Source organism: Salmo salar, chromosome ssa14 (genome assembly GCF_905237065.1).
Source record: "Salmo salar chromosome ssa14, Ssal_v3.1, whole genome shotgun sequence".
In the NCBI taxonomy this organism is placed as follows: domain Eukaryota; kingdom Metazoa; phylum Chordata; class Actinopteri; order Salmoniformes; family Salmonidae; genus Salmo; species Salmo salar.
The window spans coordinates 72,072,648-72,216,826 of NC_059455.1; the positions used below are offsets into that span (position 1 = coordinate 72,072,648).

Sequence of the window (144,179 nt, forward strand, 5' to 3'; positions counted from 1 at the left end):
TGGCGAGGGCACTAGAACAGTCTGCAGCACCCAACCTCACCCTACTAGAATCTGAAGTCAAATATCTACTGTTTGCTGATGATCTGGTGCTTCTGTCCCCAACCAAGGAGGGCCTACAGCAGCACCTAGATCTTCTGCACAGATTCTGTCAGACCAGGGCCCTGACAGTAAATCTCTGTAAGACAAAAATAATTGCCAGTTGCCAGGACCACAAATACAAATTCCATCTAGACACCGTTGCCCTAGAGCACACAAAAAACTATACATACCTTGGCCTAAACATCAGCGTCAAAAGTTACTTCCACAAAGCTGTGAACAAGCTGAGAGACAAGGCAAGAAGAGCATTCCATGCCATCAAATGGAACATAAAATTCGACATACCAATTAGGATCTGGCTAAAAATACTTGAATCAGTTATAGAACCCACTGCCATTTATGATTGTGAGGTCTGGGGTCCGCTCACCAACCAAGAATTCACAAAATGGGACAAACACCAAATTGAGACTCTGCATGCAGAATTCTGCAAAAAATATCCTCAGTGTACAACGTAAAACACCAAATAATGCAGGCAGAGCAGAATTAGGCCAATACCTGCTAATGATCAAAATCCAGAAAAGAGCTATTAAATTCTACAACCACCTAAAAGGAGGTGATTCCCAAACCTTCCATAACAAAGTCATCACCTATAGAGAGATGAACCTGGAGAAGAGTACGCCAAGCAAGCTGGTCCTATGGCTCTGTTCTCAAACAGAAACATACCCCACAGAGCCCCAGGACAGCAACACAATTAGACCCAACCAAATCATGATAAAACAAAAAGATAATTACTTGACACATTGGAGATAATAAACAAAAAAACAGAGCAAACTAAAATGCTATTTGGCCCTAAACAGAGAGTACACATTGGAAGAATACCTGACCACTGTGACTGACCCAAACTTAAGGAAAGCTCTCTACTATGTACAGACTCAGTGAGCATAGCCTTGCTATTGAGAATGGCCGCTGTAGGCAGACCTGGCTCTCAAGAGAAGACAGGCTATGTGCACACTGCCCACAAAATGAGGTGGAAACTGAGCTGCACTAACCTCCTGACAAATGTATGACCATATTAGAGACACATGTTTCCCTCAGATTACACAGATGCACAAAGAATTCGAAAACAAACCCACTTTTGATAAACTCCCATATACTGGGTGAAATACCACAGTGTGCCATCACAGCAGCAAGATTTGTGACTTGTTGCTACAGGAAAAGGGCAACCAGTAAAGAACAAACACCATTGTAAATACAACCCATATTTATGTTTATTTATTTTCCATTTTGTACTTTAACTATTTGCACATAATATGACATTTGAAGTGTCTTTGTTATTTTGAAATGTAATGTAAATTTGTATTGTTTATTTCACTTTTGTTTATTATCTACTTCACTTGCTTTGGCATTCCATGCCAATAAAGCCCTTTAATTTAAATTTAAATTTAATTCAGAGAGAGAGAGAGAGATGCCCTAGAGTACATGAAGTTGTCAAAACAGAAGGTGCCCCATTGACACACACACGCACGCACACAGTCTCTCTCACACACTGATTTATTTTTATTTTTTATAATTCAATAAAGTAATATGAGATCTGTATGTAAAACATTTACATTTGACATTTGAGTAATTTAGCTTATGCTCTTATCCAGAGTGACTTACAGAAAGTGCATTCATCTTAAAATAGCTTGGTGAGACAACTACATATTACAGTGAAATATACAAGGTACGAACATTCCATTCCAGCTAAACAATGGATATATATAGTGTTTTGCAACAACAACAAAAATCTATGAATAAAAAAATCTGTGAACAGTAATATTTTACACACACATGATGGTACCCATAAGCATTCATTTCTGATGAAAAAACACAAATCTGAAAAATGTGTGGATATAAACTTTTGGAAAGAAACTCTTCAAGATATGCAGGCAGCTAATTCTGGAACAGAGAGCCTCTGGTCAATAGAAAGTGGGCCTCCTACTGTCATACTGTGAAATCTGGTCATCTACCACGCTAGTGAACAGTTTAGCTACCTCACTCGTGAAACAGCACCGACTCAGGCACAACAAAAACCTGCACCCTTTGGAGGAATATAACAGAACACTGAAAATGTCTGTAGCCACTTGGTTGGAATCACAGATGTTGGGTTATTCTGTGGAGAACCATTTTTTGGGGGGGGGACGGGACGACAAATCATCACACAAATCAGCCTCAGAAATTCTACTCTCACTTTCTGATATAATCAGAATAAAAGGATCATTTTCAAGGTGAATCGGATGTTGTCTGAAAGCTTTTATAATACATATGTGACAGTTTCACACATCAAGAAGAGTTGCTAGCTAGCATAAGCTAATGTATGTCTCCACAAGTCACCACTAAGATGGTGACACACTCTCACCATCCTGACAGGGCCTGTCAACTTAGCTGTGGATAGTTTCACCAAGTAGGACAGACTTGTAAACAAACTGGTCTGTCCCTGTTGAAATAACATCTAGCAGAGATGCAACATGTCCGATGCTATGGCCTATGTGAGAAAGACCCTTTCTCCACCCATTGATAATAGCATGTGGATGAATTACATGTTGGTAAAAACATGTAATATCATGTTGATAATTATAATCTATGATGATACTACTAGGTGGTGAGGAGAGTACAACGAACATGTGAGACATAGAAACCAATGTCTGCCACTCTCCTTTCCACTTTCTAAGTTCTAACAGGGGTATCAATACCAGTACTTCTCTATGATGCCCTGAAAATTGTTCTGTGTATACTGAAGTCTTGCAAGCACTTCAACATAGGACAAATACAATGTTTTAGTTTTATTCAACTATAAGGTTTACTGTGGACTGGCTGGCATTTGATCATTTGTTTTATAGGAAACACCCACAGCTGCCCACTCTGTTTCAAGGTTTGGTGACATTTTCATTGAATTCTCCCTGTCCAAACCCAAACGGCCCCCTCCGCCTCTCTTTGTTTACTACTGACTCACTGCCCAGACCTGGAGGAACCCAGGAGGAACACATCTGTACAAACCAGGAAGAGATGAAGGGTTTAAATAGGAAGGGTCCAGCTTAGCGTTGGACTACATCAGAGTAAAGTACTGTGTACAACAGCTGAAGTAAACAAGGGCTTACTGTGGCACAGATGCTTAGATGTGTTTGTTGCATCAGTAACGTAGACTCACTTTGAACATGATAGGCATACGAGAGGCTTGTTCAAAGGACATTATGTTTCTTTTCTGTTGTCATCCTTATAAAGCTGATTTCTAGATAATTCCCATATATATCCCGTTTCTAGGCATCCTTTCAATTACACTATGAATGGAAGTTACAGGATTTTTAGATCAATAATCCCATTGATGATTGCTTGCTCACCAGTGTCCTCATGCGATGCTTGGATGCCCACTTCTGGTAGGATGGAGGTGCCCAGTTGCCCTCCTTCCATTCAGACAAATCTCTTTCCTTTCACCCTGCCTGCCAACTGTGCCAAGTCATGAATATTAACAGTGTGAATTAAATGAAAACAAGGCTTGTGAAAGAATCAAATAATGCAACACTACTACTCAAGGATTACAACAGGATATTTTATTCATGAGTCTGTAAACTCTCAAAGGTTCAGAGGTTCAGAGGCAAAAAGATGAGTACTCTCAAACACAGTCAGATAATCCTATAGATAGATTCCCAGAAATGAGGTTTTCTTATGGTTGAACAACCAATGACTTCAGATGGCTCTCTGTGTTGTTTTGAACTTGATAGTACGCAATCAAAGCACCGATTTGAATTCAAATGTCGACTACATTTCAGAGGCAGACGTTTAGCTTCATGGAGTTTTGTTGGTACCATGTAACCTTGCATCATATCGGACCGGTACAGGGATTGTCATTGTTAAAATGTTGTAAATATTGGAAACATTGAACTGTTGAGCCTTTGATAATAAAATGCTTTATCTTATAAAGTTGTATCCATTAATGCACATGAGAAAGTTTCTTGATTTATTTTACCCCCGGGAGAACAGTGAGGGAGGGAGGGATGTGTTGCACATTATAGCCAATTATCTTCTCTGGTTCTGAAAAGCCAATTCCGAGCTCAGAATGCCATGGGTTTGTTCTCTCTCATTCATGTAAAGGATCCCCATCTCTCTTTTTCACTCTCATTTTTTCCACCCCCCTCTCAGATCCACTCTCCTATTTTGTCTTCAAACTTCAGTCCCTCGTTGGCCCTTGAGTTAGCTGGGTTGGAGGCCCTCTTCTGGGTGCTGATGAAATTACCCCTACTACCACCCGAAAGCTGAACATCAATCATGAAAAAATAGGAGAAAAGCCCAGTGTGAGAGATGCTAGATTGGAGTGGTAGCTGTGTACTGCTCCTGCATGGTAAAGCAGGTGGCTCTGAATCCATTCTATGAGTGTTTGGTCTGTGAAGTGAAGGGGTAGACCTGCTTTGCCAAACTCATGGGTCATTACACACAGCCACTGTAGGAAGAGAAGAGGGCCTTCAGCCCATGCGAACATGTGAAGCCTGTACAGTCTGGTCCTGGATCTGTGTGTTTACCATTTGTTAGACAGTAAGTGATGGATGTTAACATAACAAAACGGTTAGTTTAAGACCTAGCAAAATGAAAGAACGGCAGCCCACTGGGAGGTAAGGGCGATCAACATTACAGCATCTTCCCTCTGTTTCTCCTAATGGTCACACTCAACATGACACACATACAGTGAGGGAAAAAAGTATTTGATCCCCTGCTGATTTTGTACGTTTGCCCACTGACAAAGAAATTATCAGTCTATAATTTTAATGGTAGGTTTATTTGAACAGTGAGAGACAGAATAACAACAAAACTATCCAGAAAAACACATGTCAAAAATTGTATAAATTGATTTGCATTTTAATGAGGGAAATAAGTATTTGACCCCCTCTCAATCAGAAAGATTTCTGGAGGGAGCTGACGGTTCGAGTTGCCAAACGTCAGCCTCGAAACCTTAATGACTTGGAGAAGATCTGCAAAGAGGAGTGGGACAAAATCCCTCCTGAGATGTGTGCAAATCTGGTGGCCAACTACAAGAAACGTCTGACCTCTGTGATTGCCAACAAGGGTTTTGCCACCAAGTACTAAGTCATGTTTTGCAGAGGGGTCAAATACTTATTTCCCTCATTAAAATGCAAATCAATTTATAACATTTTTGACATGCGTTTTTTCTGGATTTTTTTGTTGTTATTCTGTCTCTCTCACTGTTCAAATAAACCTACCATTAAAATTATAGACTGATCATTTCTTTGTCAGTGGGCAAACGTACAAAATCAGAGGGGATCAAATACTTTTTTCCCTCACCGTATCAAGACAGGACCTCGTCAGTAGAGTCTTCTAATGCACGTTATTCTGAATGACAGGGGTAGCAGTGCGAGAGTTCAAACCTCTCTGAGAGACATAAATATTCATATTTTGTCTGTCTGACATACTCACTCAAACAGACACACACACAAACACACCGGCATGCACGAACGCACGAAAGCATTCACGCACAAATAACAGATCAGATTAAGTTTGAAGATAAAAAAGGAAAAGGGTGTCTTTGCCTTCCCTTTGTCAGAAGTTCATTGAAACAGCATGCCCCCTGCTTGCCTGGCTGTAGTGACTGGTTGTTAAATGAGTCTTACTCTCTCTCACTCTCTCTCTCTTGCTTTCTCGCTCTTTCTCTCTCGCTCTCTCGCTTTCTTGCTCTCTCTTTTTCCCTTTCTCTCTCTGTCTCTCTCTCTCTCTATCTCTGTGTCTCTCTCTGTCTGCCTTCTCTCTCTCTCTCTCTCTCCTCTCTCTGTCTCTCTCTCTCACTCTCTCTCTCTTGCTTTCTCGCTCTTTCTCTCTCACTCTCTCGCTTTCTCGCTCTCTCTCTTTCCCTTTCTCTCTCTGTCTCTCTCTCTCTATCTCTGTGTCTCTCTCTCAGTCTGCCTTCTCTGTCTCTCTCTCTCGCTCTCTCTCTCTGTCTACCTTGTCTAGCTCTCTCTATCTCTAGCTGTCTCTCCTCTCTGTCTCTCTCTCTCTGTCTGCCATCTCTCTCTCTCTCTCTCTCCTCTCTTTGTCTCTCTCTCTCTCTCTCTCTCTCTCTCTCTCTGTCTGCCTTCTCTCTCTTTATCTACCTTTCTCACTTTCTCTTTCTATTTCTCTCTCTCTAACTCTCTCTTGTTTATTTTAGTCCTGGTCTGGAATAGGGAATGAGGCTGATTACACTTCCAAGATTGACAATTTTATGCTGCCGAATTAAAAAAGAACCCTCTGAATTAGTGAGATAATTGTGGCAGACTCTTCTAATGGGCTGTCAGTGATTACCACCCTGCTCAGCCAATCAGCTGTCAGACATACAAAGAGGGGGGAGAGGAAGGGAGGGGAGAAGGTGAGTGAGGAGTGATGCGTGCTGAAATGAAATGTCAATCATATTAATCTAAATTAGTAAATTAGCGTGAGTAGCTCATTGTCAGAACTGATAAATATGGATGCGTCACCCACGACCTGGAAGCTACGACACAGTGCTGAAGGATGGATGGAGACACTTAGATCAGGGAGCAATAATGACAGACAGACACATAGATAGAAAGAGAGGGAGGAGGAAAGGAGTTGAGAGATGGAGATAAATTGCATGTGAGTATAGGGGATGGTGACATGAGACAGCCATGAACAATTAAATAATCCATTCCATTCAGTCCAAGAGTTCCATTGGCCATGGCTGTTGCTGTTCCCTTCACTCTGCTATATTGGTCAGTTCGCTGGTGAGAGGCTTTTGAAGTGAATGATTGTGACACCAAGTGAAGTGTAATTTTATGTCATGAATATGCAGCATACAGTATAAGAGAGACATTGGGGTCGTTCTTGAATTGCGGTGAAAAACACTTTAAAATGACAAATAGTTACACATCATACATGCTTTGTTTATATTGAACTGTTTACCAATGATAAAATATAATGTAAGTCCTTTATACTGCAAAACCTTATGTTTATGAATTGCTTTAAGTACTTAAGGTAGGTCAATTGGCTTGTCCCAATAGTGATGTGTAGAGTTGTAGTGACATGTTTTGGAGATTTTGTGATATCTATCAATTATTTTGAATATATGAAAGTGAACAAAATTATATAATATAATATATTGTATAGTCAATAAATAAAGTTTATTAAAATACATTTTTTTACTAGTATAATGTCTGTCCCTCAGTTTTATGTAATCGGTGTTACTGCCTTGAAAATCACTCATTACAAAGATATACATGGACCTTGAGCATTCCCTTATCGGGGGAGCTGTCTACATTAAAGAACATTATTAGCTAATTGCACCTTGTTCGCATGTCATAAATTTTAGGATTCCATTGATAATTTGGTGTGTCTATGGCTGCGTTTATAGAGGCAGCCCAATTCTGAAAATGTAACCCCCACTAATTGGTCTTTGACCATTCAGATCAGCTCTTTTGCCAATAATTGGGAAAAAGATCAGAATTGAGCTGCCTGTGTAAACGCAGTTTAAATTCAAAGTGTCACTTGGTGTTATTCTATTTAAATGAAGGGAAATAACATTGTGAGACAAATATTTAATCATATCACTTTAGTAAATTATTGAAGCAGCTGTGGCCTTTAAGAAATTCCTCAATAACCAAAAATGTCTCATTGGTGTTACCATCATTGATGTTAATACTCCTACTGGTAAAAATAGAGTCGCACACTCCATATATAAACTCCCAGTAATTTATTGGGTGTGCGACTCTCTTTATTTATATAGTTTATAGTTTATTCGCCGTTAGTCAGCACCTCCACACAAAATAATCGTTTTGGGTGTGTGCCAGGTCATGTTTTTTATAATACTGCTACTCTTGGCACAATGTTATCCTAAAGGTAGAAATTATTTAGTCACTAAGCTACCATATTAGTTGATTTAGACTGGGAAGATGTACCCAAATACATTTAAATAAAAAAGGATCCCAAATGCCACCGCAATTCAAGAACGACCCATTGAAAACACTGAACAGGGTCAAATGTTCTCTCTCTCTCTAACGCACGCATGCACACACACACACACACACACACACACACACACACACACACACACACACACACACACACACACACACACACACACACACACACACACACACACACACACACACACACACAAACAGTCCTCCCCCTTTCACAGCATTTCCCCCGGCCATGCGGAAGCAGGTTTTAAATCAAGGCAGAATTCCCATAGCCGGACCATTCATTTGTCAGCCAGCCTGTTAGGAGGAAGCATAAAGAGAGGGATCGTGTGTCGGTAAATCATGTGACGTGGCTGTATTTATGCCCACAGCAATGAGTTTAACAAGAAGAGCAGTCCTTCAGGCAATATTCCTAAGTGGCACTTGGGCCCTGACTCCCCTCCCCTCACCACACACACTCACACACACACACACACACACACACACACACACACACACACACACACACACACACACACACACACACACACACACACACACACACACACACACACACACACACACACACACACACACACACACACACACACACACACAATACATAAAATGAATTGTTTGTTTGCATGATGTTGGTATCTTATACCTTTTAAAAAAACTAAAATACTACTTTTAATTAGTCAAGAACCTCAGATGTATTTATGTGGCCATTTTCTGTGAAGCAATGCAGCTTGTAGAATGGATGTATTTCCAAACTTGTGCTACATACTTTTTGTCACTAGATGGGAGTCCTGAGTTGCTGTTCTGTTTCAAAGGGCCTGTTTCTGTGGCCTATACATTCATTGGTTGATTCTGTGTCCCACACTCTTCCCCTTTACAGCTTTAATTACTGTGAATAAAAGGGAGTAGTTAGTTAGATCTATTATGGACCATCATCATTGCTCTGCTTAGCTGCAGATAGACCGATGCACGCTCCCGTTTTACTGTCAAAGCTTTTCTCAGATTAAGAATTAAGAATAGACTGGTGGTTAATTCATTAAAATGAGCCTGCAATATAGCAACACTAAAAATAGCACCTGCGCCCTTCCTATACACTCCCAACCCCCTCCTCACAGATGTGTCCTTTCTTTCTTTCGTTCTTTTGTTCTTTTCTTGTTCAAATCCATTTCCGTCAAAGAGATAATGCTATTATGAAAATGTTCTAGAACAAAAAGGGGAACAAAATCCAACATATCTGCTACCTCCCCCATTTTAATATCCAAAAGTGTGTAACAAAAAAATATTACCTCACAGTTCATTTTCCACAATAATACTGTATATGGGCTTTATTCAAGGTGTATTCTTGGATTGATTAATCGGGCATAACCGTGATTCTGAAATACATCACATTACCATAACCACCATTACCATAATCTGCATAGTCAAAGTGAATTTGTCTTTTTACACTAATGCGACCTGCATCAACAATTATAAGAAGACAACGAAAGAGGATCTGTGCTGTCTATAGGTTATCAGTCTATGAATTAAAGCACACATCCCCATGATAACACCGCACCACAGTCTAACACCACAGCCACAATGACATCGGGATTAGCTAGCATCAGAGTCTTATTACATGGACTCAGACTGATGGAGTCACAGTGAGTCACAGTGGAGTTACAGTAAATGTGATCATTGGTGCCTATGAGAACTGGGTGAGAGGAACATGTGTGACAGTAGCAGAGACCAAAAGAGCAGCGCAATTATTCAAACCGCATCTCATAGCCACTTTAAGAACTCTACCTACATGTACATATTACCTCAATTACCTTGACTAACCCGTGCCCCTGCACATTGACTCTGTACCGGTACCGTCTTTATATAGCCTCGCTATTGTTATTTTACATTTACATTACATTTAAGTCATTTAGCAGATTTTACTGCTGCTAATTATTTGTTAGGTATTCTTCTTAAAACTGCATTGTAGGTTAAGGGCTTGTAAGTAAGCATTTCACTGTAAGGTCTACAAATACAATTTGATTTGATTTATATCTAATGTGCTAATGTAAAGCAATGATTTAATGTGTGCAGGGAATGGATTGTAAAGCATGGGGTTGTGCATGGGTTGGGAACGTTTGATACTCTAATTCAGTGTGGCTACAGAACACAATGGGATCCAAGTTCGCTGACTATATACTCCATACAATAGTACTCATTACTGTAAGTAATCTGCTGATTAAGTGTATACAAAGCATAGGTTGGGAAGGTGGTTGTCAGTGAGACCACAGAGTGAGAAACAAAGTTTCCTCCATACAAAAGCACTGTGGTGGGGTCGTGGAGCTGACCCCTCATCCATTCCTCTGAAAAGGCATTATGTTCCAACTCAACGCCAGCCACCACGGTGGATCAGGAGCTAAACCAGTCTGTGTCTAATATGCAGAAAGACCGGAGAGGCTAGGTCAGGAAATGTTGTGTGGTGCAGAGTCACAGCCCTCTGCCCTCCTCCTCCCAGGGGTTAAGGGTCAGCTGTCAGCAGGCGTGTGTGTGTTCACCTGGATAGACCAGCACTGCAGTATTGTCAACCCCCTCCCTCCCTCACTCAAACCATGCTCTTTGTACGTAGGACTGCTTTGCCTACGTTGCTGTTACCAGAAGAAAATCCTTAGAATCACACAGAAATGTCTGAGTCCTGTTTTTTTTTTATTAACGTGTTGTAATATTGCAAATGTCAATAAAGAAATTGGTGTTGTTGATTCTATTAATCAGTTTGATTACGCTGTAATATTTCCTAAAGATTAAGGCTTTAAGGTTTTTGTTATTAGTCTATAACCCAGGAAACTCAATCTCCTTCCAAATCATCTTGGCCCAGGCTAGATTTATGAATAGGAAGTATATAGGAGGGAATAGGGAAATGTATTACAGCCTATAGATAAAGGGATTATTCCACTTTGACCTGGTTTACTGTATGGGGATACAGAGGCCTGTGTCCTTTGTTTTTGCAGTGTGACACTGTGTGTCCCATTTCAATTAGGCCATAACAGACTGCTAAACTGCTTTCATCATTTTATATGCTCTCAGTGCAGGCTATATGAAGGAAATATGTACAACCATACAGTATGGACAACATACAACAACAAAAAACATTGTTTAATGCTTATAGCTGAAGAAAAATAACAAAATTGCTGTTGATTGTTTATTTATTTTAGGGGCACCATCCACGATGTAGAGGTTTTACCCTGAGACATCAATCTACAGCTGAATTCCAGGATGATGTGAAATTAATTCAGTTTTACCGGCCCACGGAACAGATGGCTATTTCATTCAGGACTCAGGCTAGTTTTGTTGCCTGGCAATCTCTCCCCAAACCAAATCAGAGACCATAAAGTGTCACTTACGGCCAGTGGAATCTGGTTTTCCACACTAGTCCGGCTGTGAAAATGTCAGGCATCCCTCACAAACCAAGGAGCCTCGGCTCTATTCGCCTCCCAGACACAAACCTCTACGCAAAACAGAAGCTGACTCAAAATGAATTGACGGGTTATATATGATATTAAGCCAAGGGAGTGGGAGGGAAGTCCCCTGTAAAGATATTGGAAATTAAGAATATGAAAGAGGAGAGAGAATTTGCCTTACAATCACTGTTTTGAATGAATAGCTTTGCGTATTGAGCCTACATACAAAATAACAGATAGTTATATATGTGTAGAATAGATATTTCCCCCATTTCAATAAATAATATGGGGAAATATGTTTTGGAAACATTATAAACAGTATTTCCTCAATGTGCAGTAAAAAATACTAAATTGCTGGTAGAATAACATATTTTATTCCCAAACAATGTATATTTTTTCAATTAATGTACCAATTCAATATTTTTGTTGATAAACTATCTTTCCCAAAATTGCATTTTAAATTATATTTTCTACCAGAGCCTTTCCACTTTTCGTTACCCTTATCTTCTATTTTTTTCTCCCTTTCACCCTCTCTCCACTTCTCTTCTCTTCTAAGGCGGGAGTTACAGGAACAGCAGCAGGCAGGCAGGCCCCATCACCGGCGGAGCAACACAGGAATGCATTGTATGTGTTAGAAAGGCAGGACAGTCAGGCGAAATAGTCCATAAGTTACCTAAAATCGTCATGTAGTAGATTTTAACCACGATACACACACCCCTGTAAAATAGTGAGTGAAATCCTATTTTCCAGCACCATTTTCCAAGGTGAACTGGCCGGGTATTTTGTAGTTTTCCGGCAAAAAACACAGTCACACACACACACACACACACACACACACACACACACACACACACACACGCACAAAGTGAGCCGCGGAGGAATCCTTAAGGTTGGCAGTGCGTGCTTCGCCGCTGAAAGCGCACACAGTAAATTGAAGCTAGAATCGCTTCGAAAACCCGGAGTGGAGTTTGATTTTAATCTAACCCAAAAACCCTTTAAAAAGTATGCAAACAAAACTCCAGCGTCACATGTCTTCGGTTTAAATATTGTCTCAATGTGAGAATTTAAATATATATTTTTCTATTCCCACATTTTAACTGTTAATAAATCCCATATTTGTGTTCATTGAGGGCAGGGCTGGTGTTCTGTACTCCAGACTAGAGCTGATATTTTACCTCATGGAAACAACACCGGGGAAAGCCTGCCTGCAACACACAGTCGTGAGGTAAAGATACATGTTTGAGTATCAATCTTTATATTTTGCTATAATAAAGTCAACTGTATTATTTTGTTCATATGCATTCTTATCAAACATTCCAGTCACATGGTAGGCAACATGAATACTGGAATAGAATAGAATACCATATTTTTTTACAGAGGGAATTTATGTATTACAGCAGAAAGGAAAAAAAAGAATTAAAATTGATTAGTTAATTTGGATGATCTCAGCCAGACCTGTCTTCTAGTATAGGCTATCCATGCTTGATGGCCAGAACTCCCTGACCATAGACTCTCTATATAGCCAACGATCTATCAGAACAACAAGACTATATACTCTCTATGATCCATCTGAACCAGCCTGACCCTAAGTCTGTCCAAGCCAACCTTCTCCACTGTCTGCCCTCTGGCCCTGGAATGCGTCCACTGGCCGGGATTCTTCCCTCAAACAACACTCAAGTATTTGGAATGGGTGACAAAACCAACACACCTCCCTATTGGTCTATTGGTTATCCCCTGCTCCTCTGGCTCCTCTGTTCTCCTCTGTCTGATTCTTCTGTCTGTCCCCCTCTGTTTGTCCTCCTCTGTGCTCCGAGCATCAGAGGGGCTGTTGGATAGAGATACAGGCTGCCAGGCTGCAGCACATGTGAGAAAAGAAAAGACAGACCGATTTCAAGGAATGAGGCGGCCTCAGCCAGGAGTTTAATCAAACATTGGGGTGCCACTGTGTTCGATGTCAATGTGACACCATTTCAAAGTGATGACATATTAGGGAACACAATAGGGGAAAATCACCTCCTGTTGGAGTGTTGGGAGTCTTTGCCCATGTCTCTGAAAGAGGCTGACAGCAGGGAGGTACACTTAGTTGACATGCAACCAAAATATTTTTGGGGAAGACTTCAAAGAAAATGATTCTCTATCATCACAGACAGGGTCTCTCTCGCTCTCTTTCTCTCACTATCTCTCTTTCTCATCCAGAAAGCAGATCTTAGTCTTTTTACCTCAGAAAATCATTGTGAAAAAACCGAGCACGAGGAGGATTTAATGCAAAATAAACATAGTGGTTAAATTTCAGTCAGTGCCGGTGTAAACTTCAGTAATGGTTACATTTGGAGAGTGGGAAGAACAGCCTTGGAATTATAATGTAGACGAACTGTATCTCTGAATGTTTTCCTGTATCTCTCGATGACATTCATTGGATGATCTGGAGGAAAGGTCAGCTCAGCATTCTGCACTGGGCCGTGCTGTTATGTTTATTTAGACTGTATTTACATCAATCTGCGACTGGATGGCCCCTCCCGTCGGAAACCCCATGCTACTGTCTAGAAAAAACCCTAACCCATTCCCCGTATCGCATTTACCCATAAACCTTAGGGGCTAGGGGTTAGGGTGCAGGGCTAGTTTTGGGACACAGGCCTTCTCCCCTCAGTCAGCCCCCTGTTTGATTGTCACGTCTGTCTGGTTGACACAGAGAGCGTGCTGCCGTGGCGACAGGGACGGGGCTGGGGATGGGGCTGGGGTTTACCCCTCCCTGTAGCTCCCAGCTGTCGATGGTTACATAATAGCAGGGCCTTGTCGGTCTGCCGGATGGCTTTGTCCCCCTGTCACTGAGGGTGATTGTGGCTGAGATTAAGCTGCGGGCGAGGAGCTGCTGCTGAGAGTTCCCTACCTGATCTCCAGCAGAGAAAACAAGCCAAACAGAGACTGCGTACCAAATGGCACCCTATTCCCTATACAGTGCACTACCTTTGGCCCTATGGGTCCTGGTCAAAAGTAGTGCACTACATATAGGGTATAGGGTGCCATTTGAGACGCATCCAGAGTCACACATTTGGGGACGGACGCAGCGCTTACAGCTTAAAGCACACAGACCCAGCTAGAGGCTGGAGTCGTTCCCCCTTTCCTTTCACACTGTGCTTTGTGTGACTAAACAGTATTTCTTGTCTTGATTATGTGGTTGATGTTAAATGTATTGCCAGAGTAAAGACCACCAGTAGAGATTACACGGGCTGCCCATGAATGACATTTTCTCATAGCCTTGAATATTAAGGTTTCAAATTACATAAATGGCCAAATGGGAATACAATCTGTGGGTATGATGGCACGGCTAGGCTACTACTACGAAATGAAGTTGATATTCATTTCTTCAGCATGCGTTATATACATACACATTTTCACCTGAGACAAGTATCAATGCTCCAGCTGTTGTAAAATATATTGTAGTTGTATTATTAATAGGTCTGCTAGCCACAACAGATTTGAACAGATTTAAATGCACCACCAGAAGTACAGTTCAAATCAGTACCTAGTTTGATCCAGCTATTATTGTTGCATGTCTGCATTGTATTATTGCTATGACAAGGACATGCATGTGATTCAAGTAAACGTGGTTTAATAGCATGGTTATTGGCCTTGAAACCATGAAAATCAGGGACAGTGTGTGTCGGGGGGGGGCCTGATTTCCCTGGTGCCGGTTTTGTTAATTTAATGCATTATGCCATTGTTTATCCAGCTTTAGAGCTAAGAGATAGTAGTTTAGTTTCCATAGGCAAACAACTCCTCTCAGACAAGTAGTCCCTTCCCTACCACAGAGGAGGATCACCATGGGTGCAGGGCCAGCAATTCCTCTGATTGGACAGAATCCTTTTTGAAAGCTCTACTAGTAGTCTGGGTTTGTGGTTGACAGAGTGACTCTGTGGCAGGCGCCGTTCTCTTTCTCTCTGCTCCCTTCTGTCTCTCGCTCTCTCCGTCTCTGCCTCCCTCTCCTCCCTCGGCCCGATCCAGGCCAGCTTTTCCCTCTCTCTGACGGTTATAACAGGGAGCCAAGCCTTACATTAAATCTGGGTTTCTGCATAACTGGCCTTGTGCATTTTTTTCTAGTCTGCTGGGCCTCCTCTCTCTCTCTCTCTATCTCTCTCTCTCTCTCTTCTCTTGCAGTGGAAGAAGTGCCTTATACAGGCAAACCAAACCAAGCCTCCCCTTTGCCTCCTGCTCAGTGTTTCTGTTGCTCTGTGTTCATACAGTTCCCTCTCACACAACAATAGACATAAAATGTTACAAAACTAATTGTATGATGATACTGTGATTGTGAATGCACCATTGTTTTTGACCCCCCCCTCTAGACACCCTTAATATGTTGTTTTTGCATTAGTCCTCCTGACTGACAGATAGAGGTCTACTGGGGGTGGAGCCTCTTCTTTTCATCTATTATCCACCTCCCTTCTTTTCATTTTCTTTCTAAATTGCATTCTCTAAAAAGGAATATAGCTATAACAGGCTATGATAACAGCTGTATTTCTCCCATCCTCCTCCTCCTTACTGATTTGCTGAAATAAACACACGAAGGAAGGCAAACTAATGTCTCTCTCCTTGGTGTGTGAAATTAAACATAGCTATTGTCCCTGACTGTCTGGGCTCTTATAAGTCACTTTATTGTAACAGCCCGGTTGAGGATTGTGTAATGAGGCGCCTGCTGCTATCATAGACACCAGATATCAAAATCTCTCTTTGAGAAGCACTCAGCCAAATCCTCCAGTGGAGACACAGGTTCATGGACAAGGCACTGTCACAGCAGAGAAGTAATATGACTGATATTAGTGGTTTCATAGTCCTCTCAGGACTCACATTCACATACCGATTTATGATATATAACACTTAGAAGACACTCACTTCCAAAGTGACTTGGAGTATTTCACTCTTACAGTGTTGCACTCTTACTGTAATTCAAATGATATTATGAATTAATTTGTGGGTCCTTTTTTCATCCCTCCAGTTCTGTGCACGGCCGCGGACTCAAAGCAACAATAGAGTAACAACAGTCACATCAATCACTTTTTTTCATGAATACTTCCAGCCTCAGACCGAGGATTAATCTCTCTCTGTTTCTCAGAGGTTATTCTCCTGTAGGAGCCACAGCTAGGCAGCAGAACACTATAGTGACACATGCCAAACAAAACCCTTGGTTAGCACTCTGAGTATGTGGGCATCCTGCCTTTGCCAGCCTCCATGCTGTAGGGGTCTGTGCCAACCTTTTATAAATGCCCTATTTGGCAACAGCTATGTTCAGCTCTGCCCTGCCGTGGCAGCAGTGTCTCTCTCAAGGTTCCAGTTCAAATACCCTCTCCTCTAAATGTGAACATGTTCCAAATCCTACATGTTCCAAATTCTAGAAGCTAGTTTGCATTTCAACTGTTATGGTCATATTTAAAGGAAACCATTAATAATGTTCTGCCATCTCATCTGGCAATAGTTAGCAACAGACACAATGTCATATGTAAACTAAGTTTGCTTTGTCATACATTATAGTAATCAAACACTATAGCCATTTTTTGTTGGTTATCGTCATTGGATTCACTCAATGGATAGAGAGAGAGATGGCAGCTTTTGCTTTGTAGTGTCTACTCTCTAATTTCTAGGTTTTCAGATAGCTAATTGACTGGATACGCCTCCTATCAGTCAGCTATAGGCCTACAAAGGAGCACTCTCAACTCAATGTCTCTCATTCTCTTTTTTCAACATTTCAATGCAAATATCTCAAATCCTACACCCCTCTTTACACACACACAGAGACACACACATAGACACACACACACACACACACACACACACACACAGAGGCACACACATAGACACACACACACATAGACACACACACACACACATAGACACACACACACACACACACACACACACACACACACACACACACACACACACACACACACACACACACACACACACACACACACACACACACACACACACACACACAGAGAGACACAGAGACACAGACACACACACAGACAGACACATAGACACACACAGCCTTCACATTGTCCAGGTCTTTGGGCCAATCATCAGGTCTAGATAATAGTTGTCCTTCCAAAGCCTCTGTGCTCCTTTATCTGCTGTCCACCCCCCCACAGGGACGTCACAAAGCCAGGACTAAGTTTTGTTTTCACAGTTGACTGGTGGGTGGTGGCGGACGGTGTGTGTGTTTGTGTGTGTGGTGGTACGGGAACATGGAACCCCCAGCATGGGTGCGAGGGGTCATTCCTGAAGTGTGCCGTCGACCCCACACGGCGGCATGTCCTGTCACACTGTCACAGCTGCACCTCTCCCATGGTGGAGGGGCCACGGCTATGGTCCCCAGGCCTACAGAGGAGGGAGTGGAAGGGTGTGTGTCTCAAAGGAAAATGAGGAACAGAGCCTGTGGAGGAGGACCTGATTAGATCCAGAGAGGATCTTGTGGTTGATGTTGTTACAGGCCTGACCAGCCTGCCTCTGGTCTGACACCTCCACACCTGGTTTGTAACTCCCTCTCCAGCATTCTTACAGCATTGAAAGCATTGCATGCATTCTGTATGTTGACAATGTCACCGCCTCAGTTTATTCCCAATCGCTCCTCTTCGGTCTCTGTATCAGTATGTATGCATGCATGTATTTCCTTATACGTCAATCTCTCTCTCTCTCGCGCTTTCTCTCTCTCTCTCATCCTTCTCTGTCTCTCTGTTTCAACATGTACCCCTGCACATATCTCTGATCAAACTGTAGCTACTGCTGCTAATATATTCACAGCGTTTAGAATTTCCCTTCATCTGTGGCCTCTGAGTTTTGGTGCTCCGGCTCACACTCCAAACAACACAAACACTGTAAAGCACGTTAGAGACTCCATGGGAGACTCCGTTGGAGACTCCGTGGGAGACTCCGTGAGAGACTCCGTTAGAGACTCCGTTAGAGACTCCATTAGAGACTCCGTGGGAGACCCCATTAGAGCCTCCGTGGGAGACTCCATTAGAGACTCCGTTAGAGACTCCATTAGAGACTCCGTGGGAGACCCCATTAGAGACTCCGTGGGAGACTCCATTAGAGACTCCGTTAGAGACTCCGTGGGAGAGAGACTCCGTTAGAGACTCCGTTTGAGACTCCATTAGAGACTCCGTGGGAGACTCCATTAGAGACTCCGTTAGAGACTCCGTGGGAGAGAGACTCCGTTAGAGACTCCGTAAACAATAGTCTATAACATAGAGATGAAGAGGGAATGATGCTATTGGCAGTGTCTGCAATACTACTGCTACTACTCATTTTCATTGAGTTTCTCCTCACTGTCACACAGTAGCTGTCACTCAGGCAGTTCAGGGAAAAATAATAGTAATGCAATGCAGTAGAAATGTATGACTAGTACAGCAGGACGGAGCTGTTCGGATGATGATTTGTACACTAAAGTACTAAAATCTTAAGATGAATTTTAACCAATATCAAAGCCTAAACTAAATAGATTCTTTGTATTTTCTCTGGTGGGCAACGAGCGGTCTGATCCATCTTCTCAGTCTGTCATGGTTCAGATTGATTTGCACAGCTTCAAGGGCTGTTCTAAAACTGGCAGCTCAATTATTCAATCTGCACTGTGTCAATATGTCCAGCTTGGCATCACATCACTCATACTGCCCAGCCCGGCCTGACCAGTCCAACTGGCCGGCCGTCCCCTCAATGGACAGGTCTTTCTTCGACACAACAAACTCCAACTCCTTTGTCCCCTACCATTGATTACTGTCCTGGCTCCTCAATCAGTTTTCCTCTCTGTGTACCATATAGAAACCAAGCAGTCTAATGACTGCCGTGTCTGTTTTACATGAGCCAAACAAAATGGTCCATTTTATGTTGATGTTTTTTCTTTCTTTACCTGACACTCCTCTGTGCTGCCCATCAGTCCTTCTCTCATCTTTATTTTGGTACTGCGGAGTCCCCTTCTCATGACAGCGTGCTCAGTGGGATTGTCAGGGACCGACTGAGTGTTCTGTCACCAGTGGAACAAGCTGCACTGTGTATGTGTGTGTGTGTGTGTGTGTGTGTGTGTGTGTGTGTGTGTGTGTGTGCAACCAGAGGAACGAGTACGGTGAGCTCTATGACCCACTAAGGAGCAGTTCTCAGTGTGAGGACAATGATGAGTCCCTACAACTACAGAGATGATTCTCTCCATTCTCTCTGCTCTCTCTCTTTTAATCCCTGTTGAAAGACTGTCTGGAGCACTTCTCTGTCCTTGTGAGGAGGACACCATGTTTTGTGAGTGCTCTTAACCCTGCTCTGTGCTTTGTTTAGACTGGGGGTACCCTTCCTTCTCTCTCTCTCTCTCTCTCTCTCTCTCTCTCTCAATTTCAATTTAAGGTGCTTTATTGGCATGGGAAACATATGTTTACATTGCCAAAGCACGTGAAATAAACAAAAGTGAAATAAACAATAAAAAATGAACAGTAAACATTACACTCACAATCCCGGGTGGACAGCAATACCTTCTGCCCGAGACGATACAGGGGGGCCGGGGTCCGGTGGTGGTCCGCTTGTTGTCGATACCTGGAGGTGGTCTTGAGAAGGGCTGACCGGGCTCTCTTCCAGGTACGATGACAGAGGCGGATAAATGTCTGGGCCGAAGGTATGCCGACCTCTTCCTCTTTCTCAGGGAAGAGTGGGGGTTGATAGCCCAGGGAACAGTCAAAGGGCGAGAGACCCGTGGCAGAGCAAGGAAGGGTGTTGCGGGCGTATTCGGCCCACACTAGTTGCTGGCTCCAGGTGGTGGGGTTGGCGGAGACCAGGCAGTGAAGTGTCGTTTCCAAGTCTTGGTTAGCTCGCTCAGACTGGTCGTTGGAATGGGAGTGGAACCAAGAGAACAGGCTGGCCGACGACCCAGTGAATGTGCAGAACGCCTTCCAGAACTGGGAAGAGAACTGAGGACCCCGGTCGGAGACCATGTCTACTGGGAGTACATGGATCGGGAAGATGTGCTGCACCATGAGCTGGACAGTCTCTTTTTTGCAGATGGTAGCTTGGGGAGAGGAATGAAGTGAGCAGCTTTGGAAAACCGATCCACTACTGTCAGGATGGCGGTGTTGCCATCAGATGGGGGGAGACCCGTGACAAAGTCCAGGGCTATGTGAGACCAGGGACGGTGAGGGACAGGCAGAGGTTGAAGCAGACCAGCCAGAGCTTGCCGAGGAGTCTTGTTCTGCGCACAGACCATGCATGCAGCGACGAACACGGAGACGTTAGGAATCATGGTAGGCCACCAAAAGCGTTCTCGCACAAAGGCCAGGGTCCGACAGGAGCCCGGGTGGCAGGCAAGCCTGGAGGAGTGTGCCCACTCCAGGACCGAGGAGCAGACCGTGTCAGGAACAAACATCCGGTTATCTGGGCCCTCCCCGGGATTTGGCTGGGAATGCTGCGCCTCATGAACCTGCTTCCCTATCCCCCAGCTGAGTGCCAGGTTCTTGTGGTTGGTCCACACAATGAACGGATGTTCCGCCCCCTCCAGCCAGTGCCTCCACTCCTCCAATGCCATCTTCACCGCGAGAAGCTCACGATTCCCCACATCATAGTTCCTCTCTGTGGCATTGAGGCGATGGAGGAAGAAGGCACTGGGATGTAACTTGAGGTCCAGGGCAGAACGCTGGGACAGGACAGCCCCCAATCCGACATCCAAAGCATCGGCCTCCACCACGAACTGGCGGGACGGGTCAGGATGAACCAAGATGGGAGCTGTGGTGAAACGGTGTTTGAGATCCTGGAACGCCCGGTCAGCAGCTGGGGACCACGTGAACGGAACCTTGGGAGAGGTGAGTGCAGTCAGGGGGGAAGCCAGGGTGCTGTAACCTCGGATAAAGCGCCAATAAAAGTTGAATCCCAGGAAACGTTGCAGCTGCACCCTGGACGTAGGTTGGGGCCAATCCACCACTACTCTCACCTTCCTGGGATCATCTGTACACTACCTGCAGTGATGATGTAACCCAGGAAGGGGAAGGTGGAGCAATGGAATTCACACTTCTCCGCTTTCACAAAAAGCTGGTTCTCCAGGAGGCGTTGGAGAGCCTGTCGGATGTGTAGCACGTGGTTTTGGGCGGAGCGGGAGAACACAAAGATGTCGTCGAGGTAGACGAAGACGAACCAGTACAACATGTTGCGGAGAACATCATTAACCAGAGCCTGGAACACAGCAGGGGTGTTGGTAAGGCCAAATGGCATGATCAGGTACTCGTAGTGACCGCTGGCCATGTTGAAGGCAGTCTTCCACTCGTCCCCTTCCCGTATCCGCACCAGGTGGTAGGCGTTCTGTAGGTCCAGCTTGGAGAACACGGTGGCCCCCTGAAGTGGCTCGAAGGCCGAGGAGTTGAGTGGTAGCGGTTCTTCACCGTGATGTTGTTGAGACCCTGGTAGTCGATGCACGGGAGCAGGATTTTGGCCTTCTTCTCCACAAGGAAGAACCCTGCGCCGGCGGGGGAGGCAGAAGGACGGATGAACCCTGCAGCTAGGGAGTCCTCAATGTAGGTCTCCGGACCCGACAGAGAGTACAGTCGTCCCCGGGGCGGAGTGATGCCTGGGAGAAGGTCAATCCCGCAGTCATAGGGTCAGTGCGGTGGAAGCAAAGTGGCCCGGGCCTTACCGAACACCTCCCGGAGGTCCTGGTACTCCGCGGGAATGACGGAGTACCGGCAATGGCGGCAACTTCCGAGCCCCCAGGAAGACGTCCCGGAGCAGGCTGCGCTGACTTCAGGCACTGAGAGTGGCAGAACAGGCTCCAACCCATGATGGCACCAGCAGACCAGTCACTAAGGGGATTGTGTCGCAATAAGGGGATTGGCTCTTCTGCAGGTTTATTTCTCTGTAGGTAATGGCTTTGTTATGGAAGGTTTGGGAATCATTTTTTTTTAGGTGGTTGTAGAATTTAACGGATCTTTTCTTGATTTGGATAATTAGCGGGTATTGGCCTAATTCTGCTCTGCATGCATTATTTTGTGTTTTACGTTCTACACTGAGGATATTTTAGCAGAATTCTGCATGCACAGTCTCAATTTGGTGTTTGTCCCATTTAGTGAATTCTTGGTTGGTGAGTGGACCCCAGACCTCTCTCTCTCACACACACACACAGTGAGAGAAATTGAATGTTTAGAGAGGTGTGTGTGCATGCATGCTTGTCTGTGTTCCAACCTGTGTGTGTGACTGCAGTTTTCATACACAATACTCAGGGATTTTCAAGAATGAAAATACATCAGAAATGCTCCAAAGCAAATGATAACTTCAGAGAAAAAGTCATTCTCAGATAAAAGTACACTGGTCTAAACTGAATATGTCCTATTAGCTTTGTTGTGAAAGCCTGTCAGGATGCGCGGAGGTGTGTGTGTGTGTCTGTGTCCTAGCCTATTTTCACATTAGGAGCTGAGAGGATTCCATCTCTGACTGAAAACAGAATACTAGCAGCCTCACACTGTTTTCTATGATAGGGATTTGATGTTTGCTTAGTATCTGGTGATAAAAGCTGCTGGTGTGTTGGAGGGTAAAAACACACATGGTTTGATTTCGTTGTATCAAATCAAACTCTTTTTGGTGTGAGTTATTTAGTGCTGAGATTGAGAATACTAACCAAGAGATGATATCATTGATAATAACCTGTTTCTAATATCATCATGATGCATTGTATTCCTTTTTTAAAACAGATTAAGTATTTGAATTGGGTATACACGTATGCAGGTCTGAGCTCTTATGTACATTATCCTACAGGGAGTAAACCAGACAGCCATTGGACAGTTCTCAAAGTGGTACTTCCCTCCTTCCTATGCACACTCCAGACTATGTGTTCTATTGCTGCCTGGCAACCAACTGGACACAGCCCAACTGCACTTTGTGTGCATCTTATTTTATGTCTGTGTGTGTGTTTGGGTCTGTGTGTTTGTGCACGTGTGAGCAAGCCTGTGTGGCAGGCCTTGTGTGGGAGTGTCCCTGACATTTACTGTGAGCATGTGCGTCTATGACAGCATGTTGTTGAGGGAATGTAAGTTTCTCTCTCTCTCTCTCTTTGTGCTTGTGGGAGTATGTATATTTGGCGGGCTGAACATGCGGGGCTGCTTTTTCAGTAATGAATGCAAGTGTGTGTGTGTGTGTGTGTCTCCCAGTCACTCCAAACTCAACTCCAGTCTTGTTAAGAAATTCCACTCCACATAATTGGGTTGTCTTGGCGATCAAATGGCTCCATTCCCAGACTAGATCTCTGGGGATTAAAAAAACTTCTCAATGATCTGTCATCAATTAACTTCCTCAAGACTGACACTTTTACCATCGCACGTCTGGGTCAAAAAAGAGAAAAATAAATGTACTATACAAAAACGTCTCTATAGCTTTATGACACAGACTGAAAAATAATTAACAATGAATGCCTCAACAAGGCCTCTGGGTGAACTTTGTTAAATCACTTACTCTTTGGAAGGAACTGCAGAATGTTATTGGCCAACGATGTTGCACTCAGATTGGTGTGGGTTTTCAGCTCATAAAAAAGACTGAAGAATTTGGATTTGATTTCATGATGATGAATATTGAGTACGTATTATTTACAGTTCAGTCTAGTGTATGTGGTTGGAAGGATGCATTGTTAAGTTTTGGATCACGGTTAGGGGTTGTAACTGTGGATGGTGGACGCCAGAACAGAGCATTCTCCAGCAATGTGCTTCTTCTTTTGTATACTCTCCTAGTAAAGGCCTGTGATGCTGAGGAAATACTGAGTGGAGGCCCTCTTGCTGACAATTGCATAAATACATTTGAATAATCTCTTATCATTCATTCCAACCAATGTCTTCACATTATACATATTTGTTATCATAGCATTATGTTTCTCCCATCGCCCTACCATTTACTCAACATTTTGAAATAATGCTTTTCCTTGATGCATTGTTGGTTTGTTGTTGTTTTTTCGTAGAGGCCTCCAATCAATACTTGATATCAAAAGAAAAAGTAGTTCCTGGCTGTATTCCCCTGGCATGTGTCCAGGTCTGTATCCGTGGTGATGGTGGAGGAACTCAGGCCACCAGGCTTGGGGTGATGCATCATGGTCAGCTACACGGTGGGGTACAGAGTAAATACTCCTACATCCCCATCCTAGGACAGATGTGACTGTGTAAGGAGTCCAATCTAAGTAGTCTTCATAACATTTCATAATGTCATTTTAACAACTGATTCAACCAGTTTTATTTCAGGTGGCTGATGACCTGAGATTATAATGCCTAGAGGATGGTTGTAGAAGTTCCATCCAAAGCAGAGTGTTTGCCTCTGGGTCATGACAGTTGAGTGGGTATCTGGAGTGAATCTTTCTATATTCAAATGGTCCAAATAATACTTTATGAAGACTAATAATGTCTGAAGAATACTTTATGAAGACTAATAATGTCTAAAGAATACTTTATGAAGACTGATAATGTCTAAAGATACTTTATGAAGACTGATAATGTCTAAAGAATACTTTATGAAGACTGATAATGTCTAAAGAATACTTTATGAAGACTGATAATGTCTAAAGAATACTTTATGAAGACTGATAATGTCTAAAGAATACTTTATGAAGACTGATAATGTCTAAAGAATACTTAATGAAGACTGATAATGTCTAAAGAATACTTTATGAAGACTAATAATGTCTAAAGTGCCTTTGTCTTACACAAATCACTATATGAATTTGTTGCATTATCAATGATTTGTCATTTAGAAGTATATTTACATTTAATTTAGTTTTAACGTGAGCTACTAATACTGTAGCAGAATAAATACAGATATATTATACGGTGTGTGTGTGTGTTTGTGTGTGTGTGTGTGTGTGTGTGCAACCAGAGGAACGAGTACGGTGAGCTCTATGACCCACTAAGGAGCAGTTCTCAGTGTGAGGACAATGATGAGTCCCTACAACTACAGAGATGATTCTCTCCATTAGGACTAATTCCAAAAAGAAGTGTGCAGACAAAATATATTTAAAACCAGGTGTAACAGACTATAATATCAGTGAATGGGGGGAGGGTGGAAAATAGGACAGGAGGGGTAAAAAATAGACAGGGCCCCCTTATGATAAGCACCAAGTTTATGCTGAAAAGAAAAAAAAGAAAGATCCCAACCCCCCCTCTCCTCTGTCTGCCTCTCTCTATATTCTAGCAGCACACAGCAACACTCCTCCCTCCCTAGCCAATATAGTCAGTCAGGCTTCTGGCCCCCACCCCCACATCTCCCTCCCTCCTTTTACAGCCTGTCTGTCCTTCCTCCCTTAATGCACATTTCAGAGAAAAAAAAACGAAACAAAACTTAAACTAAGGGGATCCCCCTTTCCAATGCTAGTCAGTAGTATGAGCCTGGCCGCTGTAACTCGTCGCCAGAAAGCCCTGCATTGTAGAGGAGAAAAGGGCTGTGCTGAGCTGTGCCTGCGCTGCCCATCCCCCACGCGCTGATAGCAAAGTTCTGCTGCTTTTGCAAGCAGAGAGAGGCTGCTGCTGCTAGGAGAGAACACGAGGCAGGCAGGCAGGCGGAGAGAATGAGGAGAGGGGGTGGGGAGGGAGAGAGAGAGAGAGAGAGAGAGAGAGAGGGAGAGCAGCAGAGTGGGGAAGAGGAGAGCGTGGCTGTTGTCATTTGATTATTTACTTTATTCTTTCTCAAAATCTCCTCTTGATTTATCCTATAGGCTATTCTACGAAACCACACACAGATTTTCAACGGTTAATTTTGCTTTAGATATAGCATTATATGTAGGATTTCTCAGTGGCTTACACTGTTTGTTTTCTCTCAATTTCTATTTCAATTTTGTTTTCTCTCTCTCACTCTGCTTTTCTCTTTTTTTTTTATCTTCACTTCCTGCTCTGTGACTGGCTCAGTCCATCCCCCATCCTTCTTCCTTTTCTATCCTTCTTTCTCTCTCTCTGTCTCTCAATTCAATTCCATTCAAAAGGCTTTATTGGCATGGGAAACATATGTTTACATTGCGAAAGCAAGTGAAATAGATAATAAACAAAAGTGAAATAAACAATAAAAAATGTACAGTAAACATTACACACTCTCTCTCTCACACACACACACACACAGACACACACACTGTAATTTATTGCTTTCCTCTCCACATATCAAGCCCTCTGCTTATGCTAGTTCTTTCGTTCTCTCTCAGCACATGGCAGGAGTCAATCCCAATCTTAATACTCTGTAACTGTGTGAATATATTGTTGATACGATGCAATTATAAACATAGACTTATATTGTGTGTAGAATTATATAGTCTCCCAGTAACATATTCATATGTGTGTCTACTCTGTATAAAATGAAAACTAAATGCATTATAACTATGCAGATTGAAGCTTTAAGACAAATCTATATAGCCTGTAATGGAAATAATTTATGATGTACAGATTATGTGGTTGTCCACAAAATAGCCGAAATGCTGAATGTTATGAATTATGTTCCATTTATATGTCACATTATTTATCATGTTCTGCTATAGTCTCTCTAGGACTAGCTCTATAACCCCTTCAAAATAAACAAAATACATCCTTTATCCCTGCTTGTTGTAGCCTAGTCGCCTCCTACCTACTGGTTGAATCCGCTCCGTGTTTTGCGTTCATCTGAACGCTTCAGTAAAATGGCTGTGTCTCGCCGAGCCTCGTGCTGGTTTGGTCGGTTTCTTGCTCACACTCTCGTTCTGTAAGAGAAGCCTTCCCACATTCTCTGTTGGTTAATTTAATTCCCTGGATCCTTATTTATATTCTTCCAGTAACTTTCCAGTCGAATCGGAGACGGGAGTGGATGCCGGATTCGGTCCGGAGGTAGGGGGAATGATCCGGGACACGGGTACATTGTTATAAACAATTGTATTTATGTTCAATGCTATTCAGAGAGCTCGATTGTGAGTGACTCGCTGTGAGAGGCAGAGGGATATCATGGCCGCGCAGGTCGCTAGCGTCGCCACTCTCAACACTAGCCCGCCATCCGAACTTAAAAAGCCGGATCGGGACCCACTGGAGGAGTCGGTACCGGGAGAGAAACAACATGTAAATAAGGAACCGGGATCTGACAACGGATCTCCGGGACAGAAGGATCTGCAGGACGGGGCCGATGCTGGAAATGTAGGGGGAGGAGGGGAGCCTGACATGAAGAACGGGAACGGGAATTCGTCCAGGGTGAATAATAATAACAACCAGAATGATACTGGGGGACCGGAGGGGAATAACCACCCCGGGATGGGCCATCACCACCAGGGCTCATTCCCTCCACCTCCTTACGGTTACAACCAGCACTACAGCCGGGGCCCTTTTCATCAACATGGCGGACAACAAAGCCCTGGCATGGCAGCTGCAGCGGGGCCGGCAGTGCAGCCAGGTAACATGATGGACCCATACCCGCCCAACTCACACGAGCACGGCTTCCCCAACCATTTTAACAACTACAGCCCCTTCCCGAACCGGACTTCTTATCAGGGCCAAGGATACGCCATGAATTCCCCGCGTAATAACCAGCCCCCAGCGGCTGGGGGGCAGCCAGGCAAGCAACAGCCAGCAGGCGGAACTACAGCTATGGCTGCCTCGTACAATAATCAGAGGTATAACATAGGAAACCTACAACCCACGTCTACCCCGACTTTAAATCAGCTCCTAACGTCTCCCAGCTCAACTAGGACCTACCAGAATTACCCACAAGGAGACTATAGTAACCAGGAAGGGGCTAGCAAGGGAGCAGCAGATATGGCCAGCAGTCAGTATGGTGGGGGCCATCCGGGTTGGCAACAAAGGACCCACCATCCGCCTCCAATGAGTCCAGGAAACACGGGACCTGGGAACACGGGACCTCTGAACAGAAACCAGGTAAACTTTTCTCTCAGTACTGGTGCACTTTGAGCAAGTTGCAGACAGCTCTGTGTAGCAGTGAAGGGTTGCAATGGAACAGCCATTGCCTATGTAGCTTAGCTAGGTAGCTCTCTAAAATGGCTGCCTCTGTTTTCTCCTTACACCACCTCCTATAAGAGTATTTAAACTGAGAAACAAGCCACGTCTGTGCTAAAATACCAAACTCACCGAGCTGGTAAAGATGTGAAGCTTCTGCCTGGTCAGGGGCAAAGGGGACAAGTTTGAGAGGAGAAATTGGAAGGCTAAATGTGTATTTTTCTTTCTTAGCAAAGCGTGTACTGTATAAAGCGCAATGACAGTTATTTCTCCAGCTAACGTTAGCTATGTAGCTAACGAATCACTGCAAATTGTATTTGTATGTTATATCCACTCCATGTAGCCCTGAAGTTTGTTGCAAGCTTTCACACCTATTTTAAACGGCAAGATGTAAATGACACATGACGTAAGATTATATTGGAATAGTTTGTTTGAAGCAAGCAGAACGGATGGTATATCTAAAAGTACACCTGACTGTGGTCGACGTTTTGTAAATGTAGCAAATAACTATCCTTCAGTTGCAACATTTTCCCCGCCAGCTTGTTATATTGTATCTTCTGATGATTGTTACGTTGTAGTTAACGATAGAGAGACGTTATATTTTGCCCCTGTATTCCGGAGTTGTCTCTGTACCGGTAGTAAACACGGCCAGTGATTTGAGAACGAGCAGATTGCTTTGCTTTGGGATTTGAATTATGGAGGTAAAATCCTTCTGTCAAAGCCAGGAGACAGTTGGTCTTAGGTTGACATGCTAGCTGAGATCTGATTGGCTCCCCATCCCCTGCTCCTGGCCATTTGTAATTGCGTCCAATGTAACGCTGTAGAAATCACCCACATCAGCTCATGTACCCTGGCAGTGTCAAGATGACATTACGCATATTATTCACGCGCTTTAGCCTGTTTAACCGTCTATGCATGACATACAGCCTACTTGATATGCAAGCAAAATATGTATTTGTATTGTGGTCAGCATGCAGCGGCCTACATTTCAGCTGTAATGCGTGTGTCCAAGCATGCTAAATAAAATAACAGTGTGCAAAATATACTTTATGGGTGGTTTCATTGAACACTATGTTGTGTAAGTCCCTCTGCAGTGATTTGCATGATGACTGTATTGCCTGCCACTCAAATAATACAGTACAGCTAAATTTGTTTAGTGTACATTTAGGTAAAATCTCAGCCGTAGCCTTCATGCAAAAATACTGTGTTCATACTTCTACATGCATGTACTGCTCCACAGGCAGATTGGAGATGTGGCAGAACTCTAGTGCTGACTCTGGAACAGCAGAGGGAGTAGGTGTGGCTGTTTCCCCCATGCTAGAATAGTGTTCCTAGCTGATCTAGGATAATCTTGTAGAGGAGAGACAGGAGTTATGTGGTTCTGTTTGAGAATCTGACTGGTGTTCTGTGGTTCTGCAGTGTGTTTCAGAATGTGTTGTATTCTTTGAGAGAATCTGACTGGTGCTCTGTGGTTCTACAGTGGGTTTCAGAATCTGACATGTGTTCTGTGAGGAGAATCTGACTTGTGTTCTGTGAGGAGAATCTGACTTTGTGAGGAGAATCTGACTTGTGTTCTGTGAGGAGAATCTGACTTGTGTTCTGTGAGGAGAATCTAATGGCTGCAGTAGTTGTAGTGTTTACAAGCAGCCAAGGTGTCAGCCAAGTGTCACTGCTTTGTTCACTGGGTTACTATGATTACTTTCACATGTGATGCTGCATAGTGTGTAACCATGTCAACAGACGAATGGTGTATTCCAGTTTTAGAATATCATCAACCACGTGTAGGCTAGCTATAGCGTTGACCTCCTGAATATTGAATAGCAAGGCCTATTTGTAATTTCTATCCATTGAAGTTTAGATGGAATTTGTTGATTTCTGTTTCTTGGCAATTGTCATTTGCAGTTGTTAGCCCTAAATATAATATTCAACATTATAGAACATTAAATCAACATTTTAAACAAGTTATTGGTTAGCTCGGTGGTTCATTACCCTCTTCGATTACTGTACCACCATTTTAATTATTCCGTTTTATTATTCTCCCCCCAGAGACTCGCATGATGCCTCGTGGAATACCTGTCTTAAAGACACTATCAAATCAAATTTAATTTGTCACATGTGCCGAATACAACAGGTGTGTGTAGACCTTAGCATAAAATGCTTACTTTCAAGCCCTTAACCAACAAAGCAGTTCAAGAAATAGAGTTAAGAAAATATTTACTAAATAAACTGAAATATTTTTTTTAATCATCAAATCACGTAACACAAGAAAATTACATAACAATAACGAGGCTATATACAAGGGGTACTGGTACCGAGTCAATGTGCGTGGGTATAGGTTAGTCGAGGTAATTTGTAAAGTGACTGCATAGATAATAAACAGCGAGTAGCAGCAGTGTAAAAACGGGGAGGGGGTCAATGTAAATAGTCTGGGTAGCCATTTGATTAATTGTTCAGCAGTCTTATGGCTTGGGGGTAGAAGCTGTTAAGGAGCCTTTTGGTCCTAGACTTGGCACTCTGGTACCGCTTGCCGTGCGGTAGCAGTCTATGACTTTGGCGACTGGAGTCTTTAACAATTGTCTGGGCCTTCCTCTGACACCGCCTAGTGTATAGGTCCTGGATGTCAGGAAGCTTGGCCCCAGGGATGTACTGGGCCGTACGCACTACCCCCTGTAGCAGCTCCCGGTCAGATGCCGAGCAGTTGCCATACCAGGCAGTGATGCAACCGGTCAGGATGCTGTCCATGGTGCAGCTGTAGAACTTTTTGAGGATCTGGGGACCCATGCCAAATCTTTTCAGTCTCGTGAGGGGTAAAGGTGTTGTAGTGCCCTCTTCACAACTGTCTTGGTGTGTTTGGACCATGATAGTTCATTGGTGATGTGGACACCAAGGAACTTAACTCTCGACCTGCTCCACTTCAGCCCTGTCGATGTTAATGGAGGACTGTTCGGCCCTCCTTGTCCTATAGTCAACGATCAGCTCCTTTTTGTCTTGCTCACATTGAGGAAGTGGTTGTTGTCCTGGCACCACACTGCCAGGTCTCTGACCTCCTCCCTATAGGCTGTCTTGTTGTTGGTGATCAGGCTGTTGTGTCGTCAGCAAACCTAATGATGGTGTTGGTGTCGTGCTTGGCCACGCAGTCGTGGGTGAACAGGGAGTACAGGAGGGGACTAAGCACGCACCCCAGAGGGGCCCCAGTGTTGAGGATCAGCGTTGCAGATGTGTTGTTGCCTACCCTTACCACCTGGGGGCGGCCCGTCTGATGTCCAGGATCCAGAGGGAGGTGTTTAGTCCCAGGGTCCTTAGCTTAGTGATGAGCTTTGTGGGCACTATGGTGTTGAACGCTGAGCTGTAGTCAATGAACATCATTCTCACATAGGTGTTCCTTTTGTCCAGGTGGGAAAGGGTAGTGTGGAATGCGATTGAGATGGTTTGCGTCATCTGTGGATCTGTTGGGGCGGTATGCGAATTGGAGTGGGTCTAGGGTTTCCGGCATGATGGCGTTGATGTGAGCCATGACCAGCCTTTCAAAGCACTTCAGGCTACTGACGTGAGTGCTACGGGCAGTAATCATTTAGGCAGGTTACCTTGGTGTTCTTGGGCACAGGGACTATGTTGGTCTGCTTGAAACATGTAGGTATTACAGACTCGGTCAGGTAGAGGTTGAAAATGTCAGTGAAGACACCTGCCAGTTGGTCCGTGCATGCTTTGAGTACGCGCCCTGGGAATCCGTCTGGCCCCGTGCCTTTATGAATGTTTACCTGTTTAAAGGTCTTGATCACATTGGCTATGGAGAGCGTGATCAAACAGTCATCTGCGATAGCTGGTGCTCTCATGCATGTTTCAGTGTTGTTTGCCTCGAAGCAAGCATAAAAGGCATTTAGCTCGTCTGGTAGGTTCGCGTCACTGGGAAGATCACTGCAGGGTTTCCCTTTGTAATCCGTAATATTTTTCAAGCCCTGCCACATCTGACGATCTCCGAGCCTTAGTCCTGTATTGACGCTTTGCCTGTTTGATGGTTCGTCTAAGGGTGTAGCGATATTTCTTATAAGCATCCAGATTAGTGTCCCGCTCGATGAAAGCAACAGCTCTAGCCTTTAGCTCGGTGCTGATGTTGCCTGTAATCCATGGCTTCTGGTTGGGAAATGTACGTACGGGCACTGTGGGGATGACATTGTCAATGCACTTATTGATGAAGCCGTTGACTGCGGTCATATACTCAATGCCATTGCATGAATCCTGGAACATAGTCCAGTCTGTGCTAGCAAAACAGTCCTGTAGCTTAGCATCCACGTCATCTGACCACTGCCGTATTGAGCGAGTCACAGGTACTTCCCGCTTTAGTTTTTGCTTGTAAGCAGGAATCAGGGGGATAGAATTCTGGTCAGATTTGTCAAATGGAGGGCGAGGGAGAGCTTTGTACGCGTCTCTGTGTCGAGTAAAGGTGGTGTAGAGTTTATTTTCTCCCTCAGGTTGCACGTGACATGCTGGTAGAAATGAGGTAAAACGGATTTAAGTTTGCCTTCATTAAAGTTTGTTCTTTCTCTCAGGTGTTTGCGGACTCCTGCTAATTCTCCTGTATGCAGGCTGTGTAGTGGACAATTTAATACCCAGGACTGCAATCTGTGATTCATTCAGCCACGGTTCTGCATGTGGAGATGCTGGAGATTCGAAGAAATTAGAATTATGCAGTTTCAAGTGGCAATCTCCTCTGAGAGCCTTGTGTTAAATCAAGTTATGTTGTTAAAATCCGATCTGTGATTGACAGATGTTATTCTTGAATTGTGCTGCTCACATAAACGCATGCTCCAACGGTTGTTACACCAGAATAGAAATGCCTTTGCCTCTCCTCAGCTTCCTAGATGCCTTTTCATTCATTTGCTGTGCCTGCCTAGGCTACAGTATCACTATGTTACTGACTTTTAATGCATTTCAGTTGTTTCTGTATTTGGAGTTCATGTATTTCTATAGATCTGTGGACAGAGTTCACCACTGTATTTCCCTGCTCTATGGCCAGGTTAGGGGGGTGGTGCTGAGACTGTGGGACTTGGAGTAGATGGCAAAATAGTTTTTCCTTTCTGCTGTGCTCGCTCTTTTGAGGTCTAGTCCCAATTACGGCAAATCACTTTGTGACAAATGTTGCTTTTAATTAATAAATTTATTGATTGATGGAGAAACCAATTGCTTGATTAAGATCGGTTGAGGCAAAGATGAAGCTGTGATAGATGTCTAACCTAATATCAGTGAGCTAATTGGTCCTTTTTGTTGTAAAACCTAGCCTAACGGTTGACTCTTTCTGCCGACAAACAGACCCAGTCCTTTTCTGGGAGAGAACCGCGCGTCAGGCTGAAATCAAATCTGGTTAGTGTCCATTTACTTTGTGACAATAAAAACCTTGAAATAATAGTATCTACAAACGTGGACATATGGTAGTCATCCACACAGCACATTCAGCTACAGAAAGGTTGTGTCTGTCTGTGGTATTGACGTTTGACTGAGGGCCTTGATGTGATAGTGGACCAAAGTCCAAGTGAAGTCTCCGTTCGGCCGGCTTTGGTCTGTTTCCCTGCACTATGAACTTGCCTGCCCATACTGACGGGTGATGACTTCTCCAGTTTGTGGAATCTTATAGGTAAATATTGATAGGAGCATGATTACTGATTTTTAAGGTGAATGTTGTCAATCTCTGCAACCAAGATGTACTGGAGAGGACCAGAGTTGAGAAACACTGCTGTAGCCGGTGAGGTGGTGGGGACTGTGGTGAGGACTGTGGTGTGCTGTGTAGCCAGTGGACTGGACAGGAGGTGTGTTCTACTGTATTCTGGCTGTGCACTCAAAGATTCTCTCCGCTAATTTCTCTCCCTCTCTGTCTGCAGTGCTGAGTAGTGATTAGCCACACGGCCAGGACAGCACGCTGCCTCACAACACTCTGTTTGTGTGTGTGTGTGTGTGTGTGGGAGAAAGAGTGTCAGTGATACCCTGGGGGGGAGGGTGTTTTTGTGAATGATCTTTGGCTGCCTGTGACAGTGTGTGTGTGTGTGTGTGGTGTCCTTGGCAGTGTGTGTCTGTGTTCCTGTGTGGCAGAAGCCTCAGGAGGATCCTCTCTCAGTGACCTGCTCCACGTGCCACCAGCCATCCGTCTCTTCTCTTCAGTAACACAGTACTGAAGTCATTCTCCATCCCTGAAACAACAGTCTAGCAGGTGGTGCAAACGAAGGATAGTCTCTCGTCTTCATTTTTTTACTGTGACCCTACGTTATTCTCTCATTCCACACGTTGTGTCCACCGTTGTTACCTGCCTTCATCAGTTCACTTTTTACCTGTTTTTCCCATCCTCAAATCATTCACTCTTCTTCTTGTACTTGTACCAGCCACTGCCCTTAGAGCACTGCCCTTAGAGCAGTGGTATGGGATTGGGACCATGTTAGTGGTCTACCACTAGGTGACGCATACAAGGTGTGCAGCTTAAAACTTAAATGCTAGTATTTATTTAAGACTACACACACACAAAAACAAGGGCAAACCCATTGAAAATGTCGTCAAATTCCTCGTCTCCCCATGTTTGGACAAAATGTCAAACTTGGGCTGTTACTCTGGTCCAGGTTGGAATGTACAGCTAATTAAAGCATCGAATTGTAAAAAAAAAAAAAAGTTTTAAAGTGCGCTAGATTAGAGTACGAATATGCTTCTCTCCAAGCTAGCCTGGTGCTGCACATTTTATTTTCATAAAGTATTGTGTGTTTTATGGAGAAACAGGTTAACCTTTAAATGTGTGGCTGCTGAGGGGGGAATGTCGTCTGTTGTTGATTCTGGGGGGGTAGGTAGATTCTTACTGTACCTCACAGCGTTTCATACACAGCTCTGCTCAGGACTCAGGCTAGCTCTCTGTGGTAAAATGCCATTGGCTTCATGAAGGGTGGGAAAGCAGACGTTTGAAGGTTTTCTTGCAATGCATTTTGGGGAATAACATCATTGACCAGGTTAAAGTTAAATGGTACAGTTACTGGTAGGGCAAGGCAACTGCCATTTTCTTCTTCTGAAACCGGTTAGTACCGTTTCTCCTTGGGTCTCAGCCTCCACCAGCATGTAGTCCAGGTGTAGGTGTGGCAGGCTGCAGCGTTTATCTCCCGCCATGCATCAACCTCTCCACGACCCCAGAATTTGCATGCCTCAGGCCTAACTATGGCTTAGCGAAGTGTGTGTATAGCTAACTGTTGGTGCTTCGTTCCATTTGAAGTACTGGATGTGCAAATTCACCAGTCCAACAGTTCTGCTCCCCCTCTGAGGCGTGCTTACCTATACCGGTGACCAACTACCGGTACTTGAGTCAGTTGAGACTAGGGGGAATGACATCACCGCCAGTCAGGTGTTGTGTGACTAAGAGTGTTAGTGGGTTAGGCTTGTGACCCAGTCAGTTCCTTAAGCACCTTCTGTTCCTCTCTGCCTGCCTGGCTTGGCCCCGCTGGCTTTGTTCAGATGGTTATTTCTGGCATGTAAATGGTAGTATAGTGACTGAGTGACACACTTATTATCGTAAGGTGTCATCCTGGCCACTGTGGTCATTGTGGCTGATAGTCAGGCTGATTATAAACACTGAGCACATCATCTGACCTGTGGCCATATGGCTGGGACGTCATGGGATTGTCTTACCTCTTTGGCTGATGCATAAAACAGGCCCACTCTACGGGTTAAAATAAAGGTTAGCCTAATCGGCCACATTGATTTTAACCCTAACCATGACATTACCCCTAAACCTAAGCCAAAATAATTCCTTATTAGCTGCTTATATGTCTTCACTTCTTGGTTGGTGACAATGGTGTGGCCAGTGAAATTCGAGCAGAGGTGGGACGCTGGTTGGCCAATCAAAAAGCCAAATTATTTTAATCTTGGGTTGTACTCTATGGCGTGAGCCTGTTTCATTTCTTCCTTCGTCCAAACACCAGCACCCCTAGCCTCTCTTCAGGTCAGGAATGGTGATCTGGCTAGAAGATGGGTCTGACAGTGACAGGTTAATGTTCTGCAGTGGAGGGTCTTGTTCAATATCTTCTATCATTGACCTAATATGCTGCCTATAGAAGAAGGAAAAAGTCAGAACAAATACAATTTTATTTATTTTACCTTTATTTAACTTGGCAAGTCAGTTAAGAACAACTTGTTATTTACAATGACGGCCTACTGGGGATCAGTGGGTTAACTGCCTTGTTCAGGGGCAGAACGACATATTTTTACCTTGTCAGCTTGGGGATTTGATCTTGCAACCTTTCGGTTACTAGTCCAACGCTCTAACCACTAGGCTACCCTGCCGCCCCATTTACTCTGTCAAATGGGGGAATTATTTGTTGTCGCTGAATAGATAGAAGAACGTCAGACAATTTGTAATATTGTTTAGTGTGTGAAGGCGACCGCTTTGTTCTTCTCTCAACCTAAGCCAGACAGTACTTTGCAGACAATATTTGGTTAATACTACATTTGAAGAAGGGTAGCCTATCTAGTCTAATAGCAGAGTTCAACATTCAGGTGATTTATCCTGTGACCCTCTGGGCCGGTGCCAAGTGAAAGCAACCGGCCAGAATGAAGAAAATGACTAGGCCCCTCTGGACAAGATCAGCTCACAGGGAAGAGAATGGTGATCATAAGAGCCTCCCATATTTTATGTAGGTTTTAGGCTCAGAACTTAAGGCCTGGTAACCTTGTTTCACCCCGTTAGCTTCCAACGGGGTTGAAATGAAGCGTTTTTAATCTGTGGGATGTGTGACGACCTGTAGTTTTGTTCTGTAGATCTTTAGAATTCTTGCGAACAGCTGGAGGAATATCTGGGTGTGTGTACTGCTGTGATAGTAGTGTGGTGCCTCAGACTCTGTCCGTGTGTGCTCAGACCCTAGGAGAGCAAGCAGGAGAGGTGTGTTTCTTGTTTTATTCCAGAGTCATGTAGCGGTCAGCTTGGAGTTCTAACCACTGTTGTTGTAAGTGTGGCAGGCCAGCCGATATGGTGGGAAGGAAAGTGGCTAATTGAGAACATGGCATGGGTTTAACTTTCCTTTTGTTTACATTTAGCTCTTTAACTGATATGGATGGTTGCAGACCCGCTCAGACAAATGACTATTTGGCCCACCAGACGTAATGTTTTCTTTTAAAAATCAACAGGCTGTTAATGGACGTTGTTTTTCTTAGCGGTTGCGTTAGTTTGTAAAGTGTTTCACCAACTCTTGCTTTAGGCCTGTGATAGTCAGGGGAACAGGGATGAAGACCGACATACTGGTATAGAAAGTGTTCTTATGGTTGTTCTTGCTCCTCTCTTCATACACTTTTGTGAAAGCAAGAGTATTATTTTTCCTTAGCATGTGTGAACACTCATGGGATTAGGCCTATTCAGTAGGTTTGCAAGTTATTTCTTTGGCTCGAAGTAGCCGTTCTAAGTACCTTTAACGTCCTTGTTTGATATACTCAAAGCCAACCATGAAGTCATGGGGTGTAAGTGACAGTGACAGCCGTCTAAGGGGGCCCCTGAGTGCGGGGGGGCACCTGAGTGAGTGTGTCAGTGTGTGCAGGGCTTTACAACAGAACAATAGTCTGTGTAGATCCTAGGCCATGTGGCGGATTAAATTAGCAGGACTTGTTTATCGTCTGCCCCAAGCCCATCTGTTTGAGTCCACCGCGACACACACACACACACACACACACACACACACACACACACACACACACACACACACACACACACACACACACACACACACACACACACACACACACACACACAGCACCAGTATCATCAGTCCCTCCCCAACCCTTCCACCACTCTCAAAGGCCAAGAGTGTTCTGGCTTTCCTCTATGCAGATTAGCCATGTGCTAATTGCATTTATTTAGTTTTAGGGGGAAAGAGGAAAGAAAGGAGGGAGGAGTTTCCTTACAGCAATTGATTAGATGACTGGGCAGAGAGCAAGGGAGGGACAATGTTTGAGAGGGTGGTGGAGAGGGGGGCAGAGTGCTGGGAGCGTTGGGGGACTGTGTGAGGAGCATCGGGGACCGTGTGTGTGTGGGGGACCCAATCAAATCATGAGAAAACAAAAAGGTAATTATTTCCAATGTGTAAAGTAATTAACAGAAAAACTGAGCAAGCTAAAATGCTATTTGGCCCTAAACAGAGAGTACACATTGGAAGAATACCTGACCACTGTGACTGACCCAAACTTAAGGAAAGCTTTGACTATGTACAGACTCAGTGAGCGTAGCCTTGCTATTGAGAAAGGCCGCTCTAGGCAGATCTGGCTCTCAAGAGAAGACAGGCTATGTGCACACTGCCCACAAAATGAGGTGGAAACTGAGCTGCACTTCTTAATCTCCTGACAAATGTATGCCACACATATTTCCCACAGAAGCACAAAGAATTTGAAAACAAACCCAATTTTGATAAACTCCGATATCTACTGGGGGAAATACCACAGTGTGCCATCACAGCAGCAATATTTGTGGCCTGTTGCCACAAGAAAAGGGCAACCAGTGAAGAACAAACACCATTGTAAATACAACCCGTATGTTATTTATTTTCCCTTTTTGTATTTTAACTATTTGCACATTGTTACAACACTGTATATAGCCATATGAAATTTGAAATGTCTTTATTCTTTTGTAACTTCTGTGAGTGTAATGTTTACTGTTCATTTTTGTTGTCTACTTCTTGCTGTGACAATATTAACATGTGTTTCCCATGCCAATAAAGGCCTTGAATTGAAATTGATATTCAGAGGGACCGTGTGGGGGGAGAGAACCGTGTGGGGTAGAGAGAGGGAGAGAGAACCGTGTGGGGTAGAGAGAGGGAGAGAGAACCGTGTGGGGTAGAGAGAGGGAGAGAGAACCGTGTGGGGTAGAGAGAGGGAGAGAGAACCGTGTGGGGTAGGGAGAGGGAGAGAGAACCGTGTGGGGTAGGGAGAGGGAGAGAGAACCGTGTGGGGTAGGGAGAGGGAGAGAGAACCGTGTGGGGTAGGGAGAGGGAGAGAGAACCGTGTGGGGTAGGGAGAGGGAGAGAGAACCGTGTGGGGTAGGGAGAGGGAGAGAGAACCGTGTGGGGTAGGGAGAGGGAGAGAGAACCGTGTGGGGTAGGGAGAGGGAGAGAGAACCGTGTGGGGTAGGGAGAGGGAGAGAGAACCGTGTGGGAGAGGGAGAGGGAACCGTGTGGGGTAGGGAGAGGGAACCGTGTGGGGTAGGGAGAGGGAGAACCGTGTGGGGTAGGGAGAGGGAGAACCGTGTGGGGTAGGGAGAGGGAGAACCGCGTGGGAGAGGGAGAACCGCGTGGGGTAGGGAGAGGGAGAACCGCGTGGGGTAGGGAGAGGGAGAACCGCGTGGGGTAGGGAGAGGGAGAACCGCGTGGGGTAGGGAGAGGGAGAACCGCGTGGGGTAGGGGGAGAGAGGGGAGAGAACCGCGTGGGTAGGGGGAGAGAACCGCGTGGGGTAGGGAGAGAGAACCGCGTGGGTTAGGGAGAGAGAACCGCGTGGGTTAGGGAGAGGGAGAGAGAACCGCGTGGGTTAGGGAGAGGGAGAGAGAACCGCGTGGGTTAGGGAGAGGGAGAGAGAACCGCGTGGGGTAGGGAGAGAGAACCGCGTGGGGTAGGGAGAGAGAACCGCGTGGGGTAGGGAGAGAGAACCGCGTGGGGTAGGGAGAGAGAACCGCGTGGGGTAGGGAGAGAGAACCGCGTGGGGTAGGGAGAGGGAGAGAGAACCGCGTGGGTTAGGGAGAGGGAGAGAGAACCGCGTGGGGTAGGGAGAGAGAACCGCGTGGGGTAGGGAGAGAGAACCGCGTGGGGTAGGGAGAGAGAACCGCGTGGGGTAGGGAGAGAGAACCGCGTGGGGTAGGGAGAGGGAGAGAGAACCGCGTGGGGTAGGGAGAGAGAACCGCGTGGGGTAGGGAGAGAGAACCGCGTGGGGTAGGGAGAGGGAGAGAGAACCGCGTGGGTAGGGAGAGAACACGTGTGGGGTAGAGAGAACCGTGTGTGGTAGGGAGAGGGAGAGAGAACCGTGTGGGGTAGAGAGAGAGAGGGAGAGAGAGAGTCTCTGTCTGTCATAAACCTTTGAACGTCTCCAGCCGCTGTCTTTTTACTGTGGTTCTCACCAGTCAGTTTAGAAGTGAACACACTTGCACATGAACTCAGACCGAAGGCTTCACAACAACAATAAACATGCCTCTGCAAACTCATCTGACCTCACAATACCATATCACGATACTTCGGTGCCGACACCATGTGTTGCGATTTGATGTTCCAAACATATTGCTCACCATATGTCTGCTGTAGAGAGACGAGGGAGCGTGATAAAACAAGGTTTGATCAGTCAGGGAATGCTGAAAACCTGTTGGCTCACTATTTTAAAAAAGATGAAGAACCAGCTATAGGATGAAAAATACCGCTGTTTTGGTGCAGGCAGCGCCAACTAGTGCTAGCTAATGCTAGGCGTACCTACAGTAGCACCAGTAATTTTTCTGTGTGTAAATTAATCGTTTGAGACAAATATGAAAATTGTAGGATTTATTAACGGCTATTGTAAAATTAATCATGGCGGAAAAAGTAGAGGACATCAATTGATTTATGACACGTTGAAATACCAACCTTCGTGTGTCTGTAATTCTATTCAAAGCAACACGTTTCATTCCGTCACTAGACTGTTGCTCAGTTGTACAGTACTCCATATGTGAGTTAAGGAGCAGAATGCCATAACAATCCTTGACCTCCATCCAGGAGAATGAAAAGACGCGCATCTCTCTCTCTCTCACACGCCTCAAGGGGATCCCTGAGGGCCTCGGACTGTGTGTGTGTGTGTGTGTGTGTGTGTGTGTCAGACATTTGAACAACTTCAACAATATAAGGAAATGCTTGCTAGTAAACCGATCAATGAAAGAATGGTATAGAGGATGGTCAGTCACCTGACTGGGGTTGGATGACACCCCTGTGAGGCTGGTAAACTAATGACTGTGATTTTGTTTTTACCTCATTTGAATGAATAAAACCATTTTAATACGTCAAACTTGAAAGTGGTTGCAGACAGTATTTGTGTGGCTGGCTGCCTCTGCACATCCAGTCAGACTCCGAGACAGACGGGGTTAAAAGTGCGGTCACAGGAGAATACCTCCCTGTGGTGGGGTCCTGTAATGACCCAGGGGAGTATAGTAACACACATACTCTCTGTCTGTGAACCTGGGGTAGCCCTGGAGAGAGAGGCCTGCCCTGTGGGTGGCTGGGCCGGCTGGAGGTAAAATGTGGAGTGGATGAATGTGTTATCTCCGTATGCTGACCCCACCCCCCATGGGACCAGTTCCCGAGCCTCTCCCACATACCGCCAGTGTCATTCATACGGTGCCAAAACGGCGTTATTAAAGCAGGAAAAGAAGAGAGGAGAGGAGCCAGTCTCTGGCCCAGGTTCAAACGTCATACAGCTGGGACCTGTTACGTTTCAGGCACACTGCCCTCTCCCTCCTCTCTGGTCTGGGCTATAAATACACTATGGTTGTCTTCCTATAACCAGGGACTGAGGTTTGGTTTGGCAGAGGAAAACATGACGGAGGAATAACCGTGGGAAGCAGTGAGAAGGCCTTGTGTCTGTGTTGCCCACCTGTCTTGGGGTCCAAGGGGCTCAAGGTGCTGCTGCCTGGTACTTCAAAGCATCCTCTCTCTGTACTAGCATCCTCTCTCTGTACTAGCATCCTCTCTCTGTCCTCTCTCTGTACTAGCATCCTCTCTCTGTACTAGCATCCTCTCTCTGTACTAGCATCCTCTCTCTGTACTAGCATCCTCTCTCTGTACTAGCATCCTCTCTCTGTACTAGCATCCTCTCTCTGATTGTATGCTGGCGGTCGGCGCCGGTGGCATTTACATGAAAAGAGGCAGACTGGCTCAGATGTATAAGAAAACAACAGGTATTGAAGTCAAATCAGGTGTTATTTGTCACAAGCTTCGTAGACAACAGGTGTAGACTAAGAGTGCAATGCTTTCATACGGGTCCTTTTCCAACAATGCAGATAAGAGTGGAGCAATACCAACTATCCGCCCTCAGCTCTCAGTAGTAGGGGAAACACTGCTGGTGGTATTCCACCAGTCCAGTCAGACTGACGCTTCGAACACACCGACAGCGTCGTTGCATTTTGGTACACCAGAATGACATTCATTTCCAATGAAACGCTGCGTTTGTCTTGCAGCATTGCGTTGCAGTACGTTCGTGGTGTGGTGCATACGTTGATTTATGAAAGGTATGCGTCAAACTGTATGTGTAGACGGCTTGACAGAAATAGTAGCAGAAGGTGATTGTTGAACTTTAGTTGCACACATATCCAGATGATGCTGCGTACCATTTTGCACTATGACGCAGTCGGTGTGTTCAACGCGTTACTGGGTGTGTGTGTGTGTGTGTGTGTGTGTGTGTGTGTGTGTGTGTGTGTGTGTGTGTGTGTGAGAGACGCTCCCCCCGCCACTACACCCCACGTGCAGCCAAGGTCAGGCCTCCTCTCCCATGATGTCTCTCTCCCCTCCAGTCCTCCAGCTGAGAGGTGGGCAGGCCTCCAGCCACCACAAACAGACGGACACTTCCATTTCCTCCAGATTATTTTCCTAGGAACTTTAACACTCCCCAACGTCAGAAAGTAACTTTATCCTCCCGCTGGCATTCTGATCTCCTGGCGGAGGGATGGAGGGAGGATAGACTGGGCTCATTCATTCATGGCCAAGTTTTTTTTAGTGGGAAACTAATCGTGTTTTGTTAGCATTCTTTAGCTATACCCTCATAGGTTTCACTTTTCCCACCGGTGGCATGGCTTAGTTATGGGACACCGTCGTGAGATCTCATGCAGTTTGTTTTTTATTTTAAAAAATATATATTTTACTTAGCTTGTGTACAATTGATCACATTTTAATAAGTTCAGTTGGTTCAAATTATTATAATGTTTGTTAAAGATGGAAATAACCGTATGAATGTCTTATGTTTGGTTTCTTACTTGCTCCCTCTCTCCCTCTCTCTCTCTCTCCCTCTCTCCCTCTCTCTCCCTCTCTCCCTCTCTCTCTCTAGCCCCCCAGCCCTATGGACCAGGCAGGGAAGATGCGAGGCCAGGGGTACGGTGGAGTCAACCCCTACTCTCAGCAGCAGGGGCAGGGCCCTCCTCCTCCAGGGGCTCAACAGGGTGCCTCCTACCCAGGCCAGGGCTACGGACCCCCAGGGGCTCAGAGATACCCCATGGGCATGCAGGGACGCACCCCCGGTGGCATGGGTGGCATGCAATACGGACAACAGGTTGGTGAAGTTTTTCTGTTGGTCCTGCTCGCTCTCTTTCTCGATCATCATACCCTCTCAATCATCACACTTCCATGCAGTCACCGCTTAAATGGGTCTGTTAGTTTGATAGACAGTCACACGCAGGCCTGTTTGGTGTTCAAAGCACCCTGTAGAGAAGACGAGTCCTGTCTCATTGTTACCTCTCACACAACCGCCACTTCAGGTGGGTTTGATGCAGGTCTTTTCTGCAACTCCTCATGTTTTCTTTGAGTCCTTGAGAGGGTAAGTGCCCTGCTAGACACCACACGGCTTTTGTTTTCATTTTTTCCCTCACTGTACTTGCTGGGCAAGGTCAGCTGCTCTTTCGAGTTACCAGAGAACAATACAACACCAATGTGCTGTGTTGTAAGTGTTTTTACGTACAGGAAAGCCTCGCAAGACCACCAAGTGACGTTTTAAAGGGCAGCTATTAAAGAGTTTTTATTTAATCTTATTTAATATAGCCTAATGTGTGAAAATACATGTTTTATGTTAACCGCTGAATTTGATTGTTTTTCTTAAATCAATTTATTGTATTTTGTTAATAACGGTTGAAGTCGGAAGTTGAAACTCATTAAAACTCGTTTTTCAACTGCTCCACAAATTTCTTGTTAACAAACTATAGTTTTAGCAAGTCGGTTAGGACATCTACTTTGTGCATGACACAATACATTTTTCCCAACAATTGTTTACAGACAGATTATTTCACTTAATTCACTGTATCACAATTCCACTAAGTTGACTGTGCCTTTTAAACAGCTTGGAAAATTCCAGAAAATGATGTCATGGCTTTAGAAGCTTCTGATAGGCAAGTTGACATCATTTGAGTGAATTGGAGGTGTACCTGTGGATGTATTTCAAGGCCTACATTCAAACACAGTGCCTCTTTGCTTGACATCATGGGAAAATCAAAAGAAATCAACCAAGACCTCAGAAAAAAATGTGTAGACCTCCACAAGTCTGGCTCATTCTTGTGAGCAATTTCCAAATGCCCGAAGGTACCACGTTCATCTGTACAAACAATAGTACGCAAGTATAAACACCATGGGACCACGCAGCCATCATACCGCTCAGGAAGGAGATGAGTTCTGTCTGCTAAAGATGAACGTACTTTGGTGCGAAAAGTGCAAATCAATCCCAGAACAACAGCAAAGGACCTTGTGAAGATGCTGGAGGAAACAGGTACAAAAGTATCTATATCCACAGTAAAACAAGTCCTATATCGACATAACCTAAAAGGCCGCTCAGCAAGGAAGAAGCCACTGCTTCAAAACCGCCATAAAAAAGCCAGACTACGGTTTGCAACTGCACATGGGGACAAAGATTGTACTTTTTGGAGAAATGTCCTCTGGTCTGATGAAACAAAAATAGAACTGTTTGGCCATAATGACCATCATTATGTTTGGAGGAAAAAGTGGGAAGCTTGCAAGCTGAAGAACACCATCCCAACCGTGAAGAACGGGGGTGGGAGCATCATGTTGTGAGGGTGCTTTGCTGCAAGAGGGACTGGTGCACTTCACAAAATAGATGGCATCATGAGGGGGGAAAATGATGTGGATATATTGAAGCAACATCTCAAGACATCAGTCAGGAAGTTAAAGCTTGGTCGCAAATGGGTCTTCCAAAATGGACAATGACCCCAAGAATACTTCCAAAGTTGTGGCAAAATGGCTTAAGGACAACAAAGTCAAGGTATTGGAGTGGCCATCACAAAGCCCTGACCTCAATCCTATAAAAAATGTGTGGGCAGAACTGAAAAGGCTTGTGCGAGCAAGGTGGCCTACAAACCTGACTGTTACACCTGCTCTGTCATGAGGAATGGGCCAAAATTCACCCAACTTATTGTGGGAAGCTTGTGGAAGGCTAACCGAAACGTTTCACCCAAGTTACACAATTTAAAGGCAATGCTACCAAATACTAATTGAGTGTATGTAAACTTCTGACCCACTGGGAATGTGATGAAATAAATAAAAGCTCTACTATTATTCTGACATTTCACATTCTTAAAATAAAGTGGTGATCCTAACTGACCTAAGACAGGGAATTTTTACTAGGTTTAAATGTCAGGAAATGTGAAAAACGGAGTTTACATACACCTTAGCCAAATACATTTAAACTTCCGACTTCAACTGTATGTGTATACAGGGCTTCCTTGTAAAAGTTATCTTGGTCTCAATAGGACTAAAATAACCGCGTCTTTAAGTAGCCCAGGGGACTCAACCATTCCCCCCCCCCCCACTTTTTTTAATGCAGTGGGCTGCATTAAATGGGTCCGCGGACCATAAGTTTGAGACCCCTGATATAGATTGTAAAGACTCTAAATCTGTGATTACATTGCTGTTTGTCCTCTCTAGATGACCGGCTATGGGCAGCAGGGTCCAGGGGGCTACGGTCAGCAGAGCCAGGGCTACTACGGCCAGCATGGCCCCCCACCACACACTGGTCAGCAGCAGTCCCCCTACCCCCAGCAGGTCCACCCCTCCCAGGGTCAGCCCTCAGCCCAACACAGCCAGCCTGGGGCCCCCGGCCCCTATCCCCAGGGCCAAGGGCCTCCACAGGGGGGTCCACCTCAGATCCAGCCGCCCTACAACCAGGGACCACAGCAGCAGCCGGGTCCCCAGCAGGGCCAGGCCGTGCCTCAGGGTCAGGGCCCCCAGCCCAGCTACCCCCAGCAGCAAGGACCCCAAGGGCAGCAGCCTCCACAGCAGCAGCTCCCCTCGCAGCAGCAAGGACCCCTACAGCAGCAAGAAAGGGCGGCCCCTCCACAGGCCCAGCCACCCCCGGGCCACCAACAACCCCCAGGCCACCAGCCCTCTCCAGGCCACCAGCCTCCCCCCAGCCATGGTGGGCAGCAGCCACCCACAGGCCATCAGCCCTCCCCAGGCCCCCAGGGCCACCACCCCTCTCCAGGTCACAGTGGACCCCCACAGCAGCAGGGTCAGTCTCAGCAGGGCCAGCCCTCACCCTACTCCCAGACCCCACCCCTGCAGCAGTCGCCCTTCCAGCGGTTTCCACCTCCGCCGCAGGTAAAACACCACCCACCCGTTGAACTAAGACCTAGGCATTAGCTTGGGAGCTAACGTAAGTCGGCAGGGTTACACGTCAGGTTCCTCAGTCTACAGACAGTCATCTGTTTTTCCTCCCTCTCTCTTTAGGAGCTCTCCCAGGACTCATTCAGCTCCCAGTCCAGCGCTCCCCCCTCCAACCAGCCCATGACTTCCACAAAGAGTGGAGCAGAGGACAGCATGCAGGGACGGCCTTCTAGCTTACCGGTGAGCCCTCCCAACACATTAACGGTCGTCACTCAATACACACGTACATACACACATTCTATCATCCTACCACTACAACAAACACTACCTCCCTGGCTGTCAACACAGCAGACCTCTTTCCCAGCATCTCCTCCGGCCCAGCCCCCTCTGTTGAACTGGCTGCTGGCTGACTTGACCTTGACTGTTCACATGGTAATAAGCTGGAACACACACACACACACACACACACACACACGTCACGGTCTTTATAGACTCTCTCCTGGGTTGACAGTTATTCTGACGTGAGCGTTCCCTTCACACTGCAGGGAGTATCGGTGGATCAGGTTTCTGAGAGGAGAGGTAAGGAGAAAGGGCAGGTTGGTGGAGCTGTGGGACGAACAGAGGAGTCGAGTTGAGTAAAAGGCCACGTTTACTGAAGCACAATTAACCTGTCTCGAGAAGCAGGTGAAAACATGTTCATTAGGTAAATAAAAGGTGATTTAACCTGTCTCGAGAAGCAGGTGAAAACATGTTCATTAGGTAAATAAAAGGTGATTTATATGTGATATTTTTCACTTTGAAATTGACCTTTTTATTTCACCCCTAATTAATTAGCAAATGCTAATTCAAAGATACTGGATTATGAAAGGAAAGGGTGTAGAACTTTCACTACTTCTCTCTCTGTGTGAAAGAGCTTAACACTCCCGTTGAAGTCAGTATCTGTGGTTGTTTATAGGTTCCAACAGAGAACACATATGACCTAATTCAAGGCGGCAGGGATAGAAAGTGAAAAATGAGATCGTTAATGAGATATAATGAAAGTGAGGGAGGGCGGGAGGGAGAGGGGGAGCGATTGAGCAACACGTGCTTAGGATGTGTTTCCCTCTATTATTTATCCTATTTATTTATCTATCTCGGGACTCAGCCATTGGCCAAGGAGGTTGTGTTTCCTGGGGATTCCCCCCATCGGCTTTGTGTGATTGGCTATGAGAGCCATTCATCTGGCAGAGGTCTGGACAAGCAGATTCCACATTGCTTGCCGCCCCCTCCTCCCCCTACCTTCCCCGTGGAGTGCACATGACAGAGTGTGCAGATTAGTCCCGCCAACTTTAGCCATGCTGCCTTTCAGCCATACACACACACAGACACACACACACACACACACACACACACACACACACACACACACACACACACACACACACACACACACGGCTGGCTGGCTGGCTAACACCTCAGCCAGAACAGTGGAGATACAACACTGATGGCCTCAGCCATATCATAAAGCCAGTGTTGCCTTAGCCAATGCCAAATGATAGCCCAACCAGAACAGAGCACATTGGTGGTTTATCATTGTGCGACGTCAGGTAGGTAGCTTTAGGATAGCTTGGGTCTACTGCCTTTTATAATGAGACTTTTGAAAAACTTAATTGTTCACACAATGTGGAAATTTCCATTTGGTTTCACCAAAAACATTTATGGTGAATTTATTTAACTTTAGCAAGGCAACACCTCCTCAGCCGTTGTACATGCAGACTGGTCTGTTTGATCCAGGTGCTGACAACCAGTGTTACTGTCTGCTGCATATTCCTGTGGGAATTCACACGACTAACTGACAGACGGTAGTCAAGCCCTGGTAGCACAACAACAACCAGCATGAGAAAATGGAAAAACAGCCAGGCAGCGAGGGTGAAACCAGATGGACGAGTTGAGCTGGTTCCTCGTTTGTTTTCAGCCAGGTTGCTAACGGAACTGCAAACACTCTCTCTCGCTCTCTCGCTCTCTCGCTCTCTCGCTCTCTCGCTCTCTCTCTCGCTCTCTCTCTCGCTCTCTCTCTCGCTCTCTCTCTCGCTCTCTCTCGCTCTGTGTTCAACATACCACACTCTTCTTTTAACTCTTTATTTTATTTGACACTGTGTTGTCAGATCTTCAATCAAAACCTAATATTAGATTAAGGGAACATTTGTGAACAAATAACACAGTGCTGATACTTATTTTATTTATTTAATAAACAAAGTTGTGCACCACCCAATGCCCCAGTGTGAAAAGTAATTGCCCCCTTACACCCAATAACTAGTTGGGATACCTTTATCTGTCAATGACTGCAACCAAACGCTCCCTGTAGTTGTTGATCAGTCTCTCACATCACTGTGGAGGAATTTTGGCCCACTTTTCCATGCAGAACTGCTTTAACTCGGCGACATTTGTGGGTTTTCGAGCATGTAATGCTCATTGCAGGTCCTGCTGCAACAGGTCTGGATTTTGACTAGGCCATTCCAAAACTTTTGTTTTGCCTTTCAGCCATTCTTATGTAGACTTGTTTGTATGTTTTGTTTGTGTGTTTTGTATCATTGTCTTCACTTCAGCTCAGACGGATGGCCTGACATTCTCTGATGCAGAGCAGAATTCATGGTTCTTTCAGTGATGGCAAGTCGTCCAGGCCCACAGGCAGCAAAGCATCCCCATAACCATCCCACTACCACCACCATGCCTGACTGTTGGTATGAGTTCAGTTCTGTGGAAGGCAGTTTTTGGTTTTCACCAGACATAACGGGAACCATGTCATCCAATAAGTTCCACTTTTGACTTCCAGGAGTCTCGACGATCATCCAGGTGCTTTTTGGGAAACGTCAGCCAACTTTTTGGACTACATGGGTCCCGTCATGCATCAAGACAATGATTCAAAACACAAGCAAGTCTACATCCAAATGTCATAAAAGCAACAGAATTTTAGTTTTGTAATGGCCTAGCCAAAGTCCTGACCTAAACCCAAGATGACCACGAGGTGAGGTCGTCTGGGGAATCTTTCCAGGCCGTGAGAGAGAGGATTTAACCCTGCTTAGGTGGCTCTGACCCTGGGTCGTCTAGGCCTCGGCTTGGCCTCGGGAGGGCTCCAGGCAGAGACATACAGGGGTCAGGGGGTCTCTACTGTAGGAGCATAGGTTGAAGTCCTCTGGGTTATATGGATATTGTAATATAATTTACAAGGCATGTAGTTATGACACATAAAACCCCAGACCTACACACAACACTGTGTCTGTCTGTCACTGTGTGTCTGTCTGTCACTGTGTGTGTGTGTGTGTGTGTGTGTGTGTGTGTCTGTCACTGTGTGTGTGTGTGTCTGTCACTGTGTGTGTGTGTGTCTGTCACTGTGTGTGTGTGTGTCTGTCTGTCACTTGTGTGTGTGTGTGTCTGTCTGTCACTGTGTGTGTGTGTGTGTCTGTCTGTCACTGTGTGTGTGTGTCTGTCTGTCTCTCACTGTGTGTGTGTGTGTCTCTCTCACTGTGTGTGTGTCTGTCTCTCACTGTGTGTGTGTGTGTGTGTGTGTGTGTGTGTGTCTCTGTCTGTCACTGTGTGTGTGTGTCTGTCACTGTGTGTGTGTGTCTGTCTGTCACTGTGTGTGTGTGTCTGTCTCTGTCTGTCACTGTGTGTGTGTGTCTGTCTGTCTCTGTCTGTCACTGTGTGTGTCTGTCACTGTGTGTGTGTGTGTGTGTGTCTGTCTGTCTGTCTGTCTGTCTGTCTCTGTGTGTGTGTGTCTGTCTGTCACTGTGTGTGTGTGTGTCTGTCTGTCACTGTGTGTGTGTGTGTCTGTCTGTCACTGTGTGTGTGTGTGTCTGTCTGTCACTGTGTGTGTGTGTGTCTGTCTGTCACTGTGTGTGTGTGTGTGTCTGTCTGTCACTGTGTGTGTGTGTGTCTGTCTGTCTGTCACTGTGTGTGTGTGTGTCTGTCTGTCACTGTGTGTGTGTGTGTCTGTCTGTCACTGTGTGTGTGTGTGTCTGTCTGTCACTGTGTGTGTGTGTGTCTGTCTGTCACTGTGTGTGTGTGTGTCTGTCTGTCACTGTGTGTGTGTGTGTCTGTCTGTCACTGTGTGTGTGTGTGTGTGTCTGTCTGTCACTGTGTGTGTGTCTGTCTGTCTGTCACTGTGTGTGTGTGTCTGTCTGTCTGTCACTGTGTGTGTGTGTCTGTCTGTCTGTCACTGTGTGTGTGTGTGTCTGTCTGTCACTGTGTGTGTGTGTGTCTGTCTGTCACTGTGTGTGTGTGTGTCTGTCTGTCACTGTGTGTGTGTGTGTCTGTCTGTCACTGTGTGTGTGTGTGTCTGTCTGTCACTGTGTGTGTGTGTGTCTGTCTGTCACTGTGTGTGTGTGTGTGTGTCTGTCTGTCACTGTGTGTGTGTGTGTCTGTCTGTCACTGTGTGTGTGTCTGTCTGTCACTGTGTGTGTGTCTGTCTGTCACTGTGTGTGTGTCTGTCTGTCACTGTGTGTGTGTGTGTCTGTCTGTCACTGTGTGTGTGTGTGTCTGTCTGTCACTGTGTGTGTGTGTGTCTGTCTGTCACTGTGTGTGTGTGTGTCTGTCTGTCACTGTGTGTGTGTGTGTCTGTCTGTCACTGTGTGTATGTGTGTCTGTCTGTCACTGTGTGTGTGTGTGTCTGTCTGTCACTGTGTGTGTGTCTGTCTGTCTGTCACTGTGTGTATGTGTGTCTGTCTGTCACTGTGTGTGTGTGTGTGTCTGTCTGTCTGTCACTGTGTGTGTGTGTGTCTGTCTGTCACTGTGTGTAGAGGGGGACGGTAGCGGTCTCAGTCTTGTCAATGTCAGGCAGTTCTTTCACTTTCCTTGGAAGTGACACTTCCTCTCCATGTCAGCCCTCTGTGGGACCGGGAAAGTCTTCCCCCTCTCTCTCTTTTTTAATCTCCTCCTTGCCCTCTGAGAGTTTCTTTTGTACCCCTCTCCCAATGTGGGGCTAATCCCACTGACACTCCCACTGGTCTTGGTCTTTTGCCCCCGCTGCTAAGGATCCTAAGGACTCGGTGTGTGGGCACTGACTGACTGAAAGAGCTCTGGACTAGAGAGGAGGAGCGAGAGAGGGGAAGGTCACATGTTGGTCACACACTCGCTCTCTGTTGTTTTTCCGCCCTCTCTCTTTTCATCCCTCCCTTCCGCTTTTCCCCTTTTCTCATTAACAAGCATTTCATCTGAAGTAGTTGATTCAGAACTTATACGATTCAGGGTCTGTGTTGTCCAGCGTGTTTGTGTGCAAGAGGAAAACCCAATTGGGCCCCACCCTTAGATTCCATCACACAGGAACTTGTGGCTTGCATCACTGTTAGCGGACCACCCGCATCTCCCAAACAGCCCCCATGACCTATGGTGTATGTTCCAAGTTCTCTCTATTCGTCTGCAGCAGTACAGCTTGTTTGTGCGACACAGCTCTGGCGCATTCTGCCTAGCTAGGCCGGACCACTTTTTCTCTCTCACCCTACTCAGCCCCAACCTTTCTTTTGCCTTTTGTTGGTTTAGCCAATTTTAGAAATGTGAATAGTAGGCAATGTAACCAACACAACCCTTCTTTTACATCTTTGCAAATCCTGCAAATCACCAGCAGAATGTGAAAAATCGATTTTCACATTCACTCTGTTGGTAATGTTTACACATCCGATCATAACTCTAAAGGTAGCAGAGAGCCTACTATGGAACTTCAATTAGCCTGTAGATTATATTATGTCCAACAAGATGTTGAAACATTTCCCCATTCAGAATGTCCATATTTTCAATAAATTAATATCATTTTTTTATTGAAATCAAAATACTACTCTTATTACAGAGCAAGCCATAAATGTAACCTTTTTTTTAACTAGGCAAGTCACATAAGAACAAATTCTTATTTTACAATGACGGCCAAACCCTCCCCTATCCCGGACGACGCTGGGCCAATTGTGCGCCGCCCTATGGGACTTCCGATCACGGCCGGTTGTGATAGAGCCCGGGATCGAACCAGGGTCTGTAGTGATGCCTCTAGCACTGAGATGGAGTACCTTAGACCGCTGCGCCACTCAGGAGTCCATATAAAGCTTCATATGACACGAATGTTTGCTTTGTAGCACCTACTCCATAAAACATGGAGTCTTAAAGGAGGCCTGGTAATGCCAAAATGTCATAAATATGCTAACGTTGATTATTTCAAAATTATGCTTTTAGATACAAATGTTAACAATCCTTCCTCCAAAGGACCATTCTATAGATTCAATTTTGTGATTAAACCCCCACATTTTTGTCCTGGTTTTGTAAGGAATCACACTCTGTCTCTGTGTGTGTAAATAAGCTTCGGCTCAGCCTTATTTTGCGAACCTCTCTCTCTGCTCTGCCTGTCGTTGCAGTATTCAGTGTCCTGGGCGTATTTCCTGTTGCTATTCTGGGGCCTAGAGCTTCCTGTGCCCACGTGTCTTATTCAGATTCCTGGGTTGACTGCCTCTCCGCTTCTCTACTCTTTTTCTCTCACCCCACCCCCCCATCCCCACCCCCGGCTCCATCTCAGTCTCTCTCTCCCGTACGTACATGATTTTTAATTAATGTACTTGAGAAAATTCAATCTGCTGATAATGTATTGTTTGAATTTGACTCAGTGAATTGTTTTGGAGCTGGCTAACCCAGCCTGCTTTTTGCTCTTGTGCGCACATACGCGCACACTCTCTCACACAAGAACGCCCCTCCCCCCTCCATTTCTGCTAGGCTGAGCTAGTTTTTCAGCACAAAGGCAGTGGCTGACTGCAGCACTGTCTATCCTCTCTGCTCTGTATTTCTCTGTGGTGGTTGCTTGGACAAGGGGATTTTAGATGCACCAAAACAGCTCATTAAATTTTAAGTAATGCTCTTTTAGATTAAACCACCTTTTGTTGTTCTGCTCTGAGAAACGATGGTTGGGTCAGTTAGTGAAGGGCTTTGGCAGCGCCCTCTAGTCTACTTTGGGTTGTTGCTGGGTGTCTGTCGTCGGTGGGAGGGGCGTTGCTCTGGAGAACAAGGCAGAGAAGCAAGCAGTCTGAATCAAATAAAATCACATTTTATTTGTCACATGCACCGAATACAACTGGTGTAGACTTTACCGTGAAATGCTTGCTTACGAGCCCTTCCCAACGATGCAGTTTTAAAAATAAAATGGTAACACATGGAATAAAATAAAATACACCAGAATGAAGCTATATACAGGGAATACCAGATTCATGTTTAGAGGTAGATAGGTACATGAAAGCAGGGTAAAGTGACTAGGCATCAGGATAGATAATAAGAGTAAAATAAAGAACTGAGTAGCAGCAGCATATTATGAGTCTAAAAGTGTATGTATTTGCGTATTTAGTGAATGTGTGTGGGAGTGTGTAGGTAGGTATGTATGTGTACCAGTTAAACAAATCCAAATATATTTTGATTCTTCAGTAGCCACCCTTTGCCTTGACTGCTTTCCACAGTCTTTGCATTCTCTCAACCAGCTTCATGAGGAATGCTTTTCCATCAGTCTTGAAGGAGTTCCCACATATGCTGACCACTTGTTGGCTGCTTTTCCAACTCATCCCAAACCATCTCAATTGGATTGAGGTTGGGGGATTGTGGAGGCCAGAACATCTGACGCACCACTCCATAACTCTCTTTCTTGGTCAAATAGCCCTTATACAGGCTGGAGTTATGTTGGGGCATTGTCTTGTTGAAAAACAAATGATAGTCCAACTAAGCGCAAACCAGATGGGATGGCATATCACTGCAGAATTCTGTGGTAGCCATGCTGGTTAAGCATGCCTTGAATTCTGAATAAAAACCAGACAGTGTCACCAGCAAAGCACCATCACACCCCCTCCTCCATGCTTCAAGGTGGGAACCACACATGCAGAGATCATCCGTTCACCTACTCTGCGTCTGACAAAGACAGGGCACTGGAACCAAAAATCTCAAATTTGGACTCATCAGACCAAAGGACAGATTTCCACCGGTCTAATGTCCGTTGCTCATGTTTCTTGGCCCAAGCAAGTCTCTTCTTATTATTGGTTTTCTTTAGTAGTGGTTTCTTTGCAGTAATTTGCCCATGAAGGCCTGGTTCACACAGTCTCTGAACAGGTGATGGTGAGACATGTCTGTTATTGAACAATCTGAAGCATTTATTTGGGCTCCAGTCTGTGGTGCAGTTACCTCTGCTGCAGAGAATAAGTTAACTTTAATTATCTCTGGGTCTTCCATTCTTTTGGCTTTCCTCATGAAATCCAGTTTCATCATAATGCTTGATGGTTTTTGCGACTGCACTTGAAGAAACGTTCAAAGTTCTTAATTTTCCGAATTGACTGTCATATATATATATATCACACACTACCGTTCAAAAGTTTGGGGTCACTTAGAAATGTCCTTGTTTTTGGAAGAAAAAAAAAATCCATTTAAAATAACATAAATTTGATCAGAAATACAGTGTAGACATTGTTAATGTTGTAAATGACTATTGTGGCTTGAAACGGCACGTTTTTTTAAATGGAATGTCTACATAGGCCCATTATCAGCAACCATCACTCCTGTGTTCCAATGGCACGTTGTGTTAGCTAATCCAAGTGGATCATTTTAAAAGGCTAATTGATCATTAGGAAACCCTTTTGCAATTATGTTAGCACAGTTGAAATGTGTTGTGCTGATTTTAAAGAAGCAATAAAACTGGCCTTCTTTAGTCTAGTTGCGTATCTGGAGCATCAGCATTTGTGGGTTTGATTACAGGCTCAAAATGGCCAGAAACAAAGAACTTACTTCTGAAACTCGTCAGTCTATTCTTGTTCTGAGAAATGAAGCGTATTCCATGCGAGAATTTGCCAAGAAACTGAAAATCTCGTACAACGCTGTGTACTACTCCCTTCACAGAACGGCGCAAACGGGCTCTAACCAGAATAGAACGAGTGGGAGGCCCCGGTGCACAACTGAGCAAGAGGACAAGTACATTAGTGTCTAGTTTGAGAAACGGACACCTCCCAAGTCCTCAACTGGCAGTTTCATTAAATAGTACTCGCAAAACACCAGTCTCAACTTCAACAGTGAAGAGGCGACTCCGGGATGCTGGCCTGCAAAAAAACGCTAACAACGGAATTACCTTATTAAGTATTCAGACCCTTTGCTATGAGACTTGAAATTGAGCTCAGTTGCATCCTATTTCCATTGATCATCCTTGAGATGTTTCTACAACTTGATTGGAGTCCACCTGTGGTAAAGTCAATTGATTGGAGGTGACCAAGAACCCGATGGTCACTCTGACAGAGCTCCTGAGTTCCTCTGTGGAGATGGGAGAACCTTCCAGAAGGACAACCATCTCTGCAGCACTCCACCAATCAGGCCTTTATGGTAGTTGCCAGACGGAAGTCACTCCTCAGTATAAGGCACATGACAGACTGCTTGGAGTTTGCCAAAAGAAACCTTAAGACTCTGACTATGAGAAACAAGATTCTCTGGTCTGATGAAACCAAAATTGAACTCTTTGGCCTGATTACCAAGTATCACGCATGTAGGAAACCTTGCACCATTCCTTCGGTGAAGCATGGTGGTGGCAGCATCATGCTGTGGGGATGTTTTTCAGTGGCAGGGACTGGGAGACTAGTCAGGATTGAGGGAAAGATGAACGGAGCAAAGTACAGAGATCCTTGATGAAAACCTGTTTCAGAACGCTCAGGACCTCAGACTGGGGCGAAGGCATCGTGACATGTCCTTGAGTGGGCTAGCCAGAGCCCAGACATTTTTGGAGAGACCTGAAAAAAAGCTGTGCAGCGACGCTCCCCATCCAACCTGATAGAGCTTGAGAGGATCTGTCGAGAAGAATGGGAGAAACTCCCCAAATACAGGTGTGCCAAGCTTGTAGCGTCATACCGAAGACTCTAGGCTGTAATCGCTGCCAAAGGTGCTTCAACAAAGTGCTGAGTAAGAGGTCTGAATACTTATGTAAATGTAATATTTCAGTATTTTTTATAAATGTGCTAAAATGTCTTAACCTGTTTTGCTTTGTTATTGTGGGGTATTGTGTGTGGATTGATGATGGGGAAAAAATGATTGATTTAATCAATTTTAGAATAAGGCTGTAATGTAACAAAATATGTAAAAGTGAAGGGGTGTGAATAATTTTTGAATGCACTGTATAGTCTAGTGAGTGTATGTAGCATCAGTGCAAATAATTTGGGTACCATTAATTGCTAAATAGTCAATCTTATGGTTTTGGGTTAGAAGCTGTCTCAGAGCCTGTTGGTCCGAGAGCTGATGCTCCGGTACCGTTTACCGCCTGATATAGAGGTCCTGGAAGGCAGGGAGCTCGGCCCCAGTGATGCACTGGGCTGTCCGCACCACCCTCTGTAGTGCTTTGCGGCCAAGGGCGGTGCAATTGCCATACCAAGCAGTGATGCAGCCAGTCAAGATGCTCAGCCTCCCAGCCCCCAGATCAGCCCCTGGTATCAGTCAGGCTGTTGTTCCTCCCTCCCAGCCCCCAGATCAGCCCCTGGTATCAGACAGGCTGTTGTTCCTCCCTCCCAGCCCCCAGATCAGCCCCTGGTATCAGTCAGACAGGCTGTTGCTCCTCCCTCCCAGCCCCCAGATCAGCCCCTGGTAAGTCAGACAGGCTGTTGCTCCTCCCTCCCAGCCCCCAGATCAGCCCCTGGTATCAGACAGGCTGTGGCTCCTCCCTCCCAGCCCCCAGATCAGCCCCTGGTATCAGTCAGGCTGTTGCTCCTCCCTCCCAGCCCCCAGATCAGCCCCTGGTATCAGACAGGCTGTTGTTCCTCCCTCCCAGCCCCCAGATCAGCCCCTGGTATCAGACAGGCTGTGGCTCCTCCCTCCCAGCCCCCAGATCAGCCCCTGGTATCAGACAGGCTGTGGCTCCTCCCCTCCCAGCCCCCAGATCAGCCCCTGGTATCAGACAGGCTGTTGTTCCTCCCTCCCAGCCCCCAGATCAGCCCCCTGGTATCAGACAGGCTGTTGTTCCTCCCTCCCAGCCCCCCAGATCAGCCCCTGGTATCAGACAGGCTGTTGTTCCTCCCTCCCAGCCCCCAGATCAGCCCCTGGTATCAGTCAGACAGGCTGTGGCTCCTCCCTCCCAGCCCCCAGATCAGCCCCTGGTATCAGACAGGCTGTTGTTCCTCCCTCCCAGCCCCCAGATCAGCCCCTGGTATCAGTCAGACAGGCTGTTGTTCCTCCCTCCCAGCCCCCAGATCAGCCCCTGGTATCAGTCAGACAGGCTGTGGCTCCTCCCTCCCAGCCCCCAGATCAGCCCCTGGTATCAGTCAGACAGGCTGTTGTTCCTCCCTCCCAGCCCCCAGATCAGCCCCTGGTATCAGTCAGACAGGCTGTTGTTCCTCCCTCCCAGCCCCCAGATCAGCCCCTGGTATCAGTCAGACAGGCTGTTGTTCCTCCCTCCCAGCCCCCAGATCAGCCCCTGGTATCAGTCAGACAGGCTGTTGTTCCTCCCTCCCAGCCCCCAGATCAGCCCCTGGTATCAGTCAGACAGGCTGTTGTTCCTCCCTCCCAGCCCCCAGATCAGCCCCTGGTATCAGACAGGCTGTTGTTCCTCCCCTCCCAGCCCCCAGATCAGCCCCTGGTATCAGACAGGCTGTTGTTCCTCCCCTCCCAGCCTCCCAGATCAGCCCCTGGTATCAGACAGGCTGTGGCTCCTCCCTCCCAGCCCCCAGATCAGCCCCTGGTATCAGACAGGCTGTGGCTCCTCCCTCCCAGCCCCCAGATCAGCCCCTGGTATCAGTCAGACAGGCTGTTGTTCCTCCCTCCCAGCCCCCAGATCAGCCCCCTGGTATCAGTCAGACAGGCTGTTGTTCCTCCCTCCCAGCCCCCAGATCAGCCCCTGGTATCAGTCAGGCTGTGGCTCCTCCCTCCCAGCCCCCAGATCAGCCCCTGGTATCAGACAGGCTGTGGCTCCTCCCTCCCAGCCCCCAGATCAGCCCCTGGTATCAGACAGGCTGTGGCTCCTCCCTCCCAGCCCCCAGATCAGCCCCTGGTATCAGACAGGCTGTGGCTCCTCCCTCCCAGCCCCCAGATCAGCCCCTGGTATCAGACAGGCTGTGGCTCCTCCCTCCCAGCCCCCAGATCAGCCCCTGGTATCAGACAGGCTGTGGCTCCTCCCTCCCAGCCCCCAGATCAGCCCCTGGTATCAGACAGGCTGTGGCTCCTCCCTCCCAGCCCCCAGATCAGCCCCTGGTATCAGACAGGCTAGGCAGACCCTGGTCCCTCCCTCCCAGCCCCTCCTATCCCAGCACCCCTCACCCTGGCCAGGGCAGCTACCTGCCTCACTGGGGCATCTGTGCAGAGCTTTGGGATTCTCCTCTACCATTGTGATATGTACAAAAGCCCCTCCCCTCCCCACACACACAAACACCCTAGCCCCATTATTCACAGCAGTCAGACCTCCATCCCCCCTCTGCTCTGTATTACACACAGGCTGCTGCAGTGTGTGTTACTACCAGTAGAGAACCTCAATTAGACAAATGTTCAGGTGTTGAATGTTTACAAACCCATCTAGTCAGGTAGACTATTTTTTTCATGACTAAACATTTGACCCATCCGTGCTCTTAAGCATAATCATCTAGAATTCTGAAAAGAACACCTGAGCAATATTGATTTTAGTTTATTATGCCGTTAAAAAAATTGGATAGCAGTCTACCTTTTTATACGATGTCCCCTTCCCACGTTGCCTCCTCTACCTTTTCCATTAATTACAATCCCCATATGGTTTTCTGTATTAAGTAGCAGGCTAATGTTGGTCTCCGGGGAGATGGGACTGGGAAGGGACTAGGTCTGTAGAGGGAACATACCTTTTAGATTAGGAGGGGTTCAGAGTGACGTGTGTTAGGGGAGAGAACAGCACCTAGGTTTGGGGTATACTGACTTGTATTTGGCTCTGCCGCCCTACCTGCCGTCAGGTCAGAGACTAGCGGTTGGGATGATTTTCATTTAAATGTATTTAGATGTAATCAATTATCCCCCTCGCTCTTACATTGCTTGAATATTTTCATTTAAATGTATTTAGATGTAATCAAGTATCCCCCTCGCTCTTACATTGCTTACATTCTACGATAGTTTCGGTCTACATCGCGGTAATGCGTTGTCGTTGATTCTATAGCTCTGTGTATGGTTGGCTTTATGTCGTATAAGGTACCATTGGTGGTAGTGAGTTTCTCATGCTGCAGCCTTGTGTTTCTGAAACAGTAATGGCTGCTGTGCTGTATGAGGCTGGGGCCTGCCTCTTCTCCTCTCTCTTCTCTTCTACTCCTCTCTCTCCCTCTCTTTCTCCACTGTGGGATGGGAGTGCCCCCTTATGGTGGAGCTCTGCCTAGCCAACCCAGAGCTGGGGCTGTGGTTCTCCATCTCTGTAGCCACACTGGGCTACCCAGAACACCCTAACCTACCCTGGCCATTCCTAACCCTTTACTCTGACCATGGAGGGTCCCTTCCTCCACTTCTCCTGTTCAACACCAGCCTAACGCTGGTGTCTGTATGTTCAGATGTTACGAGGGTCTATGGTGCAGCCACATACTCACAGAATGCAAAATGGTCCCCAACAACTACTGAACGTATGGCAAATATTAAAATAGGTATTTGTTGTCATATTAAACCTATAAAATGGCTGCAGTGCAGTTGTCATTTGACTACCATGCATCTGAGTCCAGGTAGTGGATATGCACTGAAGCAGTGGGGAGAAAACACTGGAAGTGAAATCAGGTGAGATGTTGTTTTGATAGTGAAATGGGGTCATGGGAAAAATAATTTAACCTCTTCTGAGAATATCAGAGATGCACAGTACCATAGTAAGCAGGCATTACCTATAGTAACCGGAGGTAAAGTACGGTTTGGTGTTCAGTTAGTAGAGCAGCACTATAACTGATGGAAACATAATGCAAAGCTGGGAGGAAGAGGAATGGCTTTGGTTTATTTGAGCTTCCAGTAACAATGCCGCCACTTCTTTGTAGTAGCTGACTGCAGCGTGACCCCTACAGGCTCACAGGGAGGCCAGGGGGGAGGGGCGGTGTCTGCACTAATGTGTTAATGTGTCAACACACGTGGAGTATGGTTACCATGGCAGCCCCAGAGATGCAGCAAGGTTTTTCTTCTTCTTTCTACGCCCCCCCCCCACACACACACACACACACACACACACCCATCCTCACCCTTCCCCTCACCCATCCCCTCCCCTCACCTCTCTGGAGAGGATGACGGAGCATATGTGTAGGCGTACGTGTTCCTATGCCCCATCTACTGTCTCTGTGTGTGTATTATCCCCAAAGCCTGTTTGTCTGTGTGTACTGAGGTCTGAGAACAGAACCTGGCAGGCAGCGAGTGGATGAGCTAGGGTGAGCAAGCAAGCCAGAGGGATATAGAGAGAGGGGGGCGTCATTGAGAGTGGGTGACTATGAGCTGAACTCTTCCAGGACCACCAGCCCACTAGTCCCCAGATCATGTTACACTGCTGGCTCTGACCCGGTCACAGCCTAGCCTCCAGATAGCAGCTAGGTTACTGACTGACTGGTGATGTCACAGCACACTCACACTAACCACTTTCTCTTTCCCCTACTTTCTGCTTCTCATGGGCTGTGTCTAAAATACACTACTTTTGAACTGGGCCCCATAGAGCTCTGGTCAAAAGTAGTGCACTAAATAAGGAATAGCGTGCCATTTTGGACTGTAGTGTAGACTAATGTGCTGGAGTTTAGCCTGATTGATTCACTGAAGTAATCTGCAAATGGAATACATTAGACTGTAGAGTGGATGGGAACAGGAGACTGGAGCAGTATGACTATGCTAGTGGCTTCTTTAGAAACAACATGGATATTTTACTGTAAGACTATGAAAACTGGGTGAAAACTGGGTGGACCTTAGGAATGAATTATTCTATTTTTTTTAAAACATTTTTGTCTCTAGAATTTTTTTACAAGTGCTTTTCTATTTTAGTCTGGCTGTTTTCTTGTTTTAAAAGATGGAATCAAGCTCTATGGAAGTTCCCATGTTAGCTGGAAACACAAAATGGCTGCCACCGAGCAGAGGGAGAGATGGTGCTATAGAGGAGCTGCAGCACTGGCTTCCACTCTCTCTCTCACCCACGTTGTGCTAGCTTAGCCTTAGTACGTAACATATGTGGATTGTTGTCAGGGCTCGGATAGGGGTCTGTTTTCTATTTTTGGGTCATTTCTATTCAATAGTCTTTTCCCCCAGCCCCTCTGTACTGCACCATCCTCTCTCTACCCTCCCTCATTCTCCATCCCTCTCTCTATCTCTCTATCTTTCTCTGTGATGAGTAGCCATCTGGTGAATGGCAGCAGTTGGTAGTGCTGCCACCCCCCTGTTAAGCTCTCAGCTCTCTCTCTCTCTCTCTCTCTCTCTCTCTGTCTCTGTCTCTCTGTCTTTCTGTCTCTCTCTCTCTCTCTCCCTCTCTCTCTCTCTCTCTCTGTGTCCAGGCAGCCAGCAGATCTGTGCAGTCAGCACAACTGAACAGAGCAGAGCCTGGCTCTCGCTCTCGCTCGCTGCTGCTAATATCGAGTTGGAAAAAAATCAATGACTGGCTGCAGAGTGGGAGTAGAATAGCTAGGCAGAGGCTCTGTGTGTGTGTGTACACAGCGCTGGCTGTATCCAGGGATCACAGCTGACAGTTTTGGTTGGGGGAGATTATTGGGGAATTTTAAAGAGGTTGTGTGCGCGTCGTGCACAATAACTGGTAAATCAGTTGTTCTCTCGCTAAGCTCCACACTGGTAGGACCATACCTCTTGTCACATTCAGTGTCTCCCCATTTTCCCAGGTACTTTTCTTGGCGTAGCCTAATTTTCTCTGGTAAAATGCAAGACGTTAGGAAATGTAGCATTCTTTCTATGTTAAACATTAGAAATATGAAGGCCATGCATTGTTTTTGTGAGAAAGACCTTGCTGTTTCATTGTAAGCTCATTTACTTGTGTGGCTGCTAGCCAAATAGCATTGCACTTCTGTTGTCACATGATGGAAATGAAGCTAATTTGTGCCGAATGTGTTTCACTAATGTATTTTCTGTGAAGGAAAACTATAGTTGCACACTCCTGATCACTCTGAAGAAAATAAACACTGTTGACTTTCAATATAAAACCCAGGTGAAATGGTTTAAAATGCTGATTTCCAAATGCTAACGCGACCACTGTTTCCTGGTCTTGCTGAGTTTCTCTGTAGTCCTGATGCCTGTCTATGTAGAGTGAGCCCCCCCATCTTAGATGACCAAACAATTGGGACAAATTAATTTGTGTATTAAAGTACTAAAAAGTTTAGTATTTAGTCCCATAGTCATAGCATGCAATGACTACATCAAGCTTGTGATTCTACAAATGTGTTGGATACATTTGCTGTTTGTTTTGGTTTTGGTGACATTTACTCCTGAGGTGCTGACCTGTTGCACCCTCGACATCCACTGTGATTATTATTATTTGACCCTGCTGGTCATCTATGAACATTTGGACATCTTGGCCATGTACTGTTATAATTTCCACCCGGCACAGCCAGAAGAGGACTGGACACCCCTCATAGCCTGGTTCCTCTCTAGGTTTCTTCCTAGGTTTTGGCCTTTCTAGGGAGTTTTTCTTAGCCACCGTGCTTCTACACCTGCATTGCTTGCTGTTTGGGGGTTTAGGCTGGGTTTCTGTACAGCACTTTGAGATATCAGCTGATGTAAGAAGGGCTTTATAAATACATTTGATTTGGTTGTGTTTCAGATTATTTTGTGCCAAATCGAAATGAATTGTAAATAAAGTATTGTCTCATTTTGGAGTCAATTTTATTGTAAATAAGAATAGAATATGTTTCTGAACACTTCTACATGACCGTGGATGCGACCATGATTACGGATAATCCTTGACTGAATGGTGTATAATGATGAGTGAGAAAATTACAGACTCGTACATATCATACCCACCCAAAAATGCTAACCTACTGTTTTTTATATAATTTTTTTAACCCTTATATTACAAGGTAAGTTGACTGAGAACACATGCTCATTTACAGTAACGACCTTGGGAATAGTTACAGGGGAGAGGGGTGGATGAATGAGACAATTATAAACTGGGGATGATTAGGTGGCCATGATGGTATGAGGGCCAGATTGGGAATTTAGTCAGGACACCACGGTTAACACCCCAACTCAAGATAAGTGCCATGGGATCTTTAGTGACCACAGAGAGATTCAGGACACCCATTTAACGTCCCATCTGAAAGACCGCACCCTACACAGGGCAATGTCCCCAATCACTGCCTTGTGGCATTGGGATATTTTTTTTGACCAGAGGAAAGAGTGCCTCCTACTGGCCCCCCAACACCACTTCCAGCAGCATCTGGTCTCCCATCCAGGGACCCTACAAACCCTACAAACCCTACAAACAGAAAATGCATCCAACAGGTTTGTAGTCACAAGCTATGTACAAAAAGTGCTGTAATTTCCAAAGGGTGTACCCGATATGGATGGAAATACCCTCAAATTAAAGCTGACAGTCTGCACTTCAACCTCGTAGTCATTGTATCATTTCACATCCAAAGTGCTACAGTGCCCCCCCCAAAAATGCTCACTGTCCCAATACTTTTGGAGCGCACTGTATGTGACCTCTCAATGAGATGACTACAGAACACCTCCTTAGATGATTAACCAGAGCGGGAGGGGGTCCCGTGTGGCTCAGTTGGTAGAGCATGGTGTTTGCAACGCCAGGGTTGTGGGTTCGATTCCCACGGGGGACCAGTACGGAGGGGGGGGAGTATGAAATATATGCATTCACTACTGTAAGTCGCTCTGGATAAGAGCGTCTGCTAAATGACTAAAATGTAAATGTCAAATGTTAACCCCTCACCTCTGACCTTTAACGCCTGCCTTGTGGCCTTGGTGAGATGGGGATGGAGTTTCTCTTGCTCTCTCTCTGAGACGGAGTGGGGTCCTCAGGCAGGGAGATGGGCAGGGATGCAGGCAGGCAGGACTGGGCCCTGGGCAGAATGTTACAATGACTGCTTTACCTGGGCTGTCTCTCTCGTGCCCTGCCTCCCGTCAACCCTGCTGTCAGATGACTGGTCTTGTGATGTGTGTTCTGTGCCCAGAGTGGGGGAGGTCAACTAACACGGTTCAAATCCTGACATGGCTCTTTAACCAGGGATGCATCCTCACTTTTTGGTCTAGCCCCTAATCTGAGCATTTGTCTTTTATTATCCACTTGCACCCCCCTGGGTTGCTTACAGAAAAGGGGACACATAACACACACACACACACACACACATTCTCATAATGTCCAAGGCAAGGCCACCATTATAGAGTGGAATTGCATACAGACACTCCCCATCTCTCCTGTGGGTTACACACACACACACCCACACACGCTCACAATGCCATGTTCTTGCGTGGGTCACGGCACTCGCAGTTCTGTGCTGGCAGAGAGGCATAGAGCGAGAACGAGGGAGGCGAAGGTTGCTGAATCATCGTCCTCCTTCTGTCGGCCCCTCTCGGGTGCCTCCGTCAGGTCACGGCCCAAAAATAGCACCGGGCTCCGTTTCAACTTGAAAACCGCCGGCTTCGGGGCCGCAGCCAGCCTTTCTGCCTGCCTGCCACAGAGTGTGAGATTTTTGTGGGAATACTTGGCTACCTTCCAGTGGGTTTTTTTTCTTTTCTTTTAGTTTTTTTCACCTCCCTCCACTTCTTTTTTCCCCTCCCTCCCTCCCTCCCTCCCTCCCTCCCTCCCTCCCTCCCTCCCTCCCTCCCTCCCTCCCTCCCTCCCTCCCACTGTCAGATGAACTAGCTAGCTGTTAGAGAGGCGCACATGGGATCCCATGACTACAGACAGCGTGTGTAAACAACTGAACTTCCTGCTCGAACACAATGATCAGCACACCTCTCCTGACAATGTCATTGCCACACCATAGTATTAGGGTCTGACTGAACCCTGAACTGGGGAAAATGTGTCAGCTCCACAATGTATTGTGAATAGCCAGATGGATAAATGGTGATGCTTATGTCTCTGAATTGGACACAGGATTGCAGTGTTTCTGCTGAAATGGATCACACAGCTGGTGGGTTTGTTGTCTTCGTCCCTGGAATCTGTTCATGTGGATCCCCTCGATAGACTTTGGACAGATGAGACGACTGTTGACTTTTGCTGCCCAATATGTTTGAACCGTACAACCCACAATATCCAAGTGAACATCACGCGTTCTATTGCATAACCAAAACCATGTCTTCCAAATAAATAAATAAATACTGTTTCTCGATTGATACTTCCTAGTGTTCTATGTCATTCTATGGAACTTACTCTCTCCTCTCTCTCCTTCTCTCGTTCCAGGACCTCTCTGGTTCTATAGATGACCTGCCGACGGGTACGGAGGGGGCTCTGAGTCCGGGCGTCAGCACGTCGGGGGTGTCCAGTAGCCAGGGGGAACAGAGTAACCCCGCCCAGTCACCCTTCTCACCTCACACCTCGCCCCACTTGCCTGGCATCCGCGGGCCCTCCCCCTCCCCCGTGGGCTCCCCTGCCAGCGTCACCCCCTCCCGCTCTGGACCCCTCTCACCTGCTGCCGTGCCAGGTGGGTAGAGAGAGAGAGAGAATAGAGCTACACACACGTTTATGATCGCATATACGAGTGGTCAATAGAGCCACTGATGCTGGTTTCCAGAGAGAAGCAGTAATATCCTATCACATAGTACACGTCCAGCTTCCTGAAGCCGGCGTAAAACACCTGTTTGTTGTAAGATGGAGGCATGATCTGTTTGTTATGATGCCCAGTGGGTCTGAATCTCTCTGGTCATAATCACGCAGGTAACCAGATGCCTGCCCGGCCACCCAGCGCCCATTCAGACAGCATCCTCCACTCATCCATGAACCAGTCAGCCATGGGCCAGGACAGGGGTGAGTAAGATAAGAGAGGTCGTGTTTGAGATCGACTACCCTGGCGCAGGCGACTGCAGCCTGCACGATCTACAAATCAACTTGCTTATTTATAGTTTGTTTGGACAGATTGACGTTCAACACCCGTCCCTCGATGGGCTTTTAGGAGACAAAACGACTCTTCTATGGCTGCTGTGTGTGAATGAAAGAGTGAAGCTAACTTCTCCTCTCCTCCATCTCACTCTCTCTCTTTTGTAGTGTACATGCGTAACCCCCAGATGCCTCCGTACGGGTCGCCACAGCAACCTGGCTCCGCCTTATCCCCCCGCCAGTCGTCGGGAGGCCAGATGCATCCTGGGATGGGGCCCTACCCTCAGAACAACTCCATGGGGAACTACGGCCCTCAGGGCGGACAGTACGGACCACAAGGTGAGGCCCCGTACACACAGCTCGTACACAATGTAGTTATCAGGTTGGTTCTGTCCCGCTTAATGGGGCTGCAGATAGCCTAGTGGTTAAAACGTTGGGCCAGTAACCGAAAGGTCGCTGGTTCGAATACCCGAGCCAACTAGGTGAAAAACATGTCGGTGTCCTTGAGCAAGGCACTTAACCCTAATTTGCTCCAGGGGCGCCATACTACTATGGCTGACCCTGTAGGTTGGCCGTCGTTGTAAATAAGAATTTGTTCTTATCTGACTTGCCTAGTTAAATAAAAAAATACAAATAAAATGATGACCGGCCTAAAGATTCCAGGCCTCTCTTGAAAAGGAGACTAACCTGGTTAAATAAATGTTAGGAAGATACGGTCACAACTATGTAGACCTCATACAAACAGATGGCAGCTACGCAGCTCCGTGTATGTAAAACCACTGATGGAAGGCTACATGCTGAAGCACCTTGGTTTTAATGGGATACACAGGGGGAAGAAGAAGATAAAGGGCTTCATTGCCAAAATCCCAAAGTATCCCTTTAACGATGTCCGTTAAGAGCTGCTGAATGATTTTTCTCCCGGCTTAGTGAAAGGAGTGGGAGAAGAAAAGGGGAAATAAGTGTCAACAGGGAACATATGATCCTCCTGTTGTAGATCTTACTGAAGCGGTAGTAGGAGCCACGTGCTTCCTTTCCTGCTTTAAAGTGCTATCGCTGTGACATACACACGGCTCGTCCTGATTGTAAAGCCATTGATTATCGAGATCGTAGGAGCACCGTACTCTTCTTTTGTCCTCTTTTATAGCCTAGTATTGCTCTCTGGACCGTTGAAAAAGATCAGAACATTCTAATCTTTCAACAGATTTTTGAAATTGTCATCCTACAACAATCACAGCGTTTCTGAGGTAGCTTAGATACAGAGAACCCTTTGAAGCTGCATTTTAAATGTAGAACAAAATGTAAAACGTGTCATTTTCTCTAGCTCTCTCCCTCAGAGGGCTTTTTTTCACGGTTTTTGAGGAAGTATGGAGATAGATTAGTCATGGAATCAGACTCTAGCCCAGCGTCTACGCCATGTTTCATCAGCTAGCCTGTCAGAACAGAGACCGACCATATCTGTGGAGTTAAATTTAGACGTGGACCACTGAAACTCCCAGGCAGGTTTCTATATGCCGGAGGCTACAAGGTTTCTGACGCAGACTAGGTCTAGGTTCACCACAGGCGGCATACAACAGGACTAAAGATAGACCACAGGTATCGATATATCTGCTTGAATACAAACCACCACCTTTTTAAACTCAAATAGTAGGCCCAGCTGTTAAGTCCTTTTTCTTATTTAGAGTAAGACCTGGGTTGTATTCAGTTAAAATAAGACATTTGGAAACTGTGAAATAGGGAGTTACTACATGGACAAATGACGTATGCCCTCTAGAACCAGATGTTTCTCTCTCTCCCCACCCTCCAGGCTACCCCAGACAGCCTGGCTACAGTGGCATGCCCAACGCCAACTACCCTGGAGGTCCAGGAGGCATGAACCCTATGCCAGGCCAGGCTGGTGGTGCGCCGTACGCAGGCATGCCACCCGGCAGGATGGGTCCAGGTCAGATGGGTGCTCGCCCCTACGGCCCTGGGATGGGCCCCAATATGGGCCCTGGAATGCCCCCACAGGTGACCTCTGGAATGTGTCCCCCTCCTGGCATGAACAGGAAGGTCCCCGGGGGCCCTCCGGATGCAGCCTCCGCCATGCACCACGGTGGCCCCGGAGCCAACTCTATACATAACAGGTAGGCCCGCCCGGTCTGCACTCAACGCCACAGTATTGCTGCTTTAGGAGACACTGAATGGCACGCGAAACTGTTACATGGTTCATCTCTTTGTTGGAAAGAAAACCCCATTGTTTGATTCTTCCCACTCCCAGCGGGTGAGAGGTCCAGTGTGAGCCAACCTGCTAAGATGTAGACTATTCAGTCTACCAGTCAGGCAGGGTAACACAGAACACAGGGACAGAGAGGAAAGAGAGGTGGCTTATGAAAACATTGATCCAGGCAGTGAGTCACACAGTTGTTCAGTCAGGAAGTCAGCTGAGGCTCAGAGCAGAGAAACAGCTCCAGAGACAGACAGACAGGTGGAGAAGCCCAGAGACCCAGACGGGTATATCAGGAGGTAAGACAGGGCCCTGTTCAGTAGGGAGTAAAACGTTTTGAAACAGAGAAATACTCCATTTTTTTATAAGAGTGTACCCTACTGAACACAACCCAGGTGTCCTCTGAGGATGTTGAGCAGAGAGGGAAGGGGAAAAAAGGGACGGCGATAACAAGGGATTTTAGGCAGATGTGGGGCTCTGTAAGAAAAGGGAGGGATGATAAATGCAGTATTCAGACATTTAGTTGGTTTTGTTTGTGAAAAATTATTCATATCGTCAGATTAAATCCTCTTATCTCCGAAACAGAAACTTGTCAGGAAATGGAATAAACTATGGAATGGAATAAACGACCATATTTTCCCATTGAAACGTCAGAAGCTATTTTGAATACGTTTTCATTTGAAGGTTTTCATACGACAGCAACGATATTCTTCCGTGTATGTTTTGAATATTGCCATGTTGTTTTATAACTGTGTCATGTATCGTAACCATTGAATGGTTTTATGTTGCCCCCCCAGGCCTCCGGGCTACCCCCCCAACATGCCCCAGGGGATGATGGGAGCAGGGCCTCCGTACGGCCCGGGGCCGGGGGCCATCAACAGCATGCAGGGCATGTTGAACCAGGGAGGACCCTATGGAGGAGGGCCCATGGGAGGGAACATGGCCAACAACACACCTGGTGAGTCTGGAGGACATATCCAATCGGTTGCGTCTCGACATTTTATTATCACCAAACTCGTGGACAACATTTTTGACTTTTGGCATGTCATCAGACGTGATATTTGAAATTGTATAGAACTGTCAATGAACTGGATTGAAATGTTACTTAACTAATAAGTAACATTTGTTCTCCATCTGCCAGGCATGGCTCCTAGCCCTGAGTTTGGCATCGATGTCAAACTGAACCCAGCCCAGAAGATGAACAACAAGGTGGACGGCACGCCCAAACCCGAAACCAAGAAGGTAAAGAAGGTTTGTGGTCACTGACTTGTGGTACTGAATGATACAGTCAGAATGAGAGAGCTGCATGGTTGTGTTTGTGCATAGAAATAGAATCCCTTGAACGGCCAAAGCCCCTCTGACCATGGCAATTTGACTGGTAACATCATGGGCACACTCAATATGGCTGACCTAGTATTGGGATTCTACTACTGTGGCTTAGTGAGTGGAAGTAAGTTGATGTCAATGGTGAATATCAAGCCAAATCCTCACCTCTTCCTCCTCCCATCTCCCTCTTTCAGAAGTCAAACTCTTCGACGACGACCAATGAGAAGATAACCCGCCTGTATGAGCTGGGTCCGGAGCCGGAGAGGAGGACGTGGGTAGACCGGTACCTGGCGTTCACTGAGGAGAAGGCCACGGGCATGACCAACCTTCCCGCCGTGGGACGCAAACCTCTGGACCTCTTCAGACTTTACGTCTCGGTCAAAGAGATCGGAGGCCTCACACAGGTCAGTGGGATACTGGTTTTGCAGTACTTGGTGTATAGCGTGTTAGTGTGTCTTTATCGTGTGTTTTTATTAGTGTGTTTTAGTATACCGACGTGTCATCATTTGCCGGATAATCTTGTCTTATCGTCACTTAATGTTTCTACAGAAATGTAGAGTTGTTCTATGAACACATAGTTACCTAGTCTGGACTGTTTGGTAGCTGTGGTGTTGTAAGCTCTTCTCGTTCCTTCCGCCCACCAGGTGAACAAGAATAAGAAGTGGAGGGAGCTGTCCACCAACCTGAACGTGGGCACGTCCAGCAGCGCCGCCAGCTCTCTGAAGAAGCAGTACATCCAGTGTCTGTACGCCTTCGAGTGCAAGATCGAACGTGGCGAGGACCCGCCCCCGGATCTCTTCATCGACGCCAAAAAGACCACCCAGCCCAAGATCCAGCCCCCCAGCCCAGGTCAGTGTTGTGTGTGTGCATCAGCCCTCTAGCCCATGTCAGTGCCGGACAGTCAAACTAAACCTTTATGTCCCCTCTCTCCCATACCGACTCTGTTCAGTTTGACTTATAGTCACATTGATTCAACTGGAATGAATGAATGTTTCATTTCTCCAGTCTCTTGAGGTTGGTGTGGTTACTGTGCTACTTATCACATGGATCTCTCGTTTCCCTCCTCGCCCCATATAACTGGGCCATGAACTAGCATATTTGACTGTATCCTATTCATTTCAAAGTTAAAACGCCATCTTCCAACACCGTTTGTCATCTCTGTATGAGCCGCCGCCTTCTATAAATCACCACTGTTTTGGCTGATAAGTGATAGCGTTGCCAAGGTAGTAAGTCACAGGCGTGTTTGTGGCGTCCTCCGACAGTTTCATGAGCATATCTGGGGGAATAGTGTGTGTGTGTGTGTGTGTGTGGGGATCGACGTGTCCTTTAGCCTGGTATGTGTTGGTATGTGTCCTGTCCTGGATGTCAACGTCCATCTGGCGCCTCAGGCCACAAACACTCTTTCAGTTGATTCTAGACATATTGGTATGCTGAGGCAGTCCTGTGGTTGTCTATGAGAGATGCAGACCGTTTGTGTTTGTTCTGTGGTTCCTCATCGTCTAATGCTGGAGGTTAAAGGGGCTGTCCTCAGTCATCTGCCCTATGCTGCTTCTCTCCTCAGGGGGGTGTTGTGTTCTGTCGGTGTTCTCACACTAAATGCTATTTGTTTTGGAGAGGCTGGTCTCTGGTATCCCCCAGCCTGCCTGGCAGACACACCATGATGACTTGATGCCAGAACCAGCCACGTGGTCCTGAGCAGTCTCCTCTGCTGGTCTGGTCTAGCCAAGCCAAGGATAGTCAGTCATATCTGGGGGCAGGGAGTCAGTGATGGGGAGTCAGGGAGTTGGGGGGGCGGAAAGGGACGAGGATGAAGGGGGATTGTCTGTTGATACCTCCATTACTAGCTGCTGCTGCTAATACTACTAAAGTGCCTGGTGTCTGGTTCCTGGCCCACGGCTTCAGACACCCTCTCCCTCCCTCCCTCCCTGGAGCTTTGTGCTGAGCCAGAAAATGATGAATGGGAAGAGGGGTGTGTGTGTAAAGTGACACACTTTTATTTTTTTGCTCCCTCCCTTGACTGCTCTTTTTTTTTCCTCCCTGAGATTCTGCCCCCCTCCTCCTTCCCTTCTCTTCAGCTGTAGTGGAGGGAAATCCCTGCCCCAGGGGAGGGAGGGAGGGGGGGGGGCAGGGATTTCCCTCCAGCTGACTGATGTGAGCCGGTGCTGTATGTGACAAGTGAGAAAATGTGAATAACTGTGACCTGCCAATGACCTCCTGTGTGTGTGTTTGTGTCAGTTAATGAATGGAACACATGACTCATCAGACAGGCGTGAGCTGGGCAAAGGACGAGAGCCACCCCCATGCCATGCAACACAAACACACTGGACCATGTGGTAATCGGAGCCCCATGCCATGCAACACAACACACTGGACCATGTGGTAATCTGACGAGAGCCCCCCCATGCCATGCAACACAAACACACTGGACCATGTGGTAATCTGACGAGAGCCCCCCCATGCCATGCAACACAACACACTGGACCATGTGGTAATCTGACGAGAGCCCCCCCATGCCATGCAACACAAACACACTGGACCATGTGGTAATCTGACGAGAGATGCCAGCAACAAAAATGACCATGTGGTAATCTGACGAGAGCCCCCCATGCCATGCAACACAACACACTGGACCATGTGGTAATCTGACGAGACCCCCATGCCATGCAACACAAACACACTGGACCATGTGGTAATCTGACGAGAGCCCCCCATGCCATGCAACACAAACACACTGGACCATGTGGTAATCTGACGAGAGCCCCCCCATGCCATGCAACACAACACACTGGACCATCTGGTAATCTGACGAGAGCCCCCCCCATGCCATGCAACACAAACACACTGGACCATGTGGTAATCTGACAGAGGCTGACTTTAGATCATTGTTTCCTGGTGACTTGGTGATGCCGGCAGCTAGGCATGCTGAGATGAAGGATTCCCAAAGCCAGCCTGACTCCTCTGTGCACTGTGTGTGCAGCATGGGATTTGAGAGGTTTAGCCTCAACACTGCTGAGGTGGACTCTCTATCTCTCACTGTGAGCCTCTACTACCACTGAGGCTGTGTGGGATTTAGCCCTGTGACGTGTTCCTAAAATGTGCGTATTTCTACTGTGTGTTGCAGCTGGGTCTGGATCTCTGCAGGGCCCCCAGACCCCCCAGTCCACCAGTAGTTCCATGGCGGAGGGGGGGGACCTGAAGCCCCCCACCCCAGCCTCCACCCCTCACAGCCAGATACCCCCCATGCCAGGAGTCAGGTACCTATGATACTCTCTACTACTGTCTCAAAACATCACTCTCTACCACACCTGACAACAATCTCCTACCCTTCCTTCTTCCACCGAAGAAGTGTTGGTAACAAAAACAGAAGAGATTTTTTCCATTCAAGGGGAAGCAAACTCATTAACACAATTGAAAACTTTATTTCGCTTTTTTTTGTGTGGGTAATTAACTCTCTCTTGCTTCTCTATAGGCTGCAGGACCCGTTTGCAGACGGGGGCGACCCGGCGTTTGCCAGACGGAACTCTATGACCCCTAACAGCTACCAGCCTGGGATGGGTGGTCCGGAGATGATGGGACGCATGGGGCCTTATGAAACCAACAAGGACCCCTTTGGTGGCATGAGGAAGGGTGAGCAGTGGGTTAACTGGCTTTTAGACATTTTATTTGGAGGTCACAGGAAATTGTAGAAAAATACTGTACGAAGACTTGGAGTATATTGTCTATCATCCTTTGTGATCATGCGTGGCTCAGTTGGTTAAGACTGTGGCTTTGTGGGTTGTGGTGGGTTCTAACCACCTGCTAAGTGGCCTAGACAGACTTGTCCCGTTCAATATTGAGACACTGTTTAGTGTTTAACCAGAACTTTTTGTGTCTCTGCAGCTGGAGAGCAATTCATGACTCCAGCGTTGGGCCCTAACAGTGGTATGGAGGGGCAGTTCAACAGAGGCCCCCCAGGGCCCATGGGCCCCAACATGCAGATGGGTCAGAGACAACAGTACCCCTATGTACCTGGATATGACAGGAGACAGGAGCCAGGGATGGGTCCTGACGGCAGTATGGGTCCTGGGGCCCCCCAGCCCAACCTGATGCCTTCAGGGGCCGATTCGGGGATGTACTCCCCCAGCCGACCCCCACCGGTGCAACGGTCAGTACCTCAAACTGGCCTAAGTCACATAATGGATCTTATACATAAGTCATTAAATCAAATTAAATAATTACTGTATTTTGTGTGGCTCTCGGTGTGAGCTTATTTTATCTATTCAAGCATTTACTTTCTCTTATTTTGTGTTGTTTTCTGTGTAGTTTGAGAAGTTCTGCTGCATTTCAATAGCCAAAGTGTTAGTTTGTTTACCTTGTTGTATGTTGTTTCAGGCATGATTCCTATGGTAATCAGTATCCTGGCCAAGGAGCGCCACCTGGTGGCCCCTACCCCAATCAGCAGCCAGGAATGTTTCCACAGCAACAACCGGTAAGAACATTTTGTCCACTGCTTTCTTTGTATACCCGTATCTGCTTCAGAAGCCTTGTAAATGTGGAGTTAAAATTGACTTGCATATATCAGTATAACCACCGTGTAATGAATGTGGGATGAGATATACATTTAACTTGAAATGTATTGAATTCATAATCAATACCATCGGTTTGATATTGAGATGCTAACAATGTTACTGTTTTCAGAACTATAAGCGTTCTCCAGGCGACGGGGCCTACGGTCCCCCAGCGAAGCGTCATGAGGGGGATGGGATGTACAATGTCCCCTTCAGCGGTCAGCAGCAGCCAGGGCCCCAGCCCTCTGGAGCCCCCCAGGGCCAACAGGACATGTACAATCAGTACAACACAGGTTACCCCGGCTCCGACCGCCGACCACCTGGCCCCCAGGGCCAGTTCCCCTTCCCCTTCGGCCGAGACCGGGGGCCCTCTAGCAGTGGCCCAAACTCCCAGTCTCCCATGCCTCCCCAAATGATGGGCAGCCCAATGCAGGCGGCCCCTGACGGCCCTCAGTGCCCCATGTGGCAGGGACGCAACGAGATGGGCTACCCCAACTACCCCAACCGCCAGGGGCCTCCAGGACCTGGCCAGGGGCCCCCCCAGGGGTACCACGGCATGAACCGGTCTGAGGAGATGATGCCAGGGGCAGACCAGCGGATTAACCACGAGGGCCAGTGGCCGGGACACCCCAGCCAGAGACAACCCCCCTACGGGCCGGGGGGCTCGGGTCCCCCCATGTCCAGACCTCTGCAGTCCAACTATCAGAGCTCCCAGAACCACATATCCCAGGTGTCCAGCCCCGCCCCCATGCCCCGCCCCATGGAGAGCCGGACATCCCCCTCCAAGTCGCCCTACATGCACTCAGGCATCAAGATGCAGAAGGCGGGGCCCCCTGTGCCTGCGTCCCACATAGGCCAGGCCCCTGTGCAGCCCCCTCTCATCAGGCGGGACATATCCTTCCCCCCAGGGTCAGTGGAGGCCTCCCAACCCATCCTCAAACCCAGAGGAAGACTCACCATGAAAGACATCGGTACGCAAACTTGCCATTTTCAGGAGATTAAATGTTAACAGACCCTTGGCACAAAGTCACTTACATTGTTCAAAAAAATGATACACTACCATTCAAATGTTTGGGGTCACTTAGAAATGTCCTTGTTTTTGAAAGAAAAGCATATTTTTGGTCCATTAAAATAACATCAAATTGATCAGAAATACAGTGTAGACATTGCTAATGTTGTAAATGACTATTGGAGCAGGAAACGGCTGATTTTTAAAAATAAATAATAATAATTATGAATATCTACATAGGCGTACAGAGGCCCATTATCTGCAACCATCACTCCTGTGTTCCAATGGCATGTTGTTAGCTAATTAAAGTTGATCATTTTAAAAGGCTAATTGATCATTAGAAAACCATTTTGCACTTATGTTAGCACAGCTGAAAGCTGTTGTTCTGATTAAAGAAGCAATAAAACTGGCCTTCTTTAGACTAGTTGAGTATCTGGAGCAACAGCATTTGTGGGTTTGATTACAGGCTCAAAATGGCCAGAAACAAATAACTTTCTTCTGAAACTCATCAGTCTATTCTTGTTCTGAGAAATGAAGGCTACCATGTGAGAAATTGCCAAGAAACTGAAGATCTGTGAGGCATCTGTTGCTCAAACTAGACACTAATGTACTTGTCCTCTTGCTCTGTTGTGCACAGGGGCCTCCCATTCCTCTTTCTATTCTAGTTAGAGACAGTTTGCGCTTTTCTGTGAAGGGAGTAGTAGACAGCGTTGTACGAGATCTTCAGTTTCTTGGCAGTTTCTCGCATGGAATAGCCTTCATTTCTCAGAACAAGGATAGACTGACAAGTTTCAGAAGAAAGTTCTTTGTTTCTGGCCATTTTGAGCCTGTAATTGAACCCACAAATGCTGAAGCTCCAGATACTCAATTAGTCGAAAGAAGGCCAGTTTTTTTTTGCTTCTTTAATCAGAACAACAGTTTTCAGCTGTGCTAACATCATTGCAAAAGGGTTTTCTAATGATCAATTAGCTTTTTAAAATGATAAACTTGGATTAGCTAACACAACGTGCCATTGGAACACAGGAGTGATGGTTGCTGATAATGGGCCTATGTAGATATTCCATTAGAAATCAGCCGTTTCCAGCTACAATAGTCATTTACAACATTAACAATGTCTACACTGTATTTCTGATTAATTTGATATTATTTTAATGGACAAAAAAAGGGCTGTAATGCTGGTAAAGTGGTGCCATCCTCCTGTATCAGTCACTGATGTATTTTCTGCTGTGTTCTCTCAGGCACCCCAGAGGCCTGGAGAGTGATGATGTCACTGAAGTCAGGCTTACTAGCTGAGAGCACTTGGGCCTTGGACACCATTAATATTCTACTGTATGATGACAACAGCATTTCTACTTTCAACCTCTGCCAGGTGAGTTACAACAGGCCTTAGAATGAAACACCCGTAATACTTTTATTATATTAATATTATACTTTCAAAATATAACATTTTTACCAGATGATAGTGTTTTTCTCTAAGAAGCATTCTAATAAAACTTTCAAATGTCTATGTATTGTCTGACATTATCCTCCATTCAGATTTTCTAGGTTATCACATCTCTGAATAAAGAATTCATGCATGATTACAGCCTGTCCTGTCATATCCTGTCTCCTCTCAGCTGCCTGGGTTCCTGGAGCTGGTAGTGGAGTATTTCAGACGCTGCCTCATCCAGATCTTTGGCATCCTGAAGGAGTATGAGGTGGGAGACCCTGGCCAGCGGACGCTCATCGACCCGCATGCTGCCGACGAAGACTGTTCTGATGAAGAGCTACCTGAGCCGGAGGACATGGAGGAGGACGAGGAAGAAGAAGAGGACGACGAAGAGGAGGAGGAGGAGGAGAGGAAAAGCAACGCAGACACCACCACATTGTCGCAGCAGGTCCAGGTGAAACAGGAGGGGGTGGGGAAAGAGGAGAAATCCACAACGGAGAAGTTGACAGCAGAGGAGGAACGGGAAGGTGGAGAGTCTTCTTCCTCCTCCCCAGCCCCTCAGGACTCTAGCCTCCCCCAGGAGAAACCCAAACAGGCCAGTAAGTTCGACAAGCTGCCCATCAAGATGGTGCGTAAGAAAGACCCCTTCCCCGGTTGCCGTTCCAGTAAACTAGGCCGGCGGCAGAGCTTTGACAGCGGACTAATCCATTGGAGTATCGGCGGGGGGGACACCACGGGACACATCCAGACCCACTTCGAGAGCCGGTCCAACCTCCTCAAGCAGCGGAAACGGGTGCCGCCGTCAGTCACCGAGAGCAGGAAGAAGGTTGCCGTGACTGTGTCAGAACACCCTGAGAAGACCAAGCCTGGCAAGGAGCAGACCACCTCCCCTGCAGAGAAGACCAACAAGACCTCCGCCCCAACCACGCCTGCCCCGGTCACCGCCACCATCGACGACGTCCTGTCGGCCCGGCCGGGCTCGGTGACGGAGGAGGCGGTGCGAGGAGCAGCCGACGAGCAGAAGGAGAACGGGGGGAAGTTCCTGTTCTCCATCCGCCAGGCGCAGCAGAGCCGCCGCAACATCACCATCCTGGAGGACGAGCCTCACAGCAAGGACGAGACCCCACTGAGCACGCTGTCGGACTGGCAGGATGCCCTGGCCCGCCGCTGCATCTGCGTCTCCAACATTGTTCGATCGCTCTCTTTCATCCCCGGCAACGACCTGGAGATGTCCAAACACCCAGGGCTGCTGCTGCTGCTGGGCCGTCTGGTCCTGCTCCACCACCGTCACCCAGAGAGGAAACAGGCCCCCGTCACCTATGAGAAGGAGGAGGACGAGGGGGTGACCTGTGAGAGGGACGAATGGTGGTGGGACTGTCTGGAGGTCCTCAGGGAGAACTGCCTGGTCACTCTGGCTAACATCTCCGGCCAGCTGGACCTGTCCATCTACCCAGAGAGCATCTGTCTGCCCCTGCTGGACGGCCTGCTCCACTGGGCAGTTTGTCCCTCAGCCGAGGCCTTGGACCCCTTCCCCATGCTGGGGCCCCATGGGGCCCTATCCCCCCAGAGACTGGTGCTGGAGACCCTCAGCAAGCTGAGCATCCAGGACAACAATGTGGACCTTATCCTGGCCACACCGCCGTTCAGCAGGCTGGAGAAGCTGTACGGGACGCTGGTGCGTCTGGTCGGGGAGAGGAAGGTGGCTGTCTGCAGAGAGATGTCTGTGGTCTTACTAGCCAACCTGGCCCAGGGAGACAGCATGGCGGCCAGGGCCATCGCCGTGCAGAAGGCCAGCGTAGGTAACCTCCTGGGCTTCCTGGAGGACAGTCTAGCAGCCACGCAGTACCAGCAGAGCCAGAGTTCCCTGATGCACCTACAGGGGGCTCACTTTGAACCCACCAGTGTGGACATGATGCGGCGGGCGGCCCGCGCCCTGCACGCCATGGCTAAGGTGGAGGAGAACCACTCAGAGTTCACCCTGTATGAGTCCCGCCTACTGGACATCTCTGTCTCACCACTCATGAACTCTCTGGTGTCCCATGTGATCTGTGACGTACTCTTTCTGATTGGCCAGTCATGACAGCCGTGGGGGTTTCAGCTTCGCTTTCTCTTTCTGTTCCCCCACCCCGTTCTTCACCCCCCCCCCCCCCCCCCCCCCACCCTTATTTTTATTTTTTTGTGCGTCGAGTGGGAGAACTAAGAGCAAAACTGACTGTCCTAGTTTTAATTTATGCAAAATCACCTCGGATTCCACTGCCTGTCCTTTATACCCCCCTGGTTGTCACTTAAAGGACAGATTTACTGAAGTAGCGGTGGAGTTAAACATTCTGGAACACGGAAACTGAGAAGCTAACGTGGATATGTGATAAGACAGATTAAATGGGACCCTGGCTTGGGAGGGAGGGAGAGCGCTGCCCTGCGGGAAACAACTTTTTTAATGAAAAGATTTTAAAAAATCGACACAAAAAAAGAAAACATAAAAACTGTAACCAAAGTTGCTGTCTCGTTTACAGTGAGTTTGGAGGATATATGTGCCCAGGTTCTCCTCCCTTGGAGTTGATGGTGAGCAGGGCGGGCATGGACAGGGAAAACCAGTTTTTGGTTAGTGTACGGTGAAACAGACTCCTGGACTCTGGTTTGGTATACTGCTGTAACTTGGACGCTATCTATTCAGCCCTACACGACCCAGGTTATCAGCTGTTAACAGACAGACGAACATCTTCAACGGGGAGGCCTGTGCAGTAGATTCTAGGACTTTTTCCCCCCTGTACTGTACACCTTAAAAACAACTGTAAACATACTGTAATAATACTGTTTCACACTGAGATACGCTGGCTTGGCAGCAAACTGTAGTTTTTAAAAATGATTTTAGTTAAATGTTGAACTGAGAGAGATGACTAAAGGCTTTCCCCCCAAAGTATCGTGAACCTTACAACACCCCGACCTCTTCTCTGTCCCTCGATTGTATGACTTGACCCGTATAAAAGAAGTCACCTCTTAGGACTGCTCCTCTACTTTAGACGCAGTCTCGACTGCTGTGTATATATGATGTTGTACATTACACTTCTCTCTTTCTCTCTAACCCTTCTGTTGCTCTTCACCATTTTTAATCTTAGATGAATTAAAGGTTACACTCAAGTGAAATTCCCTGCATCAAGTTCGCCATGGGATTACCTTTGACCCCTCACCCCTGACCCACCCGCCTGTCTCTCGCTACAGGGACTCCCTCGCAATGCCTCATCCCACTTCCACACACACCCCCACGATACACACCGATCAAGTTTGTCTCCAGTACCACTGAGTCTAACATGACAGAAACCATGTCTGCTACGGTTCATTTCAGCTCCTACGTCAAAGCAAAGCAAGACCCCTGAAGAAATAAACCGTTTTGAATTTTGTTCATTTGTTTTTCCAGTGATATGGATTCTGCATATTTGTATTTCAGACGATGTAGCTAAAGACTTGATGTAAATTCCTTTTTTTTTTTTCCTTTTTTTGGCTTAATGAATATAATTTCTTCATTATGAAATCTTTATACTATATGTTCCACGTGTTACGAATAAATGTACATTAAATCTTCGTAAGACGTTTGATGGATTTATTTATTATGGGCTTTTGAATGTGTCTGTTATTGGTGGACCTGCAGTCATACACCACGGGTGTATTCACTAGGATCCGAATGGGCAAAAACTCATTTTCTACAAAACGTTTTCCGTTACAAAGCGTTTTGCTACAGTGTGCCACACGTCTTTTGGATGTTAGGATCTCTGCTGTAGTCAAGTTTATGCATATATTTTTACAATGCTACTGATCTCTACCATATGTATAGTTGATCATCTCCTAAAGGTTGCTGATAGTGTGTTATGAGATTGAGTTTAGTACACTTCCTGTATGTACAGTTCTGTCTACCTGCAACTCATAAGGCTTTTGTTAGCTACCTCAAATTGGGTTCAGCCAGGTTCTAGTACCGTAGAGACCAGTACATTTCTTAAAAGTAGACTCAGTGAACTGACGTTACCATGAGCGGCACCATTGAGCTCGTTTTGAGTGGTAAATCAAAAGCAACTGACTAGGCAAAAGTTGAGCACTGAAGTCGGGGGAAGTGCATCTGCGACAGCCGAAAATCGGACACTGATGTGATTTTCCAACAGCAAGGCTCAGTGCAACATGGCAGTGTTGACATTGTTTATAAAAGTTGTTCTTTATATTGTTGAAGTGAACATGTCTCCACATATCACACACAAACTGAATATATGTGTGTACATTGTACAATTAATTGGTGAGAGCGCCTCAAGTATCACATTATTTTATACATATACTGTGCCGGGGAGAATTATTTGCCCCCTTTCTGATTTTATTCTTGATATTGAATGTTAAGATCTTCAACCAAAACATATTAGATAAAGTGAACCTGAGTTTACAAATAACACAAAAAATACTTATTTGAATTTAATTAAAGTTATGAAACGCCAAATTTCCCTGTGTAAAAAAAATAGTAATTCCCCCTTACACTCAACTGGTTGTCCCATCTTTAGCGGCAGTGACTGCAACCAAATGCTTCCTGTAGTTTACATTTACATTTAAGTCATTTAGCAGACGCTCTTATCCAGAGCGACTTACAAATTGGTGCATTCACCTTATAATATCCAGTGGAACAACCACTTTACAATAGTACAGCTATATCTTTTACGGGGGGGTTAGAAGGATTACTTTATCCTATCCCAGGTATTCCTTAAAGAGGTGGGGTTTCAGGTGTCTCCGGAAGGTGGTGATTGACTCCGCTGTCCTGGCGTCGTGAGGGAGCTTGTTCCACCATTGGGGTGCCAGAGCAGCGAACAGTTTTGACTGGGCTGAGCGGGAACTGTGCTTCCTCAGAGGTAGGGAGGCGAGCAGGCCAGAGGTGATCAGTCTCACATCGCTGTGGAGGAATTTTGGCCCGCTCTTGTGTGCAGAACTGCTTTAACTCAGCGACATCTGTGGGCTTTCAAGCATGAACTGCTCGTTTCAAGGCCTGCCACATCTCAATTGGGATTAGGTCTGGACTTTAACCATTTTCATGTATACTTGATTGTGTGTTTTGTATCATTGTCTTGCTGCATGATCCAGCTACGCTTCAGCTCAGACGGATGGCCTGACATTCTCCTGTAGAGTTCTCTGATACAGAGCAGAATTCATGGTTCCTTCTATTAAGGCAAGTCGTCCAGGTCCTGAGGCAGCAAAAAATTCCCAAACCATCACACTACCACCACCATGCTTGACTGCTGTTTGGAGTGTTTATCTGACTGAAGAAAAACCAAAAATACATATATCCCCCCCACTTCTAAACCAAAGTTGTGCCTCTGGTCAAAATAATAACTTTTTGCATGACATGGGACCCATTATGCCTGGCGAAAACCAAACACAGCATTCCACAGTTGGTTCCAGTTTCAGTCAGTTCTTTGGTCACATTTGTGTGGGTCAAACTAAACACCCTTATGATTGGTTGACAATAGAGCCTCCCACAATGCAGGACATAGATGCAGGATGAAGTTGGTGAAGAGCAATAACTATGGATATGAATGGACAAAAAGCCATCGATCACGTGACACCATTCCTATGTGAAGACTCAACAGCATATTGAAGCCAAAGGAAGTGGGTTAAGATGGCATCTCATGGAGACAACTTTTGCAGTTTGAGCTACTCCAGGAAGTGACATTGCAGGCTTGCTCAGTGCTGCCCCCTCTCATTGACAAATGTAAGTTCAATGCCAACTGAGGTATTGCAGGCTGCCATTAGCAACTAAACTATCCATATAACTTCTTCTGCATGCGATTTAAAATAATCGGTTCAAGGACAAATCTGGTGTATTAGAATACATTATTGCTACCATGATTGTCTTCAAATGTGTTATTTATTTACACAAAGACTGACCATGAAGCAGTTTTTTTGGCATTTTTCCATTCACTATCATGGGGATCCTGTTTTCTGCTAACAATGCCTGCAGTACTGCGGTCGGCCTTGAACTTCTGTGTCTTCAATGAGAGGGGGTAGTCACAAGATTCAACACTTCGCCACAGAGTTTCTAAACTCAGAGGCGCAACATAGCAAGACTTCAGGGAACGCTTGTGAAATAGACCAAACAGACCAGGCTGAGGTTTGTCGTTTGAGAAGTCCATGAGAGAAGTGAAAAATTCTTCCTTAGTTATTCATTTTCTCAATCTAAAGGCACAACCTAGATTTGAGGCAACGTCTTAAGTAGTTGAAGATGTTATTACTCCAATCTCGTGAAAATGGCATACTGACACGTTTTCATTTTTGTCAAAAACAACTTTATATCAAATGTGTGCCTTTGATTTGACGGCCTGCAAATGCGCGGTTCGGTGCGAGAGACAGTTAGAACCGATTATGTGTTTCTACCCATGAGTTTAGATTAGCCAACGTCGCCATGACATCGCCTACAAGTGTGATCGGGGATTTCTATTGGAGAAGCAGTTTCTGCCTTTCTTCATACTGTAGTGTCTTTGACTTCACTCTCACACGGTATCTGCGCATGTGCACAGGTTTGCTTCACAGCGTGGTAGCCAGGGGACCAAAAAAGAAGAGAAGTTGAGCCTCGTGCTTCAACCATATGCTGTTTACTTTCTGCATCTACGTTACAGCTGTCAGAGCAGCTCATAGATCACTGCACCTGTAAATAGCCCATCCAACTACCTCATCCCCATACTGTTATATCTTTTTTTTTTGCTCCTTTGCACCCCAGTATCTCTACTTGCACATTCATCTTCTGCACATCGATCACTCCAGTGTTTAATTGGTATATTGTAATTACTTCGCTACCATGGCCTATTTATTGCCTTACCTCCCTTATCTTACCTCATTTGCACACACTGTATATATACTTTTTCTACTGTATTATTGACTGTATGTTTGTTTATTCCATGTGTAACTGTGTTGTTGTATATGTCGAACTGCTTTGCTTTATCTTGGCCAGGTCTAAGTTATAAATGAGAACTTGTTCTCAACCAGCCTACCTGGTTAAATAAAGGTGAAATAATAAATAAAAAAAAATAGTCTGTCTTTAAGCAAGGTGAAACTACAGTGCTAGCAGTTGCCACTATCAGCTACTTTTATATAACATTGTAAAGATGACATATATTCATTCATGACTCTGAAAACCACTCAAGATAAGAAGACAAATCTAATGGTTGGTTCTCTTTCATGCTGCTAGTAGTTTTCATATCTCATACTGACACCACCTGATATAGAGTTCCTGGATGGAAGCGAGCTCAGCCACAGTGAGGCTAATAGATGCATGATGTGATTGTACATCATAAAGCCTAATGGACAAACACAACATGCAACCAACATTCTATCTCTGACACACAACCCATTTTATAAGCAATAAGACATTTATTAACACATTATTTCATCTTGCTTCTAAACTAGCAATTGATTTCCAACAGTGATGGTTTGTATAACCCTTGCTGTCAGCCTGTCTGACCTCGCAAACAATGTTTCACTTTTGAAATTCGACCTCGCCCCTCTATGCTGTGCACGAACGAGACATAAACTTTTCTGATCCATGAGAAATAATCAGTGGCGATTTTAGCATGTAAATCTTGGTGGGGCAAAAACAAAAAGTGGGATGCATGCCAGCAAAGCCACTACAGAACACTAAACAATACATTGCACTATAACTGTGACAACGGTGCCCACAATCTGTAAGGGCCTACATAAAGCTGTCCCAACAGCATTCCCAACATCTTACCACTGCTACACCTGGCTATCAGCGGAGCCTTGTCTAGCAGCGAAACAGTTCATTCAGCCTCATTTACTGCCTTTTAAAAAAAGCATAGCTGATATGGCTGACTTGCTTAAACAAATGTGGTTTCTAATGACAATTGAGATGTACAAACTATGGCATAAGGGGACGACAAGCGGATATGAGGCAATCCGTAATTTTGATTAAGACATTAATGAGCGAGCTAGGATGGACGCAGTGAATAACTATTTATTTAGCACTTTTGAAATGTACAGTGACAGAATTCAGAACATGGGCCATGTACACCAAGTCAGAGCCTTAGGATAAATAAAGGGGGCAGATACAGTGCCTTGCAAAACTATTCATCCCCCTTGGCGTTTTTCCTTTTTTGTTCCATTACAACCTGTAATTTAAAATGATTTTTATTTGGATTTCATGTAATGGACATACACAAAATAAAATGGAAATGTGGTACGTGCATATTTATTCACCCCCTTTGCTATGAAGCCCCTAAATAAGATCTTGTGCAACCAATTACCTTCAGAAGTCACATAATTAGTTAAATAAAGTGTTACATGATCTGTCACATGATCTCAGCATACTGCTAAAGCAACACTCGAGTGGTTTAAGGGGAAACATTTAAATGTCTTGGAATGGCCTAGTCAAAGCCCAGACCTCAATCCAATGGAGATTCTGTGTATGACTTAAATATTGCTGTACACCAGCAAAACCCATCCAACTTGAAGGAGCTGGAGCAGTTTTGCCTTGAAGAATGGGCAAAAATCCCAGTGGTTAGATGTGCCAAGCTTATAGAAACATACCCCAAGAGACTTGCAGCTGTAATTGCTGCAAAAGGTGGCTCTACAAAGTATTGATTTTTGGAGGGGGGGGGGGGGTGAATAGTTATGCACGCTCAAGTTTTCCGTTTTTTTGTCTTATTTCTTGTTTGTTTCACAATCAAAAATATTTGTGCATCTTCAAAGTGGTAGGCATGTTGTGTAAATCAAATGATACAAACCCCCCAAAAAATCTATTTTAATTCCAGGTTGTAAGGCAACAAAATAGGAAAAATTTCAAGGGGGGTGAGTACTTTCGCACGCCACTGTAAGCAGACAATGAAAGCTCTTACAATATTCGATGATTACATTTCTCTAAAACAGGTTATAAGCTACATGTGCACCACCTAGTCAGAACAGTAGGCAAAATTAAGAGGGGGAAATAGACCAAATTATTAGGGTCTATTTTGAAAGTATGATATTGACATGATCAGTCCAATCAAAGCTACTGTACATGAACTCAGCAAAAAAAGAAACGTCCTCTCACTGTCAACTGCGTTTATTTTCAGCAAACTTAACATGTGTAAATATTTGTATGAACTTAACAAGATTCAACAACTGAGACATAAACTGAACAAGTTCCACAGACATGTGACTAACAGAAATGGAATAATGTATCCCTGATCAAAGGGGGGGTCAAAATCAAAAGTAACAGTCAGTATCCGGTGTGGCCACCAGCTGTATTAAGTACTGCAGTGCATCTCCACCTCATGGACTGCACCAGATTTGCCAGTTCTTGCTGTGAGATGTTACCCCACTCTTCCACCAAGGCACCTGCAAGTTCCCAGACATTTCTGGGGGGAATGGCCCTAGCCCTCACCCTCTGATCCAACAGGTCCCAGACGTGCTCAATGGGATTGCAATCCGGGCTCTTCGCTGGCCATAGCAGAACACTGACATTCCTGTCTTGTAGGAAATCACGCACAGAACGAGCAGTATGGCTGGTGGCATTGTCATGCTGGAGGGTCATGTCAGGATGAGCCTGCAGGAAGAGTACCACATGAGGGAGGAGGATGTCTTCCCTGTAACGCACAGCGTTGAGATTGCATGCAATGACAACAAGCTCAGTCCGATGATGCTGTGACACACTGCCCCAGACCATGACGGACCCTCCACCTCCAAATCGATCCCGCTCCAGAGTACAGGCCTCAGTGTAACGCTCATTCCTTCGACGATAAATGCAAATCCAAACATCCCTCCTGGTGAGACAAAACCACGACTCGTCAGTGAAGAGCACTTTTTGCCAGTCCTGTCTGGTCCAGCGACGGTGGGTTTGTGCCCATGGGCGAAGTTGTTGCCGGTGATGTCTGGTGAGGACCTGCCTTACAACGGGCCTACAAGCCCTCAGTCCAGCCTCTCTCAGCCTATTGCGGACAGTCTGAGCACTGATGGAGGGATTGTGCATTCCTGGTGTAACTCAGACAGTTGTTATTGCCATCCTGTACCTGTCCCGCAGGTGTGATGTTCGGATGTACCGATCCTGTGCATGTGTTGTTACACATGGTCTGCCACTGCCAGGATGATCAGCTGTCCGTCCTGTCTACCTGTCGCGCTGTCTTAGGCATCTCACAGTACGGACATTGCAATTTATTTCCCTGGCCACATCTGCAGTCCTCATGCCTCCTTGCAGCATGCCTAAGGCATGTTCACACAGATGAGCAGGGACCCTGTTTATCTTTCTTTTGGTGTTTTTCAAAGTCAGTAGAAAGGCCTCTTTAGTGTCCTTTTCATAACTGTAACCTTAATTGCCTACCGTCTGTAAGCTGTTAGTGTAACGACCGTTCCACAGGTGCATGTTCATTAATTGTTTATGGTCCATTGAACAAACATGGGAATCAGTGTTTAAACCTTTTACAATGAAGATCTGTGAAGTTATTTGGATTTTTACGAATTATCTTTGAAAGTCAGGGTTCTGATTTGACGTCATTTTATCTGTGGCCAATGGCCTTGAACCTTCTAGGATGGACACTTCTAATGTAACTCTATGGCAGCACCCAAGGGACTAGAATTTTTTAGGTCTAACGTAGTTTCCCCATGAGTAACTGAACACTGAGCCAATCACGGCGCAACACTATGTATTTTCTGCTGGCTTGCCCCACCACCACAGAAAGCACTGAGTTAGGCTGAAACACCTGCATTTTGGAGCTGCCTTACTCAATAAAACAAAAAGAGAGACCATGTTTGTATGCGGCTTTATTAACTCAATTATATATATATATTATTTTGACATTGTTTGCAAACTGATATGAGACATGTATTAATGCCAAAATAACATTAAAAAAATATGGGGCTCAAAATAGAATGACGGGTCGCCTCTGATTATTAGCATGGCTATATCCAATTAAATGTCAATAGAAAAGCTATGAAAACAGTGTTTGCTGTCCTTCCAGGTGTAGAGTGTGTAGCTTATGTTGGCTAGGTGAGAGAAGACATTAGCTAGCCTAATGCATAGCAAAACAAATGGTAGGCCAATGATTTTGCAAGGATGAAAGTAATTGTTTTTTGTTCTCAAATGGAAGGATGAAATAGTATGTATTTACTTATCAAAATAACGTGCAGAACGCATTACAGGCATCACAAGCATATGTAAATTCATGACAGTGCAGCTTTTGTGATTGGACAGTGAGCATCCTAGGCGTTGTTCTTGACCCTGTTTCACACTGGCTATTTTGGCACCTTGTTTCTGGGAGCAGGGCCAGCTAGCTCACTTTAGAATGTGCAAGTGTGAACATTCGCTTGGCCCCGTACTACAATCTCCCTTAGCCCAGGAGGCTCTTAGCTCTGGGCTAAGGTGCAGTGTGAATGTGCCTAAAGAGGGTAGTAATTGTACATGCTGCTGTCAACGTGAAAACCTGTGCATTATTATACATTGGGTAATTAGCTAGCTGTTTAGCATGTAGCCCCCTCTAGCAATCAGTTGGTGGCAGTGCTGCTCAGAGCGCACAACAACAACAGAACGGCCGTGTTCAAGGGATCAAAACCTGTATCATGGGTAAATTGTGACGGACTGATTTACATTAGAGTCATTTAACAGACGCTCTTATCCAAAGCGACTTACAGTAGCGAATGCATACATTTCATTCTCCGTACTGGCCCCCCGTGGGAATGGAACCCACAACCCTGGCGTTGCAAACACCATGCTCTACCAACTGAGCCACACAGGGGGCTGATCTACAAATAGCAATGAGTAGTTATTTATGATGCAAGGTCCTTTGTACATCAGTCAGTCGGCAGTCCCCTGTGGGAAGATTTTTTACATGATAGCCTACACTGTCGGCTGCCATGTCCAACAAGCCCAACCATTTTGACTATGACGTCATATTTAGGGTTTATGACATACCAGGTGATGATGCGGGTTCTAGAATTGCAAAGTGTAACTCAAATTCTTGTACTGTCTGTTCATTTTATACCCTAACATTTTTTTTTCATAGAATAAATGCCACTGGAAATGATCCAACTTTCAACATTAGAATGAGAATTTTATCAGAATGGAACATATGGTATGTAGGCTATTTTCTATACATACAGTTATATTTCAGCTGCTACAGCTATTTCTTGAATATTCAACTGCTTTTTTTTGTTATTGTCTGATTTCTGATTAGGCCAGAGAAGACAATGACATTTGCACAGTGTGTTTAGTTTCATCTATAACATTATTTTGAGTTTGATTGTAGTAGGCCTACATTCCAAATGAAACTTGAGTAAGAATAAAAAGGGTCTTTATGGTCACTGGCCTTCTTATCCTATATACTACATTGCTGATTGAGAGGTTTGCATAGCTACTTCAGGATGGTGGTACACAGACCACCCCCCACCCTCTGGACCTGCCCATCCAAGGAAAGATCCCTTTTTATCTCTGGGGTCTCCAATGTCTACCACACAACCAAGCTCTGTGAGAGGGTAAGCAGCACTAAGCACCAGGTTAAGCAGCACTATATCTATTGTTTCAAGAACTTTGAAAATTGTAAAGGGTTCAAGCTTTAATTTCCTGTGCATCTGCATGTTTTACAACCAATGCTTACACGCTCATGAAATAGCCTATTATTATTGATGAGATAGATCCAATTCCATTTGACTGGTAGGGAGGTCAGAGAAACTTAGCACTCATCATGTCATCATGTCAGTTGGTCCAGCTGAAGAGTGACTTTGACCTGATGGACCCTAATGTCTACCTGTTGAGCTCTGGGTACAGCAGTCTCCATGACCCAAACCTCAGGAAATACCTCCACCGCAAAGACATCCACCAACACCTCGTTCCCTGGGCTTCATTACTAAGGATGAGAAAGTTACTGATCTTTCAGTCTTTTACAATGTGCCCTGCTGATTCCTTTTATGAACTATATCATAATGTTTGGTGTGATTGTAAGAGTTTTAGTGCACTTGGATAGTACTGACACCACAACATAACATCCCTCAGGAAAAATAAAGTTATTCTAAATAGAAGTTGTTGTCCTTAGACGCATCCACGTCTCTGCAGGCTCCACCTGCAGGTCTGAACTGGTAAGACATGAGGGCTACTGTTATTATGCCGACGAGAATGGCTGGATTGATTGATTGATTGGTCAATTGATTCATTGGTTGAATTGAAAAAAGAAATGGCATTAAAATATAGCCACAACATCAGTAATAAAATTAATACATAAAAGTTCATACACATCTCTATATTCCACTGAATAGGTGAAATAAAGTTCTCATAGACTGTAGCATTTTGTAACATAAAAGTCAAAATAACTTTTGGTACATTTATATTCAGTCACGGACTTGAGAACCCTCTCTCCCTGGTCTTAGTTGTGGAATACTAAAGGTTGTGCGTTGCTGCAGGAGGTCACCAAGGAGGTGAAGAGAGAGATGAGGCTGGAACGAGGCTGGGTCACAAACTAGCAGGAGAAAGAGAAAATGGTATGGCTTTGGGTTTTCATTTTACGTTTCAAGTCTCTTTAGTTGTCTTCACCCTACACTTACTAGTTTAAACTGACGGTTAAGAATAGCCCTGGGCTAAGAGTATGCAGTTGGAAAATACATTGTGTTTTGTTGCAAAAAGCATCAATGCCTTCGCCAACAGAAACAAAATACATGGATCCCAGCCTAAAATGATTTTGTTTTGATCCCTTGCTCACAGAAACGAGAGAGACAACAGAACAGACTGTGTCTCAAAAGGCCAGAAGAAAGAGAGGCATTCCCCAACCAAGACAGATTCACAAGACAATCCGGAGAGCATGGAAAACATCCTGATATCAGTATCAGATCCTGACAACACCCAAGGTGAGACTTTCCTACTGATGTTTGCTCTGAACAGACAGCCACGTCCTGAAGTATGGTGCAGTACATAAGCTCTTTGTAAAGGAATTTAGCCAGTAAGAGACGCGTTGATGTTTTGTTGATGTTTTGATCCCTCATCAGTCGACCTGGTTGGCTCCATTAGAATTAACCCCTCTGATCATCAACCCTCACCTTCTCCTCTGGAACAGAATTATGACATAACGAGAGTAAAGAATCTTAATTAGTGGAGCCGATTATTTCTGGCTAATGTCGGAAATAACACCCTATCTGGTCAAAACTAGGGCACTACATAGGGAATAGGCTGTAATTTCAGGCAAAACCTGTGTGTTTGTATGTGGTTAACATATATTAGTCATGAAAAGTTGTATTTGTGTTATAGAAACTCTCGGCTTTGTGTCAAAACATGGTCGAAGCAGTGAATCATAAATCCATAATCTCTGCCTACAACCTCTGTAGTAGGAGGCTGGGCTTCCTCTTTCATGTTTTGGTGTAAATATTTTTTAATTTAGTAAATTAGCATTATAATGAAACACCACACTTAGCTTAAAATCTCTTAAGGATCCGCCCCTTTAATGTATTATTCCAGCACAGGCGCACTTAAGATTTTGGTCACTAGATGGCAGCAATGTATGTGCAAAATTATACTGATCCAATGAACTATTGCATTTCTGTTCAAAATGTTGTATCAAGACTGCCCAAATGTGCCTAATTGGTTTATTAATAACTTTTCAAGTTCATAACTGTGCACTCTCCTCAAACAATAGCATGGTATTCTTTCACTGTAATAGCTACTGTAAATTGGACAGTGCAGTTAGATTAACAAGAATTTAAGCTTCCTGCCAATATCAGATATGTCTATGTCCTGGGAAATGTTCTTGATACTTACAACCTCATGCTAATCACACCGATCCTGTAGAGGTTAATCACAATGGCCATTTTGTTTATAACATGATGGTTTGTTTATAACAATCTTATAACTGTAGCTTCAATTTAGAGTGAAAAAAATGATCATCATTTTTTGCCTTAGGTGACTTTAACTTATTTATTTATTCTATACTTTATGTGTATGGTATAAAGAGTGTTTTGTTCATGTCTGGTAGAAACTGAGGGCTCAGGGCTGGTTGACTCTGTCTCCTTCACCTTGGCAACCTGTGGCAGTCTGATTGGACAAGCTGGCTCCCTTCAGTCCATCACCCAGCAACTGTCTGAAATGTAAGTCTGCACTTTACTATGTATAAAATGTGCTGTACAAATATTGATTGATGGATTGACATGTATGGTCCACTGAGTCCATGAGTTTTATCTGTAAAAGCTGTGGTTCTGTCCGTGTTTCCATTAATATTTTGTTCACTATAAATGGCTGTTGTGTCTATGGCAGACACAACAGCCAAGAACAAACTTCTGGAAGTGTCAACTATTGCAGACACAACAGCCAAGACTGAACTTCTGACTATTGAAGATACAATGGCTAAACTGGACATAGAGAAAGAAGAGATTATTGCTGATGTGATACCCAAGACTGAAAGTAAGGAGTTGGCCACTGTTGCAGGTACAACAGCCAAGATTGAAGTTCAAGAAGTGGAGACAACTGCAGATGTGATGGTCAAGACTGAAGTCAAGGAAGTAGTTGAGATTACCAAGAGCGACACCCAAGAGGCAAAGGTAGAGGCTAGTTTTGAGACAGAGATCAAGCTGACTGAGGGGTTGAACATTGACACTAAAATGGAAGAAGAAGCCAATGCTGAGATCAATGCAGATAAACAAGACAATACTATGTCTGAGAATAACACCAGGAGCTATGAGCTTATTCTAACAGCTGGAGAGTCCAAAATAGAAGTCAGAGATTAAAAAATAGAATCCAAGATAGAATTTAGGGATAAGAATATTGATGCAAATAATGAAACTATGGATGCAAAGGATTCTGTTGAGAATGCATATGCTGAGAAGAGTGAACACAGCCATGGCAGTCATGGAAGCCCTGAGCTATCTCAGTCATCATCAGACAATGATGAAGGTGGTCCTTCGATGTTCCCCATAATCAGCATGTTGAAGAGCGCTGCCCTGTCCTCAGACCAGGTTAATGAGATCATAGACAAGGTATTGTTTTTTGTATATTATTTAACTAGGCAAGTCAGTTAAGAACAAATTCTTATTTACAATGACGGCCTACTTGTAAAACCTCCCCGGCCAAACCCCCCGACGCTGGGCCAATTGTGCTCCGCCCTATGGGACTCCCGATCACGGCCGGTTTTGGTACAGCCTGGGATCGAACCCGGGTCTGTAGTGATGCCTCTAGCACTGCAATGCAGTGCCTTAGACAGCTGTGTAACTCGGGAGGCCATTGTACTGTCCCTTGTTTTAAGCATAGTTTATTCTATTGATTCTATGGACGTCATGAATTGTACATGTTCCACCAGCCATCAGTGCTCAGCCTATGTGTTCTGATGTATGCATGTGTATAAATAAAATGAATTCAATTCAATTCAAGGTGATCGACGTCCTGACTGGGGAGGGCCACGAGGTCATCTTTTCCGAGGACAGGCCAAGTGTCACCTCCAGCCCAGAGTACCAGCCAAGTATGACCTCAAGCCCAGACTCCACAGTGTGTATTGCCTCAAGCCCAGAATTCGGACCAGGTCTTACCTCTAGTCCAGTGGAAAGAACAAGCAGTTCCTCCATACCAGTTAGACAAAGCAGTTATTCTGCCACCCCAGGGTCCAGGCCCAGCTCAACGAAAAGGATCTGTCAGACTGGGAGATAATGCCCTACGCCAATAGCATTGTTAACATTATCATGCAAAAGATGCACCATAACGATTACCTTTACGAGTCTGTGAGTGGCCAGAGACCATTGTCCCCAAGAAGGCGATCACGCCCAGCTCTTCTGTCACAATACTGTCCTCAGGACAACTCCGAGATCTCTGTGCTTTACATCCCCATGAACCACCAAAGAATGTCAAGACAGAAAAACAACAACACATCTCAATAATTCAACTTTTGACACAAATCAGCTACTTTGATGACTTTGCAGCATCTTCGACAAACATTTTTACCGTTTGTATCTTCCCTACTTCTCTGCTATTCAAATCTGGCGTTTTAACAAAAAATCTTATTCTGATAAAAAGTTTATTTTAGTAACAGCATCAACAACATTTTCTGTAACTTATTTGTGGAACCGAGGTGAAATGGCTAGCTAGTTAGTGTTGGTGCGCGCTAATAGCGTTTCAATCGGTTACTTTACTCACTCAGAGACCGTGAAGTAGTTGTTCCCCTTGCTCTGCAAGGGCCATGGCTTTTGTGGCGCGATGGGTAACGATGCTTCGTGGGTGTCAGTTGTTGATGTGTGCAGAGGGTCCCTGGTTCAAGCCTAGGTTGGGGCGAGGAGAGGGACGGAAGCTATACTGTTACATTGGTGCCGTGACCAGGATCACTGGTTGCTGCGGAAAAGGAGGAGGTCAAACGGGGTGTGAGTGTAACCGATGTGAAATGGTTAGTGGTGGTGCGCGCTAATAGCGTTTCAATCGGTGATGTCACTTGCTCAGAGACCATGAAGTAGTTGTTCCCCTTGCTCTGCAAGGGCCACGGCTTTTGTGGCGTGATGGGTAACGATGCTTCGTGGGTGTCAGTTGTTGATGTGTGCAGAGGGTCCCTGGTTCAAGCCCAGGTTGGGGTGAGGAGAGGGACGGAAGCTATACTGTTACATTTGCAAACAACTGCCATATTGACAACTTGCCAAAACAGTTAGAGGGTATGACATCTTCGTCTACTTCTCTGCTGTTGAAATCTGTTCGCGGAACCAAAATATCCATTACAGATCTAACGATATAGCTGTTTTAGTAACTGCATTACCACATTTTCCCCAAACTTTTTCCAAACAACTGCCGTTTTGACCAATCCCCCAACAAGTCAGACAAAAACATAAAGTGCATGAAATCTTCCTCTACTTCTCCGATTTTCAAAACTGAAAAAAAATTAGAGCTAGCTTCTACCAATCAATAGAATGGGCTGTTTTAGTAACCCATCAACTGCTCTCTTTCTAGATGCAGTTAAGTCATGTCAAAAGCTAGCAGATTCTAATATAACTACATTCTGTTTTGAAGTTCACTTTTCTTGCTTTGTCTCAGAACACTATCGTGAATCTAGCAGAGATGTTTTGTGGGTCAGAGTGCAGTATTTATTTAGTTTCACACTAAAAACATACTGTATGTCAGCATGTTTCTAACACTGGCTTTAGCAATGGAGTGAGCAGGCAAGCCAAGGCAACTGTTAACTAGCAACAACTGGCTCGGACAACAACTGCCACCTTTCACTCCCTTCATATTTCACCCGATCACTTCTCATTGCACTTCTTTCAGTTTTCATACGTAACAACTGTAATTTAGACACTGACCACAACCATGCAACTACTGACCACAACCACGCAACTACTGACCACAACCACCCAATTATTGACAACACAACTACTGACCACAACCACACAACTACTGACCACAACAATACAAATACAGACCATAGCTACTGACAACAACTCCTGACCATAACCACACAACTACTGACCACAACTACTGAACCACACAACTACTGACCATAACCACTGACCACAACCACACAATTACTGACCACAACAACTGGCCACACAACTACTGAACCACAAAACTACTGACCACAATCACAAAACTACTGACCACAACCACCCAACTATTGACAACACAACTACTGACCACAACAATACAAATACAGACCATAGCTACTGACAACAACTCCTGACCATAACCACACAACTACTGACCACAACTACTGAACCACACAACTACTGACCACAACCACTGACCACACAATTACTGACCACAACAACTGGCCACACAACTACTGACCACAACTACAACTACTGACCATAACTATACAACTACTGAACCACAAAACTACTGACCACAATCACAAAACTACTGACCACAACCACACAACTACTGACCACAAAACTACTGACCACAACCAATATACTACTGACCACAACTACTGACCACAACCATACAACTACTGACCACAAAACTACTGAACCATACAACTAATGACCACAACAACACAACTGCTGACCATAACTACTGACCACAACCACACAACTATTGACCAAAACCACACAACTGCTGATCACAACTACTGACCACAACGACTGCTCTGGTCTGCACTAGCTCAGGTCCAGTTATGGTCCTGGGCTTGCACTAGCTCTGGCTTGCACTAGCTCTGGTCTGCGCTATAAATTATAACTACTTAAATGTGCATACATTTGCACATATAACCTACCGACAATAATTGTAACTCTTGAACCGTTCAATCTAGAGACACCAAACCAACTTTCACAGGTTCGGGCTATCCAAACTTCAAATTCTTTAAACTTGTATTAACTAATAACTATATAAATGTGCACACATTTGCATAACATAACCCACCAACAGTAGCTCTTAAACCGTTCCAGCTACATACACCAAACCAACTTTCACATGTTCAGGCTATCCCAACTTCAAATTCTTTAAAACTTTTTTTATCAAGTATAACGATCTAAATTAGCATAAAATAACTCATCAACAGTAACTCTTGAACTGTTCAAGATAGATACACCATACCAACTTTCATATGTTCAGGCTATTCTACATTTTTCAACTATAACCAGTCACCACCATTATACTATAACATTTTCCCAAACCATACATACTTTAAAAATGATTTAAAGTAAAACTTTTTAAACTTCTACCACAATAATACTTTTAAAGAGTTTAATCCATTCCCATCAATTGTACTAGAAGTACAATTTCCATCTAGTCCATGTTATTTGTATTATTAAATGTATAATAAAAACAAATAATTCAGCCTTTGTCGCTATTGATACTATGCAATGTGTCCTAATTGTAAATAAAATCACTCTTCTATCACAGAGAACCTGCATAGGCCACAGTGTTCAGAGGAGATTCACTGCTGAGTCTCATTCCAAGCTCTTGCCATGAAGCAAACTGAAATGGGTGGAGCTGATTAGTATGCTGTGTATATTGATGACCAAATCCATTAGCTCCCTGTCTCTGGATAGAGCTTTTCAGGTTCCAGTTGATGCAGTCTCAGGTAGGAGTCCTGAATACCTTTATCGATCATATATGATATTCATAACACCTCATATTAGATTGAATTTGGTGCAAAATATGCGATAGGCTACTGTATATTATTTCATAAAATCCTGATGTATTTTTTTTCCCACAGATACAAAGGAAAGGAAAGCTTCTGCTGTGAAGTTTAGTACGAATACCAGAACACTGGTGCCAATCCCCTCCTCGCCCCACCCTCACTAAGCCTGTCCAAGACGACAGCAGGAGGAAAATCCGACCTCTCCAGACTGCCAAGAGGAAAGTATCCCAAGGGTTAGAGGCAGACCTGTAGCCAGAAGGTCACTGGTTGAAATCCCAGGCAGGGCAATGAAAATGTGGGTACTGAAATTGCAATTCAAGGGCTGGTGGTTTCAGAGAACATTTTGAATATCCTTTGCAAAATGCACTAATAAAGTTATATTCTTTCTTCCCTTATTCTCAACAAAAGAAAGGGTGGTCAACTCCATGGTCTTGGACATTTCCAGGACCACTAGTAGAAGCAGTGGGATGGTGGCTCAGCTGGGTTGTCCAGTCAAGAGCAACAACAGTCTGTTCAGCGAGCTTCCAAGCCCCTCTGCAGCCACCTCAAACACATCCCTGGGCGCCTCTGAGATCATTGCGAATCTGGATTCTCCAGACTTCATGTCATCCAGTAGCAACACCAGCCCAAGCCCCCCAAAGGAACAGTAGTGACAACAGTCAACTAATGGAACTGCAGAAACTGCGTTTTCTAAATATCTAGGCTTAATAAAAGTAATTTTGCATTGACATTATTGGGTCACTTGTTCATGATTTAATATGGTTAATATGATAATAATACAAAGTAGACTACCTGGATTTTGCCTTTTGAGGTGTAAGCAAAGATACTGGTAACTTCATTTACATTTTAGTCATTTAGCAGATGCTCTTATCCAGAGCGACTTACAGTTAGTGCATTCATCTTAAGATAGCTAGGTGGGACAACCACGTATCACAGGCATAAAAAGGTTAAAAAAATCCTCAATAACGTAGCTGTCAGTAGAGTCAGAGCTAGAAAGGGGATGTGTCAAGGTGAGGAGGATTATTTAAGATAATGTTTGAAGAGGTAGGGTTTTAGATGTTTTTGGAAGATGGGCAGGGACTCTGAACCTGGTTCCACCATTGGGGTGTCAGGGCAGAGAAGAGTTTGGACTGGGCTGAGCGTAGCGGTGGGAGGGCCAAGAGACCTGAGGTGGCGGAACGGAGTGCTCGGGTTGGCGTGTAGGGTTTGAGCATAGCCTGAAGGTAGGAAGGGGCAGTTCCTCTTGCTGTTCCGTAGGTAAGCACCATGGTCTTGTAGTGGATGCGAGCTACAACTGGAAGCAAGTGGAGTGTGCAGAGGAGTGGGGTGACGTGAGAGAACTTGGGAAGGTTGAAAACCAGACGGGCTGCTGCATTCTGAATAAGTTGCAGGGGTTTGGCAAAAGCGGGGAGCCCAGCCAACAGCTAGTTGCAGTAGTCCAGACAGGAGAGGACAAGTGCCTGGATTAGGACCTGCGCCGCTTCCTGTGTGAGGTAGGGTTGTACTCTACAGATGTTGTAGAGCATAAACCTGCAGGAGCGGGTCACCGCTTCAATATTTGCAGAGAATGACAGGGTGTTGTCCAGGGTTATGCCAAGGGTCTTTGCATTCTAGGAGGGTGACACTGTGGAGTTGTCAACCCTGACTGAGAGGTATTTGAGCAGGCAGGCTTTCCTGGGGAAGGAGAGCAGTTCCGTCTTATCGGGGTTGAGCTTGAGGAAGCAGAGATGCGTGTCACCACCTGGGTGTCAGAAGGGGGAAGGAGAAAAATAGTTGAATAACCCACTAAAGGTTTCCACGTTTGTCGTAATTCCTTGCCAGCAAATCATGAACGCCGTACAACAATTGAATGTGTCGTAAACATTCCATAGTGATCATAACCAAATATTATATATTATATTGACAAGATAGCCCAGGGTAGCCCGCTTTTACAATAGAAATGGAAATATATGTGATGTCAGCTGGGGAAAAAGGGCTTATTCTCACGCGGAAAGATTTGGGGTGGAGTAAATCCTCTCGCTTCGCCTCTTCCTCTCGGTCATAACGCTGGATATTATAAAGAAGTGCGCCTGACCTCTACGCTTTCCTGAATGTAATAGACTACACGAGACCAACATAAATGAGCATTTCGATTATGATGTTTATTAGTGTAACAGACGGTCTGCTGTTGGTTATCGTCGATTCGTAGCTATGAAAACCCTCATCTACATCACCACCGGGAAATTCCAACATCACTTTGTTTCATCTGCCTGGCTGAAAGTGTAGGAATTGGTGGTCTCAAATAGGATCATATTGAACCGTCCGTATCAAACAGAACCCTGGTATGGTACTGATACCTATTTTTATGCTGTTCATGGGATATGCTTTCTACTTAGCTACTATTCTCTAACGTTAGTCTGTTCATCACTGATTTTTGGGCTAACTAGGTAGCGTTAGCCTAGCTAGCGCGTTAGCCTAGCCAGCTAAGCGGTCATACGAATGCAATGGGTCACACACACACAGCTGTTCTTTAGGTTGATAGACCGATATGATGGATAATATCACAGTCGAATTGTTCTCCTCATGGAGTGTATATTTTGGGGACATTGTTTGCATACACTGGATGCGCTTGGTGACGTTGTTGATTCAATGACGACATGCACCACTAACTTACCGGTATTGGAACATGTTTGTAGTTAACGTTACTGGCAACACGCTAGTCGATGTTATTGTTAGGTAACGTTAGTTAGCAAACATTAGCTAGATCATTAGCAAGTTGCTGCCTATGTAGATAGCGGAGGCAAGCACAAGATAGCTCCTCTATTCGGGAAGCCCAAACATTTCTTAAAATCATGAAACATTGCGAATACCAGCAAATCGACCCGCGGGCACTTTCAACGCCAGCACCAACCCCGACCCTGCCGCCACAACACGCTGTTGTTGAGGAAGAGAAGAAGGGGGAAACCGCACGGAGAAAATGGGAAGTTTTCCCCGGCAAGAATCGCTTCTACTGTGATGGACGGATCATAGTGGCTCAGCAAAGCGGTGTCCTACCACTCACCCTCGGCCTCATTTTGGTCACCACTGTACTGTTCTTTGTTTTCGAGTAAGTACACGTTCTCGTTTTATTTTGCATTGCTTTGACACAAAAATGTTTGCCATTAAAATGATGCCACACAGGTTTCAACAAACCATGGTAAGTTGGGTTGTGTGTCTAGCAGTTTAACCAATACAGTAGATTCTGGTCACAACAATAGAGAAATAGTTTTAATGACATGTTCTGGTATTACATATTCTTACAAGTGTCTTGCTGAAATGTGTGATACATCTCCTGAGACTATGCTACAGTAGTAATTAAAAAGTGGAAGTTGATTAAATCCAGATCCTCTCGGTGGTTGAGAAACTATTGCAATATTGTACTATTGTGTTTGACAGCGTTTTCAGTTTCTCATGTTGAAAATGAGAACTAGTCCTGATTGTCGCTGCAGTGCTCTGCAATCAATCTTGTCCTCTTTAGTTGTCCTGGTGATAAAAAGAAATGACCTTAATGAAGCCAGGCTGCATTAACAGTCAGGCCAATTGTGATTTTTATTTTCAGTACCCGACACACGGATGCGCACGGTTTCAGGTTGCGGGAATGAACCAGGAATTCACACATTGTCAGTCAGCGCGCATGTATTATCACCCACTGAAATAAGCTATTACATTTTTTGGAGGGGGGGGGGGGGGTTCTCCTAGGCTTACAATGTTGTTTTGATTATTGCTTGAACAGTCACTAGGATTATATTTGGTTGTGATAGTTGCAAAATACCTATTTTGAATTCAGCAGTTGTTAGAATGCTAACGCTGATTGACAGCCTTGTAGCAAAGCTAGCCAAAGAGCCATTTTACTGGTTGACGTGTTTTTGAAGTATAATGAAATTGATTGGCGAGGATGACACGAACTTTATATTAAGCGGAACATTTATACAAGACCCACAATCCAATTTATAATCCAAAAGTAGTGTGAAATACACTCATAAGCAACATGTAAATAAGGCTTTAGATTTTCCTGAAGAAGCGCTCCCGATCGTACGCAGATAATGCACAGTAATATTCTGAATACATTGTGAAAAACGAATACTTAAGCTCACCATTTGAGCTCCACACGGATTTACTGCATTTGTAACTAGCAGTTTACATATTAGCAGGGAGGAGTTTCTGCCAATTGCACGCACATCGCCCTCTTGTGGCAGTTTGCAAACGCAGAAAGGGGCCTATTGGTCTTTTGATTAATCAGGTCAGCTCTTCTGCCTATTAATTGGGCAAAATATCAGAGTTGGGTTTCCAGTGTAAACACACCCTTAGTTTTAACATATAAGCCAGTCCACTTTAATTGTTGCTTTATATAGTCCTCTTTTTTTCTTTGTCCTGCCACCACAGCTGTCCCTTCCTTTTGAAGCACCTGACCGTGTTCATCCCAGCAATTGGAGGAGTGCTGTTTGTGTTTGTAGTCATCTCCCTCCTGCAGACCAGCTTCACTGACCCTGGCATCCTGCCCCGGGCCACACCGGACGAGGCCGCAGACATTGAGAAGCAGATCGGTAAGGGCAACACATACACACCTGAAAGAACATTCTTCCTTTCCCACTCACTTTCACAGCTTTGTGTACACATTCACCATTTGTTTTCCTGCTCCATTTCCTGGTATCTTTTTGACCTTTTATCACCAGTTTGTTTGCTCCAGTTTTTGACACTGTAGTAGCAACATATATGGTAGTTTCCTGCTTTTTTTTGTTTGAAGCAATGCATTATTCAGCCAACAAATGGTTGAACCACACACAGTCTCTTCTGACCGGGCATGGAGGGAGGGAGGGAGGGATAGAGATCTTTGAACTGTTAGTGGCACTGCTTGTTTCTGTGTGGGTGGTCAGTCTGCTGTGTGGGTAGTTAACTCTGCCGTTTAATTTTGTGAAAAATTAAAGGACACTGGGCCCATTGCAGTGGGTTGCCACTAACATCGCTCTCTCGCTCCCCCTCCCTCATTTTCTCTTCATCTCTTTCTCTGTCTTTGTTTTTTGTAGAGTGGAAACTCACTTCATGTAGAGGGGGTTGTGGTTTTAAAGAGTAATTTCATTGTGGCACCAAAAGTTTAAAAAAAAAGTTATTGTGATGATATTCTCATGCTCTTTTAATGTGTGTCTGTTAGGATGACAGAGTGTGATGTCCACTCAGCTTTCTGCAACATGGTTTAGGCCTAAGTTGTCATATCTGCTGGTTAGGCCTTTTTTCCTAAACCAGATGAATACTTAGTTCTGACTAGCTGCCTAATATTCAGCTGTCTATCAAACATTGTGACTCCGTTGTTATCTTGAACCTACCTTACACTTTACTATTAATGAGCTCAGTCTAATACATCAAATCATCACTCAACTGAACCATCACTCAACTGAAACAAAAAGATCAGAATTGGACTGCCTGTCTAAATGCAGAATATGGGACTGCCAGGCAGGCAGCGCACTTTCATACTTTACACAGAGCCTGTGTTGATTGATTGCCTCCCCCATGAAGCCGCTTTAATGGACACCACTCCGCCAGCAATTAGGCCTAAAGCTACTACTGCCTGGATCACAACAAGGACACATACACACAAAGCATAGGTTTTACTATACTAGTGGGGGCCAAAAATAGATTTCCATTCAAAATCCTATTTTCCCTGACCTCTAAACACCTAAGCCTAAAATAAGAGAATTTTCATTGTTTTACTATCCTTGTGAGGAATTTGGGGGATTTCGGATACCCAAGAGAATAGTAATACACACACACCTTGTGTGCTATATCTCCTGATATGTCCTCCCTGTCTTTCTCTCCTCCTCAGATAACTCTGGCTCTTCCACCTACCGACCCCCTCCCCGCACCAAGGAGGTGATGATCAACCAGCAGGTAGTGAAGCTCAAGTACTGTTTCACCTGCAAGATGTTCCGGCCACCGCGCACCTCCCACTGCTCCCTCTGTGACAACTGTGTGGGTAAGGACTGGTGACAGAGGTGGACGTTCAACACGGGACACAGACAGAGGGACATACTGACATTTTATTAGACTGAATTATTTAGGCTATACACAGCCTGTTACTGAGATTGTTCAACAAAAGTCTTTATTTATCAGTCTTATAAAGAGGATTTATTAGTGTTGGTCTCCTCCATTAAGATGCTGATCAACTCTGAAAGCAGGCCTTCTTCATTTTCTTTTTCGACTTTTCTACATTTAATTCACATTTATTTTACTATTGAAAGGGGCTTGAGAGCTTGGCCTCCATGTCAATGAGTTGTCCTTTGTAGATATTTGTAAATGTTCTTCTTCCTCAATCTTTCTTCCTGTCCTCCAGAGCGATTCGACCACCATTGTCCCTGGGTGGGGAACTGTGTTGGGAAGAGGAACTATCGTTTCTTCTACACCTTCATCGTCTCTCTGTCCTTCCTGACAGTCTTCATCTTTGGCTGCGTCGCCACACATCTAGCACTGAGTACGTAGTCTACACAGAAGACACTGCCCAGGCTTGTGATTTTGTATGGAACTGTTGCGTGGATCCTGATTTATTGTCCTGTCATGGTTTTCTGTATCAATTTTCAATGGTTCTGTCCTCAGGGGCACAAGGAGGGAGAGGTCTGATGTTTGCTCTTCAGGAAAGTCCAGCCAGATATCCTTTTACCAAGACTGTGTGTCTAGTGTAACCTATCTGATCCCCTCATAATACCACTCCCTGCCTCGTAGTCTGGTGTTAGGGCACCTAAACTGTCATTCACTTCAGCTTCTTGGCCGTACTGCAGAATACGAATGGGTCTCTCAATCTGTCTGTCCAGCTGACATCTCTGGTGATATTTAGATACTCAAACCATAAATGTTGTCCTTGACTTTTCTTCCTGCACTGCTGTGGAGCTGGTGATTTGCTTCTTTTCAGTTTGGTCTATCTTGGGCCTCTCAGGCTTCCATACCTACCTGGTTGCTTCTAACCTGACAACAAATGAAGATGTGAGTAAATGCCAATGAGTGTGATATCTCTGTCTCTTCTGGGATATGTATTATACACTTAAAAGGTTCAGTGCAGCTGTTTTTATCTCAATATCAAATCATTAAGTATCTTACTGTGGTTGTTTTCAATTAAAATGGTCAAAAAGAAACAAATGCATCTTAGCAAAGGGCAATTTCTCAAGTAAGAATTTAGCTAGGACTGTCTGGGAGAGGTCTGAGTGGTAAGGGGGAAACGGAAAATTAGCTGTTATTAGCAGAGATGTTTGGAACTCTTTCTTATTGGCCTATAAACTCATTTACCACATAGTGATGCCACCATGGAAGGCCAAAACTCCATCCCACCAAAATGGAAACATTTCAGATGGGCTTTTCAAACAGCTCTTACACTGAGGGCATTTTCAAAATGTTATAGTATTACTCCAACCTTATAGTGTGGAAATGCATATAAAACCCAGGAAAATCAAATGTTTTACTGACTGCAGATTTTGCGCTTTAAACAGTTAAGTGACCCTTCCGGTATGTTTAGACTGCAGATGGAAAGTAGCCATGTAGCTTAACCTGGTGTCATGTTTGTTATGCCTGGTCCCTGACAAATAAACTAGTCTAGGAAGAGGACTAATGGTCAATCTTGTGTGTCTCTTGTTCCCAGATCAAAGGCTCGTGGTCGGGGAAGAGTGGGGCGGAGGACACCGGTAACCCCTACAGCTATAACAACATCATTACTAACTGCTGCTCTGTACTCTGTGGACCCATGCCTCCCAGGTGAGACTCAGCCTGGTTTATAATGTATATTTCATAGGGTTTGAGTCAGTTCTTTCTTCAAATCAGTCTATTTAGGAAGTGTTTAAAAATGCCCCATTGTTTTCCGACGATTTTCTCCAATGCATGAATTTAATTTCTAATCGCTCCTTGATTTGACTAAGAAGGAAACTGAACTGACATGAAGCCTGAATTATTTGACTAACCTGTTTCCTCCATGTTGTTCAGTTTGATTGACAGGCGAGGCTTCATGCCAGTGGAGGAGTCGTCCCAGACAGTTGCCACGGAGATAGAGCTGGCCACTAAGAACGAGATAAACGTGGTAGGAGGGCCCACGCCGTCCCAGCTGCCCCCTTGTGCATTGCAGGTTCCCCCCTCCCCTATACCGCTACCTGCAACCCCAAACCACCTTCAGCCTGATTTGCAGACCCCAGTTTAGTTGCCTTTTCCAACCGAACCCAACCCCCTTTGACTGTTGCCTGACTGGCTGTTGTGTATGGGGTCACCCCCTCATGACTTAGTCCCTCATACCAGTGTACTGTAGTACTATTGCTAAGAGTCCAGGATCCTGTTGTGGTCATTACATATGTTGTTGCCTGATCCTGGTAGTCCAGTCTACACCAGACTGTTTACAGTTGACAGTAAAAGACTGTCTCTGGCTTGAAAGAGGAAGTGAAGCTGGCTGCTAGGCCATGTTTGACCTGGGTGTAGCTCAACCGTTAGTTACTCACGCCATTCCATGCCCTGATGTTATAATCAGGCAACTCAGTGTTATTTATGTATTTCATTTCAGTGAAAAGGGGAACAGCCTACATATGATTCATCCACTTCCCAGCTGGGTTAAAGGTTTTGCCCTTGTTTTGTAGTTGAGGAGAAACGTAGGCGCTAGGAGTTTTTATTAAAATGTTTGTTTACAAAGTGCGACTGCCACTGGGTTTTTAGTTGAGTCTGACAGCAGTGGCACTCTCCAATCCTTCAGACTAGGCCTTCCTTCTGTTTACATTCTGTTTACATTCTGTTTACATTCTGTTTACATTCAAGCAATAGCGATAAGCTCACCTAACCTTGGTTTAGGTACAAGGTCACTGTCATGTCTGCTGGAAGTTTGCGGATTAGAATTTATTTGCACATAAGGAGTTAGACCAGAGAGAGAGAAGAAGCACAGTATTTATACTTTTAGCAACCACATGCTGGTAATGGAAGTGGTTACTGCTGGGAATTTACCGGTCACAAATACGTCTGTACCCAAGTGCTGTTTTCATTTGTCTCAATCTGGACACCCTCCCTCACTGATATTCAGTTGGTCAGCTGAGAAGGCATGGAAGAGGTATTTTATTTATGCTCATGGAATTATCTTTGTTTACAGAGTGTGAAAACACACTTATTTGTCTTCCCTCAATGTTGTTGTTGTTTGTATTTGTCTCTGACGTGACTCTGTATTGGAGTGTGTGTGTTGTGTTCTGTGTGTCATACCATAATGTAATGGTCATGTTAAAAGTGACATAAAAGCTACCTGCATTTACATTTTAAATGTTTTTAGTAATTTAGCAGACGCTCTTATAAAGAGCGACTTACAGGAACGATTAGGGTTCAGTGCCTTGCTCAATATCACATTGGCAGATTTTTCACCTAGTCGGCTCGGCGATTCGAACCAGCGACTCTGACGCTGGCCTAACACTAGGCTACCTGCCTCCCTCAAGCCAGTCAAAATCATCTCCCTCTTACTGTTTTCTTATGCTTTTAAAAATATTTTTTATATTACAATCTTATATTATTTGTCTTTTTGTTTATTTTGGTCATCTAAATATTTATACGTCATTTTGGAATAAATTATGTCCATCTGAAATGTACAGTAATAAATATTGCATTTTAACAATGAAATAAATACATTTTATTTCCAAATGAGTTTAATAGACATGCATTCCTTTTTTAATTCTCACCTGTGTGTTACAGTTAAGATGTAGCATAATCATACGTGTGAACAGTCCCTATGTCATCATTGTCACTAAGCCTTACCCCTGTGTGCCTATTCCGTAGTGTCAACTGGTATTGTGTGTCTCCGTATTTGTGTGTATGGCCCATCACCACCCCCCACTAGGAGGACAACTGTCTGGACTTTGCTCTGTCCTGTGCTGGCTGATGAGCAAGGTTAGTGGAGACAGACAGGTTGGTGAGATGACCCCAGGTAGAGTGCAGTAAGAGTGTTTGGCTGGCCTTACCCGTCTCTGTGGCTACTGTGTCTACATCTGCTTCAATTGAATGCCAATTCACTTATTTGGAAGTACTGAGTTAAAGTGAATAGAGCCCAACCCTGGTGCAGAAGGGAGGTTTTCTAGGGGGCCCTCTCTCTGTGCCTGGTTGCTGTTTGCTTTGTTTTTCTGCCTGCCTGGCTGGCTTCTCTCACAGTGCTACTATGCTTCTTCCTTTAACACGGCTGATTTCAACCACGTCAGGATGTATACCATCACACACAGAATCAGCCTCTCTAAACTCAAGGTCCAGACCTGTGAGGTTTGGAATATCAGACCGTCAAACTGAGGAAAGGATAATGTCACATTCGTTGTACTTTAATATATTTGTGTTGTTTTCTTGTCAGCTATTCCTCCGATACACTCATGCATGCTTAAATGCACAGATAGTGAGCCCCAAAAGTATTGGGACTGTGAGTGTTTTGTTGTTTTGGCTCTGTACTCCAGCACTTTGGATGAAATGACAATGATGGAGGTAAAAGTATTGGGACAAATTTACTTGTGTATTAAAGTAGTCAAAATTTGAGTATTTAAACCCATATTCCTAGCACACAGTGATTACATCAAGCCTGTGACTCTACAAACTTGTTGGAAGCATTTGCTGTTTGTTTTGATTGTGTTCCAGATTATTTTGTGCCCAATAGAAATCTATGATAAGTATTGTCATCTTGGAGTTGCTTTTATTGTAAATAAGAATATAATGTTTCTATAGACTTCAACATGAATATGGATGCTACCATGATTATGGATAGTACTGAATGATGATTTGAGAAAGTTACAGATGCACAAATATCATACCCCCCAAAACATGTCTAGGGGGTATGATTTATTTGTGCGTTTTAACTTTTTCACTAAACGTTTGACTATTTTAATACACGCAAGTGAATTTGTCCCAATACTTTTGGTCCCCTAAAATGGGGGGGACTATGTACAAAAAGTGCAGTATTTTCTAAATGATTTCTGGATGAAAGTTTAGTCTGCACTTTAACCTACTTCATAGTCATTGTTTAATTTCAAATCTAGTGCTGGAGTACAGAGCCATAACAACAAATGTTACTGTCCCAATACTTTGAGCTCACTGTATATGTACACACCAGACAATGATCAAAATAACTTTTTCAAGCAGTAGACTCGTTAATAGTTTATAGCGATTCAGCCTTTCCAACTGCTTCTTAAATTTGGAAGCATAAATGAGAATTGTTCCACATAGGCGAAAATGCAAACACTTCTAAATTCCCCTTGGTGGTCAGGTTCTGCATGTGTTAAATGTGCGCTGACAGCTACGCCAGTCCTTTACATAACATCATAAGAGCATCTCTCTCTCTTCTCAAGCAATCAGACATTACAATGTTTATGCTCTGGTGGGTTTTTGTTGACCTTTGCTACTTCATCTTTCAAGTAACTTTCATTTATCTGTCACTTTTGCAAGTGAGAATAAAACCCTCAAAGGACCATTCTTCAAGGCAGTAGCCTTGTCCCCTTACCGTGTAGGGGTCTTACCTTACTCCAACAAGAATTTGACGTGATCTCTGGTGCTGTGGAAATACGTGCCAAGATTGATACAACAGCACTGTGTTACTTTGTGCTTCCAAGTTACATTTTTTTTATCATCTGCATGGTTACCCCTCACCAAAATGACTCTGTTACCAAGCATCAGAATACCTGCATGTCCTTCTTGCACCACCTCAATTACCTATAGCTTGACCTTTGACCCATAGTTTTGCTCTGCATAGCTGTCTGAGTGATCTCTCTTCTCCCCTGGGGGATTTCTGTTCTTTTTTATTTTCAGCTGAGCTAACAGTTCTTGGTTCTTGTCTTTTCTGCTCCCCTTGTCTCATCTCTTTCTCTCCGCCTCCCTCTCTACTTCTCCCACCCAGTGCACACAAGGAACTAAAGATCTGTTGGAGTCGGCATCTCGCTCTCCGTGTCCCCAGACAGGGAAACCCCAGACCGTCTCCACTTCCTGTCCAGACAGCATTGACCCAGCTGACCAGGCGGTGACCTTTAACCCTGCTGTGACCTCTGACCCTGACCCTGTTGCGGTGCCCTCTCTGAAATGCGGAGGCCGCCACCACAGCCACACCACCAGTCCTCCGGACGAACCCCGTCAGCAGCACCACCACCATAACCGGCACCACAAGACGCGGTCGGCACGGAGCAGCAGCAAGCGGGCCGCTCTCCACATCTCCAACCCGGCTTACAACTTCAGCCTCAGCCCCCCCACCTCTCCAGGCCTTGGGCCTAGTCATGGTATAGGGGCAGAGGACCACGTAAGGGACAGCTTTGCCGCATTGCACTGAGTCAAGCAAACTCTAACTCCCTCTGAGTGAATGAACCTGCGCCTTGCTGCCTTCCACAGCTCTACGCTCTGCATGCTGTACAACAGTTTAGTCCCACTTGCCAGACTCATGGAGCACGGCTATAGGAAGAGACTACAGTCAGTCTCACTGGATGCAGTCAGGTGGAAGCTGGTCCATCTTTTATAATCTGTGTAAGTCCACAAGTCCTCAGAGAGGTGGGACATGACGGAAGCATCACCAACACCCTCTTTACGTCCTGGGCCTATGTTGTGGATGGGGACAAGGATTATGTGACTATTAATTTGGAGCTTAAGGATGTATTACTGAGGATAGCTATGGGTGTGTGACCGTCTGGGGAAGTCACTGTACGGTGGCCAGCTTTCACTAGCTAGGCCTACCTCACATCTACTACCGATTTGTATAGCCTGCTTGGGCCTTTACTAGAGTGCAAATGAATGGAGAGCCCTTCTAGAGATACATTACAGCTTCCTATCAGAAGAGGGCACTACCTGCTATGTGAGTTGCAGGGAGAGTGGTACATGTAATGTGAACACTTATATAGGACACACAGACAGACCTCCAAATGTAATTGAACTGAATAGCCCCTTTGTTTACAGTGAAAAGCACAACGAAAGAGCTGGTGTTTTGTGGTGCAAACTTGTATAGCTACTCAGTGAACCCAACATTCTTCTTTTGACACACTCAAGCAGAAGAGACCTAGCCAGCACTACAGGGCCTCATTCAGACCGTTATTATTCTGGGTGGCCAAAAACTAGCCTAGCATCCAAACTGATGTCGCTATGTTTCACAATGGTGAGTGCAGCGTTTAGTCTGGTTTAAGGCTTGACAAACTTTGGGGATTACCTACCTACTGATTTGGGATGGCTCAGATTATTAGAGTAGCTGGCTTGAGACCCAAAAACCTGGCTGTGTGAGTGCCAAACAACCCAAATCCTTTTATCTAAAAGCAGAACTGGACGGATGAGCTTGAGTTGGTATGTGATAGGTTAGCATTAGTACATAGAGCTTTCTATATATCAATGTCTCTGACCTTGAAGAGATCCCCCCACATCGATAAGAGTAGCTCTCGTACTTAGCCCTAGACCCACGGACAATAGTAAGACTGACTAGTATTCACAACACGGACATGACTGAAATGCACTGGCAGTTGAGGACGTCTTGAAAATCCTAACTGCTGTTTTATGGTTCAAAACCAACCATTCATTCTACAGTAAAAACTCAAGACACCCTACAGCATACCTCAGAAATGCTTCACACAGGAATGTTTTCCTTTCTTACTAAAGCAGTGTTTCTCATGATTCATATACACCTCTATAATACTGCTCTGTACCTGAGACATGTTAGCAGTATCTTGCGTTGCATGTGGTTGCCTCATGCCATGTCCAAAGAGTCCTTCCTCCTTGAGTTGCTTGCACTATTAGTCCAGACAGGATCACCAGCACTAATTACTATTCCATAATCCACATATTAGATGTGTGAATCTGATCCCTTCCTTGATTTTGAGCAGTGATACTAGACCAAATTAGCCTCTTGTTCATTTGAACCATTTTGTTTTTTGTGCGGTTTGACAAATCTAATAGGGTACTGTGTGATGTGAGAAGGCACACTGAACCAGGGCATCTGAATAGGAAGAATTCAGAGTGTGGTTTCAGATTGAGACCTGTCTTTGTGTTTTATAGGTTTAGTTATTTGATATGCAAGTTAAATGTGAAAGTTCATGTTGATCCACTTCGTTACGCCTACCCCTGCAATAATTTGCACAGAAAACGCAATGAACTGCCACTGAGCATGAAACGTGAGCACACTGAGTAGTAGGGACACACAATGATCACTTAACACTGACAGTCCAGTTCATACAAGTAAAATGATATTCCTATTGTCCACTTGGACCTACGGTATTCACATTCACTAGAGCAGAGAAGAGAATTCACTGCACATTTTGTATTTCAAAAAGTGTTTCCCTTCATCACAACAACTTAGACATACTGTAGATCAGTGGTCATCCACAATGCATTTCAAATTTGATTCTAAAGGGCATTTCCTGTTATTTCAGCCAATATTCCTCAAAATGAAAAGCACTGACTTTACAATGGTTTATTTCATGTCAATCATGGATCTAGAATGATTGGTCTGTTGAGCTCTGTGCTTATTTATGTTCAACATTATTGATTCTTTATAGAAAACCATAAAAACATTTGTGTGTTTATAACCTGAGTGATACTCTTGTCTCCATACAGTAACTGGAATTGATGCTTTCTGTTCACGTGTTACACACCAAGGCCACCAGATGGCGATGGTTACAACTAAATGGAGATTTTCACACCGTGTTTACACACTTTCAAAAGAGCTCTCTTCCCAGAAAATAATCCAATGTTTGTTCAGTCAAGTAGTTACATAAAAGGCTCTCAGACAATACTATGTTTATCTTTTGTGTTTGTTTTTATTTACTGGCAAAATGGCCCAAACATGTGGACGTGTCTCCCTTTAGATGTTGATAGTATAACAGGGTTTTGTCATTATTAAGCAATTCAAACAGATGGCCAGTGCTTATATTGTCTGTAAAAAAGAAATACATCTAATGTAGGCCAACTGAATCGTGGGGAATGTTGCACAATAAAAGATGAACTCAATGATATTTCGTCTTCCTTCAGCAACAGGCCCCTGCATGTCCCTTAATTGTAGCTTGCCTGTGCTGTCTGAATGATGTTGATGGTTACACAGGGCATGTGCTGTGCGTATGACTGGAGGCTACCTTTACCCTCTCCCTGTGTATGCATGGTGTGTATGCCTTGGAATATCAGGTAGTGTTGAGTTAGTAGTCTAAAGCCATAGAAGTCTGTCTTGTTTAAGAAGAAGAACAAATGTATGTTTAAAAAGAGTCGGCAGCTAGGATCAGATACAATATATACTGCTTAGTAGACACTTTCTTCCTAGGCGTCCTACAGCACAGAGAGTGTATACATTTGTATGTGATTTCTGAGGGAATTGAACCCAAACCCTAGCACCAGGATGGCTAATTTTCTTCCCCAGTCCATGTATTACAGTACCATGACAAAAAGAGAGAGTTGTCAGGGATGTAGGCAGGGAGATCCCCACTCCAGCTGATGATGAGAGGGCCTTTATTTTAGTGTTAGGCTGCAGGTCACAACTTATCATCACTATTTATTATAACATCTCTCTGGCATGGGGTCATGCCTCTGTTTGATATGACACGATCAATTATTTGATCTAATAGGTCTGATTTTCAATCAGGATATGCATAAAGGGACAACTTTTGATGACGGGTTATTGCAGACCAACCCTCATAACAGGTTAGTGTCTGTAATGATGATGATGATAACCTCTCTCCTAATTCAGTGATGATGTGGCCACGTCAATTGGTTCTGGAGAGAATTATTGCAGACAATCACAGTGATTCCCATTCACTGGTCCATGATGGACCATGCTACAAATACAGAGTGCCATTCAGTGCTGCTGCCCTATTTCAAGCATAGCAGTAAATAAGTGCCTCTTCACTGGAGGATCCTGATGGGTGATTATTGGGAAAAACACACTAATTATCCACTCCTGATCTCTCTCTCACTCACTCACACACACCTGATAACACAAGAGTCTGGGGGAGGAGTTACCCATAGCTCAGATAGCTGATAGGCCACTAGTTTTGGTGGTTGAAGGGGGTCAGAGTGAGACAGACCGAGACTGAATGGATCGCAATAACATCTGAGTTCCACCGAGTTCTACAGTGAGCCAGATAAGTTTATTGTTATGGGCAACCCTTCTAACCCTCTGTTAGCCTGTATTTTGAAGCCATTTAAACCTGGTTCGCCTATTAATCTTGAGCAACCATCTCATCATTCTTCTAGTTAGCTAACTGGCTGAGGAGTGGACCCTCTAACGCCACATTGGTGTCAGAAGTGGGATGGCGGCCGTTGGGCCATCGGAACATACAGTCCGGGACGTGTGAGGGGGTTGAGGTTAGTTGAAGCACGGGGACGTGCCTTGCCATTCGGAGGGGGAAATGTACTGATCCTCGCTATATGAACCACGTTATAATTCCCACCAAGTGGGTTAAGCCTATTGGCACGATGTGTATGGTGTTTGCCTTTCACTCCAGCGACCTGGGTTTGCTATAGTATCATTATCATTAAAGGACCTGAACCAAGGTCTCCTGCATTACACAAGACTGTGCTAGCCTGTTGAGCTGAAGCCTAAGTATGAGCTTGGGGACTTTGCTCTCAAGCAATGTTACTCATCACGCAAGTGTGGTTCACCAAACCATTTCCACATGAATGGAACAAACCTGCTTGTATCCAATTGATTCTGACACTGTAGCTGTCAGCCTAACAGTGTTTGCCATGTTATGCCATGCCAATTAATTGGCAACTGAATATGACTTGGAGCAACAAGCCTTTTTAATGGCCGTATAATCGGTTCATCCAGCTGTCCTTTTTGAACTGGTTTGGGCTGAGATGAACCATAAACCAGTCAGCTCCTGTGGCCATATAGACCTTATGTTACCTCTCCACGCTGCCATCCTTTCCCTCAGCATTTACTGCAGCCAACTACTGTGCTATAGCCAGAAAATTGTTAATTACAGGGCAAAGCTTTTTGGATGGCAGAGATGACATCATTCAGAAATATGAATGAATGTATTTGTCTCTCAGAGATGTAGTGGCTGTAGCGGCCATGTTAGGGATAAAAGTTATGTACCATACCCATGTTCTGTCTACTCAATGGATTAACCCCTATAAAGCAAGTGCTTGTCAGACAAACACACACATATGCACACCCTGTATATACAAACGCATACAGTATAAACATATACTGTCCATGTATACACAAACGGTTAGTGTGGAAACTAGGAGGAGTTGTTCTTTGTTTTGTCTTTTCATCTTTGTTTTTTGTGCTCTGTGCTGTAAAATTATACACCTCTCCATCGTCCTTATTTGTTGTTGGCATGAACTCTTTACCTCACTGTCCACCATTCCTTCTACTCCGTCTCCTGGTCCTCTCTCTGTCCCACATCCCTCCGTCTCTCCCTTCACCAGTCCCTGCATGGCCACAATGTTCTCTCTCTCTGTCGCTCTCTTTATCGCTCTTCCTCTCTCACTCTCTGTCTCTGTCTCTAGGCCTGTCTGTGAACAAACTCTGCGGTTCTTTGCAAGCTCCCTATTTGACCTTCTCCGCTCCTTTCCCTAGCACTCGTAGCACATTGATAAGTGCTGGGAACCCAGTGCCAAGGATATACAGAGCAGAGTAGAGAGGGGACAGGGACAAGGCCTTTCCAGTGCAGGGACACAAAAGCCTGCTTGGCCATATTCACTTCTAGCCCACAGCCAAGAGAAGAGTAGTACTGCTGGAAGAACCATGCATGGCCATTCTTGTACTTCTGCACACTATTCTGCATTTCTGCATTGCATGAAGCGCTGCCAGTCTTAAAATACTGCCTAATGTTTACAGTTCCATTGTGTTGGAACAGAGGGACACACACACACACACACACACACACACACACACACACACACACACACACACACACACACACACACACACACACACACGGACAAGGAGGCACAGATCCTTTCACACACTGACAAACTAATACACATGCAGATATGTAAAGTAAACACAGAGCAAAATAACAGCTGTAGGCTGTTGACTTGTTCACAATGTTTATTAAAACTCACTCATGGAATCGTGGAGACCAAGTGCTGTTTCTGTGAGCAGGAGGAGTGTGTATAGTTTATCTACTGGTAAGCCAGTGGAGACAGGCTGAGTGGAGAAGAGCTGAGAGGAACTGTGTCACTGTGTTAATACCTACTTGGTCTAGTTCCGCCAGGGCGGCCCAGCAGGATGAGTAGCTAATCCACCAAAGAAGAAAGTGTCTGTGATCCACTTAGTCCCCTGAGGAACCTGCTCTTGTCCTGTCGTCACTTTCCTTCACTGCAGGTCAAGAGCTTAACGCTGATTCTACTTACCCTATTTCTTGTTCCTCAAATAGTACTTCCTGTATGGTTGCCAAGTCACAAGGAGTTGGATCATTGATTACATGGCCATTTTCTTTGATTACACCCAGTCCTTTATTAATTGTAGCTCATTGAAAACTGTAAACCATTTGATTTTGCTGAGAAAGATAAAAGCTCATTGGAAACAGGCGTCTTTGAGTATGATTTCAGTTTGACATTTTTTTCAAACTACTTGCCACATCTTATTTTTTCTTTTCTTTTGTTTGTTTTAAAAGTGAGGCTGGTTACCATCTCCACAAGCACAATGGGGAATATTGATGGGATAGTGACCAGCAACTTCTGTGCCTGTGTCTACACTTGCATACAACTTCTGTTATTAGAATACGAAGATCGCATTGTGGTCGGATTGTGTTCAGATCTGTTAAGATTATCTGTCTGATTACTTCAGGAGGTCATCAGGGGCCTAGACTTGACAGTTCATATAGCTCTTTTTTCTGATCATTGAATTCCGAACATGTAATGCTTCTACACCTAAATCTATCGTGTCCACATTGTTTCCGGATTCCCTTTTCCCGAGCTATATTCAAATGTATTATTATTTTTATTTATGCTAGTATTCATTCTGCTAACTGTGGAACACGCTTAATCTGATAAAACAACTTAATGGCAGTAGCCTAACTAGCCAGCTAACCTCTGTAACTAGTCAGCAAGCTAGCTAGCAAAGCTAAAGGGATCGCAAACAGGTTAGCATAACTAATCTAAATAAGCCAGCTAACTGGCTAGCATTTATAAAGGCAGCAAACACGTTCCTCACACACTAGGAACATATTTCCTAGAACGTTTAATAAAAAAGGTTCCTCTTGCTCCCAAAACACAGATATTCTGGAGACTTGTGGGCTGATGACATCGCCCATTGTATGCGCTTTCAGTAGCCTGATTGTGTCCAGACTGAGGAGAAACCCATCCAGACTGAGGAGAAACCCATCCAGACTGAGGAGAAACCCATTCAGACTGAGGAGAAACCCATTCAGACTGAGGAGAAACCCATCCAGACTGAGGAAAATCAGACTGAGGAGAAACCCATCCAGACTGAGGAGAAACCCATTCAGACTGAGGAGAAACCCATTCAGACTGAGGAGAAACCCATTCAGACTGAGGAGAAACCCATCCAGACTGAGGAGAAACCCATCCAGACTGAGGAGAAACCCATCCAGACTGAGGAGAAACCCATTCAGACTGAGGAGAAACCCATTCAGACTGAGGAGAAACCCATTCAGACTGAGGAGAAACCTGCATGTGTCCCTGGCTGTGTCTACACTTGACACTTACATGCGACTTCTGCTATCAGAATACGAAGATTGCATTGAAAAGACAGGCCGCATTGTATTGAGATCTGGCTGACCACTTCAGGAGGTGGTCAGGGATGTATTGTGTGTGGATTTCAATGCGACTTTTGTCTTTTCAATGTGATCTTCTTATTCTGATTGCATGTCGCATGTAAGTGTCAATTGTAGACTTAGCCAGGGACACATTGTGTGCAGATTTCTCCTCTTGAAGCTTTATGTCCACCAGATGCATCAAACTCTTAGCGTTCTGGCGGAAGTCATTCATTGTCAATGGAGAGCATTCCGTAACGCTATGGTTAGGATGCCGCACTAGGCTCTGGTGTGTTCTGTGTACCGCATATGTTCAATATTTTAAATTCGCGCTGCATTAACGTGTGGTGGTATAAACAGAAGTTCACCATACAGAGGCCAAATGATAATGACTATTGTATAGTTGGCGACAAGATGATACCGGCGGAATGACTGGAAATGTGTCTCCTGTAAGAATGACAATGGGACAATTCATCATCACTACACTTAGGTAGTGTGCCCTGTAGGGTAGTTTTCAGGAAGCCAGCCAACAGAATGGCGTGCAAAATGAATATGCAAACATATGAAGTGACACCGAATGCGCATACAATGGGCGATGTCATCAGCACTCTGCCTACAAGTCTCCAGAAAACTTGTGTTTTGTGAGCGAGGCACACCTTTTCATTAAACTTGGAGGAAATATGTTCCTAGCGTGTGAGGAATGTGTTTTCTGGCTTCATAAATGCTAGCCAGCTAGATAGCTTATTTAGAAAAATGCTGGCTACTTACAGAGGTAAGCTGGTTAGTTAGGCAACTGCCACCAAGTTGTTTTTGTGTTATCAGATTTGGCGTGTTCCACTGTTTGCAGAATGCATACTGGCATTTGAATATAGCACTGAAAAGGGAATCGGAACACAATATGGACATGGTAGACACATTTAAATGTAGGTGTAGAAGCACTATGTTTTAGGAATTCCATGATCACATCTCCATGATCAGAATACAAAAGCTGCATGAACTGTCAAGTCTAGACAAGGCCTGTGTTTGTGTACTAAACATGCATGGAGCATTGTAAAGGGGATCTATCTGGTTTATTATAAGTTGCAACGGAGACACCTCCAGAACAAAAGTAGAGACAATGTTAATCACACAGCAGCGAATGTTTCATGAACACCAGCTTGAGAGGTTTGCAGGAAGTCACAGCCTCAGCTGCTACAGAATCACAGTGTCACACATTAGGGTCCTTCCACCACTTCGGTGCCTTTTGAGATGTGTAACTTGGGGATTTTTATTTCACCTCATTTTAACATTCTGTCATAAAGAGCACATGTTCAACTTAAAGCATTTTTTTTATTTATAAAAAGTGGAAAAAAAGACTAGTAAATGGCTATCAAGTGCCAAATAAAGTAACAGGGTTGACCGTAACAGGGTTGACAATTTCATCTTAAATCAGACATAAATCCCCTTGTGACAGGGAGAATTTTCAAAATTTCTATCCATTCTATCTATTGGTGACGCCTTCTGCCGACCCGCTCAATTTTCCACCGCTAAACACCAGAAAATGGCCAAAAAGAGTAGAACCAGCCCACCTGCTTTTACACTATGATTTGACTATCAGATGTTCAATGTTTCTTTTGATTAAAATGATAGTTCAGTTCACGTAACAGAGTTGACCTTAAAATGAGGGTCATAAATGAATCACTCATCACATGAAATAAATTAGAATCTTCAGAAATGAAAATAATTAGAGCTTTACGGTGAAAACTTGGAAACAAATTGTGGTGAAGTGGGTTAAAATCTTCCTGGAAGTCCCAGAGGGTGCATGGAGGAGTAAGGAGATGAAGAGACAAGCCAGTCAGTCCCTGCTATCTGATGGAGGGGAAATAGTGCAGATCAGCAGGGGTCTATACTAGCCTATCTTAATTGTACAGTAATCTTATACATGTAGACCTGGAGGTTAGAGTTAGTCGTGGTCATACACATGTAGACTAGGAGGGTCAGCTCCCGTCCATGAGGACCAAAGTATCAAACGCCATTTGGGTTGTACCGTGTCCACTATTTGACGTCTCAGATAACACTACCCAATTAGAGGACACAGAACAACCCAAACTGCGTTCGATACCAAAGTGTCCAGTTGTCATTTCAGCTGTTTGCGATGCCTTGCTGCCTGTCCTACTGGTTAGCCCAACAGTAGTCTCAGCTTGGCAGCTCTCCTAACACTCATAACAGCTAAGAAAGCCAGTGAAAGCAATAGTATTTCAGAAAATCTCAATACCGTGTAATGCCTGCCATGTCTTGATTCAGCTCCAAAAATCATTACTCTTTTCTGACAGAGTTTCCCTTTTTGTTTACAGTAAATACCGAAATGGAAGCTGAGATTTTATATCCAGTCTATATTAAAGCAGGAAACCAAGAGCAGGACTTTTTCTCGATAATATTTATCATACGTTGGTTGTGTGGTCTGGTACCAGGGAGGGCAGTAAAGAAAGGGGTTTGACTGCGAGCATGTTATCTGTGGGGGGTAGTTGACTGATTTCATGTTTGTCTGTTAAGAGAGGCTTCTAACGTCTGCTCTCCTATGAAAGACAGGTCACAAGGTACAGTAAGAGAAAGATGAAATAACATTTGACTCTCCTGTTTTACCATGTAAGTGGTAAAGGTGTTGCTTCTGTGCTATCTTATCTTCTCTGTGCGTGTGTCTCTCGCCCGCAGTCGCTCTGTATGTTCATGTTTGCGTGTGTGAATGCCGACACATCTGTGTGCGTCCATGCGTTCATGTGCGTCTCACATTTTCACCTCTGTTCCGTTTCTTATACCTTTTTCTGCTTGTGGAGTACGAAGTTAGTAGATGAAACTGTAGAAGTTAAAGACAAGATCAATATCATCTAGGATCACTTTCATAACCTGGGTTGCGTCCACAATGACACTATGTTCCCTGTTCTGTGCATTACTTCTGACCAGAGTTCCTATCACAGGAGGTTGGTGGCACCTTCATTGGGGAATGGTATCAAATACATCAAACACATGGTTTCCATTTGTTTGATGTCATTCCATTTACTCCGTTCCAGCTATTATTATGAGCCGTCCTCACCTCAGCAGCCCCCACTGGTTCCTATGTACCCTGGTCAAAAAGTAGTGTACTATACTGAACAAAAATATAAATGCAACATAAAGTGTTGGTTTCAGGAGCTGAAATAAAATAGCATTTCTCCTTTGCCAAGATAATCCATCCAGCTGACAGATGTGGCATATCAAGAAGCTGATTAAACAGCATGATCATTACACAGGTGTACCTTGTGCTGGGGACAATAAAAGGTCACTATAAAATGTGCAGTTTTGTCACACAACACAATGCCACAGATGTCTTACATTTTGAGGGAGCTTGCAATTGGCATGCTGACTGCAGGAATGTCCACCAGAGCTTTTGCCAGTTCATTTAATGTCAATTTCTCTACCATAAGCTGCCTCCAATGTCGTTTTGGCAGAATTTGGCAGTGCCAAAGGACCTCCATATCCGTCTTCTTCACCTGCAAGATCGTCTGAGACCAGCCACCTGGACAGCTGATAAAATTGTGGGTTTGCACAACCAAAGAATTTCTGCACAAACTGTCAGAAACAGTCTCAGGGAAGCTCATCTGCGTGCTCATCGTCCTCACCAGGGTTTTGACCCGACTTTAGTGGGCAAATGCTCACCTTCAGTGGCCACTGGCACGCTGGAGAAGTGTACTCTTCACGGGCGAATCGCGGTTTCAACTGTACCAGCAGACGGCAGTATGGCGTTGTGTGGGCGAGCGATTTGCTGATGTCAATGTTGTGAACAGAGTGTCCCATGGTGGTGGTGGGGTTATGATTTTGGAAGGCATAAGCTACGGACAACGAACACAATTCCATTTTATTGATGGCAATTTGAATGCACAGAGATACCGTGATGAGATCCTGAGGCCCATTGTCTTGCCATTCACCCGCTGCCATCACCTCATGTTTAAGCATGCTAATGCACGCCCCCTTGCCACAAGGATCTGTACACAATTCGGCCCCACATCTCCTGGAAGCTGAAGATTTCCCAGTTCTTCCATGGCCTGCATAGTCACCAGACATGTCACCCGTTGAGCATGTTTGGGATGCTCTGGATCGATGTGTATGACAGCGTGTTCCAGTTTCCGCCAATATTCAGCAACTTTGCACAGAAATTGAAAATTAGTGGGACAACATACCACAAGCCACAATCAACACCCTGATCAAGGAGATGTGTCATGCTGCATGAGGCAAATGGTGGTCACACCAGATACTGACTGGTTTTCTAATCCATGCCCCTACCTTTTTAGGTAGGTATGTGACCAACAAATGCATATCTGTATTCCAGTCATGTGAAATCCATACATTAGGGCCTAATGAATTTATTTCAGTTGACTGATTTCCTCATATGAACTGTAACTCAGTAAAATGTTTAAATTGTTGCATGTTACGTTTATATTTTTGTTCAGTATAGTTAACTCATAATAGCAATGAACATTATATATACAGTGTTATCAATGCTGCTGAGGTTATGGAACTGATATGTATGGTGTATGTTCTGTCTGTCTGCAGGCAACAGATTAAGTTTATGTAGTAGGATGGACAGTGAAGAGAAAGGGTGGGGGGGGGGTTGAAGAGCAGAGTATGTATCGAATAGGTGGAATGTAAAAGATGTTTGAGTAAGACTTCACTTGGTAAACTGTTTGGGACATGGAGGGAGAGAGATACAGAGAAAGAGATGGAGAGTAAGAGGGAGAGAAAGATGGAAGAGAGATAGAGAGACCGACGTCTGAACCAGCTTGCAGGTGATTAGCTCACTTATGTCAGGCCTGGTTTCCAGGGTCACAGTAAGCAGCTAGATCCAGGTTGCCGTAGCGATGGCATACAGTATTGTTACATCACAGCGATCAGCCTCTTAGGTAATGACAAGCTGTCTGGTTATCACACTCACACTGATCTGATTCCCCCAACAGACGACACATAGGGAAAACACAACCTGCTAGCCATGGGAAGGCAAGGCCAACAACCTGAGTGTGTGTGTGTGTCAGTCAGTCAGTCAGTCAGTCAGTCAGTCAGATCAGTCAGTCAGTCCAGACACTTCCCCTACACTCTTAGGAAAAAAGGTGCTATCTATAACCTTAAAGGGTTCTTCAGTTGTCCCAATAGGAGAACCCTTTTTGGTTGCAAGTAGAACCGTTTTGATTCCAGTTAGAATCCTTTTCGGTTACAGGTATAGAGCTTTCTACAGAGGGTTCTACATGGAACCCCAAAGGGCTATACCTGGAACCAAAATGAGTTATCCTATGGGGACAGCCGAATAACCCTTTTGGAGCCCTTTTTCTAAGATTGTACAGACAGAAAAACATGTCTGATAGACTCTATAATCGTTCTGTAACAGACAGACCACAACATGTTTGTCTATGTCTGCAACACATTGGCCGGGCCCTCTCTTCTCCACATGCATCATATATTTGCTCTCTCTTTCATATACAGTGCATTTGGAAAGCATTCAGACCCGTTGACTTTTTCCACATTATGTTATTTTACAGCCTTATTCAAACATTTATTAAATATGTTTTCCCCTTATTAATCTACACACAAAAACCGGTGTTTAGAAATTTTAACAAATGTATTGAAAATAAAAAAATGGAAATATCACATTAACATAAGTATTCAGCTCCTTAACTCAGTACTTTGTTGAAGCACCTTTGGCAGCGATTACAGCCTCGAGTCTTCTTGGGTATGACGCTACACCCTGTTTCCTGTTTCCGGTCACAACTTGCAGACTTGTTTACGCTGCTGTGCGTTTTTGTTGCCGATCTTACTTTGATACCTGACGTTTTTTTTACTTTTTCATTACCGTATATTTTTACTTTTTCCCTCACTCAACTTTTTTCATTCAACTTTTTCACCCCGGAGGTTTTATCTGGACATGGTTCGTCAGGACTTCAAACAGCCGAAGCTAAGTAACATTAACATGATGCCTTCTAATTGCAGTCGTTGTACTTATAATATACAGGAGAACGATCGCCTTACGGCAAGGATAGCTGTGCTGCAAGCCCAGCTTCAGACGCGATCGTTAGGCAAGGGTAATTTCAGTGTAGGAAAGGATGAAACAGCGTCTGTGCCACCAGTAAGTACAGATAGTAACGTTAGTATAAACCCCCTCGCACGGTCCCCGCAGCCGGACATCTTTCTCATGGCTTCTGGAGGGAAACGCTGTAGGAATGCTCAACCGGTGTCGCTTATTCAGCCGACAGAAACTTTCAACCGGTTCTCCCCATTAAGCGAGTCGGAGTCGGAGGCCGAGACTTCTCTGGTCTCTACTCCTCCCGTTGTGGGGTCTGAGACGCCGACGGCTCCCACCATTAGCTCTGACAAATTGAAAACCCTAGTCATTGGCGACTCCATTACCCGCAGTATTAGACTTAAAACTAATCATCCAGCGATCATACACTGTTTACCAGGGGGCAGGGCTACCGACGTTAAGGCTAATCTAAAGACGGTGCTGGCTAAAGCTAAAACTGGCGAGTGTAGAGAGTATAGAGATATTGTTATCCACGTCGGCACCAACGATGTTAGGATGAAACAGTCAGAGGTCACCAAGCGCAACATAGCTTCAGCGTGTAAATCAGCTAGAAAGATGTGTCGGCATCGATTAATTGTCTCTGGCCCCCTCCCAGTTAGGGGGAGTGATGAGCTCTACAGCAGAGTCTCACAACTCAATCGCTGGTTGAAAACTGTTTTCTGCCCCTCCCAAAAGATAGAATTTGTAGATAATTGGCCCTCTTTCTGGGACTCACCCACAAACAGGACCAAGCCTGGCCTGTTGAGGAGTGACGGACTCCATCCTAGCTGGAGGGGTGCTCTCATCTTATCTACGAACATAGACAGGGCTCTAACTCCTCTAGCTCCACAATGAAATAGGGTGCAGGCCAGGCAGCAGGCTGTTAGCCAGCCTGCCAGCTTAGTGGAGTCTGCCACTAGCACAGTCAGTGTAGTCAGCTCAGCTTTCCCCATTGAGACCGTGTCTGTGCCTCGATCTAGGTTGGGCAAAATTAAAAATGGCGGTGTTCGCTTTAGCAATCTCACTAGTATAAAGACCTCCTCCATTCCTGCCATTATTGAAAGAGATTGTGATACCTCACATCTCAAAATTGGGTTACTTAATGTTAGATCCCTCACTTCCAAGGCAGTTATAGTCAATGAACTAATCACTGATAATAATCTTGATGTGATTGGCCTGACTGAAACATGGCTTAAGCCTGATGAATTTACTGTGTTAAATGAGGCCTCACCCCCAGGTTACATTAGTGACCATACCCCCGTGCATCCGGCAAAGGCGGAGGTGTTGCTAACATTTACGATAGCAAATTTCAATTTACAAAAAAAAAACAACAATGACGTTTTCGTCTTTTGAGCTTCTAGTCATGAAATCTATGCAGCCTACTCACTCACTTTTTATAGCTACTGTTTATAGGCCTCCTGGGCCATATGCAGTGTTCCTCACTGAGTTCCCTGAATTCCTATCGGATCTTGTAGTCATAGCAGATAATATTCTAATTTTTGGTGACTTTAACATTCACATGGAAAAGTCCACAGACCCACTCCAAAAGGCTTTCGGAGCCATCATCGACTCAGTGGGTTTTGTCCAACATGTCTCTGGACCTACTCACTGCCACAGTCATACTCTGGACCTAGTTTTGTCCCATGGAATAAATGTTGTGGATCTAAATGTTTTTCCTCATAATCCTGGACTATCGGACCACCATTTTATTACGTTTGCAATTGCAACAAATAATCTGCTCAGACCCCAACCAAGGAGCATTAAAAGTCGTGCTATAAATTCTCAGACAACCCAAAGATTCCTTGATGCCCTTCCAGACTGCCTCTGCCTACCCAAGGACGTCAGAGGACAAAAATCAGTTAACCACCTAACCGAGGAACTCAATTTAACCTTGCGCAATACCCTAGATGCAGTTGCACCCCTAAAAACTAAAAACATCTGTCATAAGAAACTAGCTCCCTGGTATACAGAAAATACACGAGCTCTGAAGCAAGCTTCCAGAAAATTGGAACGGAAATGGCGCCACACCAAACTGGAAGTCTTCCGACTAGCTTGGAAAGACAGTACCGTGCAGTATCGAAGAGCCCTTACTGCTGCTCGATCATCCTATTTTTCCAACTTAATTGAGGAAAATAAGAACAATCCGAAATTTCTTTTTGATACTGTCGCAAAGCTAACTAAAAAGCAGCCTTCGCAAATGGAGGATGGCTTTCACTTCAGCAGTAATAAATTTATGAACTTCTTTGAGGAAAAGATCATGATCATTAGAAAGCAAATTACAGACTCCTCTTTAAATCTGGGTATTCCTCCAAAGCTCCATTGTCCTGAGTCTGCACAACTCTGCCAGGACCTAGGATCAAGGGAGATACTAAAGTGTTTTAGTACTATATCTCTTGACGCAATGATGAAAATAATCATGGCCTCCAAACCCTCAAGCTGCATACTGGACCCTATTCCAACTAAACTACTGAAAGAGCTGCTTCCTGTGCTTGGCCCTCCTATGTTGAACATAATAAACGGCTCTCTATCCACCGGATGTGTACCAAGCTCACTAAAAGTGGCAGTAATAAAGCCTCTCTTGAAAAAGCCGAATCTTGATCCAGAAATTATAAAAAACTATCGGCCTATATCGAATCTTCCATTCCTCTCCAAAATTTTAGAAAAAGCTGTTGCACAGCAACTGACTGCCTTCCTGAAGACAAACAATGTATACGAAACGCTTCAGTCTGGTTTTAGACCCCATCATAGCACTGAGACTGCACTTGTGAAGGTGGTAAATGACCTTTTAATGACGTCAGACCGAGGCTCTGCATCTGTCCTCGTGCTCCTAGATCTTAGTGCCGCTTTTGATACCATCGATCACCACATTCTTTTGGAGAGATTGGAAACCCAAATTGGTCTACATGGACAAGTTCTGGCCTGGTTTAGATCTTATCTGTCGGAAAGATATCAGTTTGTCTCTGGGAATGGTTTGTCCTCTGACAAATCAATTGTAAATTTCGGTGTTCCTCAAGGTTCCGTTTTAGGACCACTATTGTTTTCACTATATATTTTACCTCTTGGGGATGTCATTCGAAAACATAATGTTAAATTTCACTGTTATGCAGACGACACACAGCTGTACATTTCAATGAAACATGGTGAAGCCCCAAAATTGCCCTCGCTAGAAGCCTGTGTTTCAGACATAAAGAAGTGGATGGCTGCAAACTTTCTACTTTTAAACTCGGACAAAACAGAGATGCTTGTTCTAGGTCCCAAAAAACAAAGAGATCTTCTGTTGAATCTGACAATTAATCTGGATGGTTGTACAGTCGTCTCAAATAAAACTGTGAAGGACCTCGGCGTTACTCTGGACCCTGATCTCTTTTTGAAGAACATATCAAGACTGTTTCAAGGACAGCTTTTTTTCCATCTACGTAACATTGCAAAAATCAGAAATTTTCTGTCCAAAAATGACGCAGAAAAATTAATCCATGCTTTTGTTACTTCTAGGCTGGACTACTGCAATGCTCTACTTTCCGGCTACCCGGATAAAGCACTAAATAAACTTCAGTTAATGCTAAATACGGCTGCTAGAATCCTGACTAGAACCAAAAAATTTGATCATATTACTCCAGTGTTAGCCTCCCTACACTGGCTTCCTGTTAAGGCAAGGGCTGATTTCAAGGTTTTACTGCTAACCTACAAAGCATTACATGGGCTTGCTCCTACCTATCTTTCCGATTTGGTCCTGCCGTACATACCTACACGTACGCTACGGTCACAAGACGCAGGCCTCCTAATTGTCCCTAGAATTTCTAAGCAAACGGCTGGAGGTAGGGCTTTCTCCTATAGAGCTCCATTTTTATGGAATGGTCTGCCTACCAATGTGAGAGACGCAGACTCAGTCTCAACCTTTAAGTCTTTACTGAAGACTTATCTCTTCAGTAGGTCCTATGATTAAGTATAGTCTGGCCCAGGACTGTGAAGGTGAACGGAAAGGCTGGAGCAACGAACCGCCCTTGCTGTCTCTGCCTTGCCGGTTCCCCTCTTTCCACTGGGATTCTCTGCCTCTAACCCTTTTACAGAGGCTGAGTCACTGGCCTACTGGTGTTCTTCCATGCCGTCCATGGGAGGGGTGCGTCACTTGAGTGGGTTGAGTCACTGACGTGGTCTTCCTGTCTGGGTTGGCGCCCCCCCCTTGGGTTGTGCCATGGCGGAGATCGTTGTGGGCTATACTCGGCCTTGTCTTAGGACGGTAAGTTGGTGGTTGGAGACATCCCTCTAGTGGTGTGGGGGCTGTGCTTTGGCAAAGTGGGTGGGGTTATATCCTGCCTGTTTGGCCCTGTCCGGGGGTATCATCGGATGGGGCCACAGTGTCTTCTGATCCCTCCTGTCTCAGCCTCCAGTATTTATGCTGCAGTAGTTTATGTGTCGGGGGCTAGGGTCAGTCTGTTACATCTGGAGTATTTCTCTTGTCTTATCCGGTGTCCTGTGTGTATTTAAATATGCTCTCTCTAATTCTCTCTTTCTCTCTTTCTGTCTTTCTCTCGGAGGACCTGAGCCCTAGGACCATGCCTCAGGACTACCTGGTATGATGACTCCTTGCTGTCCCCAGTCCACCTGGCCGTGCTGCTGCTCCAGTTTCAACTGTTCTGCCTGCGGCTATGGAACCCTGACCTGTTCACCGGACGTGCTTGTTGCACCCTCGACAACTACTATGATTATTATTATTTGACCATGCTGGTCATTTATGAACATTTTAACATTTTGACCATGTTCTGTTATAATATCCACCCTGCACAGCCAGAAGAGGACTGGCCACCCCTCATAGCCTGGTTCCTCTCTAGGTTTCTTCCTAGGTTTTTGGCCTTTCTAGGGAGTTTTTCCTAGGGAGTTTTTCCTAGCCACCGTGCTTCTTTCACACTCTTTGCTTGCTGTTTGGGGTTTTAGGCTGGGTTTCTGTACAGCACTTTGAGAATATCAGCTGATGTACGAAGGGCTATATAAAAATAAATTTGATTTGATTTGATATTTGGGGAGTTTTTCCCGTTCTTCTCTGCAGATCCTCTCAAGCTCTGTCAGGTTGGATGGGGAGCGTCGCTGCACAGCTATTTACAGGTCTCTCCAGAGATGTTGGGATTAAGTCTGGGCTCTGGCTGGGCCACTCAAGGACATTCAGAGACTTGTCCCGAAGTCACTTCTGCTTTGTCTTGGCTGTGTGCTTAGGGTCATTGTCCTATTGGAAGGTGAACCTTTGTCCCAGTCTGTGGTCCTGAGCGCTCTGGAGCAGGTTTTCATCAAGGATCTCTCTGTACTTTAATCTGTTCATCTTTCCTTCTATCCTGACTAGTCTCCCAGTCCCTACCGCTGAATAACAGTGCCAGGTTTCCTCCATACATGATACTTGGCATTCAGGCCAAAGAGTTCAATCTTGGTTTCATCAGACCAGAGAATCTTGTTTCTCATGGTCTGAGAGTCCTTTAGGTGTCTTTTGGCAAACTCCAAGCGGACTGTCATGTGCCTTTTACTGAGTAGTTGCATCCGTCTGGCCACTCTACCATAAAAGGCCTGATTGGTGGAGTGCTGCAGAGATGGTTGTCCTTCTGGAAGGTTCTCCCATCTCCACAGAGGAACTCTGGAGCTCTGTCAGAGTGGCCATCGGTTTCTTGACCACCTCCCTGACCAAGACCCTTCTCCCCCGACTGCTCAGTTTGGCCAGGTGGCCAGCTCTAGGAAGAGTCTTTGTGGTTCCAAACTTCTTCCATTTAAGAATTATGGAGGCCACTGTGTTCTTGGGGACCTTCAATGCTGCAGAAATGTGTTGGTACCCTTCCCCAGATCTGTGCCTCGACACAATCCTGTCTCGGAGCTCTACGGACAATTCCTTCAACCTCTTGGCTTGGTTTTGTGGGACCATATATAGACAGGTGTGTGCCTTTGTAAATCATGTCTAATCAATTGAATTTACCCCTGGTGGATTCCAATCAAGTTGTAGAAACATCTCAAGGATGATCAATGGAAACAGGATGCACCTGAACTCAATTTCGAGTTTCATAGCAAAGGGCCTGAATACTTATGTAAATAAGGTATTTCAGTTTTTTTTATTTTTACATTTACATTTCTAAAAACCTGTTTTCGCTTTGTCATTATGTGGTATTGTGTGTAGATTGATGAAGAAAAAAACGTAGCAAAATGTGGAAAAAGTGAATACTTTCCGAATACACGGTATGTCAACAAAATACCCAGGGCCTCTAATGTAAGGAGTTATAGCTGTATATCTGGTTGTTGCTATATGACTGTAGAGTTATGATATGTTATCTAGAAGCTTTAGCTCCCATATGTTACCATCCAGCTGTGGTCAATGATCAAGCCAAACATTCTGACAAATAAAATTTCTTTTTTTAAATTTCATTTTCCACTTTTCAGCCTTTTTCTGCTTTTCCCAGCTCTGTCTGTGACACTGTAAATAAAAGTAGTCCTGGTCATAAGAATTGCAAAAAAGTAGTGCACTTTATAGGAAATAGGGTTCCATTTGGGATGCAGACGGAGATTGTGATTCCTGGAGATTTCCCTCTCTCTTTCTGAGCAGAGGTTGTTTTATGGTCACGTTTCGGCATTTAGGAGCACAGAAAGTTCCTTCTTAATTAGGGGTGTGATCGGGGAAAGTTTCTAGGAAACTGGGAAAACTGCGAGTTAGTACACATTCTGTTCCGACTTCAACCACAGGAGGGGAAAATATCTGAGGATTTCCTGGGAACCAATGACCGTATCACGCCTGTATAAACTAGACTAGTTTATTGGGGTGTGGATGGTTCTCTCTCGATCTGTGTGTGTGTGTGTGTGTTGTGTGTTCAATATGAGAGGAATTTTAGGAGATAAACCTCAGATTAAGAAATGGCTAGACTAGTCAAACATGACTGCCACTGTGGTTGTCTGTGCCCAACGAGAGGCCATTTATACAGCCCTTAAGGTCCTTTAGGGCAGTGTTCAATACAGTAAAGGGTTCATATATGCTATCAAACACTTTCTCTCTTTCTCGCCCGCTCTCTCTGTCTCTCTCTTTCTTTGTAACACTGATACAGACAGAACAACAGGCTCTAAGTGCCATTGATAGGGTTAGAATGGCTCCAACAGTGAGTATATTATCCATGTCGATACCTCCTGTCCAAAGGCCCAGGCAGTGAGTGTCAATGGAAACTTTCTGGCCCCAAATGTTGCTCACCCAGCCATCCACGCTCATTATTAGAATCCTTGGTTATGGAACGAACACAGGCTGGCTGGGAGGAATACAGCCAGGCAGAGGATGTTGCTGGGTAACCGTGACCCTATTGAAGACGGGTATTAACAGCTTGAGTGGAGAGGTGGAGATGGAGGGGTGGAGAGGAGGAGAGGGGAGTAGCGGAACAAACAGCTGTAAGTGGCCATAAAGTGAACCTGTGTGCCCAGACTGTCCACAGCTTCCATCAGGGGAGGAAACGTAAGAGTGTGTCCTGTGTTTCTCCATCAATTTCTCTCTTTTTCTCTCTCTTCATCTATCCATCCGTCTCTTGTTCGTGCGTGAGTGCATGTTTACCTGCCTATGTGTGTGTGTTGAGATCCCATGGCCCCTTGGGCCCAAATGATGAATGGATATGAACGGTAAACAGTCCGAAAAGAGCCACAGTAGCAGATCACTGCAGGGATAGGATAATAGTACATAGAAGGAGGACAGGGAGAGGACTGTTCCCTCTCGCACCAGGTTCAGTGTTACCCTGCAGACAGCAGACTGGGGCTGGGACAGGAGCTGGTGGAATTTGCCACTGTGGTGATGTAGGCCTTGTCTGGGGCTTTTCCCAGCCAACTGTCAACTCTACTTATTAAGTCTGTCCTTTTTCCTTTTTCTTTCTCTCTCACATCAATGTATCATCCATTTTAAAGTAAAGTAGAGGCTATGTATAAAATATTGAAATTAGTGTCCGGTGGGTTTTTTCATACTGTCTGGCTTCCTAGACGATGGAATGTTTTTTCTTGTATGTAGCAGGGTCAGAGTTGGTCTGTGGTCAGGGTTGGGCTGCTGAGCGATGGTCTTGGTTTGACAGGGTCACACCGAACTATGTGACGTGCAGACCAGAACAGTGTGCGTCAAACACTGACATACTACACAGATCTTCTGTGACCCTTATACACTACACTAACCTATTCCAATATCCCCAGTAGCAGGCTATACTCCTCAGAATACTTGCCCAATACATTTCTTAGTTGTAAGTAGTGTGCGTATATGGACATTATAGCCTACAGCCTGAGATTTAGTGCGTAGTCATGATCATCTGTTTATCATAACACTTAGGCTAATTGGACATGAGATTTAACTGAGGGATGTCCCCCACCCCCACCTCCTCCACTTCCATTCCCTATGGTTGGAAAGGTCCATGCTGAAGATTTTACAGCAGATGGAAATGACCTTTGAACACAGTTGAGACACAGTGGGGCTTATTTAGCAAATGTTCTGGGGGTGTTTTCACACATTTCAAACTGTCACCACAAGCTAACAATTATCAATAGTGCTCAATAAATATTTTTCTAACTACAGTATATTAGTGGAGGAACTCCAGTATGTTGATCAATCAGCATCAGCAGTGAGAGAATGGTCAGGTGGAAGAAAAGCATGAAGAAACACAATGACACTATATGGAAGATTTGATGGATGAGCTTCTTCAGAATCCGAGCTGAGTCCCGGCAGTAGGACGGCGGTACTGTTGGTATTCTGACTGGGGGTGACAGTTCTCCCCCGGTGCCTGTGAAGCAGCAGAGAGACTGCTCAGAGACAGGGGTTAGCTTTGTGTCTCCTGCCCAGCGGTGTTGGTGCCAGGGGTTAGCTGGTCAGTTGTGTGGTGCCTCTAGTCCCCTCACACTCAGCTGAGATGAGGTGGTACCAGTAGCCGTGTCAAACCACCAGGAGCAGGCACTGATAGACAGGACTGAGAGTTGGCCAACTGAAGACACCATGTTTACGATTCGGCCACTGCCTAGTCCGCTGTGCCAAGTCCCCTCACTGTCTGTCTGAGTCTATAGGGGGCTCCATATTATTAAGGATTACTACTATTGACTGTAGAGCTACTGTGAAAAGGGTTGCAACCCAATGACACAGAGTCAAGGGCAGGCTGGGTTGCTGGTGGGGAGCTCAACTGAGGACTTTCCGTCCTTCGATCCTACTGTATCCTCAGTAAATACTGGCTTGGATGTCACACAAGTAAGATGTCTGGCTTTGTAGAAACCATAAAATACACTGTGAGGGATTGAGAGAGAGAAAGAGAGAGATAGAGGGAGAGAGGAGAGAAACAAAGCAGCCTGGGAGACTGAGAGGATCAGGGTGTTTCTTGATGCTTGGAGTTGTTTAATGAGTGTCATGTGTGAGCTGTTAGTCTGGGGGTTCTGGGGTTTCTTGGACAGGGAGTTACATTACATTATTTGGACAGAATGTTTCTAATATTATTACCTACACCCGAAAATAACTTTTTGGGATATTAGATCGGTGTTCACTCACCAGAAATCCAACCAGAAATTAAACTTCCCTGACTTGGATCCTTTGTTTGAACTTCCCGGAGAAGAGGGAGGAGAAGTGGGGTTTTGGTCAGACTCAGGTGGTGAACAAACCATCCACCGCTTCCGAGTATATTTCTCTCTAACTTTCAGTCCCTGGACAATAAAGTAGACAAGCTCAGGGTGAGGATCTCCTTCCAGAGACATAACCCACTGGGCAAAAACTGGTTGAGTCAACGTTGTTTCCACATAATTTCAATGTGATGACATTGAATAAAGGTGGAACACTGATTGGATTTGCAAAAAGTCATCAACGTAAGACAATGTAGTATTTTTTTCACCCAAGACAGAACGCGTCTCCTTCCTGAGCGGTATGACGGCTGCGTGGTCCCATGGTGTTTATACTTGCGTATTATTGTTTGTACAGATGAACGTGGTACCTTCAGGCGTTTGGAAATTTCTCCCAAGGATGAACCAGACTTGTGGAGTTCTACAATTTTGTTTTCTGAGGTCTTGGCAAATTTTGGGGGATTTTCTCATGATGTCAAGCAAAGAGGCACTGAGTTTGAAGGTAGGCCTTGAAATACATCGACAGGTACACCTCCTATTGACTCAAATTATGTCAATTAGCCTACCAGAAGCTTCTAAAGCCATGACATAATTTTCTGTAATTTTCCAAGCTGTTTAAAGGCACAGTCAACTGAGTGTATGTAAACTTCTGACCCACTGGAATTGGATACAGTGAATTATAAGTGAAATAATCTGTCTGAAAACAATTGTTGGAAAATGACCTGTGTCATGCATAAGGTAGATGTCCTAACCGACTTGCCAAAACTATAGTTTGTTAACAAGAAATTTGTGGAGTGGTTGAAAAATTTGTTTTAATGACTCCAACCTAAGTGTATGTAAACTTCCAACGTCAACTGTAGGTCACTCTAATATATCTACTGCTGTACATATATGTAAATTAATCCGGTGTATATACGTATAGATTGCATTTGGATTACTGTTGCAGTGCTATTTGGGTTGTTAATTGGATTCATTCCGACATTTCTTGATTTCTTGTTATGTTTAAAAATGATTTGCTGATTATTTGTGTTCTTGTTTGACATTTTAATGCATTGTTAGAAGCTAGTAAAATAAGCATTTCACTGAACCCGCAATAACATCTTCTAAATTGTGTACACAGCCAATAAACTTGGATTTGATTTGGAAAGTGTTGCTGAGGAGGATCAAGGAAGATGAGTTCCAGAGGCTCCTGCAGGCTCAACACCAGGCATGACAGGGTAGGCCATGCTGTGCCAGATCATTCTGCACCAGAACCCAACCATGAGGCCCTGAGCAGCCAGACAAAGGCAGAGTTCTAATACTTCAGATAGGTATCATTCCTTCTGAGCTATCCTTCTGGATTAGTGAAATTAATGGGGTGGTAGACTTGAAATCTGTGCTTACCTCAAGTAAACAAGGAAGGAAGAATGCATTTCAAAGCATTGAAACAGAGATGGCGACAGACCTGGGAGGAGGATCCTCAGTGGACCAGGATTAATCCAACAGAATTTGGCTCAGATTTTGGAAAATCCAATCAGTGTAAATCTGTGGAAAGTTTCCTGACAGACAAACCCCATTTCAGCCCAAAGTCAACATGCACCCCTCTTGCTCCAAAAACACAATCCTATGCCTGGTCCCCCTGTCTGAGATGGGATACGAACGTCTGCAAACCATTAACAGATTAAGACTCAACTGTGAAGTGAAGGAGTATCATACTGTTTTCAGCTTTCAAGTCAAAATAAGATGTTTAACTGCATGAGATTGTAGCCTGTCAGTTCAACTGTTGAAGGACAAAATATATTAGCTTGATGATATACAAAACTCAACCCTATTTTGTTACAAAAATGCATTATGAAAGACAGAAAAAACGTCAAGGCAATCTCACAGCTAATTTGAGCAAGGTGAATGGCTGAATGACTTCACTGTTCACTCACTTTACTTTTCTTATTACATTAGTAAGACCCACTTAACCCTGCCTTAAGGTTAAGCGCTCAAAGCAGAAACAATTTTCCAATGTACACATTACCTCTCCAGAGCTTCAGAGTATGGCAGGATGATAAGTGGTAGTCATGACAAAATATCCCTAAGTCCTTTCCGCAGACAGGTCACAGTCTGATATTTGGGTCTTAATAGGGAGACAGGCATTTTTTAAATTGTCCACCGAACTTGGCTGTGAAATCATAGATTCTGCTTTTAATTAGTTGTTATCACATCAACACTGAGAGATGGATTTGATTTATTTAACCAGGCAAGTCAGTTTAGAACAAATTCATATTTAAAATGACAGCCTACCCCGGCGAAGCTGGGCCAATTGTGCGCCCAATCACAGCCGGATGTGATACAGCCTGGATTCAAACCAGGGACTGTAGTGACGCCTCTTGCACTGAGATGCAGTGCCTTAGACCACTGCGCCACTCGGGAGCCCATGGATACAGTCTAGCGAATTTGAAAGCAGATTTGTGTTTGATATGAATGAAAGGAAAATAAACTGGCAGTAGTTTCAAACACAAAGGCTATTGATTTGGCTAATGATACTTTATAGACACCAATTAGCGTTAAAATCTTCCCAATAATTTGTCACTAGAGCGATAGCACGCGTCAGATGGCCAGCTTGCTCAACATGTTTCAAACAGAGCTCCAGATGAATCAGGGTAATACGGCAGTAATACCTACCGAGTAACAACCACTTTACCTGCCTATCACTCTCCTCCTCGGCCCCCCTAGTCCCCTCCAGCCCCAGACCATGGCCCCTTCCTCAGCTCCCAGCCCCTTCCTCAGCCAATTACCCCTTCCTCAGCTCCTTGCTCCTGGCCCCTTCCTCAGACCCCTGGCCCCTTCCTCAGCAAACACACAGTTCTTTGATGAAATAAAAGGGAACATATACAGTAGCTGTATCCTTGACTGCCTGTCCTGCCTAATGTTCCATCGCAGGGCTTTCCCTCTGTAATTACATCCCAGTTGCCCGAGTGGGCTCAGGCTCCCGAGTGGCGCAGCGGTCTAAGACACTGTATTTCAGTGCTAGAGCTGTCACTACAGACACTGGTTCGAATCCAGGCTGTATCACAAATGCCGCACAATTGGCCCAGTGTCATCTAGGTTAGGGTTTAGCCGGGGTAGGCCGTCATTGTAAATAAGAATTTGTTCTTAACTGACTTGCCTAGTTAAATGTTTTATTTATTTTATTTATTTAACCTTTATTTAACCAGGAAGGGCTCATTGAGATTTAAAATCTCTTTTTCAAGAGCGTCCTGGCCAAGATAGGCAGCGCCAAGTCATTACAAAAATTACAGACAAACAACATGAAAAACTACAATTAATCTAGTAAAAACCATAGAATTAACAAAGAATATAACAAAATCAAAAACAGCAAATTAAAAACATTGACATGTCAGGGAATCAGTCTCAAGATCATTCATCAGTAAATAAAGGTTAAATTAAATAAAAATACCCCCATATCTCCATCCCCATTCCACCAGTCCCCCTGCTGTATCCCCCACAAGCCCCCTTCTTCCCTCCTTCCCCCATCCCCCCCATACCTGACCTTAGCGGGAAGCTAGAAGCCAAGGTGGAGGGGTTTAGGGGTTTGGGTTGACGAGGATAGGGGTTTTTAGTTTAACAAGTAAAGGGCACAGAGGTGTTTCATATAAAGTTGTCCCACAGGGCTACTGTAATTCATCCCACCTGGCACCTTGAGGGGGCTGTTCTGTCAGCTTTGCATGAGGGGAGCACGAGGGGGTGTCAAGGGTGTGCGTACTGGTAGCGAAGTCAGGTGCAGGAGAGCAGAGGGTTGTGAACAGGCACACACTTTATTAAGGCAGGAGAAACCAACAGATGGACGCAACTGCGTCAAAACCTCCAGCCAATTGGCAAAAGTGCAAAAACGTGTAAACAGTCACAAAATGTATGTTTAACAAATAAACATACCTTGTGAACAACACTGAGTATAAGAACACCAGTCTGGCGCGTCACAAAATAACACGTAACACAAACAATATCACACAAAGACATAAGGGGGAACAGAGGAATAAATACATGCAATGTGATTGGGGAATGTAAACCAGGTGTGCAGGGAACAAGACAAAACAAATGGATCAATGAAACATGGAGCGGCGATGGCTAGAAAGCCGGTGACGTCAACCGCCGAATGCCGCCCGAACAAGGAGAGGAGCCGACTTCGGCGGAAGTCGTGACAGGGGGGGACCAAAAAAAGTGTGCACGTTGACAGATCTCTCTACAATGAGTCCCAATGTGTGGATAAAGTATGGCATGTGAAACGATGTAATACGCTATGTGGGAAGGGGGCTTACTAACGATGTGAGGAAGTATTACATAGACATCTCAGAAACACTTCCTCCACCACGTAGTCAGTCAGTCATATAGACCATACCTGCTTTATGTGCTGAGGGTAGCTGAAAGTGGCTTCAATAGTAGGTAAAAACTACCATCTAACCACACATTTTGAGAAACTGTACTATGAAACGAAGATAAATGACATAAAAGATCATAGTAAAAAGCTTTGTAACACCTTAAATGAAATTTGGGGTAAAAAGGTGAACTCAGCACCCTCCTTCATTCAATCAGATGGCTTATTCATCACAAAACCATCTGACATTGCCAAATACTTGAATTACTTTTTCATTGGTAAGATTAGCAAACTTATGCATGACATGCCAACAACAAACTCTGAACTTTCATGCTTGGAGGGAAGCATGAAAAGCATATGCATAACCATGGTTGCAATTGAAAGGGAACAGTTTGGAGATAACTGGAAATTATTAGACCAAAGCTGAGTACACACCAGTTCACATGATACAAGACTGAATCCAAACATGACACTGTTTATTTTATGTGCATATTACATTTTCTGTACCTTTCACCGCATTTGTTGATTACGAAATCTGAAAATGCTCTGGATACATTCAGTAACATGATAAGACTATTCCTGGAAGATGTGGGGTAGGTGCAACATAAAACCAACCAACAAAATTACAAGGGTTTGTGAGAGGACTAACTGGTGTCTCCAAAGTCTGCACAGTTCCTAAGCAATTTCAATGCACTTTTATGACTCAAGGAAGAGTCTTCAACTATAAGGTACTTTTTTGAGCTCTCCTAGCTGTGCTGTTGAGGAACTAGAGCAAGCACACTTGCAGTTGTTTTGTTTGGAACACAACACTGCATCCCCACCATCACACAATTACTGTTGTTGTTTACTCAATCCAAAAACGGTCCATTATAAATCACAATCTGGGTCAGGTGGGCATGATTTGAAAGCTTGTTATATTGCCAACATGTCTAGCTAAGTTATAAAATACTATCTTATGCTTTCACCAAAAAGTGTGCAAAGAAAGGACTCATGAGTGCATTCTGGTGCGTGTGCCGTGGCAAATTGTTCTTCACGTAAACAAACATGGGCTCATACTGTTCAGAACAACCCAGGGTATGACACCATGTCATAACTGTACACCAAACATGATGATCATAAATGTTGACACTGTACATGGCATGAGTTTTATGATTTGGAAATGTGAAGTGCACATTTGAACTAACGGGTGTTTGGCTTGCTTGTATGACGTCAAAGCGTAATTTATTATAATCCTCAATGTCTCATCTTTTAAAATACATTGAGTCATTTAAATATACAGCATTTCCCTCACTCAGACAACCAAATATTTACCCAATAACCGGGAGGGATGGTGGCAATGTCGTGTTGCGCGCAGTGCTCAAGTTCAGAAAAGCTGTCAGTCAAAACCCATACAGCTCTGTGAAGCGCAGAGCCAGAGCTCCGATGTCATGTATAGCATGTTACTGTACAGCCACTATCTACCAATTGAAGCACTTATTAGTGCTCAAATCTGCCATACTGATACGAGAGCTACATGTACACGGAGGGCTAATACCAATCACATGTATGTCAATCTCTCCTGGCTCAAAGTAGAGGAGAGATTGACTGCATCACTACTTGTCTTTGTGAGAGGTATTGACATGTTGAAGGCATCAAACTGTCTGTTCAAACAGCTAACACACAGCTCAGACACCCAAACATACCCCACAAGACATGCCACCAGAGGTCTCCTCACAGTCCGTAAGTCCAGAACAGACTCTGTGAAATGCACAGTACTACACAGAGCCATGACTACATGGAACGTTCTTCCACATCAAGTAAATGAAGCAAGCAGTAAAATCTGATTTAGAAAAACAGATAAAACAACACCTAGCGGCACAACACGGACTGTGAAGAGACAAACACAATCACACACACACACACACACACACACACACACACACACACACACACACACACACACACTAACACTAACACACACACACACTGCAATGTTGTGGTATTGTGTATTTTATATTGTAAATCTGTAATATTAGAGTAATAATGTAATGTCCTGTATGATGTATATTTTTATTAATAGGCTGTTGTTGTGTTTTGTTGTAATGCAACTGTTTTAAACCTGTTTGGACCCCAGGAATAGTAGCTGCAGGCTTGGGGATCATAATACATACTAAAATGCATAGTGCCCCATTGAAACACCCACTCTAGATATGCATGATAGTCACACCACAGTAGACTATAGCATTCAAAAAGAGACATCTCAGCAGGCCAAGCTGGTTGTCATTTCAACCAGATGTTCCTACTGAGATAGCACTCAATATGTGACCGACCAGCTCGATAAGGTGTTATGTAGCAAAATTTGAAATTGTGTTTTTTAAATTGGATAAAAGTAGAGACTCAGAGCTAGAAAATGGTATATCATACACTACAGTTGAGGAACAATGGAAAAGTAATTCTGCTTTGAAAGTTGATAAACTTGTAATCTCACTTTTGAGAAAATGGTCCTTGAATATTTTTGTACGTACTGGAGAGCTCTTTGTCTACACCCATTCAGCATCGTTCACACCCTCTTAAGCTTTAACCCCACCCATCTCTTTAAGGATTCACATGTGAGGTTATGCACTAAACAACCAAAGATTTCAAGACTTAAGGCTGGCTTATACAACAGTTATGTTCGTAAATTTACTTTTTTAATGCCAGAGTGTTCTCTGGGCGTTCGTGAACTCAGAGGTTTCGCTCTCGGAGCGTTCAGAGTGCACACAACACTCTGGCCAAGGAGTAGGGTTGATGCGAGCGTTCTGACCTAACAACAGCAGTCAAGCACCCAAGCTAACTGGCTAACGTTGGCTAGTTTCCTAGCTACTCCCAGACACAAATGAGAGAACAGCTCACTCTGACCATTTTACTCGCCCTAGCAGAGCTGGTTAGGCAGTTTTCATGTTATCCAGAGCGTTGGTGACTGCAACTGTGCTGCTGGCAACAATTTAATTATGCTTTTTTGCTAACGTTTACTGACACCGGCCATATTCAGAGGGTGTTGAGTGTTCCTAAATTTGTCAATTGTTCTGCTCTCTGGCACACTCAGACGAGAGTGCTCTGAAATCAGAGTAGATAGCCGGAGCGAATTTACCAGCTATGTCTATCGACAGTTGTTGCAGTGTCATCATAAACAATGTATTGATATAGTTACTTGCATAGTAGAGTCTTTTGTTTAGACATGTAGCTAGCTAGCTAAACAATGAACCATCATCCCGACTCATAACATTACTACCCTGCGTGAATCTGCAGGTAGCTAACCAACCACGTTCATTGTTAGCTACCTAACAGTAGGCTATAACTAGCAATGCAAATGGCTCTGAGATACGAATAATATTACTACACAGATCATTAGCTAATTAGCCAGCCAGCTAACGTTAGCTAGCTAACAGTACACTTTAACTTGAAATCAAAACGACTTTCTGACAAAATTAGAAATGTGTAATATCTGAAAATGTAGCTAGCCATACTTACCCGTATACATGGATGGACGCTTCTCCCTCTCTGTCATGGATGCCATGGTTGCTCTTAGTTTGAAGATGTAATCCGGAGACAGGTGTTTTATACAACAGCCTTCTGTGTGTTGTCTTTTGGACTCCGTCTGCATATTTGCAATCAAACGCCAGAATTTTCTCCATCTCCTTAGCTATCATTGTCATGCCCTGACCGTAGAGATCCTTATTATTCTCTATGTTTGGTTAGGTCAGGGTGTGACTCTGGTGGGGAAGTCTATGTTTTTTGTTTCTTTGTTTTTGGGCCAGTGTGGTTCCCAATCAGAGGCAGCTGTCTATCGTTGTCTCTGATTGGGAATCATACTTAGGCAGCCTGTTTTCCACCTGTGTTTGTGGGAGGTTGTTTTCTGTTTAGCATCTGAGCCTGACAGAACTGTGCGCTATCGTTTTTTTGGGGGGGGTTATTCTTGTTTGAGTGTTTCTTTAAATAAATGATCTTATCATGAACACTTACCACGCTGCGCATTGGTCCACTTCTCCCCCTAATGACGAGCGTTACAATCATACTCTAATTGCACCGATTTCAATACTCGGTCCTCCAGAAAGTGGAGAGCAACACTTATGCAGTTGTACTACGTGACATTTTTAAAAAAAAGCCGCATTAGAAAGGATTACATACACATACTGACCAGCTCATATTATAGACAGAAGCGGGCTACATGGCAGACCAATCCAAGCTCATCTCTCGGTATTACTAGCCCACTCATTATCTCAGCCAATCATGGCTGGCGGGAAGCTTGCTGTTTTATTCCGTGGCTAAACCTACTAGGCTCGTAATTTAACAATTGTATTCATATTTACAGATGGCATACAAGTTTGTTATTAAGGCACATGTATGTTCACATGTTCCGGAAGGAATGTCTGTCAAAAAACTCATTTTGATTTAAAAAAAAAGTTTACGTTCAAATGGCGTTCCTGTGAAGTAGTGATGCGCGACATACGCCTAGTTACCTGAAACAAGTCACATATGTTCTTCTGTTATATTTCCACATTCTTGTTAGTGAGGCCTCTTAGTGATTCCCATAGCCACCTAATAGCTGACTTGATAGTGTTGCTGAGCCCTTTCACTAACAGACCCAAATCACCAGTCAGTCTGGGTACTCCATTAGTCCATTCCTTAATCTGTCACTGAGCTGGTGTGAGTATCCGGTCTCCGTGACAGTAAGGCTGTTATAGTGCTGACTGTAGGGGCCCTCTATACAGCAGCCTCTCCCTGGGGTCTCCACACACACTGTATAGCATTACTCTTACTTTTCCTCTCCACTCCACTTCCTCAGAGGAAATATATCAAATCAATAATAAATATTTGTAAGGAATCCCCAAGAGCATTCTCAAATTCACCCCAAAGTACTCCAAGAGAGGCCATATAGGCATAAATTCAAGTCTTTCCCCTATGTGCACTTAGGTCAAAAAAAGGCCCTGTCAAATAGCGTGGTGAAAAGCCATACACCGGGGTGAATCTATGTTCTACTCTCAACCCTTCTCATTGCATATTTTATTTGACTTTAAAACCACTGTGGTGTGACCCAATCGGTTAGTACCATCTGACTGACCGCTGTTATTTCATATGGGTTTTTAGAGTTTAAGTGGAAAAAAAGACCCCAAAGAGGTCAGGAAGAGAGACAGACACAGACAGTTCCACAAATATTAAATTGTTTCCCTCCTTTGAATCATCTTTTAATGTGTTATCATGGTGATTCTCTTACAGGTCACCTGCTTTAGCCATTACAGCTCTGTCCTGCACTCCCATTGGCTGCAGGGCTAGCCATGCCAACAGTAACACCTCCTCTCATTGGCTATAGGGCTGGCTATGCCCCCAGTAATAGCTCTTATCCCTGGTTGAGGGGAATAAAAGGAAACAAACAGGTTCTCTCAAGTGGTTCTTTGGTAACATGGTGACCATGTTCGACTGGATAATATGGTGTGAAAAACATAGTGACCTGGTAGATAGCAACATAAATGCATTAATTCACAAATGTTCATAAACACACTAATGGCCGTCTGAAAGAGTAGACCAAGGCGCAGCGTGGATAGTGCTCATCATGTATTTATTTCTGGTGAACACTTAAACAAAATAACAAAAAACGACAGCCAAACAGTTCTATCAGGTAATACTCACGAAACAGAAAATAACCACCCACAAAACCCAAAGGAAAACAGGCTACCTAAGTATGGCTCCCAATCAGCGACAACGATGTACAGCTGTCCCTGATTGAGAGCCATACCAGGCCAAAACAAAGAAATACAAAAACATAGAAAAAAGGACATAGAATGCCCACCCTAGTCACACCCTGGCCTAACCAAAATAGAGAATAAAACCCTCTCTATGGCCAGGACGTGACACACACATACAGTACAAGGCCTCCGTCTTCAATCTACAGTACATAGACACAACTCCCTTTCTTTGTCTTTAATAAACAATATCTCTGAAATACTGCTGATACGTGACCATTAGTCGTAGTGTTACCAATTTTTATTTTTATTTATTTGACCTTTATTTAACCAGGTAGGCGAGTTGAGAACAAGTTCTCATTTACAACTGCGACCTGGCCAAGATAAAGCAAAGCAGTGCAACAAAAAACAACAACACAGAGTTACACATGGGATAAACAAAACTACAGTCAATAACAATTTTTGCAATTCGTTCCAGTCATTGGCAGCAGAGAACTGGAAGGAAAGGCGGCCAAAGGGGTGTTGGCTTTGGGGATGACCAGTGAGATATACCTGCTGGAGCAGGTCTCTGTCCCTAGCCTAACACCCTGTTAAACCTGTCCTATGTGAGGGTGCTAACTGATCTGAATACAGGGTTGGGTAGGTTACTTTCTAAATGTAATCCGTTACAGTTACCCATTCAAAATTGTAATCAGTAACGTAACTTTTTGATTACCCAAACTCAGTATGGTAATCTGATTACTTTCAGTTACTTTTGGACAGTGGTGGAAAAAGTATCCAATTGTCATACTTGAGTAAAAGTAAAGATACATTAAAGTGAAAGTCACCCAGTACATCCTACTTGAGTAAAAGTCTAAAAGTATTTTAAAAATGTTCAAAAGTAAATGTAATAGCTAAAATATACTTGTGTCAAAAGTAAAAGTATAAATAATTTCAAATTCCTTATATTAAGCAAATTAGATGGCACCATTTTCTTGTTTTTTAAATTTACGGATAGCCAGGGTCATGCTCCAACACTCAGACATAATTTAGAAACAAAGCATGTGTTTAGTGAGTCCGCCAGATCAGAGGCAGTAAGGATGACCAGGGATTGATAAGTTTGTGAATTAGACAATATTCTGTCCTGCTAAGCATTCAAAATGTAACAAGTACTTTTGGGTGTCAGGGAAAATGTATGGAGTAAAAATGATATAATTTTCTTTAGGAATGTAGTGAAGTAAAAGTAAAAGTTGTCAAAAATATAAATAGTAAAGTAAATTACAGATACCACAAAAAATGACTGAAATATATATTTTTTAAGTTTTTTTACTTCGGTACTTTACACCACTGCTATTGGATTACTTTCAGCTTAAGAGGCATTAGAAGAAGACAAAAAGGATCAATCAAACACATCATAGTGGTCTCTGTGGTTAGACTCGATCAGGTGAAATTTTTTAAAACTTTTTTTATTGCTAAATTGAATGTATTTGAGAAAACAGAAAGGTGTCAATGTGTAATCATCTAGTTTTTCGAAAGAATTTGAAATTACATATTTTTGCTGGCACAGTTTTTTTTATTTATTATAAAGTAATCAGATTACATGTAACTGATTACTTGTAATGTAATCAGTTACTCCCCAACCCTGTCTGAACCATGTGTGTAAGAGGCAGGTATTTTCTTCAGGGCTTTGGGCCCTCTCCAACTGGCCATTAC

General features: G+C 44.8%; 2 protein-coding genes and 1 long non-coding RNA gene across 10 annotated transcripts; all 3 read left to right on the plus strand.

Annotated features, from left to right (window-relative positions):
* Window positions 1-27,046: 27,046 nt before the first annotated feature.
* On the plus strand, window positions 27,047-80,709 carry LOC106570245 (AT-rich interactive domain-containing protein 1A). 2 transcript variants are annotated; one of them, XM_014142352.2, is made up of 19 exons: window positions 27,047-28,275; window positions 43,397-43,618; window positions 45,994-46,665; window positions 46,795-46,911; window positions 65,984-66,224; window positions 66,458-66,547; window positions 66,785-66,955; window positions 68,421-68,739; window positions 69,617-69,777; window positions 69,961-70,070; window positions 70,340-70,549; window positions 70,790-70,994; window positions 73,267-73,399; window positions 73,615-73,772; window positions 74,025-74,289; window positions 74,517-74,613; window positions 74,823-75,663; window positions 76,940-77,070; window positions 77,318-80,709. In XM_014142352.2, exons 1-19 carry the CDS (start codon window positions 27,355-27,357, stop codon window positions 79,208-79,210), a joined length of 6,957 nt encoding a protein of 2,318 aa, XP_013997827.2. In that variant the 5' UTR covers window positions 27,047-27,354; the 3' UTR covers window positions 79,211-80,709. The 2 variants fall into 2 exon arrangements, with proteins under 2 accessions (XP_013997827.2, XP_013997828.2); XM_014142353.2 differs by having other exon boundaries at window positions 69,961-70,061.
* Window positions 80,710-89,110: 8,401 nt separating this feature from the next.
* Window positions 89,111-97,855, plus strand: LOC106570252 (uncharacterized). Of its 6 annotated transcripts, XR_006758912.1 has the most exons (10): window positions 89,111-89,207; window positions 89,487-89,607; window positions 90,529-90,606; window positions 90,827-90,969; window positions 92,088-92,199; window positions 92,366-93,084; window positions 93,476-93,563; window positions 96,917-97,097; window positions 97,233-97,452; window positions 97,566-97,855. It is a non-coding gene; the product is annotated as an uncharacterized lncRNA (long non-coding RNA). The 6 variants fall into 6 exon arrangements; XR_006758911.1 differs by having other exon boundaries at window positions 97,233-97,855; XR_006758913.1 differs by having other exon boundaries at window positions 92,537-93,084; window positions 97,233-97,855.
* Window positions 97,856-98,745: 890 nt separating this feature from the next.
* LOC106570247 (palmitoyltransferase ZDHHC18-B-like) lies at window positions 98,746-112,103 on the plus strand. Of its 2 annotated transcripts, XM_014142357.2 has the most exons (10): window positions 98,746-100,242; window positions 101,559-101,719; window positions 102,994-103,143; window positions 103,501-103,638; window positions 103,761-103,812; window positions 104,042-104,144; window positions 104,794-104,906; window positions 105,132-105,225; window positions 106,941-107,051; window positions 109,030-112,103. In XM_014142357.2, exons 1-10 carry the CDS (start codon window positions 99,989-99,991, stop codon window positions 109,450-109,452), a joined length of 1,599 nt encoding a protein of 532 aa, XP_013997832.1. In that variant the 5' UTR covers window positions 98,746-99,988; the 3' UTR covers window positions 109,453-112,103. The 2 variants fall into 2 exon arrangements, with proteins under 2 accessions (XP_013997832.1, XP_013997833.1); XM_014142358.2 differs by lacking the exon at window positions 106,941-107,051 and having other exon boundaries at window positions 98,962-100,242.
* Window positions 112,104-144,179: the final 32,076 nt, after the last annotated feature.

Bases quoted from the DNA above. Each gene is read 5' to 3' on its own strand.
- LOC106570245 (XM_014142352.2), top strand. From the start codon at position 27,355: ATGGCCGCGCAGGTCGCTAGCGTCGCCACTCTCAACACTAGCCCGCCA. The intron at 43,619-45,993 runs GTTGGTGAAGTT...TGTCCTCTCTAG, and splicing joins GCATGCAATACGGACAACAG to ATGACCGGCTATGGGCAGCA. The intron at 75,664-76,939 runs GTACGCAAACTT...GTGTTCTCTCAG, and splicing joins ACTCACCATGAAAGACATCG to GCACCCCAGAGGCCTGGAGA.
- LOC106570247 (XM_014142357.2), top strand. From the start codon at position 99,989: ATGAAACATTGCGAATACCAGCAAATCGACCCGCGGGCACTTTCAACG. The intron at 104,145-104,793 runs GTGAGTAAATGC...TCTTGTTCCCAG, and splicing joins ACCTGACAACAAATGAAGAT to ATCAAAGGCTCGTGGTCGGG. The intron at 107,052-109,029 runs GTTAGTGGAGAC...TCTCCCACCCAG, and splicing joins TGTGCTGGCTGATGAGCAAG to TGCACACAAGGAACTAAAGA.